Here is a 115,192-nt window from a genome sequence, read left to right as displayed (position 1 = left end):
ATAGGTGCCAAAGGTTAGGAAACATTTCTAGGCGTCACGAATTGCCACTGACAAATATTTTGGAAGTGGAACTTTTTGATGTATGGGGCATAGATTTCATGGGACCATTTCCCCCTTCTTTTGGTCAATCTTATATTTTATTAGCTGTTAATTATGTGTCGAAATGGGTGGAAGCAATTGCCACCAATACTAATGATGCTCGTGTTGTAGTTAAGTTTGTCCACAAGAACATCTTCACCAGGTTTGGAACACTGAGAGCCATCATAAGTGATGAAGGTACGCATTTTTGCAATAAAATTTTCAACTCACTGTTGGCTAAATACAATGTGAAGCACAAAGTGACACTAGCATATCATCCTCAGTCGAATGGACAAGCTGAAATATCTAATCATGAAATTAAGCAAATTCTGGAAAAGACTGCCAACACCAACCGGAGAGATTGGGCTATGAAGTTGGATGATGCGTTATGGGCTTATCGGACTGCATTCAAGACGCCTATTGGGATGTCTCCCTATAGGCTAGTGTTTGGGAAAGCATGTCATCTGCCGTTGGAGTTGGAGCATAGAGCATTTTGGGCTGTGAAGAAATTAAATTTTGATTTGAAAGCTTCTGGTGACGTTAGGAAACTGCAGTTGAGCGAGATGGATGAGTTCCGCAATGATGCATATGAAAACGCCAAGATTTACAAAGAGCAGACCAAGAAGTGGCACGATAAACTCATTGTACGAAGGGAGCTCAAACCAGGACAACAAGTACTCTTGTTCAACTCCCGTCTGAAGTTGTTTCCTGGTAAGTTGAAATCACGTTGGTCAGGTCCATTTTTGGTGGAGACAGTGTACCCTCATGGGGCGATTGAGCTAAAATGCAGTGATGGGAGGACCTTCAAGGTGAACGGGCAGCGAGTTAAGCCATATTATGGAACTGAAGTAAGGCAACTTGACAACATTCCTTTGGGCGGATCGACTTGATGTAAACTTATGATCGTCGGGTTGAAGAAGTTAAACCAAGCGCTTATTGGGAGGCAACCCAAATTTTCGTTTCTCTTTTGCATTTTGTTTTCGGTTTTGCTTTTATTCTTGTATTTTTATTTTTAGGTTGTTTATATTTTTTTAGTATAGTGTGTGCTTATATCTTCCCAAAACTAATGAATTCCACTTGTTTTATTTTCAGGCATAAAAAATGAAGAAGAAAAAAAAATTTCCCGAAAGAATACCGCACCTGCGGTATATTTTTGAGCGCACCCGCGCAACATGTCCCGAGAGAACACCGCACACGCGGTTGTTCCTGCACCGTGGCCGCGGTCGATTAATATTGAATTATGCAACATTTGCCGAGAGCACACCGCACCCGCAGTCTCTTGTACACCGCACCCGCGGTCATCGAACATAAAAATTATAAGAATTCCCGAAGGAATACCGCACCCGCGGTCTCTTGCACACCGAACCCGCAGTCGATAGTTTTACAAACAAAATGGGGCATGAAATTTTCATAATCGAAGAACAGCTCTCTCAAATTTCTCTCCTTCCTTCGAAATCCTTTCTCAAGAACAAACTTTTCACACTCAATTTTTGTTATTTCTTCAACAAATTTACCACTCCAACCTAAATATCTTCATTCATTCCATCAAATATCAATTTTCTTTCCACAAAAATCAACATCAAACCTAGGGTTTCAAAGGGGCTCGAAAATTTCTTCAAATTGGATGGAGCTTTGATTTTATTCTTCAAGAAACATTTCAACACAATCAAGGTGAGCAAATCCATTGCATATTTGTTGAAATTTCGAAATTGAAGGTGTTATTTGCTATGGAAGGAAATTACGTTTAGTGAAGTACATTATTGGTATTGTGGATATTGTTGATTGGATTGTTGTGGATATTGTTGAGGTGTGCATATTGTGAGTATTAAGTTTGGGGGAGTGCAAGAATCATTAAATTTTGTGAATTGGATTGAAGAGAAGTTGGTGATTGAAAGGTGTTCGATAAAATGCCTCCAAGAAAAAAACAATCTAAGGGTGCATCATCATCTGTGAATTACGATGCAAACAGGTTTTGGGACGAACAAGCGGAGGAGAACTATGGAAAGATTTTGAGTAAGAGCATTATAAAAGAAAGGGGATTTGATCTAAGTTTCCCTCGAACTGAAATTGGACTAATGCTTACTGCTCGGCACTGGGATGAGTTTGGCAGGCAGCCACAAGATGCTGTCATTTCGTTGGTGAGAGAATTTTATGCTAACCTCAAGGTTAGGCATGATTAGTTGAAGGTGTTGGTGCGAGGAAAAATGGTAGCCTTTGATGCACATACGATCAATACGTTATATGGTATCCCTCATGTAATGCACGATGAATATGAAGAATACCGGGCTGAGCATGTAAATTATAATAATATTCTTCAAACAATTTGCATAGAGGGAGCGGAATGGAGAATGAGGGATGATGTGCATGTTAGCCTAGCTAAGTCTGATCTCAAAAGTGTTGCAAAAGATTGGTATTCATTTATTTCTGCTAGGATTAAGCCTACTGAGCATACCACCACAGTCATCAAGGAGAGGACAATTCTTACTTTTTGCATTATGACGGGGAAGACAATTGATTTAGGTCAATTGCTTCAGAGTTCGATGCTTGAATATGCAAGAGGTAACTCTCCTAGTGGACTCCTCCACCCTTCTCTTATCACTGATTTATGCCAAAATGCGGGAGTGACTTGGGCAGTAAATGAAGAATTGTTGAAGCCTAAAAACCCCATTGTGGTAGTTCAACCACATAGGGTAGTTAGAGGTGAACATGCTGCGGCACGTCGAGCAGAAAGGGAATTTAACATAAGAGCTGCAGAGAGACGTGCTCAGGCTCAAGCTCAAGAACCACAACCGCAACCGCAACAACGAAATAGGAGAGATAGGTTGACCCAGTTGGAAGAAGATATGCAACAATACCGCCAAGAAATGGATGCATTTCGGTTTAGGACCGACACATTTATGGGATATATGATGGATTTTACATCTGTCTTGGCTCAGCAATTTCCATCGGCTTCAACCTCTGGCAATTCATTTCCACCTCCTCCACAGTGGCCACCCATATACCACCCGCCGGAGTTCCAACCACCACAAGATGATGAAGATGATGAGGATGGAGATGACCACTGACGGTCGTCGCCCGAAGTTTGTGTATTCTCCTAATTTTCATGCTTATTTATATCGAGGACGATGCACATGTTTTAGTTTGGGGGAGATTTGATTTATTTTATGTTTGCTTGTGTGTTTATTTTCTTTTGTGTGTTTATTTATTTATTTTGTGTTTATTTATTTTTGTAGTTGTTTGCTTGTGTGTTTATAGTCATGAAAATTTTTATTTAAATGGCCAATGATGAGAAAAGAAAAATGTTGCATTAAGAAGAAAAATCATGTATTACATTCATGTTAATCGATCAATTTGAAAAATTTAGAGAACAATCATGAGATTTGGTAAGTTTGAGACTTATAATTTCTATACAACTCTTTGATTTTCATTTGACATCGAAATAAATTTTTGCAAACACGCATATGATTGAGACAATCTTTGATTTTATTTGGGCCTATTTATATTGTTCATAAATATTCATTTGAAGCCCTCTTGAGCCTATATGAAAAAAAAAAGAATTGTGTTCTTGAAATTTCTTGGAAGCCAAGCACTTTTCTTTTGAGATGCATTGAGACACCATTTTCACGATGATTAGATTCTACTTTGTGTTGGTGAATTGAGATTTTGTCTAGAACTATCCAAACATCACTCAAGGCGAAATACGGACAAATTATGATTTAGGAATGATTTGGGTGATTTTTGGATCGATTGAGCCTTTCAAGCTACCAAATAAAAAGAATTTATCATTTGTCACCTCTTTGAGCTTAAATGAATTCGAATGGCACACGTTAACATGTGTAAAAGACCCACATTCGATGTTCTTTCAAATATCCCACATTTACTACCCCGTTGAATATCTTAAACATTAATTTCCTACATTCTCAATGGAGTAAGAATTCAAAGGATCAAAGAAATGAAAATTCTCCTACAAAAGAAAAGAAAAATGAATGATGTTACATTGATGAAGTTGGAGAAAAATGGGAGAAAAAGAGATGAAATAAATAAAAAAATTGGAGATAAAAGAAAAAGTGGAGTTTGCAAAAGAAATAAAATTCAACTTACTCCCTTATTTGAACTCCTAATCTTTATTTGTAGCCATGAGCCAAGGCCTAACATTATAACCATTGAAAATCCTATTAACCTAGTCATAGTTATCCAATATACTAGTGGAGAGTGATTGGGAGGATCTAGCTTATGGACAATCGATAAACACTTTCATTGAGTAAGAATCTTGATCAATTTTACACACACCTCATTGCATCAAATATTTATTGGGTATCCCTTTCTTAATGAATATTGCTTTGAACCAAATTTTTACCGGAAAAAACCTCTTGATTTGTGTTTGTAAAAATTGAAATTGATTGAGAATGTTTTGAAACATGAGTTGAAGAGATTAGAAGTTAAGAAAATTAACCGATTGCATGATTTTATCCGGATGAACAAGTGGTTGGATTGATTTGAATTGTGAATGCATGAAGAGTTAGTTAAAATATCTTGAGGCCAAGTTCTTTAAAATATTTCATGACTTGTTTGTTTGTGTTGTTTTGTTTTGCTCGGGACTAGCAAAATCTTAAGTTTGGGGGAATTTGATAAGTGCAATTTATTGTACTTTTATTACTTGTTTTTAACTTAAAATTTTGTTATTCTTGAGCAGGTTTTATGTGATTTGTTGTTGTAGTTTGGAAGCTTAGAATAGAATTTGGAGTAGCAAATTGTTGAATTGGAGTAGTGCAAAAGATAAAATGGCCGAAGTATGACCGCACCCGCGGTATCATATGGACCGCACACGCGGTCCCTGAAGATAGAAATAAAAAATTCTGCCGAAGCATGACCGCACCCGCGGTCCTTCTTTCACCACACCCCCGGTCACTGAATTTCGAGACTGAAAGTTTCTCCGAAACAACACCGCACCCGCGGTCCTTCTTTCACCGCACCCGCGGTCCTTCCCAAAACAGAGTCCGAAAAATCTGTAACTTTGTGGACTTCGAATAAAAGAAGAGGAAAATGGTGTGCTGCGTGGGGAAGTTTGTCTGGACTATAAAAGGCTTCTATTATTCACCATCTAAGGTATTGGGGAGCAAAAGGAAAGGAGAGGAGGCTACAAAGAAAGGATTGAAGCTCAAGTTCATCATCCTTGGAAATCTATTGCACATTTCTGGACAGAAATTTCATTGCACTCCAAATCTCTTGTTCTAAGTTCTTCTTTCTTTATTTTTATTTGATATGTCTTGTTTAAGATTCATGTGTTGTTGTGTTATTTTTATTATGAACTAATTCTTATTTCTAGAGGAATGATGGAACAAAACTAGACACCATGTGTTGGGATTTATGAATTATGCTATATAAGTTCCTTATTGTTCATTTGTATTTTTCCAATCTTAATTTTTTCGTTTTATTGGCCATATCTTGAATGATTCTTATGTTTATAATTTATCACTTGGAAAAGGGAATTTATAAACAAGAAAGGGAAAAATACATCGATAGTATTTATATAGTTCGGGAGGACATATATTGCTATTGAAGCCATTAAAAGAAGTTATTGCTTATTGTGTTATTTAATTATAGATTGTTGACGAGGACGTTACAATCCTTTGTTAGATAATTAGTATCTACTTAGCACTCGGGAGAGGGAGTAGATAATTTAGAATTCTTGGCTAATGTATAATAAGGACATTTATAATATAGCTACACAAAATAACACATGGTGGATAGTTGCGTGAAATCGGACCTCTAGATCTTTTATTTCATAGTTATTTGTTATAAAAAGTTTGGTGTTATAATATAATTAAATTTATTTTCAATTTAGTTATTGGTGCAAATAAATCTGTCAATTGATTTTTCTAAATAAAATTGAGACTATTTTAATTGCAAGCATTAATATACATTTAAATACGTACTCCTCGTGGGATCGACACTTGTACTCGAAAATACATTTTATTACAACTTGACGTTGTGCACTTGCAAGCAATTAAGAAATCACGCGACAAATGGGTAGGGTAGTGAAGAAACTATTTGCTGAATGGAATCTGAAATGAGATAAAGATTCTGGAAGTAGTTCATTAAAGTGAGTTTTTTGATTAAATTCTGGTATACATTTCTTCCAGGTTGATATGATTATCTGTGATATGATCTGATTGCCTATGATTTCGAGGACGAAATCGAATCTTAGGGGGGGAGAAATGTAAGGCCCGAGAAATTTATCCTGTTAATCTGAAATGAGTTAGTGATTAATTGATGTGATTATAGACGGAACGGATTAGACCGAGAAAGACGAGAAAATACGCAAAATTATGTGCGAGGGTGTGCCATTCGCGCACATGCGCGACGTGATGCACGAGCTATGCGCGGATTTGGTAGAAGACCCCGCGCATATGCGCGGCGTGAGGGCGCACACATGCGCGAGGTAGGCAGAGAGTTGGGCGCACATGCGCGGGTTGAAGTCGCGCATATGCGCGAGCTGCCGAGATTACACGCGCTGAGACTTAAGGTCTCGCGCATATGCGCCGAGTAGTGTCGCGCATATGCGCGAGACGTGCAGTGCAAAGAGTTGTGCCACGTTTCTTGAGCATGCATGGGATATATATATATAGGTACAATTCGATTATTCCTTCAGAAATTGGAAGGAAGAAGCACCGAGAAGCTCCGTAAAATCCTTACGCCTTTTAATATTTTAGAATTCGATTTGTTCAAGATCTGCCTGTCTGATTTTGAATTCGAGTACAGCACCGAGTTCCTAGCGACGACAGCTACAACTGAACGTAAGTTTTGTTACGTTTAAATATGATTTGAAATTATGATATTGTCAGAATTGAATAGGAATCATATATGGTGTTTCTGATACAGTGGACATCGTATATTTGAAGTCAGATTGAAGAACAGACTGTTTATGTTATTGTTATGATTTTCAGAGTTGATGTGATTGAGATTCAATATCAGAGTTGTATTGTTATTCGGATTATAAGTTGTACTGATACTGATAATGAGTGCTGGTATTATATCTGTGATGTTGAGATTGACGGGGATATCGAGACTGTATTGTTATACCGTCGAAACATGAGTAAATTGATATTGATCAGATTCAGTAGTGATTTCGATTATATCGTGATATCGTCGATATAGATTAGATTGTATCTTGATTCGATATTGATCAGATTATGTTTGATTTGAGTATTGATCAGAATAGATTTTGAATTGAGTTGCATATTGAGATTGTGCCTATGCGATATTGATTTTAGATTGATATGGACAGATTTGACTTCGACTTCGTCAGACCGCGAAGACAAATGTATAAATTTATGTTGATGTGGGATTGCACAACTCGAGTCCGATTGACTTGAGTTTCCCAAACTTTACTTTATTGTATTGATATTTGCAATTGTATGAGATTGATACCTTTGAGTTATTGATTTATGTATTGATTCATAAGCGGATACGCTTAATTGTAATTGAGTAATCTTGTGACAGTAGTGCCGGATAGTGATGGAATCGTCACTGGCACATTGCACATTGCACATTGTCACAGGATAGGATATTGGTGAAAATGCCAAAGTCTGTGACGGTTAGGTCAAGACACCGGACGTTTGGCTATATCGGAGTGGATATAATTGGAGTTTCTTCTATTACTGGTGTTCGATATGGAAAGAGCCAAAGTCCGTGAATAAGAACATACCACCACCCCGATCGGGAGTGTAGGTGGGTGTATGTTATTATTCCGATCGGGATCCCTAGATTAGGACTGAGTCGAGTCTGAGTCTGAGAATCACGGAGAGTGATTCATTGTTTGATATGGAATTATGTTCCTGATGATGATATATGTTTAGAATATAATTTATTCTTGATATTGATTCATGTTTTGAATTATAATACATGTGATGAATATTTGATTCACGTTCTGATTTTGATACATGTTATGAATATTTATTTCATGCTTTTATATTGTTTATATGAAAGGCATGTATACATGATTTATACTGGGAATATAATTCTCACCGGAGTTATCCGGCTGTTGTCTTGTTTATATGTGTGCATGACAACAGGTGAGACAGGATCAATGTCAAGACAAGAAGAGAGAGAGAGATCATGATTAGAGTGGAGACTACGGACTTGGATTAAAGATAGGGTTTGAACACTGGATATTTAGTTGTTAAACCTTAGTTTTTATTGAATATAGATTGTACAGGACTTGTACTTTATTTATACGAATCTGTATATTAGTTAGATTCTATTACGTTCCGCAATTAAAGAAATTTTTTTTATGACCCAAATTACTTGAATTAATAAATTGATCCTAATGATGATTAAGAATTGAATTAGCGTCCGGGTCCCCACAGTATGCATGTTTATTGATTGATGGTTGTAAATAAGATATTAATTTACACTATTTATACAACAAATTATTTCGGCTCACGCTACAAGAATGTTGTGAAAAAAAATCCAAATGCACTTGTTTGTTCGTTTGTATGGTATGAAAGAAAGAAATGCGCTAGTTTTCAACATACTATGATCTATCAAAATGAAACTACGTTCAACTTTCGAAGCCGAAAATCGTGTGAAGATTGGCATAGAATTATATGGAAATTCCATATACTAATGACTTTTCAATCATTTGAAGTTGATGATCATTGAAAACATATCTTAAATTTTAATTTCAAGTTTTTTTTTCCGATACCATCTACATTACCCAAGGTTCACGAGGACTGACTTGTGTTTTTACAAACTTCAGCTGATGCGGAAGGTCAGGCCACAAAAGGGGCTCAGAACCTGATTAAACATGTTCATAAGGCTCGTGGCGCTTCATTTGCTCCGTGGGGCAGAGCGCGAAAGTGCTTACGCCATGAAAAACCAATATCGGGATACCAAATTTTGCGGCAGAATCAGTAGTCCAAGGCAAGAACATGTCAGCAACCAGGCAATTCGGTCTGAATTCGTCAAGTAGTTTTTCCACAGGCTCTTGGAGCATAAACAGTGCTTTAACAAAAGTCGAGAGCAAGTCCTCGCTAGCCATGATGTGATCGAATCTCACACAAGTATCCGGCCGATCAGAACCCTCTGGCGGGAACTTGAGGATACTTGGACCCGATATCGAGTCTCAACTCGTGCGCTTTCGATGGGATCAACAAATTCAGCTAGCAGTCGAGATTATGATCGTTTTCTTCACCATGTCTAGGTAGCGCGTTGGAATCATATGGCAATGAGCCATAAATGGAAGAAAAACTATCCCACAGTGGTCTCATTTTCAACATAGTAGCAGCTGAACAAATGAAATAGTTGATCAAGAAAACTATTTTTTGTTCAAGAAGAAAAGAGAAAACCTACCAGTGAAGTATGTGAAAATGGATATTCGATGAGGGAATTATGTAAGTCAATGCCACGTATAAATAGACATATGGTAGAAGATAGCGAATTTCTGAGAAATCAGAATTTGAGTACAAATGGTGAGTTGTGATGGAGTCGTGGCTAATCAGTTAACCCGACAGTTGCTCGTTTTCACAACTTTAGCAATCTTATTTATGAAATAATAATAGATGCCGATATTCATAATAAAAAGTAATATTCTTAGCATAAAAAATAATATTTTTTCATAGATAACCCACATAAGAGATCCGTCTCACAAAATACGACCCGTGAGACTGTCTCACACAAGTTTTTGCCATAATAATATAACTGGCACACTTGTTAACAAATGCGATAAAGTTTCTCAAATGTAGCATTAATCGAATCAAAATAATTAAAGAAAACCGGCTTATAAAAAATATTTGTTTGATTTAAAAATAATAACCAAAAAAATTTAAAATTTAAAGTTTAATACTCGTTTTATTAAACGTATTATATAAATAAATTGTTTCATTTGGATATATATTAAGTTATTTTTTGCTTATGGCTATATATCTGTACATGCTCCGGATCGGGTCCTTCGGGCACGAAAGCGCATTTCTTTAAATCACAGAAGTCGCATAAGTCTCGCGAAAACGTCAGTACGGGACCCGGTCAATCTAATCCGACGGCGTGGGTTTCGTTTCAAGAAATCAAGGTTTAATCCCTAAGCCCAAACAAATAATAACATACGCCGCCGCAATATCCCTCGAGTTTTTGCAGTGCGCTGTACAAAACCGCGCTTCGTGTCTCTCCGTTTTCACTCTCCGGCGTGCATACGTCCGGCGTCAGTTTTTTTGGCCTCTCCTCAGTCGGACCTCCGACGTATCCCTCCTTCCCTCTCCTCTATTTGCTTTTAAAATCATAAAAAAAAAAGTATCTCGAGAAAAAATTCGAAATTCTGAGTTGAGAAGTTGTGTTCGGCCTTTTGTTTCCTTCTTGCTTCTCTTTGAGCCTGGTAAATAAAACGAGGAGAGGGAAGCTATTGAAGAAAAAATTTAAAAAACTAGAAAAATCTCTGAAAAGGAAAAAAATCATCAATGGCGGCTCAGGTTCAGATGCCACCTCAAGTGCAGTTGGTGAACGCCACGCCGTCCGGCGGTGCTCCGTTCGTAACTTCACTGTACGTCGGAGATCTCGATGCGAATGTGACCGACTCGCAACTGTACGATCTGTTCAGCCAGGTGGGGGATGTGGTGTCGGTTAGGGTTTGCAGGGATTTGACCAGCCGACATTCACTTGGTTATGGCTACGTCAACTACGGAAATCCTCAGGATGGTTCGTATTCTATGTCGTTCTTGTCATTTATTAATCAATTCAATTCTATCAGCCTCTTGTGAATGCCCTTTGCAACGTTGATCGTAATTGTCCTTGCTATAATACATTCAATCAGAAAGTGGAGTCCAAAATTTGAGTTGGGTTATTTTAGTGACATGTGACTATATTAATCGTTAATCTCCCATAATAGGAGTTGAATATCAAGTTTAGGATACATAATATAGCTGTAAGAAATCTCATACCAGTGTGTGAGATTCAAATGTGTGGGGCGTAGTTGAAGGAATTGATACATGGAAGCAAATAACTCTTCTGTGTTTATTACTTTATTATTATACTGTGTGATTTGGCTTCCATGTTTAATGACCTCATATTTGAGGTTTGCGATTTAAGTGGTATTCTGGATGGGAGAAGTGTGAGATCAATACAATGACTCATGGTTCTAGTATTAATTGTTGGCAGTTGGTGACTACTTTGTTAAGATTTGTTTCCCATTATATTTTTCATTGGCTTGTTAAGTTTCTAATCAAGTTTGTATTGCTTTTATCAGCATTTAAGTTCTTTCATTGTTCATTCAGTTGCAATTGTAACATTAAGGATAAGATATCCTTTGTGCTAATCTTTTGCAGAATAAGATGAAGGCCCTTTCCTTTAGCTTTGACCCTGTTTCTGTATCTAACAAACCTTTCTTTTTGATAGCTGAGAGAGCGGTGGAGGAGCTGAACTTTACTCCTCTCAATGGGAAACCTATTAGGATTATGTATTCTCATCGAGACCCTAGTGTACGCAGGAGTGGTGCTGGAAATATATTTATTAAGGTATTATTTCCTCTCCTTCTCCATTATTCTTGCTGTGGATTGTCCTGAAATAAAACACTTGATTAGATTCTGTCAATGTTGGTTTTTACAGAATTTGGACAAGGAAATTGACCATAAAGCTCTACATGATACATTTTCTTCATTTGGGAACATTTTGTCGTGCAAAATAGCAACAAATGCGTCTGGTCAATCAATGGGCTATGGTTTTGTGCAATATGCTAGTGATGAATCTGCCCAGAAAGCTATTGAGAAGCTTAATGGCATGCTGCTGAATGGGAAGCAAGTCTATGTGGGACCCTTCCTTCGTAAGCAAGAAAGAGAGATGTCAGTTGACAAGACAGTATTCACCAACGTGTTTGTGAAAAATCTTTCTGAAACAACCACCGAAGAAGACCTTAGAAAGACATTTATTGAATTTGGATCACTCACTAGTACTGCGGTAATGAGAAATGAAGATGGCAAGTCCAAGTGTTTTGGATTTGTTAATTTTGAGAATGCAGAAGATGCTGCTAGAGCAGTTGAATCCCTTAATGGCCATAAATTTGATAACAAGGAATGGTATGTCGGGAGAGCCCAAAAGAAATCTGAGAGGGAGGTTGAATTGAAACAACAATTTGAGCAGAGCGTACAAGAAGCCGTTGACAAATTTCAAGGATTGAACCTTTATGTCAAAAACCTAGATGATAGTATTGGCGATGAGAAACTCAAGGATTTGTTCTCTCCATTTGGTTCAATAACATCATACAAGGTTTGCGGTTGGTAACTTGGTCGCGTTGATACTTTATCATATATTTGACTGACTCTTCTAATTTGTTCTAATGTCTATACAGGTGATGCGAGATCCCAAAGGTATAAGCCGAGGATCGGGCTTTGTTGCATTCTCATCACCAGAAGAGGCTTCCAGAGCTGTGAGTTTGATAATTATTTATTGCTTGCTCCTTATTCTCTGCCCTTTTCACCTAGTTGCCTTTCAATTAAAGAATTTAACAAAATTGGTTTCAGCTTTCTGAAATGAATGGTAAGTTGATTGCTGGCAAACCACTTTATGTTGCCCCTGCTCAGAGGAAGGAAGATAGAAGAGCACGGTTACAGGTAGACTTGTTGGTGTTCCTTTTACTTTTTATATATTTTTCACCACCCCTGTGAGAAAGATGGAAGTGGAAAAGCTTATTTTGTTTGCCATCAGATCTGGAACAATCTGTGTTCTATATCTTTATGGATATCCATTTTTATGTTCCATGAGTGGATTGTTTTTCTTCCCTTTGTTGTGAGTCAACTGTAAGTCTGTAACTCTAGGGGCATCCTTTATATACCCTGTGAATTGCTGCGTCGAAGTGTTGATCTCCCCATTTTATTGTATCCAGGCTCAGTTTGCTCAAATGAGGCCCATGACTATGGCATCTACTGTCAATCCTCGAATGCCAATGTACCCTCCTGGTGGTCCTGGTCTGGGGCAACAAATATTTTATGGGCAACCACCACCTGCCATTATCCCTCCTCAAGTAATTATGCTCTTCACACTATTAAATGCCATTGGATAACAGTGGCTATATGGTACTAATCATTTTAATGGAAACATAACAAAAAAAATCTGATCTTGTTTATTCTAAGATTTGATCAAAGTTCTCATAGTCCCAACAAATGCAATGGACATCATTCATAACTTGCTTTTGTTTAATGGAAGCATGACGCTGAAGATTGAATGACTGAATTTTGAATGGAATTTTTCTTTAGGAATAGCCTATAACTGATTTTAGATGTAGGATATTTTTTGTGGCCAATAGGTTATAGGTATCAGTGAATTTATGCGCGCTTCATTTTTCATCTCAGCATGGATTTGGTTATCAGCAGCAACTTGTTCCTGGTATGAGACCTGGTGCGCCTCTCATGCCGAATATGTTTGTGCCTCTGGTTCAACAAGGGCATCAAGGCCCACGACCTGGTGGTAGGCGTGCCAATGCTGTTCCAATGCAGCAAGGCCCACAACCAGTTATCCAGCAGCAGGTTTGTGGTAATTTTGACCTATGATTTTTGAGTAATCTCTCACTGGTTAATTAATTCCTACTTTGCAGATGCTTCCTAGGGGACGTGGCTTTCGCTATCCTCTTGGGCGTGGGATGCCTGATGTTTCCATGCAAGGTATACCTGGAAACATGCTTCCTGTCCCATACGAAATGGGTGGTTTGCCATTGCATAATGCAGGAATTTCTCAACCAATTCCAATTGGAGCTTTGGCATCTGCACTTGCAAATGCTTCCCCCATCGAGCAAAGGACTGTAAGCATTTTCTTTACATGTTTCATGTGAAGTGTCTGATCTTTCAACTTTTAAAGACTTTATGATGTGCTGACAGTATCATCTCTGCTGTGCAAATACTGTAATCTGTATACTGTATGTAGTGAAAAAAAGGTCCTTTTTATTTATCCTGCAGATGTTGGGAGAAAATTTGTACCCGCTTGTTGAACAACTGGAGCCTGATATGGCGGCTAAGGTGACTGGCATGCTTCTGGAAATGGACCAGACAGAGGTGTTGCACTTGTTGGAGTCTCCAGAAGCTCTTAAAGCTAAGGTCTCAGAGGCAATGGATGTTCTGAAAAATGTGTCTCAGCAGCAGCTGAGCAGCCCTGCTGAGCAATTGGCTTCGCTGTCACTGAGTGAATGAGCTTCTAGTTTTATTATACTAAGTTGGGTTGGATAATAATACTGACTAATTTGGTTTTGAAACTAACCGTTTTTCAGTGCTTTTAATGTGAGATTTCGATTCACCTCTTGGATGATTTTGTGGTGGTAGAAATTGAATTTGAGTTGAAGTTGAAAGTCGTCTGTGTATTTTGTGTTTGAAATTACATTTAATTTCATATTTTGTGCATATATTTATTTACTATTATTTATATACCCAAGCTCAAATACTTTCAGGTATTGGTGTCATGTAACTTTTAACAAGTAATGTCTGCGATTTTATTGTGTTATTTAAAGAGACATTGTCTTTAAACTTGAGTTCAACCTGCCATAACTCCACGAGGGTAGTGTTTTTATGGTTGATCCATAATTTGAGCCAATGATAACCTATGAGTCTATGTTGAGGGAATTTCCCAATATATAATCTCATCACTCATTCTTAAGCCTATTTGACTAAATAAAAACTTATGTGAGATGGTGTCACAAGATATATTTTGTTAGATAGATCTCTTATTTGGGTCATCTATGAAAAAAGTATTATTTTTTATGCTAAGAATATTATTTTTTATTGTGAATATCGGTAGTGTTGACTCGTAGACCCATCTCACAGATAAAGATTCGTGAGATCGTATCACAAAAGACCTACTCAAATTTTAAATTTCTCACGAGTTCAAATATCTTCTTCTGGAAAGTCATCTCGAAGTCAGCATGTCTGAAATATCATGGCTAAATAAAAATATCGTTAAAAATATTAATGTAATTGTCAACTTAATTAAATTATTAATATTTAGCATCTCTTACAAGTCTCGGCGTTCCATTTATCGGTGCCACTTTATGAACACATGGTCGCCAACTGTGTATTCTAGATCTCGATGACGTCTATCTGCATAACTTTTTTGGTGACTCTGTGCAATTCTCATCTTGTCTCGAATCCTATTAATAGCCTATGTTGTCTGCCTCACAATCTCACGGCTTAACTCAGCTCGTTCACACACATTGTCCCAACGGATCGGCGTCCTGCACTTTTGCCCATATAGTGTCTCATAGGAAGCCATCTCTATCGAAGTCTGATAGTTGTTATTATATGTGAACTCAACAAATGACAATTTCGTATACAACTTCCCAAGAAAATCTATCACACAAGCTCGCAATAGATCCTCCAAAGTCTATATAATTCTTTCAGACTGTCCGTCTGTCTGAGGATAGAAAGTTGTGATGAAAGTCAATTTTGTACCTAATGCTACGTGCAAACTATTCCAAAATGCTGATGTAAATTGGAGATCTACGTCAGATACAATGGAAACTGGAATACCATGTAATTGACAATTTTCTTGATATATAACTCGACATACTTGTTCATAATATAAGTCGTCTTCACCGGCAATAAATGAGTTGATTTGGTGAGACGATCCACTATAATCCAGATGGAATTAAGTTCATGCAAAGTTCTTGGTAAACCAACCATAAAATTCATTGTATGTTCTTCCATTTCCACTCGGCTATCGAGAGTGGTTTTAATATTCTAGTTGGTCTCTGATGTTCGACTTTTACCTGCTGGCATGTGAGACATTCAGATACGAATCTAGCAGTGTCTTGTTTCATCCCTGACCACCAATACAACTGCTGCAAATCTTTATACATATTCGTACCTCGGATGTAAGGAATACGGAGACGTATGAACATCTGCCATGATATCTCTTCGAAGTGAATCGACGGTTGGGAATGTCTATGGTTGTAATTTGAGGGACTATTTGATATGAATGACATATATAATATAAAAATTTGTAATGAGAATTATTTGAACTTAAAATAACAATATTGTGTGCAATTAATCTATACACTCTATTTTAATAACTTCACATCTTCGATTTTCAAACACCACCTTTCAATAATACTTGACGTTAAAGTATTAGATAATTGGGTCCAACTCATTGGAACATCAATCGAAGAAAGGGATTGAAAAATTGACGATTAAAATGGCATCTCTTTTCAAAACATATAGATGGGCTCGAAGATAATATTTTCACTAGTTGTATCTATTATTTAGTGCTGAGTAGCACGATAATGTCTGAATGGATTCATTAGCCGGGTTATGTTTTGTGGTGATATATTTGAAATCAATGAATTTCGATTATAATTTTAATCATGCAATGCAAACCTTAATTTCTAGTCCTATGCACCATCGATTCAATACTAGTGAATTTTGTGTTTTTTAGGTTTTGTTATGAAATGAAGTTGGTAATTTACTTTCACGGTTTCACCATTGCAAGTCTTTCAATAAATGTAAAGATTGAGTCCACCAAATCCATTTTTTAGGATCAAATTATTATAGGGTATGAGTGAAAGGAAAAATCGTGTTTTAGTCATATATATTCGTCTTTTGTGATTTTAGTATTTTGTGTTGTTAAATTTCAATCTTAGTTTTTTGTATATTTTAATTTTGATAACTTTACTCATTTTCCATTAAAGTGCTGATGTGATATTGGTTGCACAAGCTTCGACCACGTTGTTGTCACATCATAAAAATGACTAACATTGTAAAAAATAATGATTAAAGCTATAATTTGATGATATAAATGATAAAATCGTTAAAAAATAACTATGATTAGAAATGCAATTTCTCTTTAATAAAATACAATTGACACACAAAAAGTTGAACTGATATGTTATCAGAAAAAAAGAAGAGGGAATAACTATTAAAGATTTGGTCTTTCCCATTTTGAATCGTATGTCATTGGCATCAGGCTTTTGCCATTCGAATCAAAATAATGCCATCAATAGGAATTCCCCTGTTTCTTGTCCTAAGTTAGATACTTGAATTCTTTTGCTCGCTATTCTTGTTCTTTTATGGCTATGTTTATGTGGTGCAAAAATGAGTCGAGCATTTTGAGGACCATTCGGTATATCTAAAGGGAAATGGCCAAAGCCCATGTTAGAATCCACAACCATGTACATCATACACAATTCTTCTTCATCATCATCAAAGTAGGAATAATATTCATATTCATAAAAAAAGTAGGAATAATAAAAAAAAAATCACTACTTACAAACTACTTTGTCTCCCTTCCATTCACTCCACTTAACGTTGATGACAACATATCCTTTAATATAAAATAATGTTTTATCTATCAACTTACACACTTGAGCAAAATGATTATGTAAATCAAGATATTTATAATAAATATATGAGGATATGCTTCGATTTCAGTCAGATTGTCTTGCACATCGCAAAGAATTTAGCATTTCATTTTAGGACGAAACACATTGAAATATAATTTCACTTCGTATGTGAAGCAGTAGAAGAAGGAAGTGTTGATAAGCAGAAGATCCATACAAATGATAACATAGCTGATGTTCTGAACAAGCCAGTGAAAATTAAAAAGTTTGAGTGATGTAGATTCTCAAGTGTTTGGTTTTCAATCAAATATCTAAACGGGAGAAATGTCGGCAAAGTTAATAAGGTAGTTGGCTACAACGATAAGCAAAGTTGAAAAATTAAATGAGGTGGTTGGCTGCAGCGGAATTTTCAAATGGAAGACGCGGTTTATACGCGTTTTAAGAGAGACTATGTTCTCTTTGGAAACACAATGAGCGATTTTAAATCATAAAATATTATAGTGAAATCTTTTTCATCTTACACGTAGTTTTTATCTTAATAATTTTTAGGGATTTTCCACGTAAATTTCGGTGTCCAATATATTCTTTATATTCATATTTATTATCTCAAGTTGTCGCATATGAGATCAACAACCATAGGCACACCAGTGGACATTCTTTCAAGAGTCGAATTCCAGCCACAATGTATCACAAACGCCCGACTTGGGGTGGCCATACTCTTATAATCAAGCCTTTTCCTTCTATCCTTCCCTGATAACCATGAGGCAGGAAATCGTCGTCGCTTTTATCATTTTTCTCTCTTTTCACAATCCAGAAGAAATCTTGGCCAGATTCCTCGATCCCGATTGCGGTTTCACGTAGTTGAGTGGTGGTGAAACTCGCATTCACGTCGAGCCACGCCTTGATTTCATGTTCATCTGTTGCTGATTTCTTCCCTCTCCTGCTTTAGCTACGCCATCCTTGTGGTGAAAATATATATCTTTCTTGAATGTTATCGTCTCTCTTTGATAAGACACAGTTGCAAGTATATTCCTCGAAAACTAGCACAAATAATCAAATAGTTGGTGGATCAACATTGGATGCATCTATAGATTAATAATAAAATAAAACCTTAAAATTTCTTATTTTTAGCAAACAAAGGTTACATATTCGTGCGTCACACAACATAATTAATCATGATTATGGGAGATTAATTAATTAATAATAAGAAATGGGGGTATGATCAGCTGATACGGCGGCACAGGGTGATCCCATCGCCGACGGGAAGCTGACAAATCTCTATCCTTGGATCAGCCGCAAGCGCCTTGTTCAGCTCCAATACGAAGTCTCGATAATACCTAACATACTTCCTCATTGGTGCATCGGGTGGGGCCACCACAGACCCGTTCCACAGGGTGTTGTCGTACCCGATCACACCACCCACCTTCACTAGATCCATAAGCCTCTCGTGATAATTGATGTAGTTGTCCTTGTCCGCATCCACGAATATAAAATCAAACGCCCCATTATGGTTTCCCTGTTTTCCATAATTTTTTTCAAATAAAAAAATAATATATTTTGGATTTATTATAATAATTCGAGTAAAACTATATTGTTCATCACTATTTAATTAGAAAAAAAAATGATAAATTCGATGAGACATAACGAAAAGCTAGGAAAAAATGGGGAAGGCAAGCAAAAACCTATGGATGGATGCAGTGGCGGAGCCACATTACATGAAAAAAGCCCGGGTGTCCCAATTCTTTTTAAAAAAAAAATTATATGTAAAATTTGGATTAATTTGATATTAGTTTGGGTAGATCAGTTTTAAAATATTAAAAAGTTATAAGAGTTTAAAATTCTATCCCGAATAGCCATATTTCTAGCTCCGTCAGTGGATGAATGTTGTCATTCTCGTGCCCAAACAAAAAATGTTTTTAAAATTAAAAAAAAAAAAGATTATGGATTAGTGGTGAACATGTTTTGTGTGCCCCCATTCATTGTCAATTTGAAGAATTCAAAATTATTTGTGGTGCAAATATTTAATGAAAATTTAATCATTCAATCATTAATATATAATATCAACTTTCGTTAACATTTAATGGCAGGAGATTTGAATTACTCAAGATTTTGAGAACATAACTCATCCTAGAATAAAATGAAATATTTCAGGCATCTCCAACCATAAAATCTATTTGATGTAAATTTTACACTAAAATAGTGTGATTTTTGCACCACATACAACACTCATCTCCAACCCATTTACTTCAAATCTTACGTTACAAAAATATTGGTGTGTCCTGAGGGACCCCAAAAGTTAACTTGTGAAGTCAGCTTTCAAAAAGTTGGTGTAGTGGGTTCACAAAATGGATCTGCACGCCAAGATGCTACTTCTTTATCCAAAGTCAATTTCATCTTTTCATAAATTAGTATGGTAAAACAGAGAGGGGGGGTGGGGTTGGTGGGTTAGGAAGTGGACTTACATCTTGAATCAATTGATCAAGAACGGGTAAGGCAGGCCCCTCTCTGAAGTCAATTTTGTGGGCAACGCCAGCCTTTTGGATTATGGGCAGACCCAACTCGTAATTCTCTCTGTTAATATCCATTGCCAATATCTGCACAAGATTACACTTTATTAATCAATACGTACCATAGCATTAATTAATTAATTAATTATTATTATTATTAACTTGAGGTGGGAAAATCTCATTAAATTCCACTTCCCGTCTCAATATTTTAGCCTACCTTTCCATCATGAGGAAGAGCAAGAGCAGTCGCTAGCAGAGAGTAACCGGTGTAAACGCCAATCTCCATGGTGTTTTTAGCATTGATCAGCTTCAAAAGCATGTTCAAGAACTGCCCTTCATCTGCCGATGTGGTCATAATGTTCCTATATATATATATATATTTCGAGTTAGTAAACGTATCAATTCAACGCAAAAAAACAGGATATAGGAAGAACAAATGAATGTACGTACCATGGGTGTTTGGCAGTCACTTCTCTGAGCTCTTTCATGGCCTCTGGTTCTTTGGGATAAACGCTTGTTTGAAGAATATACTGCAGCATAACATTTCAAGGTTCATTGGCTGAAACTTTTTTATTTGACGATAACAACTGAAAAAATAAAACCCTTTCTTTGCTTCTTCTCATAGAGAACAAGAGATGTATATTTTCTCGGAAAAAATGGTCCAAGTGTGTATATAGAAACATTACCTGATAGAGAGCATCGCTTTGCAAGAGACTTTTGTGGCCAACTTCTTGGTGTCTCCCCGCTTGGTTTTCATTGGATTCACCATTTCCTCCCATTTTCCTTTGATACTTGTTTAGTTTTTCTCACCTTCACCCTTTTTTTTCTCCCCGGCTTGGTTTGTAGTTGCTGCTGAATTGACAAGTAAAGAAAGTCATGGTGGAGGATATATATAGAAGCCCAATAACGGTTCGAGTGTCGTGACTCGGGAGTCGTTGGGTGGTGGTGGACCGGCTGGTTTGGCGTATATTTCTCTAAATGATTGTGGAGTCATGGTGGGACCGATTTATGGGTCACACCAATAAAGATTGAAATTTTTGTTATTATTATTTATACTGCATATGATGAGATATTTTAATAACAGGATATTGTTGTTATCTACAAATATAAAATATGGAATTTAAATTATATGATTATGAGCAGGTAGGTCTCTTGTGAGACGGTTTCACGAATCATTATCTTTTAGACAAGTCAACCCCGTCGATATTCATAATAAAAAGTAATATTTTTTCATGGATGACCCAAATAAGATTTCCGTCTCACAAAATACGACCCGTGAGACCGTCTCATACAAGTTTTTGCCTATAATTATTTAACGTGCGGATAATTTCATTAATCGGTTGGTGGGATTGGCAAATGAAGGAATGCAAAAGAATTTGGTGTTTGATTGGAGAAACTTCCGAGTTTGGACGCCGACTTCAAAGAAGATGTCAAGCATCAAACTTTGTTCAACAATTCCATTTGCGTCGTAACTAATATTTATAATTTATAATAAATCAATAAATTTTCAATAGTTAGATTTAAAATATTTTTTTTTATGAATTTCGGGGAAAATAAATTAAATCAACTTTCATAATATTCATATCCACACAAGTGGTTGGATTTTTTGATGGACAGAATCCCAACAGAATCCCAACCACCCATAACTTGGTGCTTTCTGCTTCCAATATTTAATTATTGATATTTTTTAAAAAATTAGGATCAATGAACCGGATGCATGCAATTTCTGTTTGTTCTAGGTAAGGTTGGTTAAACATAAGAAAAAGGTTGTTTTCATCACCAACTTTGTTGGGCCCTAAGGACGACAGTCGTTCCATTCTCAACCACCTCAACTCAATCCTCCTTTTTTTTTTTTCTCACAAAATTAATACAAATGAATCATCACCAGATTGACATACGGGTTATAATTCTAGCCGGCGCTCGAGCAAACACGTCGCGTGTGTAAAATATTTAATAAATATTGCATAGTATAGATACATATGATTAAATATAGTATAGTATAGTATAGATAGAGATCATCGGTTAGGTAAGAAAAATAATTCGGATTTGAAATGTTATAGATGCGTGAAACTTATGTTTTCTGAATACAATTTTAAAAATTACTTTTTCTTTTATTTAAAAACAAACAAACAAACAAAACGGGTCCATTTCCTCGGACTTTCCCTACCCGTTTTCGAGTAGATTCGCTCCACTAGATTGACCCCTTTTTCCTCCCTTGGAAAAAGATCCATATTTTGACCAACGACGTTTTAGCGTTGAATATAAATCAATATAAGCTTCTGGGCCGGTCTGCCCAAATGGCCCATTACTGGGACATTGACGGCACTAAGCCCTAACTCAATTTATGGGCCTTTATGAATTAATATAGCTCATCCCAGTACTTGTAAGACCCAACCAATCGTTTGTTGGGCCTGGACATTCTAAAATTTGACACGAATCCGTATTCTTAGTCCATCTATTTATTTTTTTTAAGTAAATTATTGAATTGCTTTGTTTTTATTAATATTTTAATAAATCATGAATTGATATTTAATTTATATCTTCCATTTTTCAAACTAAAATTAAAATTATAGATTCCGTCAATACCGTTATCATTCTATTATAATAGAGTAGGTCTCTGGTGAGACGGTCTCACGAATCTTTATCTGTGAGACGGGTCAATCCTACTGATTTTCACAATAAAAAGTAATAGTTTTTCATGGATAACCCAAATAAGAGATCTGTATCACAAAATACGACTCGTGAGACCGTCTCACACAAATTTTTTCCATTATAATATATATATACCCACCCAAATACACGAATAAGTTGTCAAAAAATTAAATGCTTTACTTGATTAATACCTAACAAGTTAGAGTGAACATCGGACTATAAGTTCCAGCAATTCAGAGTTCAACCAACCCTATTTATATCTAATCTCATCGATCAAACTCCATAAAAACATTTCGTTTTTTTTAAAAAAAAATTTGCTTTGTTTCCTAGTCAAAAATAAAATTCCCTAACAAATCTAAGTCCATAGGCGAACCAAACACGCTAGATGTAGAAAAATATAAAGCACGATCCGTATCTTATAATTTATTGGCTTGAGTCAAACATAGAACATCAAGCTTTCAAATAACACAAAACTTTTGTGAGACGGTCTTACATGTCAATATTATAAGAAATATATTCTATTTGGATCATCCATGAATTTTTATGCCAAAATATTACTTTTTATTATAAATATGACGATGTTCACTCGTCTCACAGCCAAAAATAGTTTAATAATAATTTAAATCATACTCATCTTTCCCTTGTAAGGTGACAAATTTTGTTTAATCTGTTTTTTTTACTATTATGTAAAAACATGGTTTAAGGATGAGATACATGAGTAAATTGCATCTGTCCAACCAATCAATTGTTCAACACCTTTCAAACTGCAAAATCATTCTTTAATCAATCTTTAGCGAGATTAATAATTAATTTTCAAGCAATCTCATGCGAATATTGCAATAATTCGTGATTCTTGAAAATTAAACTCACATTTTGTTGTTTTTTATTTATCAAAAGTTACAGTAAATAGTAAATAGTAATGATATTAATAAAAAAATTCAAATATTATAAAAATCAAATATTGTTTTTGGATCGTTTTCTTAAAATTTACAATTATTGTTTTTCAAATGAATATCTATCGCCCAAACATTGTATTTCTATTGAGTTACAAGTCATAGTTGAGTAATCTCTAAATAAAGGCAAAAACTTGTATGAGACGGTCTCACGGGTCGTATTTTGTGAGACGGATCTCTTATTGAGGTCATCTATGAAAAAAATATTACTTTTTATGCTAAGAGTATTACTTTTTATCGTGAATATTGGTAGTGTTGACCCGTCTCACAGATAAAGATTCGTGAGACCGTATTACAAGAGACCTACTCCCAAATAATATACTTATGGTTTGAGTAATGTAATAATTATGGAGTTGGTATCTTGTGAGATGGTCTCACGAATCTTTATCTGTGAGACGGGTCAACTTACCGATATTTACAATAAAAAGCAATAATTTTGAATAAAAAGTAATATTTTTTCATGGATGACTCAAATAAAAAATATGTTTCACAAAATACGACCCATAAAACTGTCTCACATAAGTTTTTACCCTAATTATGTTTTGGACTTGGAAAACGCAATTTTAAAAAAAGTCAATTGCCCTTAATCCTTTAAACTAATAGTAGATTACCACTAAAACAACCAAATTAAATTAAATAATAATAATATAATATTTCATACAATAAAGCCTCACCATTAGCTCCGCCGCTTATTCTCTCGCCTCTTTCACACACATGGCGAGGCGACCACTTTAGCTCGTCTTCTCGTGGATGTGTTATCCCTTTAATCTCTCTTGCATGTGAAAGTAATCGTCATCTCACCATTAAACACCTAAAAAAAGTTATTAAATTCTGGGAGTATTTTTCTTTTTTACTGCAAGAAAATACCGATTAAAATAGTTGAAATTTCTTGAAACGCTTCTCTCTCTCCACCAACTGCCCTTTTTATCAGAAACTCCATCGTAAAGAAAAGAAAAAAGGGAAGGCGTTTGTCCCGCTCCAGTTCCTCCGATCATCCGCTCTCCGCCGGTTTTTTTCTTGACCCATTCGACAATTTGTTTTTTCTCTTGAGTTTTCGGTTTTTTATGCGTTGTCTGTTGAAATTGCGTGGTTCTTTAATCGAATTTGTTGGATTGTTTGATTGAGATCGAAAATCTTTTGAAAAGGGATCTTCGATGTAGGGTCTGCGATTTTACGATTTAGTTTGTTGTCCAGTAGCTTACAAATTCGAAATTTGTGTTTTTGATTTTTGGATGGGCAATATTTATTGTTGAAATTTAGTATTTGATCTTTGATGGATTCAAAGTTTCTACTAGTGGGTCATTCAGTTTTTGACGTAAAATAATTGGTCAAAGTTTCTAACTTGGCGATGTTCACAAAGTTGCAATCTTTTCGTTGTCTATGTTCTCTGCTATTTATTGTACCGGACGTCGTTTTTTTTCTTGCTTCTCGGACCGAATTACGTTCTTGAACTTTTGAATCAGCTGATGATCTCCCTTTGTGATTTAATAAAATAAAAAGAGTTTGTGGTTTATCTTAATTTATTTGCTATTGTTTTGACTATGGCTCTTCAATATTCACAACTTTGGCTTCTGCTTCCGATTGTTTATTTGACAATTTTAAAGCTTCTTTTTTATTTGATCTTGTTTGTTTCTTCGGTGGTCAATTTCAAACTAATTGTGTGTCTGAGTCGAATCTGAATAGCCATTTAGTATCTTTGCCAGTTTTTTAAGTATTGTTTATCAAAAATCAAAATTCTTAGTTACTAGAGTATAATACCACATTGTTTGGCTTCCTTCAAGTTGACAAACAACCGATGAAGTTGCATTCTTTGCAACAATTTCTGATTCTGAAGTAAATTAACTTTCAGTTTGTCTTTTTATGCAAGACTTGTTCTATACGTTAATGTTTTTAGTGCTGTGTTGTGTATGTGTTGAGAATAAAGAATGATTAAAATGGTAGATTATCTGATGCCTGCTATTTTTCTGTTTTCAATATGACAGAGACACATCTGAATATTTGATCTTGTATGTGCTTTGTTTTTTAAATCCCATCCCCTTTACTGTTGTGTCTTGCATCAGAGTGGCTTCATTATCTTCTTATTCGTCTGAAGATCTGTGCAAACTTTTCGGCAATATTTGGTAGCAGTTCTCGGCTCTATAGAATTCCGAGATATAATAAGAGATATGCAGGGGGAAAGAAGTTCCCTTGATTCTTTCCCTGAAACGGTTGATTTGAATCAGGGATCTATTCCCAATGACAGCTCTGTGGATCACTCCGCTTCTTGGGATAACCTGCTAAATCCAGTTCAAGATCGACTGTCCGGTTACATGGTTCCCTCTAGTGGCAGTAATATTAGTTCCACAAATGCTGTTAGCAGTCGTGCTCAGAGTTTTAGTGGTTGGGCCCAAGGTGAATCCAGCTCCAGTGCAAATAATTCACAGGACCGAACTTACGATCATTCAAAAATGAGGCTTGGATGGTCATCCTCATTTGGTCCTTGTTCCGAGACTGATGCAAGGACAGACAATTTGTCTTTTGAAGCATCTGGTTTCAGCAATTCTAGTTATGTCGGCAATCAGGTGACTGGAATCCTTCCTACAATGCAAACATACAGCTCCATTCTTGGTTCACAGGATGCAACTTCAAGCCATGGACCTCTGAGGGAAAGTGATGGCTCTGGAAGCCTAGTGGCTGCTTTACCTCATAATCTGTATAAGTCTGGCCAATCCGAGGCAGTGAAAACTTCGAATTTTTATGCTTCTTCCAGCATAGCAGCTGCTTCTGGAAGTTCTAGTTCATATTTCGAAATAAATAATGCATCAGGTTCATCTACTGGTCCTTGGGGTTCATCCTGCAAGAGGAAGAATGTTGAAGGTAATTCGGGACAATTTTGTCATGGTGGGAGTTCGAGCTCGAATCAGCCAGTGGAGAACATGAAGCAGAATCCTATCCATGGTTGTTACTCTAGCCCAATAAGTTTAAGCATATCATCTGAACCTCTGAATTCGTCTCTAACTAATCGCTCAGAGCAACTAAATTCAAGAGTGGTTGGAATGAGTAGAGCAACCCCTGCTACTTATCCTTCAAGTGTTCCAGGAATTCCAGAAAGCTCGAGCAGAAATCCTGTAGGAAGATCGAATACCAGACACCATGATTTGGCTCGATTTGATGCGGCTAGAGGCACTCCTTTGAGACGTCCTACTGCTTATGCTACCCAGCCGCTTCCTAGACCTTTCTCAAGTATTGAATCTTTAGAGTTGAGATCACCAGTTGTACCGCCAATAAATCCAGGCAACACCCTTAATCAATCTCACATATTACCTGCATCTGAGGATTTAGGTACACATCCTTACCCTTGGAATAGATCTTTCAGCACACGAGGTGGCAGCTTCTCAAGGTCATCTGTTCCCTCTGGAGAAAGGGGTCTTACTGTGCATGATGACGTCAATGCCAGAAGCTCTCTCAGAAATAATCCCGATTTTCCCATGCTCGTTTCTGTTCCCGAGACAAGAAATGTTCCACAAGACCAAATTGACTGGAGTTTTTCCCCTGGAAGTTCTACATCTTCTAGAAATCCTTCATTTGCTTCCCGGATTGGTGCAGGTTCTGGTGCGCGTGCATCTCCCGTAATCTTGTTGCCTCATCAGATGCAAAGATCTCAAGCCCATCAGAGATTCTCAGAATTTTATACTTGGAACCCCACTCAACGGATTGAATCTGACTCCGGAGTTCGGAGAAGTCCTTTTGTGCCTTTCCCTTCTGCCTCGTTTTCAGCAGATGAGGCACCGAGTACTAGTCTTGGACAGCATCAGTCAGATCAACGGCCACCAGCGTTCTCGGTTGATACGACAAGTGATGATGCTAGCGGTTGGAATGCTTTAGCTGCTGTTGAGGGAAGGCATAGACTGGTATGTGCCCTTTATTTAAGTTGTAACTGATGCGATGAATACTTAAAATTTTCGAAACAGAAAATTCCTTGGGTTTCTTTTAACATTTCTTTGGCTCTGAAAATCCTATGATCTGCAATAATGACCAAAACTGGTAAATTTTCATGGAGGAACATTTAACGGTTTTATGTAATAACCCTATGATTTGCCCTGATGGATTATAAACCAAGAGTGGTAACTTTTCATAGAGTAACATTTAATAGTTTTATGGAATTAACCCTTTTGAGTTATGTGTCTCGACTGTAAGTTTTACTTTATTTATGTCCATTCATTGTTGCGCGTACACATACTTATTCTTGTATAATTGGATGTAAAAAAAATTCGTTGGGAACTGGCTGCTCTTTGTTTTTTCTCGTTCTTTCTGCCTCATTGAGTCTTCCCATTCGTGGAAACATAGAATGATGAGGTATTTTGTGTTCAGTTCGTGGGAAATCTGACCATTGATGAAGATCCCCTTTAAACAATCGAGAAGTTTTAGCAGATCCTGTGAATGCATATGTTTCATTATTCATTTCTTTAACTACTTCCTATGCCTACTTGGTTCCTTGGTGCTTGTAATGAGATTCCTGTAAGTTCCATTGGTTTGTGCTAATTACACTTTGTCCTCTTTAATTTAGCAGATCCGTCAAGTCTTGAACGCCATGCGAAGGGGTGTCCACTTACAACCTGAGGTTTGTTCTGGATCAGCAATTTATATTTATTTCATTAATTTTATCAAACGTTTCTTGAAACCTTTCTAAGACGCTGCGCTTGAATTTGGGGAAACACTATTCTAGAGACAAAAGATCAAATAAAACAAATTTCTATTCTTTTGTCAAATTACAAGTTTGTTCAAATAATTTTCTTTATAAATTTTATTTAAATTTCTTTTGAAAAGAAAAAATCCTAGCATAAATTTATAGAGCGGGTATTTGCTACTAAATTTAAAAATAATTATGCTGTTGAACTTTTTTTTATTGAAATAATTATAGAGTTGAACTTTTTTTTATTGATAACTTTTATATGATTTTCAAAATTACAAGATAATTTCCGTAGATTTAATTGAGTTTGGAGTTATTTATGGAAATTTACATGTGGAGCTGTTCGTGTCTTTTTATATTTTCTATCGAGGTTAAATTATGTTTTTAGTCGATATTTGGAGTCTCAAAATTTGTTTGCACGACATGGTTTCTCATAATAAATAGACAAATATGCTGGTGTTTTTCCTATTTATCCTTCGCATAATTTTCTTATAATTTGGAGTTATGTTAGGTTTGGAAATAGACATTTGGATGCAGGCCCAAATGAAGGTTTTTTGTGGATTTACTCTTGATGTGTAGATGGACGGTTTTTGAAAATCTTCATTTTTATAATTTTACTTTTTGGTGAATTTATAATTTCTAAAAGTATTGTTCGAATTTGCTTGTTTTGGAAGTACACGGTTGGAGCCTATATTGAAAAAATATGATGTGCACTCTCTTAATATATAGAGAGATATGCCTATGGAACACACAGAAGTTGTCTCTGGCGATTGTGAACTGTACGGTTCGACTAGGCAGAATTTGCCACATGCCATCAAGACCTTTGGAATATTTTATCTCGGTTTTCTATGGCATAAGCAGCAGCATATGATTTTTCTAGGATAAAGGTGGATGATGTAAATATATATCAACACCTTTTCAGGATTATATGCTGATCGACCCTTTCATTAATGGATTTGTGGAGATGCATGACCGGCATAGAGACATGAGGCTCGATGTGGATAACATGTCTTATGAAGTACTCTACTCTACTTACTTTAATGCTCTTTACACACTTATATTTTCAAGAGAATTTTTTTGGTTAGCAGCTCTTAACATTTCCCCTGTTTGTGATAGGAATTGTTAGCTTTGGAGGAACGTATAGGGAATGTTAACACCGGATTGAGCGAGGAGAAAATCTTGGCCTCGATGAAACAGAGGAAGTATAGAGTATTTGGTGTCGCACTGAAATTGGAGCCATGCTGTATATGCCAGGTTAGATCAACTTGCTACATTTTTCGTTTGTATCCCATACTTCCTTTCAAAAGGATCCGATTCTGAGTTTTTTCTTTTCCCGTCCACTCGACTATATCAGGAGGAATACATTGATGGAGATATTATTGGGATATCGGATTGTGGGCATGAGTTTCATGTCAACTGCATCAAGCAATGGTTGACACTAAAGAACTTATGTCCCATTTGTAAAACAACGGCTTTGGAAATTTGAGAAAAAAAACTTCTTCTTGTGAGGCAAGCATGACCTATTCCCCTTAAACCCAAAAGACGTATCCGTCCCTGTTGAGGACTCTTTGTTTTGCTTTTTAATCTTTGGTTTGACACGGCTTAAAGCATGCTAGTTCGACCCTAAAACCCTTTTGTTTTCCTACCCCCGAATCTTGTGGGTTTGAAGCACGAAAGAAAGGTTGTGCTTTCTGGGATCGAGTAGTGAAGCCGGTAACTCTACAATGGTGGTATAAATTTAAACTTTGTTTATTATGGTCACTTCAATTGAGGAAAAAAAAATCTTGGCTCTATGAAATATCAGACGCAATAAGTGGCAGTGGAGACATTTGTTGTATATATTCAGTTGTTCGAATGGTCTTTTAAGGCTGGCATCTTCTTTCCTTTGATTACAGGACAAAGATTTGAATTCTCTTATTTTAATCATGCAATGCAAACCTTAATTTCTAGTCCTATGAACCATTGATTCAATACTAGTAAATTTTGTGTTTTTTAGGTTTTGTTGTGTAATGAAGTTGGTAATTTACTTTCAGGGTTTCACCATCACAAGTCTTTCAATAAATGTAAAGATTGTGTCGTCCACCAAATCCCGTCTTTAGGAGCAAAGTATCATAGGATATGAATGAAAGGGAAAATCGTGTTTTTAGTCATATATATTCGTCTTGTGTCATTCTGGTCTTTTACGTTAAATTTCATTCTTAGTTCTGTATATTTTAATTTTTATAATTTAGTCATTTTTCACTCAAGTGTTGATGTTTTATTGATTGCACATGCTAGGACCACATTGTTGTCACATTAGAAAAATGACTAATATTACAAAAAAATAATGACTAAGACTATAATTTAACAATATAAATGATTAAAAAAATAACTATGATTAAAAATGCAATTTCTCTTTAATAAAATACAATTGACACACAAAAAGTTGAACTGATCTGTTATCAGAAAAAAAGAAGAGGGAATAACTATTAAAGATTTGGTCTTTCCCATTTTGAATCGTATGTCATTGGCATCAGGCTTTTGCCATTCGAATCAAAATAATGCCATCAATAGGAATTCCCCTGTTTCTTGTCCCTAAGTTGGATACTTGAATTCTTTTGCTCGCTATTCTTGTTCTTTTATGGCTATGTTTATGTGGTGCAAAAATGAGTTGAGCATTTTGAGGACCATTCGGTATATTTAAAGGGAAATGGCCAAAGCCCATGTCAGAATCCACAACCATGTGCCTCATAAATAATTCATCATCATCGTCAAAGTAGGAATAATATTCATATTCATAAAAAAAAAGTAGGAATACTAATAAAAAAAATCACTACTTACAAACTACTTTGTCTCCCGTCCATTCACTCCACTTAACATTGATGATGACATATCCTCTATTATATTATAAGAGTAAGTTTTTTGTGAGACGGTCTCACGAATCTTTATCTGTGAGACGGGTCAATCCTACCGATATTCACAATAAAAAGTAATACTCTTAGCATAAAAAATAATATTTTTCATGGATGACCCGAATAAGAGATCTGTCTCATAAAATACGACCCGTGAGACCGTCTCATACATGTTTTTGTCCTAATATAAAATCATGTTTTATCTATCAACTTTACACACTTGGGCAAAGTGATAATGTAAATCAAGATATTTATAATAAATCTACGAGCACATGCTTCGATTTCTAGTATATATCTATGATTAGTGACGATATAAATCATATAATACATATGTATCATATATGTAAAATTAAACGATTATGAAAAATTCTTAGGAGAAAGGGAGATAGATACATCACTGATTTAGAATGAGCATTTGAGGTTGTTAAATATGTCATTATTCCTAGTAAACCTATAGAACACATGAACCTCCAACCCCTTAGTGCATTATTATTGCTAGTCAATGGTCAAAGAAAGTTGAACCATCAATATATATTTGATGTAACTCTTGCCTCATTCATTTTCTTTCTCCATAATTAGGACCACCATCTGTATCGTGAAAATTCAAACGAGTTTTATAAATTTATTGCTATCAGATACACCAAAAAAAAAAAATAAAATAAAATTAGTTTCCTCACTTTTTTCGTTACATACATGCAAAAACATGACTACCTATAAATTTGTGACTAGGTATCTTGTAAGACGGTCTCACAAATCTGTATTTGTGAAACGAGTCAATCCTATCGATATTCACAATAAAAGCTAGTACTCTTAGCATAAAAAGTAATACTTTTTCATGGATGACCCATATAAGAGACCTGTCTCACAAAATACGACCCATGAAATCGTCTCATACAAATTTTTGCCTAAATTTGTATCTTTGATTCAACAAGAGATGTCTCATGTAATGTAATCCAAAGTATGAGTAATACCAACTTATTGTACAAAGTAAATCAAATTTGTCACAAATTAACATGATGTTAATTAAGGTTATCTTAAAAGAAACATACATTTTCAACTAACTAAGTACATTATCGAAATAATTTGCTTCCCATGTCAAAAAAATTGCAAAATTAGATCTCCTATTCGACTTCTTTGGCAAAATCTTTTTTGATGGATTAAACTTATAAGATATAAAACGAAAACGTTGCATACAAAAATACATGCATCGTCAAAATTCCATATGTACTCATTTCCAAGCGTCACATTTTTTTTTTTTGTTATATATATTACTTTCTTCTAAATTTGAATTTATAAAATACCATTGATCAAAACAAAACAACGTCGCTGCAATGAAAATCACAGGAATTCTCCATGGAGTCCTGGGGCCACGAGTCGCGAAGCAATTTCAGCAGCATTTGCGCCTTTCGCTTAGCTCTCACCGTGCAATCGCTCTGCACAAGCAGCAGCAGCTGAGTGAACACGCCGGCGGCCAAAGCATCCCTCTGAGCTTTCTCCGATGCCGAGAAAAGCGAGAGTAGAGCTCCGGCTGCATACTCGGTTGCGCGGTCTGAGATCTTCAAGATGATTTTCACCAGTAAGGGGACCATCATGGCGTGTGAGACGAATGCTGCGCAACCTGATTGGATACGACATAAAAGTTCCACCGTCGCCAGTGCTCTCTCGGTGTCGCACTTATCGAATTCCACCAGCCTGTCAACCAGCGCTTCCACCGCACCTGCCGCAATGGCCTTGTGCCTGTGCTGCTTCGCGAGACATAATGCGAACAGGGATTTTATTCCGATCTTCAAAGCCCTGGGATAAGCCAGGGGATATTTCAAAATTCCAACAATTCCATCAAACACTCCTTCGACGCCGCTGATTTGGGCTCGAAGCTCAGGCAACCTTAACCCTGCCACGACTGTCTCAATCATAGCTGCTGAGTTTACTCGAACGTCGATCGAGGAATGGAACAGTAAATTGACCAAATAACGAATCCGATTCAAATCAGCAGCCACGAACATACAGTCCTCCTCGGTTAGCGAGAACATCGCCAAAATGGCGAGCGATTCGTGATCCAACTCAGATGAATCACCGTCGACACCCGAGAACTCGATCGAGAGCAGAATCTCACGTCCATTACTCGCAACAATAACCGCCCGATTCTTCTCCGAATCACGCGCGAGCCCTCTAAGCCTTCTCAACGCCGAGATTCTCAAACTCGACGGAGCCGAAGCAGACGAAGCCTGGTCCAGCAGAGTCCGAACCAAAATCGGGTCCGCCGGTTGCTTGGGAGTAGGAATACGCTCGACTCCAAACGACCGGTTCGCGACACACCACTCCTGAATCAGCCGCCTTAGAGTGTGATTGGGTATGAGGGTAAAGTCCGTCAATGCAGCCCGGGTGACCGGGCACGTGATATTCCCAGTTCCCACCCACGATTCTATGCTTGAACGGTCGAACGTTTGACCTGTAGAAACAGTGACCGGGTCACGCATCAGCTCTAAAGAAATCGGGCATCGGAAATGGTACGGGATCTGTACGACGTCGTCCAACGGCTGCAAACTCCGAGGCATGTTCAATATCACCCTATTTCTTTATCTTCCCAACTTTCTGCTAGAATATATGTATACGTGAACTTTGTTCGTAAAATTTTCAAGAAGAAAAAAAATGTAGTAGAACAATCTCCCAAATCAGAGAAGACTGCGAATTCTCTTTTAACTTTGTTGGGAGAAGAAGGATTGAATCAAAATGAGAACAGAGACATTTCTCTGAGTTTCTATTCTTCCCAATTTGTACTACTCCACACGTGTGCTTTCTTGACTCAGGCTGAGTTGTTAACCATGGTTAGTTAGGTGGTGTTTGTAGTCAAAGAGAATTTTGGACGAGGCAAAATGGCGGGCCCCAATTCCATTTTGATGTTTACTTCAGTGGGAATCAATGTCTTGAGGTGGGTTGTGCTTAGTGGGATTTGGTGAGTCTCTGCCTTTGTTTTCTTGTATTTCACGTTATGATTGAGTTTTCAAAGTTGTGAAGACTTTAGTATCAGATAAGTTATACATTTATAGATTATTTTTGTGTTTGACAGGTCTCTTGTGATACGGTCTCACGAATTTTTATCTGCGAGACGAGTCAATCTACTGATATCCACGATAAAAAGTAATACTCTTAGTAAAAAAAGTAATATTTTTTCATGGATGATCCAAATAAGATATATGTATCATAAAATACGACTCGTGAGACCGTCTCACACAATTTTTTGTCTTTGTGGTTTATGTTATTGAATTATACAGAGGAAAGTGTTTATGTCAAATACATTTTTTATTAAATTAATTTTAACACACTTATTATACATTTTATTTAGAATAATAGCTGCACCCTTTAATTAAGTGTAACCCTAGATCTTGACCACATTCTCAATTTCTCATTTCTTTTAATGTTACATAATATTTATAATACACAGAATATATCTTCCAGTTATTTTACATGTATGTGGTTGTGTCTGGCTGGAGTTTGGAGCATTTATTTATGTAAAGCTTGAGATTTCCAAGAAAAAGCTGAGTGCCATTTAAAAATGCAAGATCTCGTATATAACACCCAAATCTGGAAATTACAAGGCTTCCCATTGGTGGTGTAGTTGACCAGTAAATTGACCGCTGAGCAGTTGGATGAATTTAGTGCTGCTGAGTTGGGGAGATTCCAGACAATGCCAAAACCCATCACCAATTCCAAAAAATAACTATTCTCGGAAGAAAATAATTCTGCAACCCAATGAAATCATGTGTATGTCTTCGTGAGACGGTCACGAATCTTTATCTGTGAGACGGGTCGACCCTATCGATATTCACAATAAAAAATAATACTTTTAGCATAAAAAATAATATTTTTTCATAGATAACCCAAATAAGAGATCTGTCTCATAAATATGACCCGTAAGACCGTCTCACACAAGTTTTTGTCTGAAATTAAATAAATGAGCTGGGTAATTTCACTGAGAAGTAGATGCTTTGAGACATTTGGAATAATATGTAGTTCTTAGATATTTTTAAAATAAAAAAAATAAGCTTGAAATGAGATAATAGTAGGTCATTTCATCTTTTAAAGATCAACCATATAAAAGGATGATTCCATGGCTGACATGAAGAAAACTCATGTCAGAACTGTAAAAATAGATCGAGCCAACTTCACTCGAACAAAAAAAAAAACACCAAGTCATTAACATTTTCTAATGAATTAAATTTTTTCGCTGATTTTTTCATGCAAGTTATTGGAAGAAACACTCCCAAGAAAAAAAAAAAAAAAGAAAAGACATGGTCCTAACAAAATTAGAGGTTGTCCCATCGAATCAAATAATTGACCGTGGATAAAAGGAATTTGCAAATTATTTAATAAAGACCCTAAAATAACATGGCAAATTTCAAAAAAATACATCTATACATCTTTGGTTTAAGATTCAGTATCTAGATGATTTTTTTTACAAATCAATAACTGACAACTCTACAAACTTAGTTTTAGTTCCCTACAAAGATAAATTTACATTTTTGCCCTTTTATTATTTAAATAAATATATAATTTTATCCACCAAATTAATTGTGTGTTTTCCATCTACCAAAATATTAGTACCTATTATGGGGTTTCAGATACTTGATTTTGTTATTTGAATACTCCAAATGTGTAAAAAAAAATACTATATTTTCGAAAAATAACAATAAATTCAGTCATTGTTGGTTTTTCATTAAAAATGCATTATGATGATTTATTTATGTCATTTTATTTTTTAAAAGATATAGTTGTTCACTCGTCGTGAAATAAGATTAAGTACTTATTTTAACATATAAAGTATCTATTTTGAAGTTCCAAATACTTGATTTGACTCTTTAAATACTCCGAATGTGTAAGAAAATACGAAGATCACCATAAATTCAGGCATTGTTTGTCTTTTCATGAAAGATGTATTTGGATGATATATTCATCTCATTTAATATTTTTTTGTAAAAAAAATTAAATTCCCAACTAAGCATGTATATTTTAAAATACTTAGTTTTACTTGAGAAATACATATTTTGAGTTTGCAAATACTTGCATTTCGTAAATGAGATACTCACAATATGTATTAAAATACTGGATATTCGAATAGACAACGTAAATTCACCAAGTATTGATATTTCAATAGAAAATGCATTTGGATAACATATTCATCTCATTTAATATATTTTTTTGTAAAAAAAAAATAATTTCTCAAATAAGCATGAAAATTTTAAAGTACTTAATTTTACTTGAGAAGTACCTAATTTGAGTTAGCAAATACTTGATTTCGTAAATGAGATACTCACTGTATTAAAATATTATATATTTGAATAGGCAACGTAAGTTCTCCAAGTGTTAGTATTTCCATGGAATATGCATTTGGATGAGAAGTACTTAATTTGAGTTTGTAAATACTTGATTTGATATAGGAGATACTCATAATATGTCATAGAATACTGGATATTCAAATATGCAACGTAAGTTCACCAAGTGTTGACTTTTCACGGAAGATGCATTTGGATGACATATTCATCTCATTTAATGTATTTTTGTAAAAAAAAAAACAAATTCTAAAATAATTATGAACATTTTAAAGTACTTAGTTTTACTTGAGAAGTACTTAATTTGAGTTGGCAAATACTTGATTTCATAAATGAGATACTCACAATATGTAATAAAATACTGGATATTCGAATAGACAATGTAAATTTTCTAAGTGTTGGCATTTTCATGGAATATGCATTTGGATGAAAAGTACATAATTTGAGTTTACAAATACTCGATTTGGTACAAGAGATACTCGTAATATGTAATAGATTACTGGATATTCGAATATCCAACGTAAGTTCACCAAGTGTTTGCTTTCCACGGAAGATTCGTTTGGATGACATATTTATCTTATTTAATATGTTTTTTTGTAAAAAACAAAATAAATTCTCAAATAAGCATGAAAATTTTAAAGTATTTAGTTTTACTTGAGAATTACATAATTTCATATTGAAAATACTTGATTTGGTACGTGAGATACTCATAATATGTAACAGAATACTGGATATATGAATATGAAACGTAAGTTCACAAAGTGTTGGTCTTTCTATGAAATATGCATTTGGATGACATATTCATCTCATTTAATATTTTTTTGTAAAAAAAAATTCTCAAATAAGCATGGATATTTAAAAGTACTTAATTTTACTTGAGAAGTACCTAATTCCATATTGCAAATACTTGATTTGGTACACGAGATACTCATAATATGTAAATAGACTACTTGATATTCGAATATGCAAAGTAAGTTCACCAAGTATTAGTCTTTCCATGAAAGATGCATTTGGATTACATATTCATCTTATTTAATATTTTTTGGTAAAAAAAATTTAAAATAAGCATGGAAATTTTAAAGTACTTAATTTTACTTGAGAAGTATCTAATTTGAGTTTGCAAATACTTGATTTCGTAAATGAGATACTCACAATATGCATTAAAAATACTGGATATTCGATAGACAACGTAAGTTCACCAAGTATTGATATTTCTATTGAATAAGCATTTGGATGACATATTCATCTCATTTAATATTTTTTTTTGTAAAAAAAAAAATAAATTCCCAACTAAGCATGTAAATTTTAAAGTATTTATTTTATTTGAGAAGTACCTAATTTGAGATTGCAAATATTTGATTTGGTACATGAGATACTCATAATATGTAATAGAATACTGGATATTCGAATATGCAACGTAAGCTCATCAAATGTTTATTTTCCTTGGAAGATGCATTTAGATGACATATTCATCTCATTTAATATTTTTTTTGTAAAAAAAAAAAAACAAATTCCCAACTAAGTATTTAAATTTTAAAATACTTAGTTTTACTTGAGAAATATCTAATTTGAGTTTGTAAATAATTGATATCTTGAATGAGATACTCACAATATGTATTAAAATACTGACTATTCGAATAGGCAACGTAAGTTAATTAACAAATTGTTGTTCTTTCCATGGAAGATGCATTGATACGAAGAGTATCTAAATTGGTGAAGTTAAAATATGATAGCTAAGTTGGTACAAAGAATATCTAATGCGAGTTCGCGAATACTTGATTTTACTCTCTAAATACTTATATCCAACTATTTTGGGATGTCAAAATATATAATTTGAAATTAATATTGTGTGGTCTTTGATGATGACATTCGTGGAGTAAAAATGTGATACCTAAAATAATACAAATAATACCTAATACGAGTCCACAAATACTTGATTTTACCATTTAAATACTCAAATTCGATTATTTGATGATGTAAAAATATATAATTTGAAGTCAATATTGAGTGACTTTTGATGATAAGATCCGTGAAATAAAAATGTGATACCTAAATTGTTAAAATTATTATATAATTGGATTCAACTAATAATTGATTTTATCATTTAAAAACTCAAATTTGATAATAAGTATAATGAAAGAATATTGATACATATAATGAATGATTACCAATAAATATTATGAATGAATACTAATGAGGATGATATCAAATGAAGTATTGCCTTGTCATTTAATGAATACCAACAAGTATTGTGAATGAATATTAATGATATTATAAATTAACACTCATAAGTATAAAGAAAAAAATACTAATAAGTATAATGAATAATTATCAATAAGTATTATGTCAAATAAGAATAATTGTCAAATAAGTCATTCAATGATTAATTTTTTTAAAGATCCAGTATTTTCTTACACATTTGGAGTATTTATAGAGTCAAATCAAGCATTTGGAACTCCAAAATAGGTATTTTGTAGGTCAAATTAAATATTTAATCTTATTTCATGACGAATGATGACCTATGTTTTTTTTTAAAATAAAATGACATTAATAAGTCATCCTAATGTATTTTTCATGAAAAGACCAACACTGCCTGAATTTATGGTCAATGCTCGAAAATATTGTATTTTTTTTATATATGTGGAGTATTCAAAGAGCGAAATCAAGTATCTGAAACCCCATAATAGATACTTTGTATGTCAAAATAAGTATTTACTATTCCATGATAATTGAGAAACAATATTTTTTTAAAATTATATTTTAAATGGAGAAGACACATGTAATGTTTGTGAATAAAATAATATATTTTTTTAAATAATAAAGGGTAAAATTGTAAATTTTGCTTTATAAGGGTTAAAACTAAAAGTATATATTTTTCAGGTACTGATTCCTGATAAAATGTGTCTGTATATATTTTTCAGGTACTGATTCCTAATAAAATATGTCTATATACTGAATCTCAATTGAAATGTTGACAGATGCATTTTTCTTAAATTTATCTAAATAACGTTGATAAATCCAGCTGGCATTTGTGTGCGTCGGCTTATTTTTTAAATATAAATGACGGTCGGTAGTCAGCTGAAGTGATGCGTGGTCAAAGTTTAACACATAATCAACCAAAAGCATCTTTATTTCGTTTGTCACGCCAATTCTGACCGCATCTTTTTGGTTGAAATCGAATCATTTATTTACTATTAATTTACAAAGTTCTCATTCCATATATTATATTTATATTAAAAAATGTGAGACGATTTCATGAATCAATTTTTTGATATAAATCTTTAATTTATACTGTATATTAAAAATTATTATATTTATGCCAAAATTATTACATATTGTTGTAAATATGTGTAGGATTGAGCCATCTTATGATTAAAAATCCGTGAAATCGTCTAACAAAAAACCCATTAATATATTAATATTCTAAATTTTAATATTAAATTTCCGTGTAAATTTATATTATATATTATGGTTTCGCTAAAAAAATTAAATATCTGACAATGTTATTATGTTTTTATTTGCTGATGAAGGGAATTTTTTTTAAAAAAAAGTTGTAAAAAAAGGTTAATTAGTAAGATAAAAGTTAATTATATTAATATAATTGGGGAAATGACGGACGATGTGGAGATGCATTAGGGACTATGCAATGCCTGTGGTCAACCGGGCAAAGATTTGCGGTGACAGCTTATACAACCTTTGATTCCCCAATGCACGCACGTGTGCCAGCTAAGCCACACCACATTTTACTTCCCAGCCTTTTTCATTTTATTTTTTGAGCATGTCTCCCTTTTTATTTTTAAGAGTTTGTTTGGTTTCAAGAGAGACATAAAAAATACAAAAATTTGTCTGAGAGAGTCTCACGGATCATATTTTGTGATACGGATCTCTTATTTGGGTCATTCATGAAAAAATAGTACTTTTATGCTAAGAATATTACATTTTATTGTGAATATTGGTAGGGTTGATCCGTCTCACCGATAAAGACTTGTGAGGCCGTCTCACAAGAGACTTACTCCACCAAAATAAGTTATTAGCATATTTTGGTTTAAAAAATTCTTTATTGTATGTTTCTTAAACACATGTTACGTGTTAGGTTCTGCTTAACTTAATTAAAATTCAAAAGCTAGTCGTGTGGTGATTTTGATTCTCCAAAAGTTATTCTAATAAAAATACTAATTTTAAAATCACTATAATAAGATTTTTAGCTTTACTTTTTTGTTTTCAAAATTATCTATTTCTGATTTTCATCATTTTTTGATAATCTATAAATTTAATCACTTGTACAAAACTTAATTTTTGCAAACACTCCTTAAAAATTTGTGATACAACTTTTGAAAATATAAATCTTTAGGAAGTTAGCGAAATTAAAAATACGTTGAATTATTTGAGTTTACTTAATAATTTTTGTCAATTCTAGTACATTTAATGACATATATCTGAAAAACGAACTATCATAAGCTATAGATTTTAATAAAACTCTTGACTCTGTCATTCAAATTACAATTACTATCAAACAATGGTCACACATTTGATTTTTATTAGTTGCTAATTAGTGAATTAATCGATGACAAGATTATTGAGAAACAATAATCGTCTCTAGAGAAAAAGTAATCAAAATATATCATCCACTTCGTTTCATGTTTAAAAAATCTGAATTGCAAGTGTTGGTTGGATGTTACCCGATTTGTTTCATATCATTACAAATTGCACTAGATATTAGTGGGCGTGACAGCAATTCCAACAAAACAAGATTACATGAGCTAAACAAAATCTTAAGGAACCAACTTTTTCGATCCTTTAATTGACTTCGACCCACCATATGATAGCCACATTAATTTTAATATATATATATATATATAATATTTTCATAGGCAGTTGGGTCGAACTCCAATCCAAAATACATTATGTTTCATCGTGAAGGCCAAATTTGAACTTGGCCCGAAGCTAAATGTAAAGAAAAATACGCTCGAACCCACAATCGCCTGATCATTAGAAGTCAGACGCCTTATCCATTAGGCCACGGGCGCTTCGTATCCGTCAACTATTTTAGTTTAAATAATACATTGATTGTATGCGAACCTCACTTTTAGAATATTAAATTGTCCAAAAATTCTTAATATGTGATGTGGATGTTAAAAAAACAGATCTTTCACTTGTAATATTGAAATTAAGATTTCAGTGATGCTCATATATTTTCACACTAGTATATTGAAACTTCACTGACTATAAGGTTTTTTCTCAAAAATAATGTTTATGTACATCGATGAACATGATAAACAAATATACATAAACATATCGATTATTACCTCAAGTCATTGAATTATTTGTAATTATTTTGCACTTCGACTCCCTGTATATGGTGTAGTATTGTTCTTATGAAGTATAAGGTTAGAGACCTCAAATACTTGTATATATAGACACTCTTGTACCATCAACGGTTAAGATCGGGAGCTCAAGAGTAAATAAACATAGGCGCAATTTAGATTACGGTTTCAAGGAATTGCTATGTTGAGGATTATACCGAAACGATGACGATTATGATGATAATATAGTACGAAAAATGCGGACTAAAATATTCAACAAGAACGCAAAGATTTACGTGATTTATCCAATATAGGCTACGTTCACGAAGCTACTGTAAATATTTATTGGAAAAAATATTACAAGTGTATACAAAATACTCTTTTTCCCACAATCTTAACTCAAAATATACCGAGAATATATTTTCTCTATCTCACACAAGAAAAATCTTTGCCCTCGTGAAAAAAAACACAACCTTTTCTTTTGCTCTTTATTTTACAATGCAGAAAAGCTTGTTGGAATATACGTGAATTTATTTCACAACTCCCTCCAACCACTTCCTCAAACACCCACGAACCATTTCCTCACCTAACACGATGTAGTCAAGAGATCCATAATAAAAGAGATTCATATTTTTTTCCCATATTTCTGTGGACTTGTTAAAGTCTCTCACTCATGGATAAGCAGCGTGTTAAGATAAATTTTATTCAAGTGGTCCGTATGAAGAATATTTATTTGACTTAATCAAAGGTAATTTGTCCTCCACCTTTTGCATAAGACAAGTTTCTTTTTCTTTGTTTTTATTGCTGATTCAGTATTCATTGGTTTCCTTTTTTGGTTGTGTGCTGATATATTGTCAATTCCTGTTCAAATAGCGAGGACATAACACTACACACACAGATCTTATAAACTTTACTTCCATTTTCCCTGTCGTGAGTTGTTGGAACAGGCATATATAAAGACACATTCCTTTCATTGTTCTCCAGTTCCTGACACGAATAACTATAGTTACTGTTGGGCATCTTAATACAGACAAGTCCCTTTTTGACATTAATATGTAATTCATATTTATACAAACATCTTTCCTGGATAATACATGTTTCAGAAAGTTAGCTGTACTTGAGTTCTAAAATCAAGATATCTCTTTCTTCATGTTTTGTACTATTAAAATTAGTGGATAAGTTTTTAAAGAAAAAGAGCGTCAGCTATTCTGTTGGATAAGTCAAATAAGAAATGTTCCCACTTTGATCTTTGACACAGGCAGAATAAGGAAATATACTCTTTTGGTTTGTCTAAAAGTATATCGAAATACAGTAGCTGCTCGATACACGCTAAGTAACCTTTTGCAGAAATTTTCACGTATGGCATTTCATTGACTCAAATATGAAAAAGTCATCGAATTTTAAAGTTCATGCACCAAATGGATACAAGGTTCTTAGCCAAGATCAATATTCAGTGTAAGAATTAACATGGAGTGGCAGCAATTCAGTTATTTTCATGGGATATTTTGTCTCTCTTGAAAATGTGCTGTATACGATTGCTAAATGCATTCCATGTAATATGCACTTCAACCCAGAGAGAAGTATTTGTCTTTACTTTTTGCGAAAGCGCTTTAATCTTTCCGTGCAATAGTTTGACAGAAAGCCAAGTATCAAATCATTCAGATGTCTGGTTTCCTGCACAGGGCAGGGGTCGGAATTTTGAGAACGAGGACAATTTATTGAAATATAATAGCAACTCTCGAGCAAAAAGATTGAAGAAGGCTGAAGCAGATGGTTCAAGTCATGATCAAATATTGTCCATGGTTGATTTCTTTTATTAATTGATTTGCATTATACCTCTTCTTAATCTAGGTTTGTGTTGTTTCAGATTATGCTGTTCAGGGAATGCCCGGGAACATAGAATTCAGTTGTTAATAGTCTACTCTAGCCGAAGAATAACTGGCAATGTCACGAACAGTATTAGAAAACTGTCAAACTTATGCTTCCCTTACAATATGAGATTCTTATCCACGGACCGAAGCCTCTAAAACTAAATGAATACCTTGTTGCAGGCTGTTGATTTCTGCACATTACTGCCACTTGAAGTACCAATTATAACTCATAAGTCGGATACAGCTTATCTTGATGATGTCTGGGTCGATTGGGTATGAAAGGTAGACAATCTACCCGACAGAGACGTGTACTTTCTCTGTGAAAATTTTTGACCCGGACTGTCTGGCCTGCATTGTGAGTACTCTTTGGTGGTTTGGTCTGACCTGTATTGTTAATACTTTTCACCAGTTAGATGAGCTCGGGTGACCTAGCATGACCTGTATTGTGAGTAGTCTTGACTGTATAGTATGAGCTCGAGTCAAATGATCTGCACATACTCAACAAGAAATTCAATGGCACCAGAAGAGTTTTTGATGTGACCACTCTGATGCTCAAGTCGCACAGAGCACACTAAGTAGAAAGAGAATATATTGAATGTCGTAGAATGTAATATCTCATATTGCGAATGAACGACGTATATCAGCATATATATCAGCATTTACAAGGAAAAAGAGAACTCCAGCTCCTGAACTTTTTGGTAGCTGCCTTAATGCTGATGGGCGGCCCACCAACCATACAAACGTGCAAGGTACTCCATGTTCTGCTATGCTCGAAAGTATAGTGCATATAAAATGCAAAATTAGTTAGTTAAGTGTGGAAATTAATATTAGTGTTTCAAAAATCTCAAGTATCATTTCATATGCAATTTCATTGTTTAGACAACTTAAATAAAATAAATACACTATAGTAAAGTTCTGAGAATCCCAAAAATGGTGATCTAATGGGTCCATTTTTAAAAAAAGTTAAGCAAAATTTGACACGCCACCACCAAATTTGATAAAGTCAGTATGTTACGTAATGCAATTAGGTGTTTTCACAATATATATAATCTTAATTATTTTATTATTTGGGGTACAAATTAAGTCTTAATGGGATAAAATAAGAGTTCATAAATTGAATAATATCTTTATACGACAAACTTAAACTTATTACTAAACTGACTAACTATTTTTTTGTGCATTCGGCAAATTAATTCCTGCTATCACAATCCTTTACATTTACTAGAAGTTTTTATTAGATGCATATTGGGTATTTTTTTAGTATTTTAAACCATATCCGAGCTATACATACAATTTCTTTTAGGCAAAAACTTATATGAGACGGTCTTATGGGTCGTATTTTGTGATACAAATCTTTTATTTGGGTCATCCATGAAAAAATATTACTTTTTATTGTGAATATCGGTAGGGTTGACCCGATTCGTGCTCTATCTCCAATTAATTATATTACATGGATATTACAAATACAATTTAAGTTAACAAAAAATGGTAAATAAACTTACTTTAAGTTACGGATTTTGAAAAAATAGATCAAATTTAAAATATAATAGCTAATAAAGGATTTGTGAAAAGAAAAGGCCTATATATAAATAGGTAAAAAAATGAAAAAGGCAATATTTTCTTCCTTGGACTTTTGCATTCTTCCAATGGAGGCGTGCATTCCGCAGCCTGAATCCTTGCACTAACCATAGTATAGAAACAAGATCCTTTTCCACTTCACTTGTTTTACAATTCTTATCTTGATATTTCATCAGACGTAAAGATCAGATTTTTATTTTTCCTTTCCCTAACAAATTTCTTGGTTTATACCCAACAATGATGGGTACTGGAAACCAGAGGCAGCACCTTAAAATCGAAGTATTACCGGACCCGAATGGCCCAACAACGTATTCATCTCCTCCTTCTACGCCGAACAAGAAAAAATGCTCCAAATTTCTGCCGGTTTTCGTGGGATTAGTGGTGATAGGGGAGATCGCGTTTCTGGGCCGCCTCGACATGGTCAAGAATGCGGACTTGGTCAACTCGTGGGCTGAATCGTTCCACCAGTTCACCCAAACATCGCCCTATTGGCCAACTGACTCTTGGGTTGACGAATCCGGGTCGGGTAGTGAAGGAAGCCAGCTGCAAAATCACCAGGAGAGCTGCCAGGATTGGTTGGAGAGGGAGGATTTTGTGCCTTATTCTAGGGATTTCAGGAAAGAACCTATTTTGGTACATGGAGCTGCTGAGGTATGCATCGGTTAAGTTTTTGCTAATGTCTTATGTGTGTTCTTTTGTAATGAATTTTTATCTTTAATTTTCATGGGCAATGTTTGATTTCTTTTGAATTTTTGATTGCAAGTTTGGGAGATTAATATTTTGGGGTGAATATTATATGTTTTAATAAAAATGAAGCTTGAAATCTGAAACCTGCTAGATCAGCCCTTGTATGCTCCATCGTTTCTTTTTCGTTTGTTTTCTGGCTTGCTGTGGTTCTTTACAGACATTTTTTCTCGAGGACAAGTTTCTTTGTGCTAATTGGATTTATTACATTTTATTTTGAAAATAAAGAAGAAAGGCATGCTCAAAGGGGATCAAGGAAAAATGAATAAATGGAAACCCGATGTTACTAGTAATAATTAAGTCTAAAATAGATTAAAGTGTCATTCTTCTGACAATATATCTCTAAATTTGTGGCTGTTTATTTTTCTCTCAATTATGTGCTATTTAATGTTGTCTGACTTGGATAGCTTGCCATCTAGGAGTGGAAGACCTGTGCTGTGGGATGTAAGTTTGGGTCCGAATCTGGTAAGAAGCCTGATGCTGCATTTGGGTTTCCTCAGCAGCCTGGCACTGCTGCTGTTCTTCGGTCGATGGAATCGGCTACATACTATTCTGAGAATAACATTGATAATGCACGACGGTGGGTAAGCACACAATGTTGTAACTTATTGCATGTACTTCTTCTCAACATCTTTTCAGAGATATGTTCATGTATATATTTTAGATACAAGTTGTAGATGTTTTTTGGTTCAAATTAAGAAAAATGTTCTTCCACTCGAGAGACCCAACTCAAACTCTAGGGCCCAAACTCTAGGGGACATTTTGTGGAATTTGAGCAAGTGTTATGTTATCTTTTTTCGTTTTCTTATATTTTCTAGATAGCTATCTGGTCTGCCACTCTACCCTTCATTGTATCAGTGTTAATAATTTTTATATGTGGTAGGAAGGGATATGATATTGTGATGACTACAAGTCTCTCATCAGATGTTCCTGTGGGGTATTTCTCGTGGTCTGAGTATGATATAATGGCTCCGGTTCAGCCCAAAACTGAAAATGCTCTTGCAGCTGCTTTTATTTCCAATTGTGGTGCTCGAAACTTTCGTTTGCAAGCTTTAGTGGGACTCGAGAATGCGAATATTAATATCGATTCTTATGGGGGTTGCCATCGAAATCGTGATGGAAAAGGTGATTTACAAGTCTGGTTAGAGACTGAGGAATTCCAGCTTAACCTTGTATTTTTTTTATGCATATATTTTTGCTAAAGACCTTTTGTTTTCCTATATTTGTAGTGGACAAAGTGGAGACACTGAGGCGCTACAAATTTAGCTTGGCTTTTGAGAATTCCAATGAGGAGGATTATGTTACCGAAAAATTTTTCCAATCTCTTGTGGCTGGTATAACATACGTTTTTTATACTTACGCAGTGTTTTACCATTTTTTAGTAGCTCATGGTTATGGAGTTGACCCAAATAATACGTGACTCGAATGATTTTTATACGTATAGGTTCTGTTCCTGTAGTCATTGGCGCCCCTAATATCCAAGATTTTGCTCCTTCTCCTGCTTCACTGTTGCATATCAAGGAGGTGAAAGATATTGATTTGATTGCCCAGACTATGAAACATCTCGCAGAAAATCCCACTGCATACAATGAGTCGCTAAGGTTAGCATTCCATCATAAAAATCTAATTGGTTGGCTAACCTGGTCCTACCCGAATCCCTAGATCTGTTATTTCACCATCTCTTATAAAATGGTGGATTCTTATCATGTAATCTGGTTCGTTTGTGCAGGTGGAAGTATGAAGGGCCGTCGGATTCTTTCAAGGCCTTGGTTGATATGTCTGCAGTTCACTCATCTTGCCGCTTGTGCATTTACTTGGCTACCAAGATCCAAGAGAAAGATGAGACGAGACTCGAGTTCAGGAAACGACCTTGCAAGTGTACCAGTGGCTTAAAAACCGTATACCACTTATATATAAGAGAAAGAGGGAGGCTCGAAATGGAGTCCATTTTCATAAGGTATTTACATATCCGAGTGTTGCTCAATCATTCAGTTGATTACTCATTTGTTTCTGCTCGCCTTTTGACGCCCAAATCTTATATCTTGCCTCGTTTCAGGTCGGACAACTTGACCCTGAATGCCTTGTCATCGGCAGTTCTATCAAAGTTTACGTCTCTGAAACTTGTTCCCATCTGGAAGTCCGAGAGACCAGAGAGCATACGGGGAGGAGATGACCTCAAAATATACAGAATATACCCCGTTGGAAAGACGGAGAGGCAAGCACTGTACACCTTCAAATTCAGAGGAGATTCGGATTTCAAGAATCACGTAGAGAGAAACCCTTGCTCCAAATTTGAAGTCATATTTGTTTGAAATTTTTGGGCAGATCATTTAGTTTTCACTACAACAGCTAATTTGCGGATCATCGCTTGAGCAGAAGGGATCACAGTGACATTCAAATTTACCCGTAGAGAGCCATGCACGGTGTGAGATTACTTGACATTATTTAGCTGTGAATGTTATCAACCTTGAATCCACGTTGTAGAGTATGATCATACTTATTTATTGCTAGTAAAAAGTTCACACGTGTTGGACATGTATTATTATTATTTTTGATTTTATCAAATAATACTAAATAATTAATTTAAAATTATTTTTAACTTAAAAGAATTCGATTTAAAATGAAATTTTTTTTTATATTTTTTATAAGTAAAATATTGAGTGACTTGAGGAGATTTTTAATAAGATAAAAAAATAATTATAAAATTAAATATTTTGATCAATGAAATAGCCATAAAAAAAATAAAATGTATATTTATTTGAATTTAATAACGGTAAATGTAATCAAAATTACTTTATACAAGAGTAAATTTGAGTTTTAATTGGATTATGTATCAATTAAATCATTTACAACTATCACACAATTAATTTTTTTATAATTTATTTTATTTTATATGTAATATTCGAACAATTTTTTATGATGAATTTAATAATTAATTTTAAAAAAAATATTTAAAAGCTGAGTACACTACAAAAACATTCCCAAGTAGAGATATTAATAATTAAATTCCATAAAGGCTGCGGGGCCGACCTTCTCCATCACATGAATAAAACCGTTCCTCTCTATTCCCTCCATCCACTCTGCTGCATTCATTTCGCTCCTCAATTCCCCCCTTTCCTCCGCTGCCACCACCTGCGATTCTGCTTCAAGTGCATGCATACTATGTTTACGTGATTCAGGATTAAGTGTAATGATTGGGTTGACCGACGATTTGCAGCTCAATTGAAGTTTCAATCATTTGATGGACTCGATCTGGACGCACGATGGCGTCCCTGGCGTCTCACATTTCGTCGTTGCGGTTTGCTTCGGTTTTGTTTTCGTTGCCGCCAGATTGATCCTGGACAGATTCATTTTTCGGGTAAGGTTTCTCCATCGTTTGATTTTCCTTGTTTGTGTTGAAATGAGAGTGAATTGCATTTCTAGGGATGATAATTGGCGGCGGTTGCTTTTTAACACTTTGAATTCAAGTTGCGTGGTGAGAAAGAGCTCGTGCATTGTGTTGTTTCTTTGTAAATTGACCTAGGTTGTCAGCATAATTCTTTATCGCGAGTGAATGGATAGAGATTGTTATGAATAGAACCTATTTTGGTGATTTTGTGAAGGAAATTCTGCTGTTAGCCGTCAGTTATTCTTCGATTGAACGGTACGATTCAAGTTGTGTGATGATAGGAGCTCTTGATATTTTTTCTCGGGTGTATAATATGCATTGATATGTAGACAAGTCTTGGTAACTTTGAAATGTTTCCATCTATTCCAGAGACTGGCTATCTTGTTGTTGAGCAGAGGAACTGCTCTGAAAATTAATAGGGAGACAAAGAAGAAGATTGCAAAATGTTCAGAGTCCATGTGGAAATTTACATACTATGCTACTGTTGAGTTTTGCGTTTTAATAAGTACCTACCATGAACCATGGTTCACAGACATTAAGGAGTACTTTAGAGGCTGGCCTGATCAGGAGCTGAAGTAAGGTTTCCGTTTTACTAGATTGGTTCGATTTATTGTTTTATGAAACTTATTGTCGATATTCTTGAGAGAGGGAGCAAGTCTTTACTCGTGCTATGATGTATTATTTCCATACGTGGTTCATGGATCATGGTTATGTATGACAGTAGTTGTGCCTTCTGTGCAAATATGAATATGCTGCCATTTGTTTACATAAGATGATCTTCATGTATGAAGTGATACACCCAAAATCGAACTGGTAAAGTGTGCTGGTAAATTTTTTAATAAGCGAAATTATGTGAAGTCATCTTCAGTTCTTAATTAGTTTGATCTCATGCTATGAGATGTTGGTGATGCTGTGATTTGATGATAAATATTGAATAAGATTGCAGAAGAAAACTATGTCGATTCCTGTGCCTCAAGATAATTATGTCCTGTACCAATGTAATGTGTTATTACTAACCACAGAACTTCTCGATTTGACAGGGGACGATGTATTGTTCATAGAAACAGTTTCAAGCACTTTATTTAGGTTGATCGATTGAATTTCTGACCGTTCTTACCCACATGTCCAATGAGGAATGACTTTCCATGCATAGACAATTTTGAATTGGCATAAAAAAATCCAGAAAAGTTGTTAATGTAATAACATTATGGCCTTTTCTGAAGGGTAATAGCCCACGATAATTTGTAACTGTTGGAGTTTATTGATTTAATATTTACATATTTGCTCCTCTCACACTTCCGATAGGCTGCATAAACATCTGTTTCATGGTTTTCAGCGCAGAGGCTATTGAAAATTGCTGTTCATCGTATCTAATCAGCATTGTATTTAAATTTTCAGGCTTCCCATAAAACTCATCTATATGGCCCAATGTGGGTTTTACCTTTATAGCATTGTTGCCCTCCTTATCTGGGAAACCCGAAGGAAGGATTTCGCTGTCATGATGTCTCATCATGTTGTTACTGTGATCCTGATTTCCTATTCATACATCACGAGGTAACATTTTGCTCCGTCTTTTGGACCATTGCAGCTTTTTACATGACTAGGATATGTAAGTCAACCTCCTGGAATATGAACATAGCTCGCAGGCTTCACAAGGACATAAATCATGCAACTAAATGCAGATTCTTTTAACATATGACATTTTATCTTGTATTCAATCCATTCTTTGTCATTGCCAGATATGCCTTTAGGATTTTAAATTTTTTTCTTCTTTTTAAATTTTTTTTCTTCTTTTAAAAAACCCACATTCTTTTAATTATTTTTATCTCACTTTCCCTTTATATGGAAAATTTTAACAGAAATAAACTTTATTTTTACATGTGATTACGATATAGAATCGAAATAAAATCAGTCAGGTAACTTTAGTTCAGTGGTCTTAAACGAAATTGTGCATATGAATACAGGTTCTTTCGTAGTGGAGTAGTCGTTCTCGCATTGCATGATGCCAGTGATGTATTCATGGAAGCTGCTAAAGTTTTTAAATACTCTGAGAGAGAGTTTGGAGCTAGTTTATGCTTTGGATTGTTTGCCCTGACATGGCTTATGCTGAGGCTCGTATACTTTCCATTTTGGGTCATAAGAGCATCAAGGTAATCGTCGGACATGCCTTAAAATCTTCATTTGTGTGTTCATTGTTCCTTTTGCTCTAATTATGTCCCTTCTCCATTCCTTAGCTACCACTTGGTCGAATTCTTGGACGTGTCGAAGACATATAATATGGTGTCGTATTACATCTTCAATACGATGCTATTGACATTGCTTGTTTTTCACATTTACTGGTGGATTCTCATATGCTCCATGATCACTAGACAGTTGAAAAATAGAGGGAAAGTAGGAGAAGATATACGATCAGGTATGCACCTTCTGCTGCTAACTGAGATTTAACTAACTTCAAGTGGTAGGTACTTGTTTGCTAGTTTTGTGTTCACAAGTCAAACCTGCTTGGTGGGTGAGCAAACCTGGCAATCCTTATCCGGAAGACTGTGTAGTGATGGGTCCAGTTGGTCTGAATCCTATACCCAGGACTGTAATCAAGCTGGGCTCGTTTCTTTGAGATCTTGTAAAGAATCTTTCATTCGTAATGTTTTAATTATTTTCAATCCTTCAACAGATTCAGAAGATGATGACTAGTTGGGGATTCTTGCTCCTAGTGAACCCTGCTGTTTTACAAGGGACAATTGCTGTTGCTCTCTAATAGGTTTGATCGGCTACTTCCATAGAATGGTTGGCATTTTATGTCTCTTATCTTCTTGCTGTAATTGGGGCTTATAGGAGTATATGATATTTCACGTCTGAGATTGCGTATTCGCTTTTGGGTTGTAATAGTAAATGTACATCATCCTACTAGCCTGAATGAAAATCAATCGAAGTACACAATAAACTCATCTCCTCTCCCATTTTAGTCTCCCTCCTCATTTAACCAACAAAATAATTTGAATTAATTGGTCCCTTTGTCCCCAAATTATCATACATTTGTTTGGTACAGAGGAAAAGCATGGGATTGATGCTTTGTTCGGTTGCCGTATGGCCAATCCGTGATAAAAGATAAAGCTCGACACTGTGGATACAATTTTCAAAAAATCTCCACATAATTCATTGCACAAGAGGGTGTGAATGTGTGATAGTTTCATCATTTGTGGGAATTTCCTGTATTACCCTTTTCGTTCTGATGAAAAGGGCAACTAAAACCCTAATTAACAACCGACTAATATTCTCATCGACATTTTGTTGAAAGTACCAAATATATATATATATATATATATATATATATATATATATATATATACCATTAGTTGACAATGATACCTCTTAATTAATTGTTCTTATTTTTAGTAAGTTAACTAATTGTCCCCATTCCTAAATATTAATTAAATTAATTGTTAGTTTGTTTTCATAATTTATTTTTTATTTCCAATTTTTAAGAACAAGTGATGATACATCCATATCTTTTACTCTTCTATTGTAACTTATAAAAATTAATTTTTTTTTCAAAAAAAGAATTTAAATTTTTTATTAGTATTTTGAATAATATCTAGGGGTGTCAAAATGCGACACGACCTAACACGAAAAAAATCAGGTTCGGGGTGGGGTTTTTCGGGTTCGGGTTGGGTTGATTCAGGTTAGTGCCATGTAAGGCGGGTTTCGGGTTGGGTCGCGGGTTGACCCGCGATTTTTTTTTTTAAAATATTGCCTATATTTTTATATATTGTATGTTTGAACAAAATTTATTGTATATTTATATGATAAATTTTCATCATCTAATATTTATTTTGCATATTTTTATTTTTTTAACAATTTTTTATTTGATTTGGTAAATATACTTTTAATTTTCTACGGTTAAAATTTCAAATTTAAATAGAAAATTTTGTTATTATGTGTTTAAATTAAAATAATAATATTATTTTTTATTTTTTTGAATTTTTTCATTAATTTTTTTAAAAAAATTAAAAAAAATAAATAAAATTCGGGTTAGACGAGTTGAGTCGGGTTAGACGGGTTCGTGTTCGGATTGGGGGTTTTCGGGTTGCTACGGGTTCGGGTTGGGTTCGGATTGAAAAAAAAATAAAAAAATTTTGCGTGTTGACCCGAAACCCGACCCAACTCACCGATTGACACCCCTAATAATATCTTTGTTTTATTAAAATATAGGTTATTAATCACTAGATGATATATTGTATATTTTGTAAAGACAGAAAGTAATAGAATTTTTTTCTAATATGTATTTTATCCCAAATTTAAATAAAATTGGTAAATCAAATTTTTATATGACTTAATATTATAATGTATTTTGAACAAATATATGACCGATATTTTGTATACTTCCACTAAAGCTTTTAGAAAATACAAATAATTTCAATTTTGAATATAAAATTATGATTTTTTGTAATTTTATATTTTATTTACAAATGATAAAAAAAACTATGACAATATTTTTAAATAGAAATCTCTTGACATGCAAGTGCAATATTATTACATTTGAGCTAATTAAGGTGAATCAAGACTTTGTAGTAGAAGGAGCGTGATTAAGATAAGAAGCTTGGCATGTCTCAACATCATTGTGAATCCGATGTTCTTGTGGTTATCGATGTTCTGAACAACACGGAACCAGATTTTTCTAGTTTAGTCATTATTATTGAAAACTAGCTACTTTGCACATGCGATGTTTGTATATACAGTTTTTTTTTATAATTATCGATTAACTAAAATAAAATTTGACAAATTATCGAGGGATTAAAGTGCTATTTGAATTGTTGTCTTTAAAAAAAAAACAAAAGTGTTTGTTGCAATTAAAAACAAAAACAAAAATATAATATTAATATAACACAAGAGAAAAATTGGAAGAGCACGGAAAAAACCAAGATACTATTTTTGTCTCTATCACAGAGATTCTTAATAATAATAATAATAGATTGTAAATTATATATATATATATATATATTATAGATCAGCGAACCGAACTGGTTACACTTAGGCTAGGAAAGCTTTTTCCACGCCTGAGTTGTTAGAAGGGTCTCTCTTTCTCCTACTTTAATTCTTCTTTAATTATTCCGGACTTGGTTTAATATTAAACGTGATGGTCATTTTTTTTTTAAAAAAAATGAGGGAATGGTATTTTTTGGGGAATTCTGTTTTTGACAAACTAAAGGATACACAAAAAGTTTTAAAAAAATAACTCGGACAAATAAAAAATGAATATTTTAATATACAGTATAGAATGAAAGGTGTTTTCAGGCCATGGAAAAAAATACATCAATCTATTTGAAAATGGGGACAGCTACAGATGGTAACCTTGGACTGAAGAGAGACTTTGTCGTCCTCCTGGATTGACCGTCAAAACTACCGCGTGACATTATGATGTCACCCTGCCAGCTCATCCACCATCAGGATTAACCGATAACTGACACGCCATCGGAGGAAATTTAACACTCCGTGTGAAGACAGAGTACTTTTTTTTGGGGAACATCGGTATAAAATACCTTTGGCATTATTTGCGCACACAACTAAAATTTCGGACTGCAATTCTTGAATAACCATGCAGATATCAGCCAAGAAAATGAAGCAGCAAGGAGGTAATAATATCAACAATGGCAACACCTCAGTGGCAATGGCGGCGGCGAGGCTCACCAGTGATGAGGAAGTTTCCATCATGGTGGCAGCTTTGAAGAACGTTATAACAGGTGGCAGCGCTGATCGCACAGAATCGTCGACCAGCCAGAGCGCCGCCGGGGCTTCTTCTTCTTCCACCAGTTTAATTGCCGGAGGTGTTTCTTTCTCAGTGTCTGAAGACTTGGAAACTTGCAGGTTATGCAGGATTAAAGGGTGTTTGGGTTGTGATTTTTTCGCCGAAGAGGAGAAGGATAAAGGTGCGAAGAAGAGGAAGAAGAAGATGTACAGAGGGGTGAGGCAGCGGCCATGGGGGAAATGGGCGGCGGAGATCCGGGACCCGCACAAGGCGACACGTGTGTGGCTGGGGACCTTTGAAACGGCGGAGGGAGCAGCTCGAGCTTATGATGAGGCGGCCATTAAGTTTCGAGGCCCCAGAGCTAAGCCTAATTTTCCATATTCCGATTACATGTCCGGCGGTAACGCTGAATCGAGCACGACGGCGACTCAGCGGCCTAATTTGCCGCAGCAACGTCAGGAAAATTATTATAGCGACAATAATCCGAAGTATTTCTGGGAAATGGTGATCGGCCATGAAGAAATTCACGAGATGATTGATTTTAATGGAGGTTCGTCGGATTCTGCTATCGGCAGTTTTCAGAACTCTGAAATAATAACGTCAAGACCTTTTTAAAAAACTTTTTTGGAGAGGAGCTCATTTGATATTATTTGATTCAAAATCGGGCTTCATGCGTTTTTAGTTAGAACTTCCATTTTTTTCTACTTGTATAATAATATCACATCACATGTAAAATGTATACCAAAAAATCCATGAGTACTAGGTATCTTCTGAAACAATATCACGAATTTTTATCTGTGAGACGGATCAACCCTAACTATTCATAATAAAAAATAATATTCTTAACATAAAAAGTAATACTTTTCCATGGATGACCCAAATAAGAGATCTGTCTCACAAAATACGACTTGTGAGACCGTCTCACACAAGTTTTTGTCAAAATTCATATATCTTAGAGATTGTGTGATTTATTGATTTCACGTCTTAATATCATCTCATATTTGATTCAAATTTTACAATTATACAGTTATATTTTTATTTCATTATGTATTTTACTAAAATTTTACAATAATTAGAATCATACATCATTATATTATTCACATACTTCAATTTTTATCCTCCTCATATATCATGTATCATCTTATTCCACTTACCATGTGGTGACTTACTGTTTTAATAGAATAATAAATAGTTGGATATAATGAATATATTTAAATATTTATTATGAAGAGCTTTTTGTAGTTACATTGTGCTATATACTGATTTCAAAATTTTGGAAGAGAGTGAATACACAAATTTTTTTTTTCAAAATTTTGGAGGGGAGTTGATACACGATTTTTTTGGGGATCAATTCCAATATTTCATTTTAAATTTGACAATTTTTATTTTTATTTTTATTTTAAATGTATAAGCTTATTATGAATAAAATATAAAATAAATAAACATTCCAACAACATGCTCAAAAACGTGTTCAAAAAGTTACTTGTGAAAACACATATTTAACATGTGATATATATCTATGTAGGAGAGTGATGACGTCACGCCTCCCTGAAGTAAAGTTGGAACCACGACGGCACATTCCCACGTTATCCTTGACTTTTTTTAATGAGAAGATTCCGACGCCAGTGGCTATGATCGTTATACAGTAGCCATATTTATATTTATATATTTTTAAAATCATATTTTTAATTTCATTTTATAACACATTTGTAGAATCAGAACCAAGTTCAAACAGTACAAATTCTGCTGTTTGCATCTTCCAGATTCGAGATTTCGTTTCTTGTTGTAAGATTGTGTTTTGAATTTCTTGAATTTGAAGGGTTCAGTGCATATTGTTTGTAGGAATAATTAGTTATGGGTGGTTATCACAGTCGCGAAGGACTCGAGCTTTCAGATTTGTCGTAATATTCCGAAGAGGGTGAGATCAATACTGAAATTTATGCTGATCCGGAAGATTGTAGTCCAACAGCGAGTGCGAGAGCAGTGGATGACGATGATTCTCGGCTTCAGGATTTAAAGCTGAAATATGGAAAAAACCCATCCCCATGTGTTCAGAAATCCAATGGAAAACCATTACGTTATGTTTGGATGCTTAAAAAAATGAGATTTGGATTTAGAGAAATAATTGGATTTTGAAATAATGGATTTAGAATTTCATTTAGTGTTTGGTTTGAAATTTAAAATGATATTTAAAAATCAATTTCTTGTTTGGAGGAAAAAATGATTTGAATTTGAAAATTTAAAATTTTACTAATTAACCTTTTATCTTTTACATAAATCATTTCTAAGTCATATTATTCACATTATTAAAAAACCAAAAACTTAAAATTAATATTATCATATACAATTTCAGCTATATATTTGTGTTATACAAACTACATAAAATCCAAAAAAAGCTCACTCCTTATAAATTTGTTAAAATGTTGAATATTGGAGACGAGGATGATGAAAATGAATCATGGGGTGGTGGGGGATTTTGGTTTTTGAAGGTGGGGAAGAAAATTACGGTAAAGGTCTCTACTGATATGCAAGATGAAGTTTTTAGAGGATAAGAGGCGGGTTGATTTTGTGATGGGGGAGTTTGGGCTCTGATGTTTTTTTTACTGATGAGTATAGGAGTTTCGTTACCAAATTTCAGGATTTTTTGTTCGAAAATGTTCATCGGTTGAGGTCCACAGGGGAAAATAAAGTGAAGATTTATGGAAAAGATTTCATCGGATGGTTGAAGCCAGAGGATTCGGATGATTCTATATGGGAGGATGCAGCTGGTGGCAGCTTGAAGACTCCAGCGAAAGGGCAGGTGGGATTCCCTGCTAGGGAGAGTCGGGATTTGTTAAGAGGAATTCGAGGAGGCACCCACAGGTGGTGGGATTCAAAGCTTGGTTGGTGATTCTGGTGTTCAGGTTGTGAAGAACTTTAGCCATGGGATCCGTGGAAAGGGAGTCCATGTAAAGTTCGATGACTGGAAATTGGGGTTGGGTGGGAAGTCTACTCCCAAAAAGGCCCTTTTGATGAGGGGAGAGACGAACATGATGATGATGAGTCCAATGGATGGCAAACCCCACTCTACAGGGATTCACCAATTGGACATCGAGAGAAGGAAGATTGTTACAGGTTGGAAGTTTGAGAAGGATGGTGCCGATATCACAGCGAAAGATAACCAGCGATGCGAAGGGATCACAGTTAGATTATGCCAATGGGATTTGCGAATTCCCCGGTGGCATCAGTTTTCAAGAGGAACAAGTTTTCAATGTTTTGCAACTGCTGGAGACGGGTCAATTGTTGTTGGCTCGCTTGATGGTAAAATAAGATTATACTCGAGAACTACAATGAGGCAGGCAAAACCCGCTTTCCCCGGACTTGGTTCACCTATTACATCGGTTGATGTTACATATTATGGGAAGTGGGTATTGGGCACTACAGACACTTATCTGATCTTAATATGCACTTTATTCACGGATAAGGATGGAAAAACAAAAACGGGCTTTAGCAGTCGGATGGGGAATAAAATTCCGGCTCCAAGGTTGCTGAAGCTGCACCCTGTGGATGCACACTTGGCTGGATCCGATAATAAGCCATGCTGGCCATTTCTCTTGGGTAAGTCCACCGCACTTGTGCCAGTGACTCCTCAGAATTGTTTCCACAAAAGTGACACATATGATGGTGGATTGTCAGGTTAAATAGCATATAGAATAGCGTCTAATGGGATCAAAACGAAATTGTTGTTGATGGGGTTTTAGCTATCAATTTGTAAATAAGAAGGGTTTCGGGAGTGTTTTGGGTTATTGAATTTTCTCATGGATCCTAGACGCTTTAAAACAACACAAAAATTTATATGCAATTTTGCTAGCTTGTCCTGCGTGAAATTCTCACTAGCTAAACAGGAGTTTTATACTATGTTATGGTTTGATATTTGATAGTTTCTACAGAGTAACAGTTTACTTATCAATATTTAACAAGTTTTATATGCTTAAATATATCGAGCTCAAATTGAGAAGTTGAAACACTGAGCAGAAGACAAATTTGATAAAATTTGAGACAGGGTTTAATATAGAAACAAGAGTGGATGGTTGCACGTTTCACAAGAAGCTCTATTCAATAATAAAGTTGTGGGCAGATATGAAATAATAATGCAAATATCATCTTCATTCTGTCGATTAAAGTAGGAAATTTCATGAGATGGTATCACAACGCAAACGATAAAGTGCAAAGTTTTCACCTCACAATGTATCTCTTACTGCAATCCTGCATGTTATGGCATCCGCGAGAGAAGATATTCCAAGCTCTTGCTCCGAGATTTTGTAGTGCTAGTATAGATATCAAGATACCAAGCAAACACAACAAATAATTGGATTCATCATGATGACTCAGAGCATGTTATAAATAATTCTACAGCAGAGATGGATGGAGGATGGAGAACAAACCTTTTGAATTTGAGCTTGGTTAGCCCGTGTTTTCAATTCCTCCAAGTCAATTTCAATCCCCTTGACAAGTCCTTTCACGTTTGTCATCTGGTGAAACAGAACTTTTCAGTTGCAATTATGTAAAAAGTTCATAAAATACTGCACGTCATAAAGGTAACAGTCTCACCTCATCAGCAGAAGCACCGAATCGAGCCACAAGGATATAATTTGTGCTATCAGATATGCCGCATCTCTTTAAGGATTCTGATATCTAGAACAAACAGAAGAAACATTATTACTTAAACAGAACCAGCAAAGCACGATGACGAGTTATAAAGCTTTCTCACATGCTTAGATCCAGAGAAATTGTAAACAAGTTCAGAATGGAGAGTGCGTGTCGTCAATGACTCATGCGATTTGGCTACGACTGTCTTGTGGGCAGCGGCAAGAACAGGGAAAATATCTGGTATCTGCATCGATTCTAGATGACATCAAAAATAGTTCAGAAAGACTGATGCAACAAAAACAAAAAGGGGAAGAGGTGTTGAATTCATGCACTAGATGGGCTTACAAGTGAAGCATTGATAAATGCTGCTTCTGGGTTCAATGTTCCCGCTTGCATCAAATCCAGGAGGTCCCTAAAAAAGAACATTATGTGCTTGAATCTATCATAGAGTTTCTACCCAAATATTTATTATAAGGCTCCACCAAATTACAACAGAGAGGAATAGTTCCAAAAAATCTAAATATTATACTTTCCAAATAATTTTTATATTTGAGCAAAATGAAAAGGCCTCCTCAGTTTTCATCCTATATTATTATCCTGTCAGTTTCTTCACGAACCCATTGAAGCACATTCTTCTTAGAACCCTCTTAAAAGAAAAGATATCACTACAAAGAGCAAAAGAAAGATGCCAAAATGACCATAGGCATAATTATCAAAGATGCAAGGAGCACAGGTGCCATGGAACCTAGGCTCGAGATGAAGGCCGGGACTCGTGCCTTGTAGTAATGAGGAGCACTGATGGAAAACATCTAAGACATGCGTCACAAAGCAGGACAACAGTAAACAAGTATGGATTAATGTATGAGAAAATATAATAGTTACATCGGATTTCACTTGAAATACACAATCCTGTAATTTAAAGCAATTTAAAACTAGCGTCAAGTCTTTAAGGCACACTAAGACATGTACTTTATGGCTGATTCTAGTTGCAAAGGCTTTGCCTCGCTGTACCACGAGGCTAGTCGCACATGTTAGCTTTTAATAACTACAGCAACTGCATACACTAATTCCAGGAATTAGCAGGGAAAATAGCAAATAAGCAAAGAAGAATAAAGTTAACATGGAAGAAAGACGTGATCGACTGGTTTACATTTACCAGAGCTTCTTTCAAGTAGAGGGGGGCAACCAAAATACATAGCGAAAATCTATGCTTCTATAGTTCATGAAACTCAAACCTTGGTAAAATCAGCTTTCAATTGATGCCTAAATTACCGGTTTCCCTCCCATGTCTTAGCAAACGGATGCCCCGGCAACGTAAAAGTAAAACTAATAAGCTCATGTAGACGCACACACAAATCAACACATAACCCATGAATAATTCTGATTTGGGAAATGAACCAAATAGAAAAGGTAGTAAAAAATCAATAAAATTTATGAAACCTCCCATAATTGATGAAATCAAGGAAACAAAGAAAGAGGAGAGAAGCATACTTAGAGTTGGTGACATCGCTGAAGAGAGCAAGAGAGAGTGTGGTGCCACCAACTTCGAAAACCTTCATACTTGCGAATCAAGCTTAGGAACAGTAGACTGGTTGGAGGAGGTTATGCAATTCAGCTAAAGGGGAAGTCTTGGGCTAGGGTTTCGTCACCTTAAATTAGAAATTAACATTTATATTATTTATTAACTATAATTCTCAAAACACATTCTAACATCTATATAAATCACTTTTTTTTACATTCTATTTTCTATCCTTCAATTTCAATTCAAAAAACTAGTATATTTCATGTTAATTTTTTTTAAAAAAAACTAGTTCATTTTCTAAATCTTATAACGAAATACAAACACGTGCACTAGCACAAAAACAATATCTTAATTTCAATTTAATAATCTAAAATTGATTTAAACATACAGGGTCCACAAAAATATATGAACAAATTAAAATTCAACAATTGATAAATTGTGAAAGTATTATCATTGTCATGTTAGTATCTCGTCAACGTTATACCAATGTCACCGATTTTGTGATCGGAATAGTATAATCGTCTCTCCAGAGAGTTCGGAGTTAAATATTATTATATGTTATTGGTATCTTAAAAATTATAATTAGGCCGGTGGTTTGGTGGGAACTCAAATGGGAAAAAACCAGCAAACGCAACGTATACCGCGTATGCTATGACTTCTTATCAACGTATTCAAGCCCATTTCCGGCAGCTCTTTTCACCCAAAGAATCCCTTCTTTCAATCCTTATATGGAATGTTGCCCTTAAACCCCAGCCAAATTTCACCTCTCCCAATGCCTCAAATAACTGCTAGTTGGACTAGGAACCAATTGAGAGCAGCCTGCTTTGCAGTCTCGGTGTGTTTATTAACCTAAATAGTAAGTCACGTCTTTTAGTTATTTTCGCCCTTTCCATGCACGGTATTAGCACCGACGACATTTTTAATTCTTCATTACCTGAATTGAAAAACTTTACTTGCGCAATGGATCGTGTTCATTGAGGGATTGAAATGTAAGGATGCTTGTTTTCGTTTCTCGGAATGAAGAACTCTAACTTCAGTGTATTGTTCTTAAGGTGTAGATAAAATTCATGTGCTCGTGTAGTCTTCCTTGCTGGATTTTAGTAAAAATTGATGTTTCTTCAGTAAATGATGGTTTGGTATTTCCAATTTAGGTGTTCCAAGAAGACTGCTGCATTTATTCCTGTCGGAAAATAATTCATTTGTATTAGTGCACTTGTACTGGCACGAACATTGCTTTCAAACCTTATATTTTTTTGCAGGATATGCACAGAAGATGACGGCACGAACAAATATTGATGTGATGGAGGATTTGGACAACGGAAAACCACCTTGATGTCTAATCCCGTGAATTTCTCTATCTTGTCATTCTTGCATATGCACCATTCTTACACTATTCCAGTATCTGTTGTTGCAATTGATGAAAAGAAAGCATCAAAGAACGTAACTAGGAAATACGACCCGATCTATTGGGATGCTTGATTCAGAGATAATTAGATTTGTCCGGAACTTGTTTACAAAGGCGAGGGAAAGAAAAAAATGTATTCTTCGTATCGAATTGATAAGAATCCTTCTTGTGTGACTTATTAGAAGTTCGTGGATTAAAATTGTTCTGCCATATCTATATTACTTACTAGCGGCATTTGAGAAATATCTTCCAAACCTTTTGCCAACTAATTGCTTGAGGTGAAATACTATCAGTTCAATCGAAGCACCATATGCGGAAATTGGAAACTAGAGAGTTGAATGGAAGGGAAATCAACTGGTACAATAACTTTGCCACTGACGAAGATACAACCAACGGAGAGAATTTGATAATTTGTCATCTCTACTCCTGCCACAAATTCTCTAATCGAGCCTGTCGTCACAGAACAAGGGATTCTGGGGAGGTATCACCGTCAAACCACCTTGTACGAATAACTTTTACCAATCGTTGCATTTACCAGTAGTCGTTACAAGAGCATTTTCCTTCCTTGAAATGATGAAATCTTTTGTTGTCTCTGACGATCAACTCCCTGCCAACAATTCTCGACATGATCTTAATAGCATTGTGACAATCACCACAAATACGAAGATTCTTAATGATCCGAAGGGGTGTCCTCGCAGGAGTGCTAATCAGACCATATGCAATTGCTAGTCGTTCACTATGGTAAAGCAGAGCTTGCTCCTTTGCCTCCTGATCGATGTCATGGAGAACATATCTAGTGTCCGGCACATATACTTGCTCTTTTTTCGCAGCCAACAGCTTCTCATCATCCTTGTATAGAGTTGGGCTACGGAACTCCGGTATCCTGTTCCTCCCAACAAGCATGTTAATTGCAGACTGCTTCTTTGGTGGAGGAGTGGGGATCTTGTTGGCTATAGCCTTTGAAGGGTCAAGGCCAACCATCAACTCCTCGGCATGATCTTCAAGATCAACGTCTCCATGTATACGAGCATAATTCATCACTGCCTCCCAGATAACAGCCGTAGGCTCAAATGGAAGAGTTTCAATATATGCCACAGCCTCTGCCAGATGCCCAGACTTCCCAAGGACACCAAGAAGTCCCAAATAATGTTCAATCCCAGGAGCAATCCCATAATCAGCCTTCATTGATTCGAAGTGTAAAAAACCCTCTTCAATAGCTTCAGCACTAGCACAAGCCTCGAAAACAGCCATAAAAGTTTGCTCAGTCGGTTGTACTCCTAACTTCCTCATCTGCTCAAACAATGCCAACCCATCATCACCAAGCCCATTTGCTGCATACCCAGTAATCATCAGGTGCCAAGAATCTATATTCCTATCGGGCATGTGATCGAAAACTCTTCGTGCATCAGTCATACTTCCACACTTTGAATACATATCAAGAACCTTGTTATTCAGTAGGAAATCACTCCTAAAAGTAGACCTCAAGAAGTAGTCATGGATTTTCTTTGCCTCCTCAAATTTCTTCGATCTCCCACACATTTCGAAAAGCAAACCAAAACCTTCGGCATTAGCAGGAACGCCCTTGTCCATATGTTCAACCACTTCTTTTAGCTTCCCCTCACGACATAAACTCAAAATGTCAACAATATCAGAAGGCTCACCAGAACTCGTTGCTTGATTATTCACCACAGGACCTTGATTCTGCACTTGGCCAGCAGCAGTTTGCCCATGTGATCCCCATTGAATCTGGCTTTGTTTTTGAGGAAACCCCTGATTAAAATTTTGATTATAATCACCACTCCTCGGATTCACACCTCCTTGCTGCGGATAATTATGACTCTGATTATAGTTTTGAGGATAACCCTGGTTACGCTGATAACCTCCTTGGGGAGGATGATTTCTAGTAAAATTTGGATTCTGATTTTGTGCGTATACTTGATTCTGATGGTTATTCCACCGATTAGCATTTCCATGGGGAGGTGGATAATTCTGGTTCTCACTTGGAAAATTTGCGCTAGAGTCAGACCCTCCCTGCTGGTAATATCCCTGACCAGTATTCAAATTTCTTTGATTTGCATAACCCTGATTCAGATTCTGAAAATCATTGTTTCGCGAAGCCCACTGATTTTCAGGGTTTTGATTGAAACCCAAAGAAGAAGAAGACTGAGAAATCGGCCTCTGGAAATCTTCTGGCGCAGCTGAGGTAGAGAGACTTCTAACGGTGGGGAGTGAGAGGTTTACAGTTAGGGTTATGGTTCGTGGTTTGGAGTTTGAAATGAAGGCGGCAGATGGGCTTACCTTATAGAGACAAGCGACAACGTTTGAAGAAAATCGAGCCCTGCGAATCGCCATTAGAGGAAACACCATTATCTCTGCGAAGTGAAGTGAGAGCTTAAACCCTAATCCTTCATGTTCTGGTGCAGGTGACGATCTATTCGGGCCTTTATCTGTTGGATCCGGGCGCGCACATATTCGGATTAAAATATATATATATATATATATTATTAAATAGAAATGTTTAAATTAAATTAAACTACATTGGAAATGTTATTTAATTAATTATTTTTTAAAAACATCAGATTTTAATGGAGCTGCAATTTACAAACTGGACTTTAGACTACATGTATAACGAGAGTTATAAATTAAGTTACACATTATATTTGAAATTATAAATTATTCTAAATATATTTTTGAAAGTGTATTTCCAAATAAAATATAGGGAGAATTTCGACATTTCAAAACAAATGTATAATCTAATTTGTATTTTTCATTGTATATATAGCATTTTCCCCAAAATATAATGATGTCAAAATAGTGCATCTCCATTTTTCTCTGCGTCAGATTTCTCTGCATCAATTTAGAGCAGAGAAGTTTTCTTTTCTTTTTTTGAAAAAAAAGAAAATTAAATAAAAAATTTGAAAAAAAAAAAAGAATGGCAAGAGCTCGACCCACTCTTCTTGAAATAAAAAAAATGAGTGGGTCGAGCTAATTTTAAAGTGAGTGTGTGAAGAGCTCGACCGACTCATCTCGACCCACATGAGTTGCAATTATTAATAAAATATAATATTAATTATATCAAATATAAAATATAATTATATCACTTAAAAATTTTAAAAATACACATTTGATAACTAATAAGAAAAAAAATTAATTAAATCAAATAAAAAAAATATTCCGTGAATATTCTTGTGGCGCCCAAACCTCGCCACGTAATCATGCAACATGTGACGTCATATGCATAAATTTTTTTCTTTTCGAATACGTAATAATATAATGCATATACGACAAAATAATGCAATCATCCCACTATCTACGTCAGTGTAGCAAAAACAGTATAATAAATACACACATACAACTCCAATAAGACAATAAGCTATACTGTCTCTATCTACTATCAACTACAAGATTGTTTGACTAGACACACCTAGTCCTTCACCACTATCATGTCTCACGCATAGTCCTGTAACCTGCCCAACAGAAACAGCCCTCAAAGGGTGAGCATATACAACAATCATCATCGTAATACATAACAGTTATATTAACAACATAAAATATAACTGAAATCATAATAGAAATACCCCCTTTGTCGTTTCTGGACAATCAGCCAACAACAACCTCAACAACATCACAATGCAACAACATCGACGATACGTCGCACCCCAACACCGGCGACAGCAATATCGTCGAACGAACAACAACATCGACGATACGTCGCACCCCAACACCGACGACAGCAATATCGTCGAACGAACAACAACATCGACGATACGTCGCACCCCAACACCGGCGACAGCAATATCGTCGAACGAACAACAACATCGACGATACGTCGCACCCCAACACCGGCGACAGCAATATCGTTGAACGAACAACATCAACGAGACGTCTCCCAACAACGATAACCAACAACATCAACAATAATAAACAACAAATATAATACCAAATCACCCAAATCCAGTGATTTATCATCGTTCAACACAATAGTATTCATCAATACTAAACAATAACAACATATGCTCGTACGTCAACCCGTACCTGATAATCGAGTATATATACAATCTGGCTATTTCTTTAATCCTGAGGCTTGTGATGTATCTAAATAATTCTACAATAATTATCAGATCATTGTCACCGTATCAACACAGTTATAATAGCCTCAATATATAACATCAAATAGTCCAACAACGATTAGTTCAACAAAATATAAAACTCGATTATAAATTCGTATTGTTCAACAATTTAATAATCCGGTGTATTTAATTCACAATACTACCATCAAATACACCATAATTAATTAACTTCAAATAATAGGCTATTTTACAACATCCGTCAAATTACGAAAACTTTATATCAACGTGTAGCCTATACTTCGTAGACTCCGAATATATAATCAGAATTAATAACAACTGACAAACAACTCTCCAATCTCAATCCAATGATTAAAAATCCCTAATTATAATAAATTAGGAATAATTCAAAACAACAACACAATAATCTTCTCTACTTCGTTAAAATTATACACTACTCAACAATCTTCAATTTCAGTATGATTTAACAATTTATTTGATTTATTCCAGAAATCGACGAATTTCAAACATCACCAAAAATATAAAATTTATACCTCAAATCGAAGACCTCGTGTCAACGATCCCAGAACTGAAGTCGGTTTGTCGATTGGATAAACCGATAAATCGCAAAATCAAAAAGAAAATCAAAACACTATATCACCTTGTATCTGCTCTCACCTCTCTGTCTCGTTTATCACATATGAATTCCACCGACTCAAATAATTAATTAATTTTTTTAAATTTTTTAAATATTATATTATATTATATTAATAAAATAATATAATATAATATATTTAACATTTCAACAACAGTACATCCCTTTGGACCACTCAAATGATCAAATTTTTCAAAACTCAAAACATGAAACTTCTATATCTTTGAGTTTTCTACGTTATATCCAAATCTCAAATCAATTGGACTTCATATGACCAACATATATCATATTTCATTCTTTAAAAATCATTAATTATTTAGTAATCTCATATTACTAAATCAACAACTTGTGATATTACTTCAGACATTACAATTCTTTTTTAGAGTAAAATTTGAAATAGATGAGTTGGAGATATATATTGTATTTTATGCATAAGTTACACTATTTTAAAACAGAGTTGTTTTAAAATACAATTTTGGATATATCGGTTTGTTCTATACATGCGGTAAAATGTTCGGAGCTGAAAATTTTGGGATAACGTATATGCACACAAACCAATAAAACATGGCCATGTTTTTATTACATTTGTCGGCCCCGAGCAACTTGGACACGTACAATAGACTACTCTGTCAATAAATGAGAACTTTAAAAAAAAAAAGGCAAACTTCGCAACGTCTTCAATTAGTGCTGGGGATGCTTCTGTAACGAACATGAAACATATAAATTTACGTCTTGGAATACACCAAATCCAGTGCTTAAAATTTCATGGGACTGATTTCTATCACTGATTAAGAAAAAGGGCCAAAACTTTGAGCACTGCAATGGCTTTGGGGGTGGTGGGATTGATCAAGTTGAAAACATGGTTTTCCCCTTTAACCTCCACAACCTTAACTATTCCATTCCACCCACTCTTCTTCAATACTTGCATGTAATACCAACCCCTAAACCTTAAACTATCGTTTCCAGCGACATAAACCAAAATCCTTTTGCAACCAAGCATCTTGAGACCCGGATTCACCAGGGGGTCATCCAGCCCTGTGGTATTCGGGTATGTATGTAACCAGATTGCTTCAAGGAAGTTTCTTGTATTGGCATCAGCAGATTCATTCCCCAGTCCCACCAGCCTCTTTCCCAAAAAATATGGGCAATTGAGAAACATCTCGTTAACTTTTACACCAGGATCCGGATTGTCCATACCGACCCGGATTGCCATATGGTGTGCTATGTTGCCACCTGCACTGTCTCCACCTAAATATAAACACGCACAAAATCGGCATAATTTGTCAGCCAGGGCTCACCGTCATTCCCACTGGAGTGATGAAATACCCATTTCAGTGCTAGCCATGAATCTTGATAAGCAACGGGGAGAGGGAACTCGGGGGCTAATCTGTAATTAATCGACACGGCGATAATATTAGCTTTCGCGACAAGTGAGTTTATGTGGTAGTGGTAAGTTGGAGAGAAGGCGGATTCAGTGAAGAATCCACCGCCATGGTAGTATATAAGGAGTGGGATTTTGTATCCTGGATCAACCTTTTTTGGAAGGTAAATCCTCGCAGAAACATTGAGATCTTTCGCAATGCTTACGTCTTTGGATTGAACCCCGGTTCTTGGATCAGTTGACGCAGGAAGAAAACCTTGTCCGATGAATCTTTGAATTGTACCATTTCCTTATCAAGGGATAAATATCGTATAGGATTTCATTAGCGGAGTTCGCAGCAAATGACAGGGTAAGTAGTAAATGAACACTGTAGGTTAGTAGTACTAAGAGGAGAGTGGAATTCTTACCAGAAAACATTGTGAGGAACTGGAATTGACAAGGTTTGAAGTAGGACGTGTGGTGAAGAAGAAAAATTAGATTTTGAACACTATATTTTGCGCTACATTAATGTTACACCAAAATCATCTTCAACTAATTGCACTACAGTTCACACTACAATCGAATATTCTCAGAATATTCTTTTTTATTTCAACATTAATATTTATATTTCTTAATAAATATTTATAGTTTGAAAATACGATAATCATTAGAGCTTATAGTTTATATATTAAAATTAGAATTAATTATTTTGCATAAAATATTAAATTAATTGAATTAATCATGTCATATAAAAAAATTAATCAAAATATTCTTTGAAAAAGATATACAAGTAATTGGGAGTAAAAAAAACACGAGCATTTAATATTAAATGAATAATACAACACAAACACAATATTAAATATTGGAAGAACTATATTGTTCTCACAAATGCTCAATTAATGCATTTCGTAGTTCATAGTGAGCATCTCTATTTTTAATTTTTTTTATAACGAATGAGAAATTCTTTAAATCTTGCATTATCGTCATTGACCACCATAGGAAAGAAAAATGGATGACAGAATTTTATACAAAGATTTGAGCAAAATTACTAATCCAATTCTGCGTGAGTACACTAGAACTCAACAACAAAAAATTTTGCAAAAAAGACTTGAAGCTGAACGTCGAGATAATGACAACTTTGGATCTTATTTTGAAGATATTGGAGGATCGGGTTCTGGTTTACCTAATTACTAAACATCATTTTTTTATGTAATCTTTTTATGTTTCGTAATTTTGTTGTTTATTAGTTGTTGTTGTTATTATTTGTTGGTTATTCGTAATTTGTACCGTTTCTAACGCATTAATAATTTAATTTGGGGTTTTTTAAAAAAAATTATATTTTAATACTTAATTGATTTTAAATCAAAGTATAAAAATTTTTATTATTAAAATTTAAAAATTTTTTTAAAAAAAACTTAACTTAATATTTATTTAATTTTTTAACTAATAATTTATAAGTTTTATTATTTAGTTGAAAAATTAAACTAATATAAAACATTTCAAAAAAATAAAAAAAATAAAATTATAAATATATGTAGTTGTGCCATATCTGGAGTGAGAATTGAAGTCAACCTATTCCAACTTTAAATTAGAGTTACATTGGAGCAAATATTTCAACACTATAACGGTGTTAATACAATTGTAGATGCATGGTTGGAGTTGCTCTTAGCATGTTCGTCGGAACGGCCGTTAAACGGTCGGAACGGCCGTTGCGGAACGAGAACGGTGACCGCCGTTCCAAAGTTCCAGGGCAAAGCGGTGATTGTTTTGTAGCGCTGTTCTTCGACGTTTTAGCGGCGATTAAACGGCGATGCGGAACGGAACGACGGAGCAGAACGGGAAATGTAGGCGGTAGTTGTGGTTTTTAGTATAATATCTTGTATATTGATCCAATTGTTGTGAGACCACTTCCATTAGAAAGATAAGATATAAGGCTATAACTTTCATGTTTTTAGTTTTGTTCAAATTATTAGGGAAGACGAGCCAAAAGTGACCCGAAGTTTATCAAAATTATTATGCAACACAATATACTGATCATGGTTACCGTCCTGGAATTGAGGAACAACGTCGTTTCTTGGAAAGTTTATCAGAATTTTCTATTGCTAGTGATAAAGAACACTCAGCTAATTTTACCCAATCATACATGGGTGTCGAAGAACATATAAGATGTCTTGGATTGGGGGGAAATCGACAAATTCAAATGACAGATAATATGGATCGATGAGTTACAATTGGGACTCTCAGCATGTTGGGTATGATTCGACTGCATATCAATTAGGTGGATATGGATATCAGGGTAATTATAATTCTAGACACGATTCTTTTGATAGATCATTTGATTTTTCAACATCTGGTACACATGAAATTAGACTATCGTGGATTTGATTATGGGTCGTCTCAATATATTGGTGATAGATACAATGAATCTTCATCATCTATATGGCGTGGTGTTGGACATCATGGTCCCGAGTATAGATTTTCAAGTACAGCTGATACTTCTATTGTGTATCGTGGATTCAGATACTATAATCGTCGTGACGAAACACTATTACAAAATCAGTCATCCCATTCTAATGATCTTTCGTCATCTCAATCTAATCAATATCCCTATGGACAATCACGTCAATATCCAAATGTTCGAAATCAATTTAATCTACGAGATACTGATGAAGAATATAACAATGATTTCGCTCCTCCGCGTCACTCTTCATGGTATTAGCTTTGGTATGTTATAATTTTTCGTGTGTATTTCTTATTGTGCTATTATTGTAAAATAGTTTTGTATTGATATATTAATTTGTAATAATTTCATATATTTTATTTTTTAGTATGATGTAATTTATATTTAAAATTTTTTATCAATTTTTTGAATTTATTAATTTTTTTATACAACCGTTCCGCAACCGTTCCGCAACATAACATTGGAACTGGAACGGTAGTTGCCGTTCCAAGCACCTGCAACCGTTTCGGCGAACCATGGCTCTTAGGGCATGCGCAATGTGTTAAATGGGACATTGTGAGTGGGCATCACAGGAGAGAGAGGCATTCTTATTTTTTTTTATTTTGTTTTAAATTTTTTTTAGGTTTTTTTGGATTTTTTATTTTTTTAAAACTTTTTAAACTAATCATTTTTTTGGATTTTTTATTTTTATGTTTTTTAACTTTTTAATTATGGTAATTTTAAATAAATTGTGTTCATGTCTTGTTTGAATAATTCCTCTGTCGTGATATTTTTTTCTAACATCTATTTTATTTAATAAAAATATTTAAATAACAATAATATTATTTTTTAAAATTAGTAAAATTATTTTATTAAAAAGTAAGATTATTTTTAAAAATTAGAATAATAATGATTTAAATGTTATATTTATTCAAAATCGAAAATCCATTTGTATTAAAATAATACATTACAAAAACTTTCTCCAAAATACAAAAAGAACGTAGGAGTATAAATTAGTAGAGAATTGAGTTAGAGTTGAGTTATTCTGTGTGCCATTAATCGAATTTAAAATTGAGTACAAATAAAAATATTGTGCATTGTAGGAAAGTATTATTTATACTTTATTCTTTTATTAAAAACCTTCCACAGTTTTTTTAACCATTGCAAATGAAATGATACAACTATTCAGCATTAATAAATGAAGAAACCTTTTTTATCATAGCCACGCCATTTTCACTAGTAGGAGCAAATACACTGAATACATGAACCTCTCCTGCAACATCCACAACCTCAATCTCTCCGTCCCAACCATTTTTCTCCAATACCTCCTTATAATGCAACCCTCTGACCCTGAACACATCCTTCTCCGCAACGTAAACGAGCAATCTCTTGCACCCTAAACTGGCAATTCTTGGATCAGTATCCGGATTGATCAACGGGTCGTCGCACCCTTTAGTGCTACTCGGGTTGGCGAAGTTCCAAAGTGCATCCAGAAAACTCTTCGAATACATGGGATGAGTCTCTTCATTTCCCATGGGAACCTCGCCCCAAAAGAACGGGCAGTTCAGAAATGCCCCACGTAGAGTGATTCCTTTCAACTTCTCAATCCCTGCACGTAAAGCTACGTAGTGTGCTATGGTTCCACCGGCACTGTCCCCGCCTATGTACACACGATTGGCATCTGCGTGCTCTTTGATCCATTCTTCATGATGCCCCTCTTCGGTGAATTGAGTGGCGATCCATTCGAGGGCGAGCCAAGAATCTTCGAAAGCGATCGGGAGAGGGTGTTCTGGGGCCAACCTGTAGTTCAAAGACACTGCAACAACATTTGCTTCAGCAACCAAGTGGTTCAGGTGATTCTGGTACAGTTCAGAGAAGGCAGATTCGTGCACAAAGCCACCGCCGTGAAAATAGAGAAGGATGGGAAGCTTCTCGGCTGGGGAGGCGTCCTTCGGTAGGTACAGCCGGGCGGATAGGTTGATTTCTGGTGCGATTTCGACGTCTTTGGATTGCACGCCGGTTTCGGGATCGAATGATGGTGGAATCAAACCGCTGCCGATTAATCTTTCAACTCGGCCATCTTTATAGTGTCTCAACAAGGGAGAAAAATCATGAAGAATCTCATTTGAATTCGCTGCAGCCATTGAAAGGGGATATGGGGAATCAAGATTGAAGGGCTCTCGAGGTTATGCTGGCATTATTTTCTAGATAAATTTATGGATGAGAAGAAATCTTTCAGACAATAAAGTCAAATTTGTACAGCATTGAAATGTCAATTAATTACACCGATTTTTTTTTGTTGTTGAAGGAATCACACTGATTGGATAATAATAATAATAACAATAATAATAATAATATCTCCTTCATTTATAATAATAATAATAATGATAATAATAATATCTCCTGCATAGGTCCAGCAAGCAACGAATTGCGATGGTACAACCAGCTACTACCAATCCATTGTAGCATTTTGGAGAGTCTCCATAGAGCTTTTAAAATTAATTATATTATTTCAACAAATAATTATAATATATAATATGTATCTTTAAATATATCAAGAGAAAGTGATTTATATAATTCTACATGCACGCACAATCTTTTTATATTTATTAATAAAAATACAACATATGATTAATTTCTAAATTCAAAATACAATTTTACAAAGAGAACCTAAAATACAAAATATGCGTGTTTTATAAATTATTACTTTCAATTTTATCAATCTAAAAATCACATTCAATTATAAGTCTCCTCTGATGATTTCACCGATCTATATCTTTCAATTAACTTGATCTATATTAACAAAAAAAATATAATACTTTTACTATAAAAATTAATTTTTTCCATGAATAGTGTAAATTCTACTATTTGTCCAAAAAAATTGACATGTGAAAATTTAATGAAGTGGGCCATGCGATTGTGGTCTTCATCACCAAACAGCTGCAGGCCATGAGTTGTTGATATCAATGTTTTCGCTACTCTTCTGGAAAATCGACATCTATTTTGATGGCTTCAGTCTTCAGACAAGGCGACGGCTGCAATATATATTGACCTTTTTCTGAAAAAAAAATTCCAGCGTAATTTTAGAAATTTACATAATAAAATAAATTTACCTCCATTGTTGGGTTTGGCCCAACTCTTACCCAAGCCCAAAAACCCAAAATCCATTCCCAAAAGCCTTAGCATACTAAGTTTTATGTCCTATATTTTTTATATCGAGGTTTTCCCTAAGGAGTCATGAGATTGGGACAAAAACAATAGCGTGAAATTGTACGTTGTACTCTTCATTCTTCTTTTGTGTGTAGTGCTTTTTACTTGGTGCATGCGAGCTCTTCTCTTCTCTTCTTCTTCTCTATTCCTCAAGTGATATACTACAGTGTGTGTGAAATTGGAAACTGCCCTCGGTTCCTTGTGCTGTCTCGATCAGTGTTGTAATGCCCGAGATTTTAGTTTGATACTTTTGAATTGTTATATATTATGAATAAGGCGATGGAAGAACAGACGTGGAGAAGCGACGTTGCAAATTGAGTTTGTTGACAAAGAGAGAGACCGCACCCGCGCCAAGAAGTAGACAGCACCCGCGGTGCAAGGGCAGAAAGTTGTGTTTTGAGGGAAAAAGCCACCGCACCCGCGCTATGAAATATACCGCACCCGCGGTTGATGGACAGAGAGTTGGCTGTTTTTACAGTAGGGACACCGCAACCGCGGTGCCAGACAGAGCGCTCCCGCGGTGCTGCTACAGTAGGGTCACCGCACCCGCGGTCCAAGAATGAGCGCACCCGTGGTCGCTGTTCCTGATTTTTTGATGGGGCTGCCGAGAGCTAAGCGCACTCGCGGTGAAAAGCTACCGCACCCACGGTGCGACGTGTTGAGTGAAAAATAAGACACTTGCCCTTGCCATGCATATATGATGTGTTGTCTCCTTCATTTCCTCACCAACTCAGCAGCAAGGACCGAGAAGCATTTCAGGAAAGGTGCAAAATTCTTTCATCTTAGAAGCTAGTTTGTGCAAGATCTATTCATCCGATTTTCAATCCGAGTTAAGATTTGTGTTCCTCTCATCACCAGCTTCGAAAGGATATTGGGAATGGACAGATTTGAACCCGAGACTTCGACTTCGTTAGACCGAGAAGAGAAAGGAATAAATCGATGTTAACTGGGAGATCGACTTGAGTTAGATTTAACTTGAGTTTTCCTAAACCACATACTTGTATGGTATTGTTTTTATACCTTTGTGTTTTAATGATCGTGTTTATTCTATTGAATTAGAAAGTAGAAAGCAGAGAGTTATTGAGTGAGAGTCACTGACAGAGGGGCTAGACTATGACAGAGGAGTCACTGGTCCATTGCACATTGTCAGAATAGGGTTAGTCTTGGACAGACATGCCAAGACACTGGACGTTTGGTATATCGAGATGCTTAAGATACAGATAGCATCCTTATTACAGATTATTCGATATAGACTAGACCAAAGTCCAGAAATAAGAACGCACCGCCACCGCGACCGGTAGTAGTAGGTGGGAGACCTGTTACGTTCTTATTCACCGGGATCCCTAGATTAGATGAGAGATGAGTCGAGTCTGAGATGCCGAGTCATGAGTTGAATCACAGATTGTATAAATTATGTTTCGTAGATTACAATTAATGTTTTAATTACAGTTTAATATCGATTCGCATTGTTAGATTATGATACATGTAGTGATATTTGTTTCATGTTTTATTATACCATGGCATGTAGACATTGTTTATACTGGGATTTATTCTCACCGGAGTTAGCCGGCTGTTGTCTTGTTTGTATGTGTGCATGACAACAGGTGGGACATGATCGGGGTCAAGAAGATGATGAGAGAGGACAAATTTAGCGTGGTGATTCCGGACTTGTTGTAGATATGGTTCTAACACTTGAAATCTAGTAGTTGAACCTTAGTCTAGTCTGAATGTTTATTGTACAGAACTGTATTTTTATACTGATATGTATATTAATTAAATTCCATTACGTTCCGCCCTTGTATTGTAAAAGAAAAAAATTTAGACCCTGTTTATCTTAATTGATAATTAAATCCCAAAAATGATTAAGAAGATGATTAGCATCCGGGTTCCCACAAGTGTCGTTTCCAGCATTGGTTGATTTTGACACTGTGTTTGGTGAGCTGTGTGTTTAGGGGCTATTTGCTTAGGGTTGAGTTGGTCATCAGTAACCGGGGTTTTGATTGGGAAACCTTGTGGTCTTCGCCTTTATTTACTGTGTATTTTGAGAGGCCAAATCAATTTTTTTGAGCCTCGTTTTATCATAACATATCATATTGTATTGTTTTTTATTTTGGTGATAGTTGCAGGTCGGCCAGCAAGCTATAGAAGGGATGGGATGACCGATGGACACCTAACAGTGGTATCAGAGCCATTGGTTGCTGCCCGCTGTGCTGTCGCCGTCGGTTCGTCGGAATCTGAAACTCTTACTTAGGGTTTCACTCTGGTATATTGGCTGAAACCTCTTTTACTGCTTTAGTTGCGTAACTGCTTGCCGCGGATTTATGTGCTGGTATTTGTTGCTTGTGAAACTCTAGGTTTTATGTGCTTCTTGGTTATTGTCGTGTTTTCATTTTCGTGGCTAAAAGTTGTTGCTGCTGTGTTCGTTTTGATCTTATGTGATTTAAATTTTTTCTGTGTGAAAATTTGTTGTTTTTGATTAATTATTTTGTTTTTTGAAAATGACTATGACTGGATATCATCTCGAACCTTTTAACGAAAAAAAGATTTTTCAATATGACATCAGAAAATAAAAGGCATTTTGATACAACGAAAGGTTTTCAAAGTGATAGACCAATCATATTCAGCTACCGAAACTGCCGATAAAAAGGTTGAACATGATGAGTTTGAACTTGTCTGACTTTGTGTTAAGAAAAGTTGGTAAACTGAAATCGGCTAAGGAACTTTGGGAAAAATTAGAAAAACTTTAAACTGAAACTTCGTTGCCCAGTAAATTGTTTTTGCTTGAGAAATTTTTCCGGTTCAAACTTTACTTAAACAAAGACATTTATGAAAACGTTGACGTGTTTACCAAATTAGAGCAAGACATTAATCAAACAGAAGATAAACATATTGATGATTACACCCCTATTGTTCTTTTAAATGCTATACCTAATTCATATAGTGATAAATCTGCCATTAAGTATGGTAGAGATCAGATAAATTTAGAAACTGTTGTGAATGGCTTGAAGAGAAAAGATATTGATTTAAAAACTAATAAGGATGATAATAATTCTGGTGAGCTAATGTTTGTTAGTTGAATGTCTCAAAATAGATTTCAAAATGAAAAACCTTCAAACAACCATAACCAATCTTTCGTTAAAAAAGAGGTAAGAGTAAATTAAGGTCTAAGTCGAATCCCAAGAATAAAAAATACTATAATTATGGTGAAACTCGTCATTACATTAAAGAGTGTTCTAGGCCTAAACAAAACCAAAACCAAAATTTTAAAAATCAGCATGATGATCATGCTAATATGGCTTCTTGTAGTGAAAACATGTGTGATATTTTTATGTTATCATGATGTTAAGTTTGTGTGTTGAATCTGGTACTCAAAAACATAGGACAGTCCCTTATACGCCTCAGCAAAATGGTGTGTGAAGCTGTTTGTACTGCTGTTTATTTGATAAATAGATCTCCTTCTGTGCTTCTAAATGGTAAATGTCCAGAATCTGTGTGGTCTAGTACGCAAATTAATTTTTCAAACTTGAAAGATTTTGGTTGTTCTACTTTTGTACGTCAGAAAACTGACAAACTTGAACTTAGTTCGGTTAAATGTGTTTTTCTTGGCTATCCTGATGGGGTTAAGGGTTGTAGATTGTGGTTAAGGGACCAACTTGGTTTTAAAGTGTTAATTAGTAGGGATGTTGTTTTCAGTGAGTTTGAATTTCCATGTTTATCTGTTCATTTACCTATTCCTGAACCTGCCACTACTCCAAACAAGGTGGAGCATTTACTTTGTCCAAGTCATGATTCTGAAAATGTGTAGAATGTTCTTGATGTGAACGATTTTCCTGAAAATCTGTCTGAAATTGTTTTTGATAATCAAGTTGATGCTGATGTTCATGAAGAAATTGCTGAACATATGCCTGAAATCGATCTTAGTGATTTGAATGAATATCAATTGGCTAGTGATAGATCTAGAAGCAATATTAGGCAGCCACAATGTTTTGATGATTTTCATATGACTTCTCATGCATTTAGTGTGTGTGAATCGATTGATAAACTTGAACCGAAGTCATATGAAGAGGCTTTAAAGTCTGAAAACTATATGCGATGGTTTAATGCGATGAATGAAGAAATTAATTCACTGCATGTTAATAACACTTGGATTCTTGTCGCTAAACCTGAAAATTGTTCTGTTGTGAACTGTAAGTGGTTATTTAATGTCAAAAATGAATGTGAATATGTTAGATTTAATGAAACGACCTCGATATTTTTTTTCATAAATCATAAATTCTAAATACTAAACTAAATAAAATAATTTAACAATTTAAATCTCAAGTGCATGAAATAAAATCCTAAATCATCGGCTAACCAAAAATTCCTAAATCGACATTTGAAAAGATCGGCTAACAATAAAAATTAAGTATAAAAATATCTCTAATAAAAATCATTAGCAAAATCTTTAAATCATGAATCTATCTAGCTAGTGCGGAAACATAAAGGCCCTCGGGTGTGTACTGCTGCACTCGATCGACTCAATCGTCACCACCTCCAAAAATCATCAAATCCTGCATCATACAAACCTAGTGAGTCTAAAGACTCAACACGTTCTAAACATAGATAACAAATAATACATATACATCCACATACATTTAAAAATCATATTTTTATTTAAAATAATCTTTTGAATATAAATAAACCATTAAAAATTATTTGAGCATAAAAAAATCATAAATAGTAAAATTCATTTTAAAATAACTCAAGCATAAATAAATCATTTTAAAAATCATTTAAAAATAGCTTTAATCATCATCATCATAAATCATATATCATAAAAATCATTTTTATCATAAGCTTTCAATCATATATCATTTTGGGTGAAGTTTGATCCTTGAAAGTAACTAGCTTTTATCATTTGGTCGACTGCAGTCTTAGCTCCACATATTAGGAAGCCTTACCACTATTTAAATAAAAATACATATTCTTGTCTTGGTCGTCCCCGGTCTCATTTCCCCTGCATGTTATCGAATATTCGTGCAAAATCCTTATTTTCATGAAATCATGTCATATAATCATTTAATCATGCAATTTTACATTTAATCATATAGGAAACATCATGCTAGCATTTAAAAGCAATTAAATAAAACAATTAAGCAATTAAAATATTTTTGCATGCACGTGGTTTACGTGGACTGATTTTTCGGACGTTACATTTAAAGCTAGTTTAGTGTCACTTTACTCAAAACGAAGGGATAAACTATACTAAAATATGTGCTCATGTTGTAAAGTTTACTACTGTGAGAATTATGTTTGACCTTGTTGCTCAGTTTGATTGGGAGTTGAAACAATTAGATGTTAAAATTGCTTTTTTACATGGTGAATTGATGAAAAAAATTTACGAGACAACCTGATGGTTTTGTTGATTCTAAATATCATGATCATGTTTGTTTGCTAAAGAAATCTTTGTATGGATTGAAGCAATCTTCTAGGCAATGAAACAAAAAGTTTGATGAATGCATGCTCTCTATAGATTTTACTATAAGTAATTATGATCATCGCTTGTATTTCAAACACAATGCTAATGTTCTGTTTTCTTACTTATCTATGTGGATGATATGATATTGATTAGTTCTTGTGTGAAACCTATTGATCATGTCAAAAATTGCTTGAGTGCTAAATTTGATATGAAATTCCTAGTAGATGCTAAACGTATTCTTGGCATGAACATTTATAGGGATAGAAAACGTTCTGTTATTTTGTTGAATCAGGACACTTATGTTAAGAAAGTTTTGAGTAAATTTTCCATGTCAAATGCAAAACCAGTCAATGTACCTTTAGCTGGTCATTTTGTTCTAAGTAAAGAGCAATCTCCTAAAACAGATTTTGATGTTAAAAACATGAAGAACGTGCCAAATTCAAATGTTATAGGTTATGTCATGTATTAAATGGTTAGCACGAGGCCTGATATTGCATATTCCGTGAGTTGTTTGAGTCGGTATATGTCTAATCCCGGTGTTTACCATTGGCAAGCTGTCAAATGGCTTTTGAGATATCTGAATGGTTCTGTGAAGCATGGTTTAAAATTTTCAAAATTTGATGCTGGTGTTAAATTGGTTGGATATATGGATTCTAACTATGCAAATGACAGGGAAAATAGAAAATCAACAATTTTTTTATGTGTTTACATTTTGTGGTACTTGTATTAGCTGGAAATCTCAATTACAACACATTGTTGCTCTTTCAACCACTGAATCTGAGTATGTTGATTTCATCGAAGCTTTAAAAAAATTTATTTGGTTGAAATGTATTATTTCTGAAATTGGTTTTCTTGAAGGTGAAGTTGTAGTATTTACTGATAGTCACTCTGATATACAACTGTGTAAGATTCCTATTTTTCATAATAGAACTAAACATATTGATGTTAGATTCTACTACATTCGTGATGTGGTTGCAAAAGACATAGTCTATCTTGAAAAAATTCATTCTCAATTTAATCCTGCTGATATGGGAACTAAGTGTTTTTCTGTTGAAAAATTCAGATCTTGTTTAAAAATTTTAAATTTTGATACTTCTGATTGATGTGTTTGGTTTTTTTTTTTTTTTTTTTTTTTTTATGTAGCTTACTTGGTGTTTACTATAAATTGGTACTTATATTAACTTTGTTTTTCAGCAAGTGGGTCGATGATGATGGTTGTAGGTGATTCTCCTGTCCAGTGAACCGGCGTTGGACCGAAAGGTGGAGAAATGTTGGGTTTGGTCCAACTCTTACCCAAGCCCAAAAGCCCAAAGCCCATTCCCATAAGCTTTAGCCTACTAGGTTTTATGTCCTATATTTTTTATACCGAGGTTTTCCCTAGGAAGTCATGAGATTGGGACAGAGGCAGTAGCGTGAAATTGTGCGTTATACTCCTCATTCTTCTTCTGTGTGTAGTACTATTTGCTTGGTGCATGTGAGCTCTTCTCTTATCTTCTTTCTCTCTATTCCTCAACTGATATACGAGAGTGTGTGTGAGATAAACTACCCTCGATTCCTTGTGTTGTCTTGATCAGTGTCGTTTCCAGCATTGGTTAAGTTTTGCCTACTGTGTGTGGTGAGCTGTGTGCTTTGGGGTTATTTACTTATGGTTGAGTTGATTATTAGTAATCAGGGTTTTTATCGGAAAACTTTTGTGGCCTTCGACTTGATTTATTGTGTATTTAGAGAGACCGAATCAGTTTGTCTGAGTCTCGTTTTATCATAACATATTATATTGCATTGTTTCCGTTTTTGGTGATAATTGTAGAAAGTACGAAATGACCAATAGACACCTAACATCCTTTATCAAAACTTCCAAATTGTGTAGGCCACGGATGGAAAATTCTTTTCAGCACCTCCGTGAGCTTCTTGTTTCCATTTTTCCTCGATTAATATATGAAACTATTAATTAAGAACGAAAGTCGTTAATAATTATACTGTTATTTTTATTGTCATTGTCAGTCAAAAAAACTGATATGATGTTAGCATGTGATATTTTTGTAGCCAGCTGTACAAGGCTGACCACAATTGGAGATTACCCCAACGATTTTTAAATTTTTTCCAATTTAATTTCCTTTTAAAAAAAATTTCATAATTTTATTAATACCCTTTTAAAAAAATTAAACTTTAAAATACTTTAATCTAAATCTATGATTTTTTTAGAAAATAAATCGACACACGTGCAATACTTGTGCCTCAATGTGCTAGTATTAATGATACGTAAAAGGTTGATACACTCCGAACCTCAGCAAGTTAATCATAATGATGAAAAAAATAACGTGGAACGAAAATTTGTTAATAATAAGATAAAAGCACAAAAAAATTGTGAAACGATTTTATGAATCAATGTTGTAAAACACATATCCTATTTAGGTTACTTATGAAAAATATCATTTTTTTTGTCAAAAGTATTAATTATTGTTGTAAATATAAGACATGACTGACTTATCTCACGGATAAATATCAGTTAGACCGTCTGATAAGAGACCTATTAAAAATAAAAATATGCTAGAGGTTATGTTGTACCAATGAGATACAATCAAATATCCATATGATAATTCATTGAACCATATAAATTTCATGATAACATTAATGATACAGAGGAATTAAATATTTGAACAAGTGATTAATCCATTATATTTTGAATAGTCTCTTGTGAGACGGTCTCACGAATCTTTATCTGTGATATGGGTCAACCCTATCGATATTCACAATAAAAAGTAATATTTTTTCATGGATGACCCAAATAAGAGATCCGTCTCAGAAAATACGACCGGTGAGACCATCTCACACAAGTTTTTACCTTATATTTTTTATAATATATAGTAGTATCAACATAAATTAAATTAAAAAAATAATACCCTTTATTGGGAATTTCATATAAACACCTTTAACTTTTAAAAAATTGAAAACAAACAATTATCCATTTACCCACCAAAACTTCAAATTAGTATGTTTCAAAACAAAATTCAATCATTAAAATATAATAAAATAGTATTAACCAAATTTAAAGAATATTACCATTATAATATTTAGGATATTAATATATTAATATCATATAGAACATCAAAAAGTAAAAGATATAAAAATTAAGGAAAAAATATTTTGACCATGTGAAAAATAGTTCAACCGCATCATTTAATTATTGCTCCTGTTATTAGAGGAAATAGGTAAACGAGTGAGTCGTGCAAACAAATTAAGTGCACATTTTTATATTTTCAGAATAATATATTTTTAGGATTGTATTGAAAAATTATTATATGTATTTTATTGTGCCCCACATTTTCTATGTAGACTCTATTATTATAGTATAATTTTTATATTATAATCTAATAAATATTATTTCAAATTTTCAAAATACATTTTCCTAATCATTATCACACAAATATCAAATAATGAAACAATATTCGTGGAAAAAAAATCCTCTGTGACCTAGCCTAAATAAAAATGAATCCTTCAAAAAAATATTTTTTATTATTTATTTTTCTTCCACAAGTTTATTCAATCAAAAAATTATTTCTTTAAAATATTTTTCGCAAAACATACCAATATATAATTAGTGTAAGTATCTTGTAAGACGATCTTACGAATCTTTATCTGTGAAACGGGTTAATCCTACCGATATTCAAAAAAAAGTAATATTGTTAGTATAAAAAATAATATTTTTTCATGGATAACCCAAATAAGATATTTGTCTCACAAAATACGTCCCGTTAGACCGTCTCACACAAATTTTTGTCATATAATTAACCCTTACGTCACGCTACCATTTTGACTTGAAACAAATATTATGCACATTCTTGATGTAATTATTTTATTAAATTAAATTTCCATATTTAAAAAAAAAATCTCCTTTCTCACCACTTTCCCCTGCAAGCCGTTATATATCCCTCTTTACCTCTGAAACAGAACACCAAAGAAATGGAAGTAATTTCTCCATCTCTAACTGTACCCTTCAAATTCGACACTCCCTGCGTTTCATTCTACAACAGCGCCCCTTCGAGCCCACAGAGCTTCAGTACCACCTTCTTCTACAGCGCACCCAGCAGTCCCATACGGCCCTTCGCCTACTGCGGCCAGGATTTCCACGGCGAAGACAAATGCTCTCCATCATCTGCTGTTCCGTTTTACTGGGAAGAAAAGCCTGGAACTCCTAAGGAAGAATACTTCAGCAGCACTGAGGAAGGTACAGATTTTGAGTTCTATTCCAGTGGAAATTTCGGGAGGTGTTCTTTATCGGCTGACGAGCTTTTTGATGGAGGAAAGATCAGACCATTAAAGCCGCCGCCTGGGTTGCAGCACAACCAGAACAAGACATCGGGTTCTTCGAAATCACCTCGTTCCCCCACGAAAATGATCGTTGAAGCATTCTCCCCGCGCCACAGGATGAAAGATATCGACCCGTTTGCTGCAGCCTTGGAGGAGGCGCGAAAATCAAACATTCAAGAAAATTACCCCACAGGTTCCACGCACAAAGGGACAAAATCTCTATCCCCGTTTCGAGTTTCTGATCTGTCATCCAAACAAGAACCAGTTAAGAATCATCGTTCTGCTAACTCTCCCAAGGCTTCACTCTCTTCTGCTTCGTCTTTCTCTTCGCTCTGGCATAAAAAATGGAAAATCAAAGACTTGTTGCTGTTCAGAAGTGCATCAGAAAGCTGGGCAACAGATCACGATCAGATGAAGAAGAAAAATTCGTTCTTGAAGAAAACCCATGATCAAGATGAATTTACAGAATCAAGTTTCAGTTCATCAACTGCAAGTTGTGAATCAGAATCGAGCAGCAGAAGATCAGTGCCGCCGATCTCAGCTCATGAATTTCATTACAGCGTAAAAAGGACCGTGTTCGAGGAAATGAAGAAGAGGAGGAGTTTGTTACCGCAAAGACAAAAGATATTGGGATGCTTGGGATTTCATCAAACTGTTCCTGAAATTCATCACAACCTGTAATCTTGAACTGAAAATCTTAATAATTGTCATGTAGTAGCACTGCGGTTTTGTGACTTTTGTTTGATTTGGTTTCACGTTTTCTGCCATTTCTTGTTTTGTATGTTTCTAAAAGTTCATGAATTTTGCTATACACAGAGTTCATATGAGTAATCTCGATAATTTGCTAAAGCTTATGGCGTTTCCTCTTTTGATAATTATTAAGTATGAAACTTTTATAAATGATGCGATTGCACGTTTCGTTTAGTTTGATAATGAAATATGAAGAAGATAAAATGTCTGAAAATATTAAAGTTTTTTTATAGATGACCCAAATAAGATATTCGTCTCACAAAAAACCTACTCATATATAATCTCTGTTGACTGATCAAATGATACAAGATTTTATGTTTTTAATGTTAGTTTGGATATGATCAATGGATGTACTTTAATAATTATAATATCATGAAAAGTGTGAAAGTTACTGAACGTACATGAACTTTTGAATTATTCCAACAAGTTTATTAAGCTACAATTGTCAAATAACACATTTTTTCTCTAAACGTTTACTACTTCGGTAATATTTTTATATGAATCATGACTCTTTTGATCTAGCGGAAAGTTAAATCGAGAGATGTGTACGAACATGATTGAGCTCGAATGATTGGACAACAAACGCATATCTCATAACATACTCTTACAATATTCCATTAAAGAATATGCTTCACGGGATCAATCTTACACGCGGAAAAGTATCCTTTAGTTGATAGGAAGCTTTTGTAAGACTGAAGTTTGTATAATTCTTATTTTGTTATTAAATTAATTTTGAATTTTAATATCTCATTTCCTAGATTCTATTGTTTTACCTCAATTTTGACGTAAGGTAGTTAGAGCACATGAACTAATTGAGTGGTCTTGCGAAAAATTATAGGTTAGGATCATGATATGATCATGCTAAAGTTCCTCTTGCCGGCAAAAAGTGGAGCCACCAACAGTGCTCAGTTATCTTTATCGAAAGGGTCATTCTACTGGGAATTCATCAAAGAAATAAAAAAATTAAATGAAAGTCACCTCCAGTGGTTTGCCTCCTTTTCCTGCGGTTGGTGAAAACATTGTTTTTAAAACCAGATTGGATCGGACCGACGGATTCGATCAATTCGACCAAAAATCGATCACAACAATCTTACAAACAGTTTTTACGGTCAAACTAGTCAGATTTATTCAAGAACCGGTTCGACCTGTTCGATCGGTTTGTTTATTTTAACTATTTTAAAAAATGTCAGTTATAGATAATTTTTACGGTCAAACCAGTTATAAAAAGATTGGACGAAAGATTAGAGACATGCTAGATAATTTTCACCAAAATACCAAGAGTAGGTATCTTGTGAGACGGTCTCACAAATCTTTATCTGTGAGACTGATCAACCTACCGATATTCACAATAAAAAATAATACTCTTAGCATAAAAAGTAAAATTTTTTAATGGATGACCTCAATAAGAGATCGTCTCACACAAGTTTTTGCCAAATACCAAATGCGAAAATAAACAAAAAATATAAATTTGACCCCTCTTTCATCTACCGGGTCAAACTTGAAATATATATATAAAAAAATACAACTACTCCGGTGTAGCATCAAACTCTATCACAGCAAAATTATAAATGAATGTTTAATTTTTTTATGACCCTCGCTTCTTACCCATAGGTTGGTTACGACTTGCGAGTCCGGAAAAAATGCAGATGGGACCATGCCGGTCGACGCGGGGTGGGTCTCCCAGAGAGGTAATAAGCGGCTGACAAAAGCAATGGTACTTAATGTATTTGATTCGAAAGACAGCGTGAACACTGACCTTCTACCAAGAGATTCTTCAAACAAGAAAATCAAACCTTGGCCGATTTGTTTGAATGGTCAATTCAACAAGATATCCCGACACAAGTTGGAGCTCGATAGAGATTTTAAAAAAAGTTTAATCTAACATGGACACTTCACAGTTTAAGGCTTAACTTAAGAATTTAATAGGACCAGGTAATTTAATACATTTCCCACGTGAAACTTATAATATCTGACAATAATGCCAACGAAATATAATATTTTCATCTGATGAAAGAGAGAGAGTCTGCTTGCCACCGGCTAAGTTGGCCGTGGTGGACTTGGAAGAGGAGGCATAAAGAGTTCCAACTTCCAAGCATAGTCAAGTTCAAGCGCAACGACGGAGTCAAGCAAGCAAGAATAGATATTACACGACCAAACGGGAGAAGAAGAGTTGAAAACCTATAAACAAATGTGAAGGCTGTCAATAAGTGATACAAAACCAAACGCCAACGTCTGGTTTACTAGCTGAGACTAGCAGTATGAGTCAAATTGATGGATCGCTTTCCATACATCAAAACTAAGGCTACGATCTTGAAGTACCAATCCATCTGCTTAGAAAACATTGGTAGATACCTCACGAGTTGCGCAGATTCATATTTGATAATCATAAGTTGTGATCACCTTTTTAAAGCAAGTTATCTCGCGCATCTTGAAAGCCTGAGAAAACATAAATGCATCATAGTGCCTTTGTGTGTTGGTCATGGACTGATTCAGAATTCCTGCAGTTTTTTAAAAAATACTAATAAGGATCATTCTACGTGAAATAACAAAAAATAGAATTTCAGAAAGTTGCCATAAAAAGAAATATATGATCACGGAATTAAGTACTATCAGGGAAAACATAAATAGCGACAACTATCAAGTTTTGGCTCTTTAATGTGTAGCAGTTTACTTGAGGATTCTAATGACATGTACCTCTTTTATCAAACTTGACAAATCTACTGCAACACTCATACTAGCGCTTATAAAGTCCAAGCAATGGTTTTTCTCTCTTTTCGACTCTCTTCCTTGCAGCTTCCCTAGCCTTCATGGCAGCTGCTTCCTCTTCAGATACAGCTTGAGGCTTTTCAGCTGCCCTTTTTCTCTTACTAACGGTGACAGACGAAGGAGCACCCTTAATAGATCGCATTGGATTGAGTGGTGTGGAGACAACACGCCCAGGTGGAGGTGCTGTTTGAGCGATTGAAACACTCTTAGATTCAGTGGTCGGTTTATTAGCTGTTGCTAATGGTGGTTTCCCCATTATAGATTTCTTCCCGATAGATTCTGATGATTCTTGAGATGCAGCTAGGGCCTCCTCTCGTGTCACCCACTTACCTACAACATTGACTCACCAAGAGAAAAGCATGAACAAAGAAGTATCTCTTTTTTAGGGTAGGGGGAGGTGGAGGTTTGAATTATTAAAGAAAAAACCGAATGTCTATACCTATAGAATCTGTATAAAAAAAGCCAGAGTTTGGATCATAATAGCAATTAGTCCTTTGATTGTAATAATAGCCTGATGAACTTTCGTACTCCCAATCTGTTATTTACACATAATTAAAAAAAGATTAGTACAGAGACATTGTTTGTTTAAGTAAAATGGTAATACAACCAAGGGAAAATATACACGAACTCATTTATGAACTAACACCGATATGATAGAACTTAAGGAGCTTAATTTAACCGCATTCTATAACAAAATCTCATATGTCATACTCATATGTGCCTGAAACGTAATGCTTCGGTGAACTTCATGAATAGAAGGTTCGTAAATCACACACTTACAAAATTCAAAGTGAAACGTAAGGCCATTAATTGGATACAACATATTCTACCATTGCCAGTGAACACTGGATGACCATTAATTCATTTCATAATTGAAAAGACGCTAAACTTTACAACCTTCAGATATAGAGGAACCTCCCCCAGTTCCTTTGTTATTGTCCTCAGCAAGTAGGGCATTTGCATTAGAATCCCTTGCCTCCTGAAAAGATGCCAAGTCCTTTTGATAGCTGCGCTTGGCTTTCTGGTAAAAATCGAGTAAAAATAAGAGGACTTGAATATCAAAAGAAATAAAGACTTACCAGCAGAAAAATATTTCTGGAGATCATTAAAGCAATAGGAGAAAATCATGAAGTGCTATGTAGATAACTATGTGAGCATTTGAATTATGGGACAGATACAACCACCAAATCTGCTCAAAATGATGACTACTAAGTTGCCACCATGAATTTTTTACACGTTAACTAATAAGCATTAGGAATTGCCACAAATGGGGGCTGTCGTGACTAGCAATGAGTAGCTGCATAACTCTACTACTGAGAAGCGGACAACAGATGTCACAGGGGTATGGTCAAGTAGATATGATAGAAAGCTGAGTAGCTACATTGTCCAAGCACACAAAAAGGGGTGCCTGTTGATATGCCACTTCATATTTAGCATGGTCAAAGTTAATAAATATATGGTTCATCCAACATCAGAAATCGCAAAAGAAGTGTTTTCATGGAAACAAGTACATTCAAATGACAAATATGCAAACAAGAAATTAAGATTTTTTAAGACAATGTGAGTGCTCACAGATTCTATTTGTTCCATGACACGAACTGCAGCCTTTTGTTCTTTATCTTTTGCAGCTTTATCTTCTCGCATGGTAGTGAGCTTTTGGGAAACATTAGCCTTGTGCCTCTGGCCAAGTTCATGATTTCTAATGCTTGCTGGATTGTTTGATATCCAAATTTTGCAGATGTCACACCACTTGTTACCCTGGCTAACCCAGTACTGCAGAATAAAAAGAAAGATCACTCAACAGATAATGTCGAGAGACACATATAGAGATAAAGAACAAGAAGAACCGATTACAGCCAATCATATTTACATGTCTTCATTATTAAATTGAATATAATAAGAAAAACTTTCAAATTAAGAACACAAAAAAATTTTATCTTGGAAAAGACGTATCTGACCCTTGTAAATCTTATGAAAGAGTTTGCAGTCCAGATAAATCTTTTCTAAATCCGAAGCAGCATTACTGAGTTAGCATCACCTTAATCCATTAGACAACCAAAACTCAGATTCACCCTCCTACTAATGATGCGACCATCCTCGAGCTTTTAAAACAAATGAAGTGATTATGCATGAGCTTTTATAACAAATGGAAACGATCCAGGTGAAAAATAACTTAGCCAGGGTACATTTCCAGCAGCATTGAAAAAAATAATACATCACAACAAAAACATACACAATCTGCCTTCGTTGTTAAATACAATACATCGGAATTTTCACTCGATTTCTTGAGATCTTAACTTGGAACAGTGCACTTCTATTATCATTGGAACTTGGAAATTCTATGTTTGGGCTTGGAACTAAATAGACTTCATTTAAACTGTTCAAATCCGTTGAATTTCGTCTAATTTCTTATTTTTAGACTCGAAATGCACTCTGCCCCGCGAGTTGAAGATGTTAATTTTGCAAAAGATATTACAAGGAACATATATGCGCATATAAAACAAAAAAAATCATATATTCACACCGCAAACACGGTCGTTGAATCAAATCTTTGAGCTTACAAATAAAATGTTAAAAAACGATGCACAATAGTTTCAACGAGGAAGGGTGTTCATACCTCTGTCATGGCTCCGAATTAATTTTCCTGATTGAGATTATATCTGTCTCGGCAGCATTAAGAGCCGAAACTCAATAATTTGGGGCTCGCGATTCCGGAATTCTCGACTTCTTCTAATATGATCTAGTCCTTAACCCTAAATAATTTGGTTCACTTCCCCGACGACGTTTTGAACTTTAAGATCCACAAATTACCCCTCCAAAGTCCAAACCCTTGCCTTATGAAAAGAGTGAAAGCAACAACATCCATTTTTTACAATACATATTTTATTATATATTATATTTAGTCATTCAATCTAAGCTCCTCGCGGGTATGAATGAAAATTTGAAAACATAAAAATTAGATGTTTAAAAAAATAAATAGCCTATGGGTTGTGATTTAAGAATTATATATTTTTTGATAATTGACGGGTTAGCTCAATATGACACGTCCAAATTCATAATCCAAACTTTTAAATGAGTTGCTAAAACCTTAACTCAATTCTTTTTTCTTTTTCGTTTTTTTAATATGACGGGTTAAAGAATAGATATTAAAATATCACTTTCAAATTAATTTGAGCTTAATTTAGTAAAGCTTTATAAAATGAGTAGGTCTCTTGTGAGACGATCTCATGAATCTTTATCTGTGAGACGGGTCAATCCTACCGATATTCTAAATAAAAAGTAATATTTTTAGCATAAAAAGTAATAACTTTTCATGGATGACCCAAATAAGATATATGTCTCACAAAATGTGACATGTGAGACCTTCTCACATAAGTTTTTGTCTTATAAAATTGAGAGAGACTACGAGAAAAATGTCAAAAAAAGCTAATAAAGAAAAACACTTGATAATTTTGACCCAACCAATGATTGAAATAAACAATGGATTGTGATTTAAGTTTTTGATCGGGTCATGGATAAATTTTTTAAGATAAACAAATGCGCCATCAATATATATATATATATATATATATATATGTAGCTTGCTTTTCATTATGTATATTTTCATGATCGGAAAATATAATAGAAAATTTTGCGAAAATAATATATTCTACATTAAAATCATTATGGGAACAGAAGCCCTTCGAGTGTTATATATATGACTATTTCTTGAAAAAGGATTTCTAACATTAGATTCTTGCACACATTTCCCACGAAATCGAGTGTAAACAATAAAATTTAAGTTTAACATTACTCCAGCATACAAAAATATCATAAAACTAATGAAGGAACACAATCCCTTCGATTATTTAATTTGTTAAATGACATTAATGCAGAAACAAAAACACATACCAAACATAAATGAAAACACAAGACAGACAGCAATGAATGACATTATTTCAAACGTAAGATCACACAAATTTGTTCTTTCATAATTTGTTCTGCCAACGTTTAATAAAACCAACGGATCAAAGGCCAGACTGCAAACTTCATCATTCCGACGTTGCAATGGAGGCCGTTACGCTCGCCACACGCGAAATAGTATGGCTGCCACCTCTTGAGCACGTACTCAAACCCTTCTCCGCCTCCGGCCGTCACCTCTCCTATTTTCTTTGCCCTTCTTAGGTCACATTTTTGGAAACTCCGGAAGTTTGGCAGCAGATACACACTGTGAGGGTAATGTGGTATCGTTTGGTGGATCGTATTTGAACACTACCATATGGACAAGAAAAACGTATGATCAATATTGTTAACTGCATGCATGTAAAGGATTAAAAATTCAATAATAAATATTATCAAACCAAACTGAAATATATATAATTAGAACCTAAAGTATCACTCAAGTAGAAGGGCGCATTCTTGATCGCCCAACCAGTATAATTGAGCCCAAAATGCCACTTCTCAGAGCCACCAACGACAATTTTTTTGGAATCCCGACTAACATTTCTGTGCCAGTATCTCCAGTAGTCTTGGGTCCGGTTCCAGTTTCCTGCGGTGTTGGTCAAGGCCTTGTTTGCCATTGTGATGCCAAACATGGAGATGGCCACGGCAAGAATAATTAGAGCTGCTCCACATTTCTTGGCCATGGCGTCACTTAATTTTTAGCAATTTTTGCAATGGATGAAAAAAAACAATTTGATTTTGGTATGCTGATGAAGGATATGAGCTGGGGTATTTAAATAAATTTTTTCCAGTATTTTGAGATCATTTGAATTGAAGGAGTCAAATTGAAATTGGTAAAAAAAAAATTACGATCATAAGTTGGGGTTGGTATGATTGACTTTATTGCCGTTATTTTGAAATTATGTTCATAATTTGGGTAAATTTCCTAGTCTTCCACTATGATCTTGGGCGTTTGGCACTTGTACATGTGAACAAAAACATTAAACATAGAACAAAAACCAAGTGGTGGTATTGTTTCGACTTTCTCGGCAAGCAATGTGTGGTTTTCTAACTAACGTGGTTTGCAAGTTCGGAGATTCACCTAGTACACACCGAATGCTAACGGTTGTACGTGAGATCTTTTTTCATAAAAAAATAAATTAATAAACCAAACGTTGGTACAAGAAGAGGAAGGGAAGGCACATGGGATCCCAAGACATTTAATTTTGACTTTGGTCAATGGCCTCAATTACACATGGGTTCAATCTTTTTAGAGTCAACGCAGTGTCTTAATTTGTCAAATATTGCAGTGATTCAGCATTAGGAGTGAAAAATTACGAGGCAAATTGCGTCCATGCATTTTAAAGAAATGGTGGCCATTTATTCGTCAATTAGGTGAAATGGCATTGAAGAATTAATAACGAGCAGAGTGACGTATCAATGACCTAAGATTTACGTGATTAACTTGGTGTTATTTTACTCTTTTTTTTTTAAAAAAAAAAGGGTGTTATTTAACTGTGACCATACGTTACTTCATGCATTCTTGGCTAGATTTTATATTTATTTATACTATTGTTTTCGGACATATTTAAGGTGACAATATTAATGTACACAAAACAAATGTCATGTTTTTATAAACTAAATCCAATCTTTTTCCATTGTATTTTTTGAGGCATGAAACTTAACCATGACATCACATAACATATAACTAACGACTATATACATGAATTTTTATATCAAAAATATATAATCATTTAAAAACTCAAAAATTTGGATAAAGATTAAAAAAAATAGTTTCAAAAAATTTAGAAAGTGAATATAATATTTTTAAAAGAATATATTAATTTACTAAATTAGATTTTTGTAATATTTTTTTATTAAATATTTTTTATAATTTTAAATAGATGGTAATATTTTTTGAAAAATCACAATAACACCAAAGTTAATACTTTTAAGTATTTCAAACTTAATACTATAAATAATATAGATAAATATGGTTTAGCTGCTAAAGTAACATTGCAAGGGTAAAATTCTTGGTTTAGAATAAGTACAACATAACAAAGAGAACATAAGTTGCATGTTGGCTGTTGCCTCCTTTTAAATAATCCAACAGACTCCCCTGGTTGGCTGGTTATGTCTGAAATGGTCCGGGCACAGCCTCTTTCCAAGGAAGGGTACTCATTAAGCTACAAAAAATAGTGATAACCATGTAAGAAAAGAAAAAAATTACGAAATGCAAAAGATTGATTCCTGCCATTGTTTTTACCAAATTAGGCACCAATTTGCTAGCTATTCCTAATTCTAGATAATTTTTAACTTCGTTGCATACAAAATTTCTTTATTAATGCGCCATTCTTGACTCCAAAGATCTGGTGTAACGCATAATTCACAAACCAAAAAAGATCTGATAAGGAGACAGATTTTATCTAGGTTCTAGGCCCGAAGAGTTTAACTCCATCAATGCAAATAAGATGAACAAGAAAACTGTGCTCACCAAGAATCGAATGTGGGTCGCCAGATGCTACTGCAACCACGTAGTTTAATGTTGATCTATATCACAAAACTCTTTTAAGTATTCGGAGCACAACGGAAAAAAAAAAAGAAAAAAAGGAGAACAGATTGACCCTGACAAGTACTAAATCACTGAATGAACAGAAAATGTCAAATGGTGGGATGCAAAACCTGAAAACCAACAAAGAAATCAATAGTTAATGCGAGAAACAACATTCTGATCAAAGTTCTTGAAATTGACAGGTTGTCTTACTAAGTCATTGGAACATCTTGGCATATGCTTTCTTTTCCTGGTTTAGTCTATCAGAAATCTATTCCAGTGAACAAACAAAATAGAACGGGAGTTGAGTAGTCTGCATGACAGTAAAAGTATGGGGGATGAATTTAAGAATAAGAGATCCATACCCTTTTCTTTGCAGAAGCAAACTCCTTTTTTATTGCACCTACAGCAATACCAGCTCAAATATCAGCTAAAAGAATATTCATAGGCCTAGAAGAGACGTATTCTTTGCTGCTTCTTCAATTCAGTCACCGAGTTTATTTCAAAAACTTGAAATATAAATATAAAAGTATTAATATTAAATCACAAACTCTCCTAGGGTACATTTGTATTGAAATAATTGTACAAGTGGATTTCAAATCCATTTCATTTGATTGTATAAATTTATATTGGTTGAATTTGAAATCCACTCGTTATTAACTTAGGCAAATGTAAATGTAATAGCAGTTGCTAATGCACCCGAGAAAATTTTTATTTAAAATCCATTATCGAATAAAATCTCTTTAAAAATTAAATCCATCGATCCAAAACATAACATTAGGATATTCCATTAACACTTTAGAACATTACTAAGAAAACCAAAAATGTATTTCATATCTTATCTTTAAGGCCCCAGAAGGGAAGAAACATGTTGAATTTCCTCCTATTTCTATATTTCCGGAGGGGCTGCACATACAAGTTCCAAGTGAGACACGGACAAGAAACAAAATCTTAGAATGTTCATTTTGTCTATTTCAATATGATTTTTTCCAAGTCAAGAGTTGTTTTTTCCCAATGGAGTTTGCTCCTTTGGGAACATATTTTAATTTTTTAGAAATTACATATATTTTTATTTCAAACAATCTTTTTATAATACAACAATCATTATCAATTAAATTAAATCAACTGAAAAGAACACTTCCTTGAGTTCTCAAGAATCCAGAGACAAGGAAAAAAAAGAAGGAAAGCCAAATAGTCGTACTAACCATCATTTGGCTCCAAATCCAATGCTTTCTTAAAACTCTCGACGGCAGCATCTATATCATTTAAAGCCAGGTGTGCCTGAAAAAAATGATTAAAACATCAGAACCAATAAGCCAGAAAAATTACAACTTATTCCATAAAGAAAATCCTTAAAATTGGTAGAATCAAAGAGGATCTCAGGAGAAGACGCTCAGGTATAGAAGTGAACTGAGTGCCTAAAATATCAGGTCACATAGTCAGATCAGAAATTGACAGATGTATACTCGTGTTATGAAGCACCTGAACAAGGACACCACTGCCCACATTTCTAACAAATGATGATTAAGCATGATAAAAAAGAAAAAAGGGTAATACTCAGTCAAAGTGTCAAACATCAACTAAGCATCTAACTAGGTAAGTTGCCCAACAGAAACAACCACTAGGCAGACAAGGTTGCCGGTGTATCATATAAATCGTCTAGATTCTCAAGATCGAGTAAGAAAAGAGAACGAGGGATGTACAACTGTGTTAAAAAAATTAAATTATCAATCACAAGTGCGTTCATGCACAGCAAGAAAATTAAACTTTTGGAACAAATATGAGAGCAGTAATGTCATTCAGCAATCAAATAATCTCATTTGAAGAAGGTAAGTTTAAGTTTAAGACTGAAAATTATGGATTCTCTTAAATGACTAAGAACCAAAAATACATGAACAAGTAAAACAAGGGGCCATTTAGAAAAAGGTACTCTAAAATGTTTACAGCCAGAATACAAACAATTATAGGAAATGAAATGTAGATCTCTGTACCTTTGTGGTGTTATTCATGGCAACAATATGTCAGTTCCTAGTTTTCAACAAAGTACAAGACCAACTTATTAATTGTCTTCTGTGAAGACCCACCCAGAGAGCCCATATGTTTTTATTTTGGTAAAACAGAAGTAAATACTGGCTGCATAGTTCCAGATCAAATATGATATCTTACTTCAAAAAGATCTCTTGGTACTAGTTCTAACTATCAGTTGAGGTGCCAAAATAACCGTAAAAATAAAGGCATTCAGCCATTTTCTTAAATTAAATAGGCATGTACAAAAACCAGACTAAAAAAGAAAAACAACCTGGCCCTGGCGGAACAATGCCTTTGCATTGTTTTCATCGTCACGCATAGCGAAGTCTGTGTCTAGAAGTGCTCCCTTCAAGTCTCCCAGTTTTAATTTACAAGCCTAGCAAAACCAAAATAAAAAATTTGCAGGGTAAAAAGAATATTTTTGAAGACTGGAAGCATGATCGTCTAAAATTTAAACCAAATTTAACAGCAGGCTAAAACAAGAGGGCAACAATTGCACCCATTAAAGAAAGTGTAACTATCACCAGTGTTCTAAAAGCACGAAAAAGTGATGATTAAGTGCAATTAAGCTCGAAGCATGATAAAAAGCTCTTATTTTGGCCTTCGCCTAAAAATAACACCCCAACACCCAAACCCTTCCCTTACCTAGTATCCCCAAAAAAGTTCATTATTTGCAAATGAGACTCCACTTGACTGGAGAGAAAGTAGTCCGTGAGACGACCGGTTATGTGTTATTAAACTCTATTGATTGACTTGATACAGTTAAAAACGCTTAAACCCATAAAACTTGTAAAACTTGAAGTTTGATCGTCATGTTTCATCACTCGCCGCGCTTTCTATAACCTTGTATCATGTATGGATCAGACAAAATTCCCTATACATGATTATCTTTAGAAAAAAAAACATGGAAGGACTAACAACCTCATTGCCAAAGGAAACCAATTATCAAATGTACACACAACCATGTAAGTGGAAAGCACGGACAAAAATATCCATCTCTATAAACTCATGAAAACAAATTTCTCAACATATGAGAGCTACCAGATCACATTAGTCTGAAGTGATGCATCTTTAAATTTCAACATCCACATTAACTTCATTTTAGGTAATAATAATAATAATAATACATCAAATAAGGAAAAAACGACAAATTGAAAAAATATAATGATCCATGCAAATAATATATTTTTAGAATCTCAAAGTCATCAAAAAGAAACTTACAGAACTGTTGGTAAATATTTGTGATTTCATCTTTCTCAAATATAGGCTCTTATCTGCTCAAAAAATAAAATGAAATGACAAAATCATGATTCAAACTCAAATTGCTTGTCCCATAAAGTGCCAGACTCCAGCATTAAATGAAAAATAAAGATATGGAGACCACCTTCATCAATCCCTTCCTTTTCCCAGCAGATGTCCAAATATCGTAGAGCCTTACGGTATTTCCGCAGAGCCATCTTATAGTCTTGTTTCTGTAGTTAACATAGATAAGCAAAAGAGGAATTATTTAATAGCATGAAAAGGGGAGTTCGAAAGGCAAGCAGCCAAGCCAAGCCAGAATTCTTATTGGGTATATATTGCTATCAAACTGTTACCTTAAAATGTTCATTTCCATATCCCTTAATTGATTCAACAGCACTCATCCACCAAGAGAGCTCACCGGAATTATTGTCGAGATCGGCAGGCCAGTCAGGAAACAAGTCGCCATCTTTGAAAAAGTTAACTATCCCGTCGTCAGCACCCTCTGGAATTTCTCCACAATTGGAAATAACAACATCAACTGAAGGGCAGTCATTTTCACCAATTGTGACATGTTCGACAGAACGCACGACGCCCATGCCTTTTATGACTTTCCCAAATACAATGTGCTTTCCATCCAAATGAGAAGTACGAGTGGTGGTGATGAAAAACTGGGAACCATTAGTGTTTGGTCCAGCATTGGCCATTGACAACATGCCCTTTCTTTCATGTTTTAATTCAAAATTCTCATCTTCAAATTTCAGTCCATAAATGGATTCCCCTCCAGTACCATCACCAGCAGAAATATCACCACCTTGTATCATAAAACCTTTAATGACACGATGAAATCTAGATCCCTAAAATAATAATAAACCATAGTTAAGTATTATCCAGGAAAGAAGCAATTCTCCGGTTCAATCAGGAACAACTTCCGAAACAAGAACATGTAAAAAAAAAAAAAACTTGCCCACTCGGAGTACCGACAACACAAGCCACCTTCTATGCACTTAAGAGAACTGCTAAAAACTAATGCCAAACTTGAAATTCATAAAATTAATTAAAGTATAATCAAAACGTAAAACAACAAGTTTCATCTTTAGCAAATACAATGAACTCTTATCGTTCCTGAAGATAGGCAACAAAAGTCAACCACCATATTTTCCTAGCTTAAGAACGGAAGAACTAGGTAAAGATATTGCCACATCAACAATTTATTAAATTAATCAAATACAACAACAATTAACAACCGCAACTATGTAACCGATCCATAACAACCCATAAATCTAAAGTCTTCAGAAATGATCGGTCAATAAGACGACAAAGCTACATAGGAAACAAAATTCCCAGACATGAAAACCCATCAATTTTATTTTATTTTATGAAAAAAGAGAAACCTTGAAATGGAGAGGGACACCGGTGTTAGGGCCAATGCCCTTCTCTCCAGTACATAGAGCCCTGAAATTCTCAGCGGTTTTGGGGACTACGTCATTGAATAATTCCACAATAATCCTTCCTTCCAGCTCATCACCAATGTTGATATCCAGAAAGCACCGACGTTTCCCACCCATAGCTTTTTCCTCACACAGTAGAAAGTGTATGTGCGTTAAATATATATATATGTTCACTGTATCTATAGAACCTGGAAGAATGAGACCGACCGATAAACCCTAAGCCTTACTTTATAATATGATAAATTGTTCGTATACTACGAGTTCATTGGAGGCTGGACCTCTTTCTTTTTAATTAAAATTTAAATGTAAATGTCGCTGGGCCTTGCTATTCAGAGATGGAGGCCCAAATCCGAAGCCCCAAAGCCCAAATAGTCCAAATGATATGGATCAACCTGTCAAATTGTCCAAACAATTAATGGGTTGCAGGGGGTTAAATTGATAGTAAAATTATTATTTCTCGATTAGATTCTTACGTGTTCCGTTATATAATATATAATGATTATTCAGTCACTGCACCTGCTGTACTTTATACTACATATTTCAAAAATAGAGGTTTTCTCATCTTTTTTTGAAAGTCATTCGTCGAGTATTTTGTCGTTGAAAATGATTAACATCATTGGCCAAATTAGGGAAATAAACATCACAGAAACTAGCTCTAGGTGTGCTAGAACAAAGTTCCCTATCGAAAAACTTCGAGCCGTCGAGGATTTCAGAGTTTAAAATTCTAACTCAACATATATCTCAGCATATGCAAGGTTGAAGCAAATGGCAAAACACATCGATATTTGTTAGAGTAGGTCTCTTGTGAGATAGTCTTACGAATCTTTATCTGTAAGACGGGTCAACCCTACCGATATTCAGCATAAAAAGTAATACTCTTAGCATAAAAAGTAATATTTTCTCATGGATGACCAGTGAGACCGTCTCACGTAAATTTTTGTCTATTTGTTAACCTCGGGAAGTTTAAATAACATTCATATTCAACTGGATATTGAGGTTACAAAATCCAATATCTTTTATGTTTATATAGAAAGATACTCAACTTTTGTTGGTTCAACTAACAATGTCCACCCACCATTCAAGTTCAATTCAAATAAATAGTACCATAAATGCATATGAGTGTCAACCGATGGGTAAAGGTTGGTTTTCTGAGTCTTTTGAGTTTGGGAAAATATTAAATGAGAGGCTTAAAGAGTACGATGTCTGCTTCATTCTTGAACTAGCGATGATGACAAAACTCTATTATTCATCGCGTGGGTGCACACAAACTCTTATTTGAATGGCCCCCCACCTTTGTTTCCACTTCTTAATTATTATTATGATAAAAATCTGTGTGAGACGGTCTCACGGATCGTATTTTATGAGACGAATTTCTTATTTAGGTCATCCATGAAAAAATATTATTTTTTATCGTGAATATCGGTAGAGTTGACCCGTCGTTATCTAAAATTATCAATTCACAAAAAAAATCTCTAAATTCTTTGTCGATTCAACGAAAATGAGTCGCCGATTAGCATAAAGCAATATGAAATGTTTCGAAAAAATAATAAAGTGGACCTAATTTATTTGAAAACAGAAAATTCTCCAATTCCTTTCAAGACTTAACTCTCTCGTGCTGATGAGTATCGGATACCACCTCCTCTTCATCCCTCTCTTCCTCTTCAGGCGGCGCCACCGCCGCCGTGGCAACATGGCCGGAGGAAGTGTGTTCCACCAGGATACGCGGCGGAGGAGGAGGAGGGTCGACACGGCCGTCGATGCAAGCCCCGCATTTGCTCTCGACCCATCCTTCAAAGTCGTTCATCCCACGGCCCATTATCCTCCGACCCGAACACAGCCTACCGATCATCACAGCGACGGAACCCAGTATCGTTATCACCGCTAGAACTCCGATAACGGGTCCAACCGACCCGTGACCCGAATTGGCCGTGTACGCAGCTGCCTGAAATGGCGGAGCCGGCTGCTGTTGTGAATACGGGTCTAACAATGGCGGACTACTGAAACCAGACATTATTTCCAAGAAAATATGCTTGGAAATGAGGTTTAAGCAATGAAAAGTGGATTTGTATCAGGAATATTCTTGAATCTTGATGAGATGTTAGGAAAGAAAATGGAAGGTTATAAAAAGTTCTAGTAATCTGTGTTTGATAAAGTGTTTAGCTGAAATTATATGTGCCAAATTTTTGAATAATTCGGAAATAAAAAGTGGAGTAATAAGCAAGGTGTGAGGAGTAAAAGTTGTGGGTCGAGCCAGTGTGAAAATAGAAGAAGATGGTTAGAAAATTTTTGGAAAGCAAGTCAATCGTAATGATTAAAGAAGTGTAGAATATTAGTACGTTTTTTGTGACAGTCTCATAATCTTTATCTATCAGATAGATCAATTCTATCGATATTCACGATAAAAAGTAATATTTTTTCATGGATGACATAAATAAGAGATAAGTCTTACAAATTAAGATCTGTGAAACCGTCTCACATAAGTTTTGTCTTAAAATATTTATTTATTTGTCAGATTTTGTAGTTTTAAAATTTCAAAATTGATGCAGAAAATAGGTAAAAAATCATTTTATAACGAGGCCATTGGTCATACTCTTTCAGACAAGGAAGATTCTGAATTTTTAGTTGAGTTGAACTTTGTCTTTAAGCTTCACTATTCCAATATTTTTTGGCAATAAGTTTTGGCTTCACCAATATAAAGTTGAATCTTAAATGGATAAACTCATCCAATTCTCCTGGGTGCATTGTCTATAAATCCTTTTGATGAACTATGGATAACTTGCTTACATGCTAAGTAATTAATTATTATTCAAAAAATATCAGTCTTCATCATATATGGTGTCTTTTACATAGATTGTATGCTTACACAGTTGAAATATTAATCAAAACATGATAATCTTTATAGTCAAGGAAAATAAAAACAAAATTTCATTAATAAAGTTATATAATTAAGGTATAATTGTAATTTTAAATAAAATTTCATCAAATCAATAGATAATAAAATCAGACAATTTTTTTTTAAAAAAAATTAAAATATGTTCGAGATGTTGACGATTTAGCATAGCAAAACTTGAGGTGGGGTAACTTTACTTCATTGTAAGAACAAAAACCAAGAATTGCATGTGGGGTGATAGGCTCCATTAAATTAATGAAATAGTCATCCCATTTAGAAGCTTGAAAATGAAGAAAAATGTCATGACATGAAAAACAAAGTTGTCAGATCATTTAAACAGAGGAAAGTGTTAGAGAATCTCAGTGTTAATCAAAAAGAGAATATTTGCATTGGTAATAGTGATACTCACAATTTCACTACATATGATATGATCCTTCATTATATATATATATATGATCCATCATTTAAACCATAAGCTTTTGAAATTTTATAAAATTATAATGCCTTTTTATTTAATTATTATAGGTATATACAGACTAATTACTTCCCATGGATACACTCATACAGTCGCACTCTTGAATTTATACTTGCATGTGGTACATTTTTTATTTTTTAAAAATGGATAATATATATATTTTATATATTATCTGAGGAAAAGGACAGGATTCTCAATTTATAGTACAAGGGTTTAGTCAAAATCAAATAAAATTCCAGCAGCTTTTCATGTTATTTTATTATTCATCTTTTGAATCCAAACTCTAAATTGTCTGTTATCTGTTGAATCCTTGTGATTTTCTCAGACTAAGTCTAATTTTTATACATATATATATATATATATATATAGTCTTTCATGCTCCTGGGCACTCGAAAACTTAAATTTATTTTAGTCTTTAGTAAATTTGTTTCCCAACATGGTCAGTGTACGGAATACTTGGGTATCGAGGCTAACAAATCTCGATAATATTTCTTATTATTTTCATATATTATATGGTTGTAAAAGTATATGATACTTAGTCCTATTGATTACACAAATGTCTTTTTAATTAACTAATCTAAGCTTTTGGACATTTGTAGAAGAATAGAGGTGTCTCCATTTATAAATTAGTGATCTCAGTGAGGCTTCAATAGATTTAAGACCTCTACTAATATATAATGTTCCTCCTATATTATAAATAAGTGATTACAACTAATTAATAAGATATACAGGTATGTTTCTTTAGTTTGGAAAGGGGTTTATTATAAGTGGGTTTCGAGTCTGAGACGACATAAGAGAATGTAGATATTTTGTGAGACGATCTTGAGGATCTTTATCCGTGAAACGAATCAGTCACATGAGTGCTGATAAAAAACCCAAAAAGAAAGTGGACATTATTTTTCTAAAAGAAAATACTTAGTAATTAGGTACCTTTCAATATTCTCTGCTCCAAATAACAACCAACGAATAATTAAGTGGAAACACTATATCTTTTCTTGAACAATTATATTGTATGTACACTCGTTCAACTTGAATGGACAGGGATACTAAGTGGCTTCCCCCTCCCCATAGTGAAACCCCTTGTTCCATCCGGCATTCTTGGCCCTTTAGTGCTCTGTCTAGCAGATATTTCGCCCAAAAACGAGCAGCTCGGGCTTGAACTTGTAGTAGGCAGGCTTCGCGCAGTTTGAAGTTGATTGCGAACTGGCTTAGTTTTTACTCGGTTTTTAGCCCACGTTTTCTTCGATCCGGCTGAACTTTCCTCAGCCTACACCAAGTTTTTTTGAGAATTATCACTCAGTAACTTATTACATTATCACATAAAAAAGATATCATATGATATATTATCTAAGTGATCATGTGTGACAAATATCAAGTTGCATGATACAGCAGAAGATTTGTAGCGTTCAGATTCTTCTTTATAACAAATAGTAATACCATCTATAGCTAGTAAGGAGTTTAGTATCGACCTCGAATGATTCTGAAACATTTGCCCGAGAGGATGAATCTTCGTCATGAGAAATCGACCCTTCGTCATGGTCTATATATCCTTCGAACTCTGATTTTCTGTTCTTCAGCACGGACTTTGGCTGCAGGATGCAGTTTAACAAAATTCATCTTCTCCAATACAAACTTGTGATTTATGAACAAAAATGGACGTTTTCCCCCAAAAATATAAACTTTACGAACATACCGAACGTCTCAGCATCACCCTCACACGCATGCCTTCTCTCCAGTTTCTTTCATCATTCAATTTCTCAGCCTGGTGAAAGAGGGAGAATATCATTAGTGAAAAAAATATAATAAGCATCACAGTGATAAATTTGAAGGTCAAAAGGTGAGAACATACTGCTTTTTCTGCTGTTCGATGGTTCTCATACTCTACTAACGCATGGAGCTACAAAGAAAGTAGTAAATCAGATTAGCACAATGACAAGAAAACATCTTATTCATGGTGATTCATGTTAATGATCGATCATGGGCGGATCCAACGTGAGAACAGACAGTGGTCTTCTTGAATGAAAAAAAATATATATTACATTCAATGATCTCGAGTCCACCTTTTTTTACCTTGTTGCTGATGACTATATCGCCTTTGGAAGAACGTGAAGTGTTTAGATCCTGTGGTTGGCATATTCGAATTGCTTTGATACTGCAAACATCACATGAATATGTGATTACTTTCATCCGCTAAATTGACAAGAAAAGTAGAATAAATGAGCAAGATGCACGATATTGATCTTTATAGTACCTTCCAACCACGTTGAAAATTTTCTCGATGTTCTGATGCGAGTGATCATCATGTAGATTTTCTGCTATAACCGTGCGTAACTGCATGATAAGATAATGATCAAACTAACACCTATTTGTAGGAAAACCTCGACTACTTTTAAACATTCATCACTTATTGTACAACAAAAATATGTGGTTACATATGTATACCTGCAGCTCCTCTTTCTCTTTCTCAGTAAAGGGATGTTTTCGTTTCACCTTCTTACCATCATGGCTTACAATCTAGTTACCAAACAACACGGTTATGCTGCTATATATATGTATATATATAACAACAATGTGTTATTTCATATTATGATTAGAAGACTAACCAGTTTCGAAGAGGACCGCAGAGCTTCTGCCATGATTTGGTGGGTGACATTCAAGGATTTGAGTTTCTTTGTGGATGAAATGATGTTCATTGGAACTGTTGGAAGACGCAAAACATTTATTTATCAGACGTTAACACGTTGAAACTCAAACAATGTCGTAAACCCGTCGAACATAATACAAAATAAATCCTCACCGAAGCCTTCGGGATCTTTATTGACATGTTTCACAAAGGATTCATTGGCTAGCAAGCTCATATCGCTAAATTGATATTCCACCTGATATAATACAACATATATTGTCACTTTTATGATGTAAATATTTTTATTCTGAAGCATTCTTATCTGAGGATAATGAAGTATCATTACTTTGTGAGTAAATGTATAAAGATTAATTATTGATTCTTAACAACTATCCTACCCAAAAAAACATGTAATTCTCAATCAGGCATATTATATATTTTATTTCAATTCACGAGATATCAGAATTTTTAAATGACATAAAAGAGAAGAAAAATAAAACAAGAAGTATACTTGTTTGATAATCTTCTGCTTAAGCTCGTCAGAAATGGGGTTTTCCTTTTCACGGTGTCGGGGCAGAGCTCCAGCGGCGGCTGCCGCCTTGACATTGGGCTTCTGATCTGAAACCATAGGCATATTACAGGCTTCTTGACCCGCAGCAACGTAAATCCAACTCCCACCACTATTCCCATCAATATATGGCAAACAAGGGATGTAATACCCCATCATGGACACCTCGGGCGCCTGAGACCTCGGCACGAACTCTGGAGCCGCCGCGTTGAATCTGAACGTGCCGCCACTGATAATTCCCTCCACCTTCTTCTCATCCTCATACGCATCATCAAAAACTTGGAGATCGTCCCCAATATCAATATCTTTCTTCGTCACCAGCTGCGCCATTCTTCTTTGTTCTCCTTTTGATTTTAAAGAAAACAAAAGGGTTGTGAAATGATTCCTTGAATCAATTTTCGGATCATGAATATGACGAATTGTTTGCAGTGGTGGGATTATTAAAGCAATACTTCGAGCGGGTGGCTTGCGTGTATTGATTTTCACCATTGTTTGGCAGTGAAGAAATGAAGAGAAATTGTTGTTTTCTCCTGAATTTTAGTGAGTGAGTGATTGAATTCAACGGGAAGAATGAAGACTGTTTAATGGCTTATTTCCCTCTTACATATTGACGATATTCGTGGGTTTGACCAAATATGTTTCGGAGAATACTAGGTTACACACGTGGCAGTTGTCTTCTAGAGGTAATATTTGAGGTGGGCCTTTTGGGCCTAGTTCATTAAAATATTGAATTTGGGCTTCAGCCTTTTGCATAATTAAGCCCATGCTTTTAAGAAAATGGTCTCGGAGGTTTTGGCAAGGGAAAAAATCTCAATTTGTTTCCGACTTAAAATAATATCAAATTTTGTAGTTTGATTATGTGATCCATTATAGTTGATATCGAGATGGATGTGTAACTTATAGACTATATTGGAAGTGAAATTTAATCAAATCTGACTAAATTATTTGGTATGATATATATTAACATTTAGAGCAATAAAAACATAGTAGTAAAGACAAAGTTATTGTTCGGTCCAACCGACCTATATTCACAGTCACTCTCATCTATCAAGCAAATCTACTAGTTATAAGCAATTACAATAATGCAAAAACTTATTCAAATAAAAGACTACATCTTTTTCTAATGACGCTTCTGCGATGAACACATTCAATAGATTTCAATTAGCAAGTACTACTCGTCTTCAATATCCACCAACTCGAACTTCTTTCGAAATTCTGGATTGTTTCTCCCGATAACATCATCTTCTTATTCCGAAGAATGAAACACAAGTCTTTGAGTGCGTGTACCACCAGCATGTTGGAATCTCAAAATAATAATTAATAAGGTGAGACTGGTTGAACTTTGTCACACGACTTGTCGCGATATATAATGGAAAAAAGAAGTTTTGCTTCACAAAATCCTCTCGGAAAGATTTGAAAATAAAAGCTCACGGTATCCCTCGACCACAAATGATCACGCTATGCAATTTTCAAAATGAATGAAAACTTCGATACATAGAGCATTTTATCGTGTCCTAGATAGGCACATTTTTTTCAAATCTTGGATCATATCTTCAAGATAATATCATCTAATATCTTCATCATATCTCAAAACATATTCAAACAAACGTCTTTTTCAATTATCTCCATATATTTAATACTTCAAAACCAATATTTTTAAATTTTCTTGAAAAATTAAATGACCAAAATAATTCCAACAAAATTATCATACGACACAGTTAATTCATCACATCCCTGTTGTAACTCCAAACATATGTAATTTGTGTTGTCGAGTATGTCTCTTGTGAGGCGTTCTCATGGATCTTTATTCATTAAATAGATCAACTTTGTTCATATTTACAATAAAAAATAATATTTTTTATGAGTGATTCTATATCACAAAATTAACACATAGTACCGTAGGACAATAGTTTTTATGTTTCTCAATACACGATTCAGATTTCGCATTAGTTACTTGCAATATTACGGATAACATTTACTTAAATATCAAATAAAATTAGAAAGCTTTGTTTTATCCCATTAAATCCGTGGTTCTATGATCACAATATATAATTTTAAAAAGAAAAATTAATTTTTATTATCATGCTTTTTGGGTGGCATCCTCCTCCGCCAACTGTATGAAGACACTTTGAAGTATGATGTGAAATAAGGATAAGGTAGTGATTTTCAATGGAACAAGTCAGTCATTCCACCTAAACAATTATCACACATTAAAGAATTCTTTTGTATAGAATAGATTCCCCTAATTCACAAATTAAAATAAGATAATAACAAACATCAATAAATTTTTTTTTAAAAAAATGGCAAGAAGTCAACAAAGAACCCTCGAGCATAATGAAAAGCTAAATTTAATTGGTATCTATTTTTATACTAAAAAAACTTTCACCTAACATTTTTGACAAAAATTTGTGTGAGACGGTCTCACTGGTCGTATTTTGTGAGACGAATCTCTTATTTGGATCATCCATTAAAAATTATTAATTTTTATGTTAAGAGTATTATTTTTTATTGTGGATATCGGTAGAGTTGACATGTTTCACAGATAAAGATTCGTGAGACCGTCTCACAAGAGACACGCTCGACATTTTTTTCATCTTTATCGATGTGGGCCCCATCATCATATCTTGTCTTAAAGATTCTTGCTCCATTATTTTGTTTGTGAAAGGGATTGTTTGTCAAAGAATTTTGGATAAACATTAGCAAAAATCAATGACACTTATTTCAACTAAAAGATCAATTTACCTTTTGTTTATTATTAATATTTTTGACCACCGAAGGTCCAAGAAAAGTATTCTTTTTCTATTCGAATAGTTTATATTGTGGTTGAAATTTTGGTTTCAGTGAAAAATAAAGTTATTTTCAATGGTAAAAAAAGTGATGTCTTAAAATATATATCGAACACATGACTCGAAATTTCCTTAAATATTAATGTTAATTTAAATAAAACTTCCTAAAAAGTTAATAATATTAAGAATAATTTTCTTGTGAGACGGTCTCACGAATCTTTATCTGTGAGATATGTCAACCCTACCGATATTCACAATAAAAAGTAATACTCTTAACATAAAAAGTAATAATTTTTCATGAATGATCCAAATAAAATAACTGCATCACAAAATACGGTCCGTGAGACCGTCTCACACAAATTTTTGCTTAATATTAATCTAAGATAAGTTTAAAGAAATCTTTAGGGGCAAAGAACTAATAAAGATTCATCAAAATTTGAACCATTCTTTACATTCACATTTATCCGTGATTGTTTGGTTGTGGATTCCAACAATCTAGTCAATTGGATTTTTTAAAACTTTTGCCTTCCGTTGCAAGACAAAAGCAAACAACATTGATTTATTCTTATCTCTTCAAAAGATTACATATTGACCGATTCCTACAAATTTTATTTTTATCACAATAATTAATTTAATAATATTCTTGTAGGTGTCCTCGAGAGATTATAATATATATATATTTGGCTTACACCGCCTTATTTTCATATAATATAAGAAAAAACTTTTTGTGAATTGACATTATTTGATTTATAAATAAATATTATATTTTATGTCAAATTTATATTTTACCGATTGTACAAAATATTAAATCAGACCACCTAATTTGAGGAAACGAATGCCGAGGAGACTTGTAGGAAAAAAGGGGTGATGTAGTATTCAAATCTCCACTAAAGGAAGACAAAGCTCAGCACATCAAGAGCTGGACTTGACTGGAAGTTCCTTCTCTCGTTAAGAAAACAAAGCCGGAAAGGAAAATAAATCTAGGCCTGCAAAATTTCATAACTGTTAAATGTTGTATATTTTATTTTTTTTATTATATATGATTGATTAATGGCTCTTCCATTTGCACCTCTGTACCGGGAAAACTCTTGGTGAAAATTTTAAGGACCATCTCTTCTTGATAATTGAATCCGACTCTTCCAACTCCGAGACTCAAACTTTTCGCCATCTTCGTCGTCCACGCTATCTCCTCCAGCTAAAGATGTATCCCGAGAAACTCCGGTTATCTGCATATGGTAATGGCCCTGAGGGGATCCAGACTGGGAATTTTCCAGCTTTGAGGATTCACTATTATACTGTCCTTTGGACATCCACGAACCTCCAAGAACGACAGGATTGGTGGAGGGGTGCATTGTAGAAACTTTACGAGTGTGGAGACGATATTTCTGAATCAACACAGAATCCAGAAATGTAAAAATGGGAATTTCGTTACACGAAAAGTGGAGCGATGTAAAGAAAGAAAGATCAAACGCACTTGCAAATGACTCTTCACTTCATCATTGGATAGACCATCAACTTGCATGAGATCTCTAATTTGTTTAGGAGTCGCAGCTGCATTGCATAGGGTGAGATAGAATTAGATGCGCTTCAAAAATAAACTACTACATAATTTTCATTTTCAATCAAGCAAAACATGACTTATTAACCACTCTGCATCGCTGTATGACTTGTCAATACGATATCCAAGACTAACCAAAACAACATGTTTGATTATAATTTTGATCAAAATCAAATCAGACAAACACAAATTCTCATAACTTTATCAGGAATCCATACAAACAACAGTGTTCAAGTAAATATTAGATCAAAAGATAGAAAATAACTTCGCCAAAGGAAATAACTGATCATGATAATTCACAACCTTGGGCACCTCCCAGTTGCTGCAGGGCATCAATAAACCTGCGATGCAACTCAGATGACCAGCATCTCCTTTGCTTTCTAGCCATTTGCTGAGGCTTCTGTCGATCCCGTAAATTCGATTGATCGTCAGTTGCAGAAGAGGACCCTGATCTGCTACAACTCGATTTCGAGCTAAAACCAACAGAATCAATTTCCTCGCCTGGATTCTTGATCCTAAGATCAATATGAGTTAGCCCATTCAATTTATCACCCTCTTCCTTCGCAACCATCATCATGGGGAAGTTATTTTGCCCCTTAAACGGTACAAATGCCGTTCCTATTGCCATGTTTATACCATTCCGAAGTATACCATTCATCATCGGTGGATTTATTTCTTCTCGAACTCCCTAATAACCAAGAAGAAACACAAAAAATGCCATAAATGCGCAACCAAGAAACCTTATTAGGCCATGTCCCAAATACAAACAGGATCTGCAAATTCCGCTGTACCTTAATTTTGTCAAGTTTTAAGGTCCGATTATTGTTGCCGGAGCCAGAATTTGGATGATGATTCTGATTAGCAGAGTTGCATAACTGAAATGAGCTCATCCAGTTCATTTTATCACTGCCGTTGACGTCATTTTCTTTACTGATTTCATTTTTCTCATCTTTTCCATCACTGGTTCCCTTCAATGGAATGAATTCTTTCAACACTGGCACCGCCTTAGATTTCTTATATTGCACCAACTCCTCCTTCACTATCACCATAGCTGCAATAGCAATCACAAAACCCAAATATCAGAAATCGATAATTATGTCATAAAAACTTTTTTATAAAAAAATTGTGGAACAAAGATCAACAAATGAACATCGCAATAATCCCATCAATCTAGAATCCAAAAACAACAGAAAATAAAAATAATAATAAACTAAACCCACGTGAAAAAAGAGATTTTTTAAAAAAGTTAAACCCGGTTACCAAAACAAAAGAACATAACCACATTCGTCTTCTGAGATCAACATCTCGATATAATGTCTACTGCAAAAAAAAAAAAAAAAACACACACACACACAGTGGAAAGATTCAATGTATAATGGAAGAAACAACTCACCCTCGTTGACGATGCGCATGCAAAGAGGTAGCTCGCGCTTAAAAACCTCGATCTTCTTAATCTCGACTTCAAGCCCATTAACATAATCATCAAGCTTCGCTACCCTCTCAGATTGGTCATGAATCCTGGAAACCTGCGTCAGAAACTCCCGGATCGACGATGCCGATAAAGCTCTGGGATCCAAACCAAACTCCGATGCAATCAAGGAGCCCATTTCTGTTCCAGATCAATGATTTGATTGTTCTCTGGCATTAAATCCTAGGCCCGGAAATGTTTATATATAGGGCAATGATGGGGACGAGTCTGTATATACGTTTATGTATTCTACGTATTGCACAGTGTTTATTCGGGATTGTAGAGAGAGAAGAATAGAGACGTGATAGATTCTGTTAAACGACGTCGAGTTTTGACAGGGATGAGCACGATAATATATGCTGCATTCCAACGCCAACTGGTCTTACAGGACAAATGTACACAAATTCTCCATTGGCCACTTCTCTTTTAGAAAATTATAATTTTATACTTTAATAAATTGCCAATCAGTCCACTTCTTAGTTTTCATCCCACGGGCCAGATAAGCCAGCCAAGTGGTAGTATCGTGATATAAAAAATAAAGATAACTTGTTGAAAAATATATTTAAAATGTGTGTATTGAATATTTGAATGTTGAATATTTGAATGTTGAAAATAAGAGTTGTAAATATTGAAAATTAGTGTGTGATGATGTAGGTAATGATGTATTTTATTTTTGGATTATTTGTAAAGATTTCCTATAAATAGATCTCTCATTTGTGAAGAAAATCACAATTGAGTAGAGAGAAAAATATTATAAAGTGTGTAGTTTGATAAATTTTGAGAGTTTGAGATTTTTATTTTTTACCATAAATTTTTACTTTTTCACAACACGTTATCAGCACGAAGCTCTAAAAGTCCTCCATCCTTTTCCAAGCTCCAAACAGAAGAAAAAGGTAACAAAGTAATAATATTTATTTTACTGTTATTTATTTATTGTGTATTTATTTAACATATAATATAATGTTATTATTAATAATAAAAATAAATTTTTCAAAAACTTGTTATAAATCCTCGGAGGATGTTAAGACGACATCCCCATTCCCGGTAAGGGATACGACAAGTATAAAAGCCTATAAGATTTTTAAATAAAATATCTTATGACACATCATTATAATAATATGATATGATATACATAATTATTTAAATATGTCTAATATTATATACACCATATTATTACCATAAAATTATACAAATACATACCTTTATTTTTTTATACACCAACGGTCATAAACGGTAACAAAACGGCTAGTTTTTGACCTATAAATATGATCTCATAAACACATTCAATCACTCCAATTTTCTCTTCTTCTCTAAAAATTATTCTTCACTAAATTTTTTCGAAGAAGATGGCTTTCTCAAGGTTATTTTTAATTATTTTGGTTATCATACTCACGAGTCTTTTATTTATCGGAGAATATCCTCCTCGTGTGTTTTCTTTATTTTTACAAATGCTTGTACTTGTTGTTTATCCATTACTTTGTATTGCAATATTCATTAACTAATAAAATGCATCGTAATTTTTTTTAGTACCACCATGTCAAATTCGACAAAGCTCGAATTTGTTGCGCTCGACATCACAGGAAAAAATTATATGTCATGGACTCTCGATGTAGAAATGCATCTTGAGTCATTGGGTCTAAGTGAGACAATAAAAGAAAATAGCATATCGACATCACAAGAAAAGGCAAAAGCCATTATATTTTTGCGTCGACATCTCGACGAGGGATTGAAATGTGAATATTTAATTGAAAAAGATCACATGGCTTTGTGGAAAGGATTGAAAGAAAGATTTGAACATATAAGGGAAGTTATACTTCCGACCGCCCGTGATGAATGGAATATGTTAAGATTCCAAGATTTTAAGAAAGTCAGCGATTATAATTCAGCGATGTATCGAATAATCTCGCAGCTAAAATTTTGTGGACATGAGGTCACAGAATCGGAAATGCTTGAAAAAACATTTTCCACGTTTCATGCATCAAATATTACTCTACAGCAACAATATAGAGTACGTGGATTTGCGAGATATTCTGAACTCATCGCCTGTCTTCTTGTGGCGGAAAAAAAACAACGAGCTATTAATGAGAAATCATCAGTCCCGACCCACTGGATCAACAGCATTTCCAGAAGTAAATGTTGTAAGTAAAAATGAATTTAAACCTGGAAACCAAAATCAAATTCAAAGACAAGGTTTTGGTCGAGGTCGAGGTCGAGGTCGAGGTCGAGGTCGTGGACGTGGACGTGGACATGGAATTGGCCGTGGTCGTGGTCGAGGCCGTGGTTTTGAAAACAATATAGATAGTTATTTTTATAATTCATCTCAAAAGAGCGTCCCAAACCATCCACAGAAAAGGCATCATGAGAATACAAGTATTAATGAGAATCACTCAAAAAGATATGAAAGTTCTTGTTTCAGATGTGGTACTCCAGGACATTTGTCCAAAATTTGTCGAGCCCCTGAACACCTTTGTAAACTTTATAAAGAATCATTAAAGGGGAAAGAAAAGGAGATCAACTTCACTGAACGCAGTGACCATTTGAGTGATTCAACTCATTTTGATGCTGGTGATTTTATGAATGATTTCTCTGGAAATGATCAATATGTTGGTGGGATAGAAATGAACAATATTGATGCTGCAGATTTTCTCAATGATTTCTCTGAAAATGAACAATATAGTGGTAGAATATAAATGTACAATAATTTATTTTTCATGTATCCATATAATGTTTTATTGTATAATTATGATATGTGTTATATTTAAATATATATTGCAAGTAATTTTATTTCATTGCATATTTTTTTGAAGTTCAAAAAATGGAAAATGCTATGAGCAAAGCTAAAGTTTGCATACCCGATAGTGGTACAACGCACACTATCCTCCGAGATAAAAGATATTTCTTGGAACTAAAACCAACAAAAACAACGATGAATACAATATCAGGTCCTGTAGACTTGATTAAAGGATGTGGTAAAGCACAATTTTTGTTACCTAATGGTACAAAATTTTTGATCAATGATGCTTTATATTCACCACAATCGAAAAGAAATTTGTTGAGTTTTAATGATATATATTCTCATGGGTATGATACTCAAACAATGAATGAAGGAAATAAGAAATATATGTGTCTTATCACATATAAATCAGGAAAGAAATATGTGATTGAAAAACTACCAATGCTCCCTACTGGATTGCATTATACACATATAAGTCTGATTGAATCAAACATGGTAGTTGATAATTCTTCAATATTAACCAATTGGCATGATCGATTAGGACATCCTGGTTCAACAATGATGCGAAGAATTATAGAAAATACACATGGTCATCCGCTGAAAGACCAGAAGATCTTTCAGAATAATAAGTTTCAATGTAAAGCATGTTCTCTTGGAAAACTTATTATAAGACCATCACCAGCCAAAATCCAAACTGAATCACCAATGTTTCTTGAACGTATTCAGGATGATATTTGTGGACCAATCCATCCACCATGTGGACCATTCAGATACTTTATGGTATTGATTGATGCCTCCAGCAGATGGTCACATGTATGTTTATTGTCAACTCGAAATGTTGCATTTGCAAGATTACTTGCTCAAATAATAAAATTGAGGAATCAATTTCCCGATTATACAATCAAAAAAATTAGACTTGATAATGCTGGTGAATTTACTTCCCAAACTTTCAATGATTATTGTATGTCTATGGGAATCATTGTTGAGCATCCTATTGCTCATGTACATACACAGAATGGATTGGCTGAATCATTGATTAAACGTCTGCAAATGGTTGCTAGACCAATGATTATGAAAACAAAGCTCCCTATTTCTATATGGGGACATGCAATTTTACACGCTGCTTCATTAATTCGCATTAGACCAAGTGCATATCATAAATACTCCCCATTGCAGCTTGCATTTGGTAAAGAACCAGACATTTCTCATCTGGGAATTTTTGGATGTATGGTGTATGTGCCTATTGCACCACCGCAACGAAAGAAAATGGGACCTCAAAGAAAGGTTGGAATTTATATCGGTTATGATAGTCCATCAATCATTCGAT

The 115,192-nt window shown here is 34.7% G+C and overlaps 15 protein-coding genes, 1 long non-coding RNA gene and 2 pseudogenes across 25 annotated transcripts; 7 read left to right on the top strand and 11 right to left on the bottom strand.

The window, feature by feature from the left end:
* Nucleotides 1-10,173: 10,173 nt before the first annotated feature.
* Nucleotides 10,174-14,476, top strand: LOC142530359 (polyadenylate-binding protein 2-like). The gene is made up of 9 exons (XM_075636164.1): nucleotides 10,174-10,767; nucleotides 11,464-11,582; nucleotides 11,674-12,330; nucleotides 12,413-12,490; nucleotides 12,585-12,674; nucleotides 12,947-13,084; nucleotides 13,413-13,586; nucleotides 13,655-13,858; nucleotides 14,013-14,476. Exons 1-9 carry the CDS (start codon nucleotides 10,530-10,532, stop codon nucleotides 14,241-14,243), a joined length of 1,929 nt encoding a protein of 642 aa, XP_075492279.1. The 5' UTR covers nucleotides 10,174-10,529; the 3' UTR covers nucleotides 14,244-14,476.
* Nucleotides 14,477-18,476: 4,000 nt separating this feature from the next.
* Nucleotides 18,477-20,757, bottom strand: LOC142531837 (caffeoyl-CoA O-methyltransferase-like). Its single transcript, XM_075638110.1, has 5 exons — nucleotides 20,571-20,757; nucleotides 20,335-20,414; nucleotides 20,102-20,246; nucleotides 19,840-19,971; nucleotides 18,477-18,893 (listed from the first exon to the last, which is right to left on the bottom strand). Exons 1-5 carry the CDS (start codon nucleotides 20,661-20,663, stop codon nucleotides 18,600-18,602), a joined length of 744 nt encoding a protein of 247 aa, XP_075494225.1. The 5' UTR covers nucleotides 20,664-20,757; the 3' UTR covers nucleotides 18,477-18,599.
* A 3,392-nt stretch (nucleotides 20,758-24,149) lies between these two features.
* Nucleotides 24,150-30,068, top strand: LOC142530329 (E3 ubiquitin-protein ligase MBR2-like). 3 transcript variants are annotated; one of them, XM_075636111.1, is made up of 6 exons: nucleotides 24,150-24,274; nucleotides 24,421-27,379; nucleotides 28,036-28,089; nucleotides 29,081-29,176; nucleotides 29,275-29,412; nucleotides 29,513-30,068. In XM_075636111.1, the coding sequence occupies exons 2-6, from the start codon at nucleotides 25,655-25,657 to the stop codon at nucleotides 29,642-29,644; spliced, it is 2,145 nt and encodes a 714-aa protein (XP_075492226.1). In that variant the 5' UTR covers nucleotides 24,150-24,274; nucleotides 24,421-25,654; the 3' UTR covers nucleotides 29,645-30,068. The 3 variants fall into 3 exon arrangements, with proteins under 3 accessions (XP_075492226.1, XP_075492225.1, XP_075492227.1); XM_075636110.1 differs by having other exon boundaries at nucleotides 24,169-24,497; nucleotides 25,550-27,379; XM_075636112.1 differs by having other exon boundaries at nucleotides 24,170-27,379; nucleotides 28,039-28,089.
* A 2,250-nt stretch (nucleotides 30,069-32,318) lies between these two features.
* Nucleotides 32,319-33,840, bottom strand: LOC142531672 (U-box domain-containing protein 26-like). Its single transcript, XM_075637894.1, has one exon. The coding sequence runs from the start codon at nucleotides 33,602-33,604 to the stop codon at nucleotides 32,357-32,359; it is 1,248 nt and encodes a 415-aa protein (XP_075494009.1). The 5' UTR covers nucleotides 33,605-33,840; the 3' UTR covers nucleotides 32,319-32,356.
* Nucleotides 33,841-45,147: 11,307 nt separating this feature from the next.
* LOC142531231 (glycoprotein 3-alpha-L-fucosyltransferase A-like) lies at nucleotides 45,148-48,407 on the top strand. Of its 3 annotated transcripts, none has more exons than XM_075637321.1 (7): nucleotides 45,148-45,779; nucleotides 46,280-46,456; nucleotides 46,756-46,997; nucleotides 47,102-47,206; nucleotides 47,317-47,473; nucleotides 47,602-47,829; nucleotides 47,929-48,407. In XM_075637321.1, exons 1-7 carry the CDS (start codon nucleotides 45,556-45,558, stop codon nucleotides 48,182-48,184), a joined length of 1,389 nt encoding a protein of 462 aa, XP_075493436.1. In that variant the 5' UTR covers nucleotides 45,148-45,555; the 3' UTR covers nucleotides 48,185-48,407. The 3 variants fall into 3 exon arrangements, with proteins under 3 accessions (XP_075493436.1, XP_075493435.1, XP_075493437.1); XM_075637320.1 differs by having other exon boundaries at nucleotides 45,149-45,779; nucleotides 46,292-46,452; XM_075637322.1 differs by having other exon boundaries at nucleotides 45,149-45,779; nucleotides 46,292-46,456.
* Nucleotides 48,408-48,880: 473 nt separating this feature from the next.
* Nucleotides 48,881-52,205, top strand: LOC142531740 (ceramide synthase LOH2-like). The gene is made up of 6 exons (XM_075637990.1): nucleotides 48,881-49,230; nucleotides 49,630-49,835; nucleotides 50,659-50,814; nucleotides 51,225-51,410; nucleotides 51,495-51,673; nucleotides 51,932-52,205. Exons 1-6 carry the CDS (start codon nucleotides 49,114-49,116, stop codon nucleotides 51,949-51,951), a joined length of 864 nt encoding a protein of 287 aa, XP_075494105.1. The 5' UTR covers nucleotides 48,881-49,113; the 3' UTR covers nucleotides 51,952-52,205.
* A 2,590-nt stretch (nucleotides 52,206-54,795) lies between these two features.
* On the top strand, nucleotides 54,796-55,760 carry LOC142531106 (ethylene-responsive transcription factor ERF109-like). Its single transcript, XM_075637137.1, has one exon. The coding sequence runs from the start codon at nucleotides 54,854-54,856 to the stop codon at nucleotides 55,616-55,618; it is 765 nt and encodes a 254-aa protein (XP_075493252.1). The 5' UTR covers nucleotides 54,796-54,853; the 3' UTR covers nucleotides 55,619-55,760.
* A 775-nt stretch (nucleotides 55,761-56,535) lies between these two features.
* LOC142530709 (protein CYPRO4-like) lies at nucleotides 56,536-58,687 on the top strand (annotated as a pseudogene).
* Nucleotides 58,688-59,123: 436 nt separating this feature from the next.
* On the bottom strand, nucleotides 59,124-61,330 carry LOC142531692 (uncharacterized). Its single transcript, XM_075637921.1, has 6 exons — nucleotides 61,124-61,330; nucleotides 59,978-60,044; nucleotides 59,754-59,876; nucleotides 59,594-59,677; nucleotides 59,428-59,514; nucleotides 59,124-59,310 (listed from the first exon to the last, which is right to left on the bottom strand). The coding sequence occupies exons 1-6, from the start codon at nucleotides 61,189-61,191 to the stop codon at nucleotides 59,224-59,226; spliced, it is 516 nt and encodes a 171-aa protein (XP_075494036.1). The 5' UTR covers nucleotides 61,192-61,330; the 3' UTR covers nucleotides 59,124-59,223.
* A 1,548-nt stretch (nucleotides 61,331-62,878) lies between these two features.
* Nucleotides 62,879-65,020, bottom strand: LOC142531245 (pentatricopeptide repeat-containing protein At2g15690, mitochondrial-like). Its single transcript, XM_075637340.1, has one exon. The coding sequence runs from the start codon at nucleotides 64,924-64,926 to the stop codon at nucleotides 63,091-63,093; it is 1,836 nt and encodes a 611-aa protein (XP_075493455.1). The 5' UTR covers nucleotides 64,927-65,020; the 3' UTR covers nucleotides 62,879-63,090.
* A 2,912-nt stretch (nucleotides 65,021-67,932) lies between these two features.
* Nucleotides 67,933-69,139, bottom strand: LOC142531262 (putative carboxylesterase 1; annotated as a pseudogene).
* A 3,052-nt stretch (nucleotides 69,140-72,191) lies between these two features.
* LOC142531377 (2-hydroxyisoflavanone dehydratase-like) lies at nucleotides 72,192-73,314 on the bottom strand. The gene has a single exon (XM_075637479.1). The coding sequence runs from the start codon at nucleotides 73,223-73,225 to the stop codon at nucleotides 72,263-72,265; it is 963 nt and encodes a 320-aa protein (XP_075493594.1). The 5' UTR covers nucleotides 73,226-73,314; the 3' UTR covers nucleotides 72,192-72,262.
* A 10,395-nt stretch (nucleotides 73,315-83,709) lies between these two features.
* Nucleotides 83,710-84,738, top strand: LOC142530708 (uncharacterized). The gene has a single exon (XM_075636523.1). The coding sequence runs from the start codon at nucleotides 83,710-83,712 to the stop codon at nucleotides 84,736-84,738; it is 1,029 nt and encodes a 342-aa protein (XP_075492638.1).
* A 2,227-nt stretch (nucleotides 84,739-86,965) lies between these two features.
* Nucleotides 86,966-90,397, bottom strand: LOC142531759 (zinc finger protein ZOP1-like). The gene is made up of 6 exons (XM_075638012.1): nucleotides 90,191-90,397; nucleotides 89,146-89,346; nucleotides 88,471-88,594; nucleotides 88,013-88,108; nucleotides 87,502-87,903; nucleotides 86,966-87,305 (listed from the first exon to the last, which is right to left on the bottom strand). Exons 1-5 carry the CDS (start codon nucleotides 90,197-90,199, stop codon nucleotides 87,542-87,544), a joined length of 792 nt encoding a protein of 263 aa, XP_075494127.1. The 5' UTR covers nucleotides 90,200-90,397; the 3' UTR covers nucleotides 86,966-87,305; nucleotides 87,502-87,541.
* A 933-nt stretch (nucleotides 90,398-91,330) lies between these two features.
* LOC142531540 (uncharacterized) lies at nucleotides 91,331-92,228 on the bottom strand. The gene is made up of 2 exons (XR_012816317.1): nucleotides 91,940-92,228; nucleotides 91,331-91,824 (listed from the first exon to the last, which is right to left on the bottom strand). It is a non-coding gene; the product is annotated as an uncharacterized LOC142531540 (long non-coding RNA).
* A 1,232-nt stretch (nucleotides 92,229-93,460) lies between these two features.
* On the bottom strand, nucleotides 93,461-99,003 carry LOC142531123 (peptidyl-prolyl cis-trans isomerase CYP40-like). 4 transcript variants are annotated; one of them, XM_075637166.1, is made up of 11 exons: nucleotides 98,707-99,003; nucleotides 97,669-98,169; nucleotides 97,458-97,545; nucleotides 97,295-97,347; nucleotides 96,345-96,449; nucleotides 95,251-95,326; nucleotides 94,411-94,448; nucleotides 94,259-94,316; nucleotides 94,119-94,176; nucleotides 93,989-94,044; nucleotides 93,461-93,680 (listed from the first exon to the last, which is right to left on the bottom strand). In XM_075637166.1, the coding sequence occupies exons 1-8, from the start codon at nucleotides 98,878-98,880 to the stop codon at nucleotides 94,263-94,265; spliced, it is 1,089 nt and encodes a 362-aa protein (XP_075493281.1). In that variant the 5' UTR covers nucleotides 98,881-99,003; the 3' UTR covers nucleotides 93,461-93,680; nucleotides 93,989-94,044; nucleotides 94,119-94,176; nucleotides 94,259-94,262. The 4 variants fall into 4 exon arrangements, with proteins under 4 accessions (XP_075493281.1, XP_075493282.1, XP_075493280.1 ...); XM_075637167.1 differs by having other exon boundaries at nucleotides 94,125-94,176; XM_075637165.1 differs by having other exon boundaries at nucleotides 93,989-94,176; nucleotides 98,707-99,002.
* A 4,022-nt stretch (nucleotides 99,004-103,025) lies between these two features.
* LOC142531186 (la-related protein 6C-like) lies at nucleotides 103,026-105,909 on the bottom strand. Its single transcript, XM_075637257.1, has 10 exons — nucleotides 105,263-105,909; nucleotides 104,926-105,007; nucleotides 104,732-104,826; nucleotides 104,571-104,642; nucleotides 104,380-104,459; nucleotides 104,199-104,280; nucleotides 103,978-104,025; nucleotides 103,822-103,890; nucleotides 103,598-103,717; nucleotides 103,026-103,395 (listed from the first exon to the last, which is right to left on the bottom strand). The coding sequence occupies exons 1-10, from the start codon at nucleotides 105,806-105,808 to the stop codon at nucleotides 103,153-103,155; spliced, it is 1,437 nt and encodes a 478-aa protein (XP_075493372.1). The 5' UTR covers nucleotides 105,809-105,909; the 3' UTR covers nucleotides 103,026-103,152.
* Nucleotides 105,910-108,856: 2,947 nt separating this feature from the next.
* On the bottom strand, nucleotides 108,857-111,464 carry LOC142531397 (transcription factor HHO6-like). Of its 3 annotated transcripts, XM_075637508.1 has the most exons (6): nucleotides 111,057-111,464; nucleotides 110,455-110,714; nucleotides 109,967-110,351; nucleotides 109,580-109,656; nucleotides 109,175-109,490; nucleotides 108,857-109,091 (listed from the first exon to the last, which is right to left on the bottom strand). In XM_075637508.1, the coding sequence occupies exons 1-5, from the start codon at nucleotides 111,268-111,270 to the stop codon at nucleotides 109,206-109,208; spliced, it is 1,221 nt and encodes a 406-aa protein (XP_075493623.1). In that variant the 5' UTR covers nucleotides 111,271-111,464; the 3' UTR covers nucleotides 108,857-109,091; nucleotides 109,175-109,205. The 3 variants fall into 3 exon arrangements, with proteins under 3 accessions (XP_075493623.1, XP_075493622.1, XP_075493624.1); XM_075637507.1 differs by having other exon boundaries at nucleotides 108,857-109,490; nucleotides 111,057-111,463; XM_075637509.1 differs by lacking the exon at nucleotides 111,057-111,464 and adding an exon at nucleotides 110,943-111,008 and having other exon boundaries at nucleotides 108,857-109,490.
* Between the last annotated feature and the right edge of the window lie 3,728 nt (nucleotides 111,465-115,192).

This window comes from Primulina tabacum, chromosome 17 (genome assembly GCF_025594145.1).
Source record: "Primulina tabacum isolate GXHZ01 chromosome 17, ASM2559414v2, whole genome shotgun sequence".
NCBI lineage: Eukaryota > Viridiplantae > Streptophyta > Magnoliopsida > Lamiales > Gesneriaceae > Primulina > Primulina tabacum.
This window is presented reverse-complemented; position numbering and strand designations above follow the sequence as displayed.

Coding starts and splice junctions, on each gene's coding strand:
- LOC142531245 (XM_075637340.1), bottom strand. CDS start 64,926: ATGGTGTTTCCTCTAATGGCGATTCGCAGGGCTCGATTTTCTTCAAAC.
- LOC142530359 (XM_075636164.1), top strand. CDS start 10,530: ATGGCGGCTCAGGTTCAGATGCCACCTCAAGTGCAGTTGGTGAACGCC. Junction 13,587..13,654: donor AACCAGTTATCCAGCAGCAG/GTTTGTGGTAAT, acceptor CCTACTTTGCAG/ATGCTTCCTAGGGGACGTGG. Junction 13,859..14,012: donor CCCCCATCGAGCAAAGGACT/GTAAGCATTTTC, acceptor TTTATCCTGCAG/ATGTTGGGAGAAAATTTGTA.
- LOC142531377 (XM_075637479.1), bottom strand. CDS start 73,225: ATGGCTGCAGCGAATTCAAATGAGATTCTTCATGATTTTTCTCCCTTG.
- LOC142531397 (XM_075637508.1), bottom strand. CDS start 111,270: ATGGGCTCCTTGATTGCATCGGAGTTTGGTTTGGATCCCAGAGCTTTA. Junction 110,715..111,056: donor CATGCGCATCGTCAACGAGG/GTGAGTTGTTTC, acceptor TTGCTATTGCAG/CTATGGTGATAGTGAAGGAG. Junction 110,352..110,454: donor TAAAACTTGACAAAATTAAG/GTACAGCGGAAT, acceptor CTTGGTTATTAG/GGAGTTCGAGAAGAAATAAA.
- LOC142530708 (XM_075636523.1), top strand. CDS start 83,710: ATGGAAGTAATTTCTCCATCTCTAACTGTACCCTTCAAATTCGACACT.
- LOC142531123 (XM_075637166.1), bottom strand. CDS start 98,880: ATGGGTGGGAAACGTCGGTGCTTTCTGGATATCAACATTGGTGATGAG. Junction 97,546..97,668: donor ATGGAAATGAACATTTTAAG/GTAACAGTTTGA, acceptor TGTTAACTACAG/AAACAAGACTATAAGATGGC. Junction 96,450..97,294: donor AAATATTTACCAACAGTTCT/GTAAGTTTCTTT, acceptor TGGTTTTGCTAG/GCTTGTAAATTAAAACTGGG.
- LOC142531106 (XM_075637137.1), top strand. CDS start 54,854: ATGCAGATATCAGCCAAGAAAATGAAGCAGCAAGGAGGTAATAATATC.
- LOC142531837 (XM_075638110.1), bottom strand. CDS start 20,663: ATGGGAGGAAATGGTGAATCCAATGAAAACCAAGCGGGGAGACACCAA. Junction 20,415..20,570: donor AAAGCGATGCTCTCTATCAG/GTAATGTTTCTA, acceptor GTTATGCTGCAG/TATATTCTTCAAACAAGCGT. Junction 18,894..19,839: donor TTGATCAATTGATTCAAGAT/GTAAGTCCACTT, acceptor TATGGAAAACAG/GGAAACCATAATGGGGCGTT.
- LOC142531759 (XM_075638012.1), bottom strand. Junction 88,595..89,145: donor TCATGGAACAAATAGAATCT/GTGAGCACTCAC, acceptor GATTTTTACCAG/AAAGCCAAGCGCAGCTATCA. Junction 88,109..88,470: donor AGGTTCCTCTATATCTGAAG/GTTGTAAAGTTT, acceptor TGTAAATAACAG/ATTGGGAGTACGAAAGTTCA.
- LOC142531672 (XM_075637894.1), bottom strand. CDS start 33,604: ATGCCTCGGAGTTTGCAGCCGTTGGACGACGTCGTACAGATCCCGTAC.
- LOC142531186 (XM_075637257.1), bottom strand. CDS start 105,808: ATGGTGAAAATCAATACACGCAAGCCACCCGCTCGAAGTATTGCTTTA. Junction 104,460..104,570: donor AAGAGAAAGAGGAGCTGCAG/GTATACATATGT, acceptor CTTATCATGCAG/TTACGCACGGTTATAGCAGA. Junction 104,026..104,198: donor ATATAGTCATCAGCAACAAG/GTAAAAAAAGGT, acceptor CTTTCTTTGTAG/CTCCATGCGTTAGTAGAGTA.
- LOC142531740 (XM_075637990.1), top strand. CDS start 49,114: ATGGACTCGATCTGGACGCACGATGGCGTCCCTGGCGTCTCACATTTC. Junction 50,815..51,224: donor TCCTATTCATACATCACGAG/GTAACATTTTGC, acceptor ATATGAATACAG/GTTCTTTCGTAGTGGAGTAG. Junction 51,411..51,494: donor TGGGTCATAAGAGCATCAAG/GTAATCGTCGGA, acceptor TCCATTCCTTAG/CTACCACTTGGTCGAATTCT.
- LOC142530329 (XM_075636111.1), top strand. CDS start 25,655: ATGCAGGGGGAAAGAAGTTCCCTTGATTCTTTCCCTGAAACGGTTGAT. Junction 27,380..28,035: donor TTGAGGGAAGGCATAGACTG/GTATGTGCCCTT, acceptor TCTTTAATTTAG/CAGATCCGTCAAGTCTTGAA. Junction 29,413..29,512: donor AGCCATGCTGTATATGCCAG/GTTAGATCAACT, acceptor CGACTATATCAG/GAGGAATACATTGATGGAGA.
- LOC142531231 (XM_075637320.1), top strand. CDS start 45,366: ATGATGGGTACTGGAAACCAGAGGCAGCACCTTAAAATCGAAGTATTA. Junction 46,453..46,755: donor AACATTGATAATGCACGACG/GTGGGTAAGCAC, acceptor TATATGTGGTAG/GAAGGGATATGATATTGTGA. Junction 47,830..47,928: donor ATGGAGTCCATTTTCATAAG/GTATTTACATAT, acceptor GCCTCGTTTCAG/GTCGGACAACTTGACCCTGA.
- LOC142531692 (XM_075637921.1), bottom strand. CDS start 61,191: ATGAAGGTTTTCGAAGTTGGTGGCACCACACTCTCTCTTGCTCTCTTC. Junction 60,045..61,123: donor AGCGATGTCACCAACTCTAA/GTATGCTTCTCT, acceptor GTTCTTTTTTAG/GGACCTCCTGGATTTGATGC. Junction 59,678..59,753: donor ATTTCTCTGGATCTAAGCAT/GTGAGAAAGCTT, acceptor TGTTTGTTCTAG/ATATCAGAATCCTTAAAGAG.